The sequence below is a fragment of the Amblyomma americanum genome, chromosome 1 (assembly GCF_052857255.1).
Source record: "Amblyomma americanum isolate KBUSLIRL-KWMA chromosome 1, ASM5285725v1, whole genome shotgun sequence".
In the NCBI taxonomy this organism is placed as follows: domain Eukaryota; kingdom Metazoa; phylum Arthropoda; class Arachnida; order Ixodida; family Ixodidae; genus Amblyomma; species Amblyomma americanum.
The window spans coordinates 475,283,020-475,427,198 of record NC_135497.1 but is presented as its reverse complement, the minus strand read 5'-3'; the positions used below and the strand labels follow the sequence as shown (position 1 = coordinate 475,427,198).

Below are 144,179 nucleotides of genomic sequence, written 5' to 3'. Positions count from 1 at the left end.
TGTCGGGACGAGAGGGTTTTCTACTATAATTTTTATTTCTACGTCTTTCTATTCATTCGGGTGGTAGATGAAAAATGCCTATTTTTCCGGGGAACAGGATAGACCTCTGTCTGCCACGAAATCAACCACTACGTGTGCGGCAGTTTGCAACTTCTGTTCTATCTGCGCGTCGCTGCCCTTATTGATCCAATGATTGTCATCAGCATACAGGCTGAACTTTAAGTATTGAATTCGATTTAATAATTGGAGGAGTCCTCTGATTTCTATGTTGAATAGAAACGGAATTGGACGTAGACCTGAGGGGTGCCCTTGCTCCCTGGTTTGGTTGTGGGGGATTCAATATGTCCTGGAATTTCATGCTTATCTCTCTGTTTGATAGAAAGTATAAATTGTAAAGGTGTTTATTCGCACCGGAGGTCGGTAGGCGTTGGTCGGAGGGCGGTACGACGGAACACAGGCGTCACTCGAGAGTCAAATCTGCACTTCGTCTACCTCTTCTCTGCGCTGCTTGAACTCCTGCCAGTCGGTCCCATTAAAGTTACTTTCTTGCCAAAAAAGGAGCCATCCTGACGACTTAGGAGGAGCAAAGCATGGGCGGATCATAATAAGGCTTGAGGCGCTCGACGTGCACAGTTTCGCGTCCCCGGCGACGGTGGTCCGCAGAAGGAGCGAGCGTCTCAACGATGTAATTCACGGGAAACGTTTGTTGCACCACGCGGTTAGGTCCGTGATAGCGAGAAAGCAGTTTTGTGGCGATGCAGGGAGGGGAGGATGGCACCTAGAGCCAAACAAGGGCGCCAGATTGGTGTGACGCGGGAGGGTTCGAGGAATCCCGACGGTGCTTCTGATGCCATTGGAGCTGTGTAGTGAAAGAGCGGGCAAGTTGCCGGCATTATTCGGCATACAGGTGAGCTTCGGAAAGTGATGTGGTCTCGGAAGGCTCAGGGCGATAAGGAAGGATGCTGTCCATGGTAGATGTAGGCTCCCGGCCATATAAGAGAAAGAAAGGAGAAAACCCCGTCGTTGTCTGCGTCGCCGTGTTATACGCGTACGTGACGAAAGGGAGCACTTGGTCCCAGTTGGAGTGGTCGGTGTCAACGTACATGGCGAGCATGTCACTGAGTGTGCGATTGAACCGCTCAGTCATGCCGTTAGTCTGGGGGTGATAGGCGCTGGTGCAGCGATGAACGATTGGCATTGCTTTAGCAGGGCCTCGACGGCGTCCGAGAGAAAAACACGGCCGCGATCACTTAGCAGTTCTTTAGGGGTGCCGTGACGAAGAACAAGACTGTGTAGAATGAAGTGAGCGACATCGTTTGCGGTATCAGATTTGAGAGCCGACGTTTCGACGTAACGTGTTAGATGGTAAACGGCCACGATGACCCAGCGATTGTTAGCCGATGTAGTTGGAAGCGCTCCATAAATATCAATGGCGATGCGGTCAAAGGGACGGCCAGGGCAAGGTAACGGCTGTAAAGGAGCGGCAGTGGGGTGAGGAGGTTTCTTGCGACGTTGGCAGGCGGTGCACGACCGAATGTACTGACGTATGCAGCAGTACATACCTCGCCGGTAATATCGCAGACGTAGGCGAGCATATGTTTTCAGTACACCAGCGTGGCCGCATTGTGGAGGGGCGTGGAAAGAGGCGCATATGGCAGGACGGAGGTGTCGAAGGATCGCCAACGGCCACTTCCGCCCGTCGGAGGGGTAGTTACGGCGGTATAAGGGGCGAAGTGGTGGGCTTCGCGGTGAAGGGTCCGGGACAAAGAATGCGGCGAGGAATTTTTCAGGAAGGTGAGCAGCGAGGTGATCCAAGGATCCTTCAGTTGTTCGGAGAGCATATCATGGACGTCGAACGGCGAGAAATCGTAAGCACAGACGAAGGTAGAGGCTGAATCGCATGGGAGCGGTGAACGAGAAAGGGCGTCGGCATACGAGTGCTTTCGGGCAGAGCGATAAATGACGTGAATATCAATCTCTTGGAGACGTAAAGCCCAATGGGCCAGTCGGCCAGAAGGATCTTTGAGGGAGGATAGTCAGCAGAGGGCATGATGGTCTGTGACGACATAGATGGGGCGGCCGTAAATGTAAGGTAGGAACTTGGCAATCGCCCAAATGATGGCAAGACATTCTTTTTCTGTGACAGAATAGTTCGATTCCGCCTTGGTGAGGGCGCGGCTGGCGTAAGCGGCAACAGATTCCGGGTATTCAGGCTTTCGGTAGGCTAGAGCTGCGCCCAAGCCCACACCGCTCGCGTCAGTGTGAATTTCTATCCGACAGGTGGGATCAAAATGGCGAAGGACTGGGGGTGACCAGGAGGCGACGTAAAGTGCTGAACGCTGTATCGCAGTCTGGTGACCGAGACGAGAGGTTCGGGCTGCCGGCAAGAAGCTGCGTTAAAGGGCCAATGATAAAGGTGAAATTGCGGATGAAGCGGCGAAAATAGGAGCGAGCATAAGCCTATAAAACTGCGAAGTTCTTTTAAGGTGGTCGGTTTGGGGAAGTCAGCGACGGCGCGAAGTTTGGCAGGGTCAGGAAGAACGCCGTCCTTGGAGATGACATGGACTAATATTGTCAGCTACGCAGCATCGAAGTAACATTTCTTCAAGTTGAGCTGTAGCCCGTCGTCAGTAAGGCACGTGAGTACGCGCTGGAGGCGCTGCAGATGGGAAGGAAAATCTTTGGGAAAAACTACAATGTCATCCAGTTAACACAGACAAGTCTCCCATTTGAGGCCGCTGAGAATATTATCCATCATTCTCTCGAATGTAGCTGGAGCATTGCAGAGGCCGAATGGCATCTCATTGAATTCGTACAAGCCATCTGGGGTGAGGAAAGCGGTTTTCGGCCGGTCAGCGGCAGCCATCGGCATTTGCCAGTAGCCGGAGCTTAAGTCGAGAGATGAAAAATACTCCGCTCCCTGCAAGCAATCCAGTGCGTCGTCGATTCGGGCTAGAGGATAAACATCCTTGCGAGTGATCTTGTTTAGACGGCGGTAGTCCACACAGAACCTGATTGACTCATCTTTTTTCGTCACTAAGACAACAGGAGAGGCCTAAGGGCTGTTAGAGGGCTGTATAATGCCGCACTGGAGCATGTCGTCAACATTGTGATGGATGACGCGGCGCTCACTCGGCGAAACGCGGTACAGTCGCTGGCGCAAGGGGGCGTGCGTACCATTGTCAATTGCGTGAGAGACGGCCAACGCGCGCCCCAAGGGGTGCTGGGAATGGTCGAAAGAGTGCATAAAGCGGTAGAGAAGTTCCAAGATCTGGTCAAGGTAAGCGGACGGAAGGTCGGGAGCAATGGCACGATGAAAGACGTCGGAGGGAAGCGGATTGGGCGCAGTCGCACAACGGGCTAAGGCAGTAACTGGGGGGCAGGCACGGGTATCGGAGAACTCGGACGCAAGAGCAGGATCCAGTTCTTCAATAAAGCCTAGGCATTCGCCGCGAATAACAGACGACGGGCAAGAAAATGGGTTGGTGACATAGACGGCGCAGTGGCCGTCGGAAATTGTGAGAACGGCGAATGGAATCAGAAGGCGCTGATGGCGGGTGGCGGTTGCGGTGGGTGTGAAAAGAACAGGGCTGCTTAGGGAAGAGTCAGGGCGGAGCGGAACGAGGGCAGAAAATAAGGGAGGTGTGTCGGTGTCGGCGGCTACTAGAATCTTAGCGGAGCGCACAGGCACGTCACACAATGACACATTACACACGGCAGAGAGCTCAAGTTCAGCACGGGCACAATCAATCACTGCGCGGTGGGTCGAGAGGAAGTCGCAGCCGAGGATGACATCGTGAGAGCAGGCGCCGAGCACAACAAACTCGATTGTATAGGCGACGTCGTTAATAGAAACGCGGACCGTCCAGGCAGCGATGGGGTGGATGCGCTGAGATGTGGCCGTACGCAGTGAAAAGTCAGACAGCGGCGTTGTCACCTTACGAGGTTTGCGGCGAAGGGCATCACTAATTACTGACGAGTCAGCACACGTGTCGACGAGCGTGAGAACGGGGACGCCTTCAACAGACACCTCCATGACGTTAGCAGAAGGAAACGGAGGACTTATCGAGTTCGCAAAACCCGCGGTTCTTGCCTCCAGAACTGCGGCATTCAGTTTTCCTCTGGGAGGGGGTCCGGGCGGCGGAGCATCAGAGAGATGGAGCGTCGTCGAGGTGAAGGCAAGCGGCGAGTAGGGTACTGGGAGCAAAGCGCAGATGAGCCAGAAGAGAGATTATGCAAGGGTGGCTCGGAATCGTAGCGGAACGTGTGCACGGCATCCCCAGAACGAGGAGATCGCTGACGGCAAAGACGTGGGACGTGGCCCGGGAGACCGCAAGAGTAGCATATCGGTCGATTGTCGTCGTTACGCCAAGGGTTCGTAGGGTGCCGGCGGGGTCGACGATACGGGGCTGGCGGCGGTGGCATGGACGCCGGCGGAAGATAAAATGCCGGGCAGCTACGGTAGGCGGCAGAGGTGGGCGAGCGCCATTGACTGGCGACTGCTTCAGCATAGGTGAGCGGGGCTGCCAAAGGGGGAGGTGGGGAGCTGGGTGGCAGAACTGCAGCAACCTGCTCTTGAATAGCATGGCGGATAGTGGGCGCAAGCGATGGCGCCAAGTCGGGCAGAGGGCAGACGGGTTCGGGAATGTGATGCAGCAGAGATAGCTGGCGAGCGACTTCTTCGCGGACGAAGTCTTTGACCTGCTGCATGAACAGGGACTCCTCAGAAGACGAGCCACCAATGGCAAAGCCAGCGAGACCCTCTGCAGGCGCGCCGGACTGCCGTGGTGCTTTCGGAGTTCGTCGTAACTTTGGCACAGCTGGATGACGGTAGCGACGGAGGTGGGGTTCTTCGCCAGGAGCATCTGAAAAGCGTCATCGGCGATCCCTTTAAGGATGTGGTTGACTTTATCAGCTTCGGTCATGGACGGGTTGACACGCTTGCACAAGTTAACGATATCTTCGATGTAACTAGTGAATGTCTCGGCAGGGAGCTGAGCTCGAGCTCGAAAGCGTTCGTTGCTCGGCGCGTAGTTTCCGGACGGCGTGGCGGCCAAAAACGTTGGCGAAGCTCGTTTTAAAGGAAGGCCAAGTGGGAAGATCGGCCTCATCGTTGCAAAACCAGAGGTTTTCAACGTCCGTTAGGTAGAAGAGGACGTTGCTAAGTTTAACGGAATCGTCCCACCAATTGTAAGTGCTGACGCTCTCGTAGGAGGCCAGCCAATCGTCGACATCCTGGTCGTCGGTGAAACTAAATGGTGAAGGGTCGCGCTGACGCTGCACCCCGGAGCAGAGGACGGTGGTAGGGATGGGCTGCAATGCTTCGCGCGAACCTTCTGGTATGGTTGCGGGAACGAGAAGCGCTCCGCTTCGAAGTTCCAGGATGAGGACCGGGACGGGAACCGAGGCACCTCCAAGTGTAAAGGTGTTTATTCGAACCGCAGGGCGGTAGGCGTTGGTCGGAGGGCGGCACGACGGACACACTCACAGGCGTCGTTGTTGTTGTTGTTAGCCTATCAAAAGATGGCACATACCCACACTGGGGGATCGGCCAAGAATCGGGTGGCTATTCACCTGAACGCAGTTAACAAAAAGGAAAAGCACGTGGGACCGCAACACTGGTGAATTTTTCGTCATGAACAGAAAAGGGATGAGTGTTTTGATCTTAAAATTTTAAGAATAATATTAAAGAGAGGGATTAAATATTAATGATTTAGTCAAAATGTAATAATTGATAGAAAATAAAAGGTTGGAACACTTAGCAAGGCAGTCGGTGAGATTCTATCAGGAAATTTTGAACAGCGGTACAAACAGATCTGTGGCTGAACCCAAATGTGGTGGCGCCAAATGATAGCAAGAGCGGGCTGCTCAAACTAAGCCCAAGGTGCTGCAAGGGTTCCTCCAGCAACCTTTTTCTCAGTGAGTTGAATCGGCGAAAATACAGCCAAAAATGTTCAATAGATTCTGGCTCACGGCAAAATGCACAAAGGGGAGAGAGCGCCAAACCCGACTTGTGTAAATAGAAATTTAGAGAGGGTATGAGGCAGCGCAGCCTCGTCAGTGATACTTCAAGCTGCCGAGAGCAACAAATTTTCCTGTTCCAATAATATTTAAGGTGCTCATAATCCGCCGATGTTAAAAGTGATGTGTCTTGCGTGTTTAAAAACGCACGTCGCCGAAATCTAGATGCTGTAATATAGGCTGTAGCCGGGATGATTGGCAACACGGGGCCGCTGAGGGAAGCCTTTGCGAGATTATCAGCAATCTCATTTACTGTCACACTGCTGTGGCCGGGAACCCATACTAAGTGAACAAGGCTCCAATGCGGAGGAAGTAGGGATAAAAAAGTTGATAAAATGGGACCGTCAACCTGTGCAACGAGGGACGAACACAAAGATAAAGAATCAGTAATTACTGCAACTGCTGTAATAGAGGGGTCTAGCTTGCGTAGAGCAAGTACAACTGCTAGAAACTCTGCTTGAAAAATAGGGGTGAAATCTGGAAGGCGCAGAGAAAAGGACCAGTCTAAATGCGAGCAAAATATTCCCACACCTGCTTTTTCATTGCATTGCGATGGATCAGTGGCTATTGCTATATCTGTAGGTAGGGTCCTCAGATGATCTTCTAGAAGACCATTTAGAATACTCGGTGGCAAAAGTTTTGCATTCTTTGGGAATATGTCGTCGAAAACAATGTGGATAGTGGGCCCATTCCGAAGCGCAGGAAGGATATCATAAATGTCTACATCTAAAGGCTGAAGTAATCTTTGCACAAACACTACCTGAGGGGAATTGAAACGAGACCAGGGGACACCAAAAAAGGAGGTCGGCTGAGAACAGAAAATGCTTTGGGAACGGTGGAAATGGGATTCATAGATCCTGAGGTAAGTTTGCACAGCTAAAAATTGAAGTCGTGATAAGAGAGACGGAATGCGGGCTTCAAGGTACAGCACATTGATAGCCACAAATTTTGGAAGACCGAGGCACATGCGAAGTGCTTCCCTCTCTAAAAGGACGAGAGGGCGAAGTTTATATGTAGCCGCGCCTGAAAACAACACTGATCCAAATTCTAAAATTGGCCTGACATACATTATGTAGATCATTAATAGCGCATCTCTGCGCATGCCGTACCGGTGATGACATAATCTCCGTAACATGCCCACGGCACGAGCCCCTTTCGCCGCGACATGGTCAATGTGAGGTCGCCAGGTTAGTTTGTTGTCATAAATGACCCATAGGTATTTTAGGGATTGAACCTGCGGTATTATTTTTAACTGGCAAGTGAGAGAGACCACTACAGAAGTGAATAGAGGGAAAACAAGAGTGGCGCACTTGCCAAAATTTAACTTCAGGTGTAATGCGCTCAACCAGTAATCAAGTGTATTCAAATATGACTGCAACAGACCATACAGAGAATGTATATCCGGCGCAGCAGCAAAAAACGCAATGTCGTCCGCATAGGCGTAAATGCGTACATGGCGGTGTAGAGGAATTGAGCTTTACAGAATATTAAAGAGCACAGGAGAAAGAACAGCTCCTTGCGGTACACCTCGCGTTTGTCAATACCTCTCTGAATGAACACCATTATGGACGCAAAAGAATTCCCTGTTATGAAGAAATGCAGATATCCATGCAACTATATAATCTGGAAATTGAAGACACTGTAGCCCTATGTATCAGGATGGAGTGTTCTACACTGTCGTAAGCTTTGGCGACATCTAACGTAACCAAAGCCGCGACCAGGCTTTGACGACGAGCAAGGAGAATTCTGCTCTCAAGATCAGCATGTACATTCCATATCGAACACCGTGGCCGGAAACCGAGTAGGCACGGGCTGAGTATATTTTTGCGGTCCACAATGGCTGACACCCGAATTAGTATCAACCTTTCTATTAACTTTACCACGTTTGATGTTAAAGAAATTGGCCTAATACTATCCAATTCATAGCCTCCACCCTGATTTTTAAGTAAAGTGATCACCTTGGACAGCTTCCACTCAGAAGGTATCCAAGCGTGTTTGAGAGAGTAGTTTATTAGGTGCAATAAGGAGTTGGGAGACTCTTCAAATAGAATCTTGAGCATCTTTGTGGTAACACCATCAGGGCCAGGAGCAGCAGCTGGCAACCTCTGGACAACTTGTGAAAGCTCTGATAGATTTACTTGTGAGGCATTATCATTTGGTACGACTGGTGCAAACAACAATGGCCGCATAGGTAGTAAAGACGAGAATCGCTTTTGCAGGCCTGTGGCTAATAATTCAACCGCCTGGATAGCTTCTACAGGTGACATAACTAATGACTGAAAATTATGAGGACATAAGCTGTTTCCTAGACCGTAGAAAACCGAATAGTGCACGTCGGTTGCCCGCCTTTGAAAGATAATCGAAGTGTTCTAAATCATATTTTTCCTTTGCGCGAGAAACTGTGCGTTTAAAGGCGGCTGCAATAAATTTATAATCACTCCAGTTATTCGGACATTGGTTATGAAGAAGCTTTTTCCATGCTGCCTTCCTCCGCCTGTAATCTCTTGTACAGTCCGCATTCCACCAGTTAGAAGAATTTCCTTTTGTTGGCCTCACCAGGAACTCCGAGTTTTTACGGCTTTCCTCAATAGCCAGACATATGCTTGCTGACTGGTGGACCTCGGCGATGTTAGACACTGGAGCAAGGGCAGAGCGCAACGCCGTCTGAAATCTGTCATAATTTACATGAGACCGCAACTGAGAATACGCCGGAGTAACACGACATATGATATCAAAATGAATAGGGATATGATCACTTGACGTGCCGCTATCAACTGTCGACCAATTTGTTACGCCAATTCCAGGTCTAATGAACGTGAGATCTAAAACGGATTGAGTGTGTGAGCGAAGATAAGTGGCCGATCCTGAATTTAAGCACATCAGGTTGTGATCAGAAACCCAGTCCCAAAGGCGCTTTCCGCATGAATTAGTCCTAAAACCCCAAGACACATGGTGAGAATTGAAGTCCCCAGCCACGAGAACTGGGTTTTTACAGTTTACGAGTAAAAAGTCCAGAGGTCTAACATCCTGGACTCCATTGGGGAAATAACAATTTGCTATTGAAAATGGAGAGCACACAGGAAGTACAAAGTCTATTGCCAAAATCTCACAGTGAGGAGACATTTGTTGAAAAGATACCACAGCCCTGTGGCAAAATTTTGAAGAGACTAAAGTTAGTAAACCCCCGCCTCTTGACTGGCGGTCTAGGCGAAATGACCGGTAATTTTTGATATGAAAATGTTTGTCGGTTGAAAGCCAAGTTTCTTGCAGAATTATGACATCCGGATTAAGCTGAGTAGAAAGGCAGTGTAAATCTGTGGAAGCGGAAAGAATAGAGCAACAGTTCCACTGCAGAACTCGCAACGACGCTATGGTTGCGAAAGTCTAGCAGCAGCAACTGCCTGCTCCAAAATGGTATCCTTGGGTTTAGTGCCAAGCTGCTTCTTCTTTGATTTGGGCTGGGTGCCCTGAGAAGACAACGAATGAGACATGGGGGACCCACTGCGCTTAAGAAGTCGCGCATAAGGCTCCACCATCTCGGAATCATACATTATATCAACATCCCTCGAAGTACCCGAGGTAGGTACAGCGGAAGTGACAGAAGTTTGTTCCTGGGGTTGTGATGCTACAGGAATTTGAGACCGGATAAGAGGAGAGGGAATTGCTGTCGAAAGAGGTGCCAAACTAGCCTGCACGGCATGTGTAATCTGAGACGCTAGAACATTTGTAAAGCACTCCGACACACTTGCGACAATCTTTTCTACCATTTTAGACATGGAAGCCTCCACAGCAGCCGCAATTGCCTGGGACAGCGTTGAGTCTAACATTACACCTTGCCGAGCGGTCACACCGGCATAACAGTGGGCACGTTCTTTGACCTCTGAAATAGCGTCACGGCGAGAACAGCGTTTCCTGTCAATTATTTCCAGAATTTGAATTTCCTGAGCTCGAGAGGGACAATTTGAGTAGTTTGCAGAGTTCGCACCACCGCAAAGGCAACACTTCTCATTCTTCTCAGTGCAGGTGCTCGTTGAATGACCATCCCCACAGTTGCAACACCTCAAGTTCGATTTGCAACCGCCAGCGCTATGTCCATAGCGCCAGCAGTTGTTACACTGCAGAGGCCGAGATGATAATGGGTCTACCCGAAAAATTAGAGGTCATGCCTTGATTTCAGGGGGGAGAAAGTGCCGGAAAAGGTAGCAATCACTGATTCAGTGGGCATCCGCACGTTGTTTACATCCCGGCTACAGCGGTGCACAGCAACAACACCTGCAGCCGACAGAAGCTCAAGAGTCTCTGCCGGAGACAGGGAAGAGTCGACACCTCGTACAATACCTTTCGTGCACGCCAGATGCGAAGGGATGAAAGAACTTACCCGAAGGGAGGCAAAGGATGAGGAGTTTAGTAAATCTCTTACACAGGCGAGGTCTGGCGATCTGCACAGAATCCCACCGCGTCCAAACTGGCGAACCTCTGAGTTTGACTCATAATGAGAAGTCGCCGACTGGAGAGCAGCCCGAACAGCACCAGGGTTGTTCATCCTGATAGCACCACCATCCTTAGGCACCAGCGCGACAGGGATACTGCCGACACCACTCCGCAAAAAAGCTTCCAACGGTAGATCAGTGGACAGAGAAGCCGACCATAGGGAACTCCCCTGGCCGGGAGACTGGGTGGACATAGCCCGGGCTTACTGCCTTACCGCGCAAAGACGCAGAGAGAAAATGCCACAATCAGCCACCCGAAACTTAGCCGATCCTTCCCAGCAGAGCAGAGCCGTCGGGGCAGCGATGAACAGGACGAACGCCACTGGGTCGAACGATGTCCTCCTAACAGAGCGAGAACAGAGCGTCCACAGGCGTCACTCGAGAGTCACAGCTGCACTTCGTCTACCTCTTCTCTGCGCTGCTTGAACTCCTGCCAGTCAGTCCCATTACAAAACGTATGTTTTCTCACCTACTCCGATTTTTTGAAGTCCGTCGAGTACTGCGTCGTGTTTTAGATTATCAAATGCTTTGGTTAGGTCTAGGCCTAGAATGACCTTTGCGTCATTGGTGCTTTGATCGAGAATGCCGTGTTCAAGTCTGAGCATAAAATCTTGTGTGCAGAGGCCCGGACTGAAACCTACAATTCATGTGGCCAGAGTTCCTCTTTTTCGCTGTGTTTGGTTAGTCTCCTCTCTACTACGTGTTTCTTAAGTTTGCCTACGCACGAGGTTAATGAGATGGGTCTTAGGTTTTCTAATTTGGGTGGTTTGCCCGGTTTAGGTATGAGGACTGCGTTTGCCTTTTCTACACTTGGAGAAGGCTCCCGGTATCCCATGCCTTGTTTATGAATTCGCTTAATACCGAGACTGATGCGCCGTCGAGGTTTCTGAGGATCGTGTTTGTGATCCCATCGGGTCTCGGAGCAGATTTCGGTTTTAGGCCGATTATATCTGCTCGCACCTCGGTTTCTGCGATGGGGGCATCTAGATTTATGTTCGCTTTGCCCGTGCAATTTGGTGCTATTTCGGCTTCTGCTTGGACTGCATGTCTTTTAATTAATTTTTCAATTATCTGGTTATCCGTCCCTTTGAAATCATGTCTAGCTTTGATCTGATTTATATCTGCCAGCATATATCATGGCGTCTAGTCTCCCTCCTGTAAACTATATGGCTAATATGCCACTCTCTCCCACATACTCTGGGCTTGCCCTCTGAACTCCCTTCCTTGAGGTTTGCAGCTCTCGAATCCACACCTGTGGGAGGTCACATTTCTCACTTCCGACTGGGACACACAGATCCGGGTTGTGACAAGAGCCCGAGAAGTCGCCGAACGCTACGGGCTCATGGCCACCTGATGGGGCTATAACCCCACCCCATCTGCTAATCTTTTAGATGAAAATGAAAACTACGTTCACACTGCTGAGCTAAATATTTCAAGCCTTCTGCTTATTTTACGATTTGCACTGATGTGTGCGTCTTCTGCTTGGTCAAGTGGCTTTTGCTCTGTTCGTTAGGTTCGCATCGACCTGCCATGAGAAAGTTCAGGTAATCTGGGAAAGAACAGTTCATGCCCTCGCCAAGATCCTAGCGATGTTTGAGCGCTAGGAAAGTGAAATAGACAAAACTATCCGCCGTACTACTACCCGGGTCCTGTGTTGCTTCGAACGTAGCATTTAGCAGCTCGCAGTGAACACTGAAGGCGACTGGCAGCAGGTGTCCTCTTTCTTTTGGGAGGAAATGCTGGGAACATAGTCTTGGCGAGTGACAAAGCACCTCAAAATGGCCCTTCATGATCTAAACTTAGCATAACATACGCACACGAAATATCACGTCTAGATTTAGCACGTTTAGAGTACGAGAGAACGCGAGCGAGATGCAGGCATTAATTCTTGCACTGTTCACCGCGCGACCGAAGAGCAGCCATACGGACAAAAAGCCACAAACTAAATAATCAAGTTCCGATACATAAATGCAATGCTAGCTGCGAAGCCCGTATTTCCGCTGTGTTGAAAGTTAGCACTTGTACCGTCTCGTCTTCGTCCTGCGTTCCGCGCTAAGCTTGCTGTGTTGCAATGAATAACCAAGCTGTTCAAGCCTATTTCAATTTATAGTTTGCAGTGGCTGCAAAACTTGCGCAAAATGCACCTCAAGCTCATGCTTCCAAAAGCTGTGGAGGAACAGCACTTCGCTCCGCAGACTGTGAGGGGGATCACCCGGCTATTCAAGGTCATTCTCTTTATGGAAGAACGACAAAGAGATAGCAACCATGAAGACAAGGCAAAATAACATTTTTAATGATGCGCAACGATTCTTCCATGCTAGGAACACTTTAAACTTATCTGCAAAAACAAACTTCGCTAATGTGATGCGCAGGGCCAGTGCACCACAGAGTACTCTGGCATCTGCCCAGGCCACTTTCACCAAACTCATGTCAGGGCTATCAACACCCTAGGAAGGGACAGCGAAGGCTGCGCTGCCATCTTCAAAGCAGGGAGCGCCAGCCCGTGATTCGGCACCCCACAGGACTTCCCCCAGCAGCTTCTCAGCGGTCCTCCAGAACCTCTAGTGAGGTGATGGATAACTACATGTCCGCCAGCTCTGCAACGGCAGAACAGCTCTCTTGAGCGAAAAAAGACACAGACTTGATAACGAACCCAGACAAAAAGTAAATTCCTTCCATTCATACCCAAAACAACAAACATATCTTTTTGGGGTGAAGTGAACTGTACAGGATTGCTCAGGAATTAGTGAAATAACACTCATTTCAGGGTCAATCTTGCTTGTAGTTTTGTCTTCACGAAACCAATCTGGGTCCACAACATGCGACTGCCCTGAGAGATTATAAAACTTTCCAGCCTGATCACGAGCAGGCAAATACACTCTCACGAGGCGTCGCAACAGTAATTCACAGCGGCGTGCCTGGTCAAGAAACGAACTTAAAACAAAACTTAATCTGGTTGCAGTCAGTATCGTCAGGTATAAAACAAAATCTGTTCTGTATATCTTCCTCCACATCTCGCATTAACAGTCAACGATCTGGAGAACCTGATTGATGAAATTCCATCAGCTGGAGATTTTAATGCTCACTCTTCTTTTTGGGGAAGCAAATGCTGTGACTCAAGGGGCCAGATAATCGATTTTACCCTCACACATAACGTTTCTTTTTTAAATATGGAAAAGGCTATGTATAGCAGCCCATGCTCAGAAAAAATTACCTTTCTCGATCTAGCTTTCACATTGCCATCTGTTCTTATTGATTTTAAATTGGGTCTTTTAAATGTTGTGCTATGTTGTGCTGGGTTTAGTGGCGCATAAGCATCTACTATCATGCGCCAAACACAAGGTTAGAAATCTTTTTGTGGAGGATTTTATAAAAATTGTTAAACAATGGCAGTGTAAAGCCCTAAAAAGATATTTTGTACCACATACACGGGTAAAGGGGAAAAAACGTTATTTTTTTTAATGGCTAACGGTAAAAACTTTAAAAAGGTCAGGTAACCTCAGCGGCCATCCTTGTCGGGGGAAGAATGTCGAGGCTCCCAACCAACAAAGCAGACACCTCAGTCCTTTTCTCAGGAATGAGGAAATGGCTGAGGTGTATCAACGACAAGAGGGGCGCTGGTCTATAGTTAACAGTTTATCAAGACAACCAGCTTCTCTTTAAAAACTAAAAGCACAAGGTATGTCAACAATTGCTTGATCTCCTAAGAGCCGAAACGGATGTAAAGGGGTATGTTCATTATAAAAGAGAGTAAAATACTTTTTCTTAGTTTTTAGAGTTTTGAGCACGCGAGTAAAATATGATTTATTGTCACCTCATCTCCACGTTTTTCACAGAGGTTTTTCTTCATTCGTTAGTAGGAAGCTGTGTGTCAGGTGTGTGTGTCCTATGCGGAGACGACTTAAAATTACTTCTATAAACTGTTCCCAGTGTGTACAGGTCTTCCGTTTCCCGAGGATAGGCTTCACAAAATGCAGCTTGCTGTTTTTTTTACTTGTAGAATGTTGTCTGCCATTTAGTCTTGAAGTTATTATATATTAATTCATGCAGTCTTTATGAGGCATGCTGACTTTTTTGATTTCATGGCTATGCACTCAGCAAAGTTTTATACCATGTCCTGTGTTTTGATTTTTTTTAAGTTGTGTATTATGCTTCCTATTAATGGTTGGATTGCGTTTCTGGAGTTCAATGCCCTGAGCATGCTAAGTGAATCCGTATAAATAATGCTGTATTGAACACTGTTTACTATTCTACCTAAAGCTATAGAGACTGCATAACATTCCGCTGTAAAAATAGATGCACAGTTTGGCAGCCTTACTATCTCTTGCCAGTTTCCTCTCACTACCGCGCTTCTGACATAATCTGCTGTTTTTGAGCTGTCGGTGTAAAACGTTCTGCTGTTCGCGTAATTTTCTTGTAGTGCCCGGTATTCCTGTAATATGTGCTCGTGTGGTGTTTGGTTTTTCCGAAAGTGTGTTAAAGTCACATACAGTGGGAAGGCTGCACCATGGGGGCAGCGGGTCATGCCTTAAGGCGACTTCAAAAACGGGATATAGTATTTCCAAATTTTTTCAAATATCCTCGAAGCAGAGAAGAAAAGTTCTGATTGAAGGGGATTTGTTGAACAGTGTCCTGGATGGGTACTTGGTAACTATGGGAAAACAGAGATGTTTAGGAAGTGAACGAATTTTTAGGGATGGTTCATTGGTTTCGACATGGAGACTATTTATGGGGGATGTTCTGTATGCACCAGTCGCAAGACGTAAACCAAGGTTATTCACTGGGTCAAGTTGCTTTAGATATGACGGCCTCGCGAACCCATACACACGGATCCATAGTCTAGGGTAGAGCGTACTGCAGACTTATAGATTTGTAGAAGAACATGTTCTATCAGATTTCCAGCAATTTCATGACAGTACATTTAGTATATTCAGACATTGAGAGGCTTTCTTTTTGATGATGTCTATGTGTGGCACGAATGTGACTTTCATGTCAAATGTTATGCCCAAAAACTTATGTTCTTCTTTTACTGGAAGTATAATTTCATTTAATTGCAGGGTGGGATCAATCTGTAAACCTCTTTTAAGTGAGAACAGAGCCGCAACTGTTTTTTCTGGGGAGAACTTAAACCCATTTCTGTCTGCCCAAACCACAAGTATGTTTAATGTTAGTCGTATCTGTCGCTCACAGGTTGATAGGCTGGAGAATGTGCATGCTATTTGAAGGTCATCAACGTACATAGGATACATAATGGACTTTGGAGTTATCCCAGCTATTGAATTTATTTTCATGACAAACAGGGTAGGACTTAAAATACACTCCTGCGATACCAGTTCCCCTGAAGGAATTTTTTGAAAGGGTGGAACCTAGGCATACATGGAATGAGCGTCCAGACAGAAACTATTTTACACGGCTCATCATCCTTCCATGAATCCCCAGGTCCGCTAGGTCATGAAGAATCCCAAACCTTCAGGTGGCATCTTAACCCTTCTCCCCATATCAAGGAATACTGCTAGACAGTGTTGTTTATGCATGAATGTTTCTCTAATTGTATTTTTGAGGCGGACGAGATGGTCAGTTGTTGAACAAGATTTTTTTTAAATTCCCCCTGGTGGATGTCTAGAAGTTCAAGAAATTGCAGAAAAAACATCAGCCCAATATTCGCAACGCTTTCAAACGACTTAGAGAGACAGCTAGTAAGGGTTATTGGCCTATAGCTACTGGGGGACGTTAGCGGCTTTCCAGGCTTCAGGAATGGTAACATAAGGGCTTTTTTCCACTCTTTAGGTATTTTTTCTTGTATGAACATTACGGTGAAAATTTCAACACTGCCTCTACCACACGCTTGGGAAGATGGGCAAGCATTTCATAGTGTATTTGGTCGAGTCTTAGAGCAGTGTTCTTGCCGGAATCAGTACAGTATTGATTTCTTGAAGTGTAATAAGACTATTGTATTTTTCATTTTCATCTCCACTTGTTGGGAGTCTGTTTTCAGCTATGTTTTTCTAATTTAAAAGTGACTGGCTATGTGCGAAGAACTTGAAGCCACAGCGAAGTGGTCCCCCTATATGTCTGCCTGTTCCCCTACACTTGTTTGTGTACTAGGTGTTGTTAAAAGAAGAATTGTGAAAGGTTAGTAGCTGCCATATAGTTCTCGAACTTGTTCCCACACTTTTTTGGATGTTGTTCAGCTGTTTATAGAAGACATGTAAGCTTTCCAGGATGTTTTCTTGGCATTGCGCCGAATATACCGTGCTCGCCTTTTTGAAAAGGATAAGGTTCTCTGGTGTTGGGCATCTGCGAAAGACTCCCCAGCATTTATTTTGTCGTTTTTTTTTGCCTCCTTGCATTCACATGTGTACCACACTGTGGTTCTGACGGACCACTCCTGAGAATTTTGGGATTGATAGGTGTGTGGCAGGAAGGACGCATGCTGATAATGTTTCATTTCATTCCTGTATGCTGAGATTTTCTAAAGCAACATTCTCTAAACAGGCCTTTTCAGTAAACAATTCCCAGTCAGCTAAATGTAGCTTAGAATGCCGTGATTTTGTGCTGATGACAGTGGGCTAGGATGACAGGCTTATTATGATGGAGCTAGATGATCGCTAAAATATGGATTGTCTAAAATGTCCCATTTAAAATCGTTAAATACAGATGAACTGAAAGACAAATCTAAGCAGCTCATTATTCATGAGCTTGGGGAGGAGTATGTGGGTTTTACAGAGTTCAACAAGCAAACATCACTACATAGAATGTAATGCTCTATTATCTGTCCTCTGGTATCTGTTTTCTCACTTTCCCAAAAAGAAGAATGAACACTAAAGTCTCCAACAAGCAGATAGGGCTCTGGCAGTTCCTCAACAAGGTTTTCCAACCCCATGTCAGTTAGTTTCAGGTGTGGATCAAGGCATACAGAGCAGACTGTTATGGTTTTATATGTAACCAGTGTGGCTGCTATGGCCTCTAATCTAGTTTTAAGTTGTACTTCACGAGCTGCTACTCCACTTTGTACTATGATGACGACTCCGCCCGAAAGCATGCTCGCCTGCTGTCGGTCGCGGCGGAAAACAATATTTCATAAGGACATTTGTTTTCTGCGGACAAAGGTTTGTTTCTCGTGTGCAAATGGCGACAGGAGACAGTGAAAAAAAGATTTCTTTTATGTCGCTTAACTTCCCTATAAGTCCCCTGCAGTTCCATTTTATTATGAAAGCCATTTTAGTTTACATGTATCAAGTGGAAAAACTAGACTAGGTGTTCGTTGGCCCTGTGACTCGGGGCCTGTTTTTTGTTGACCGATCCAAGGAGCTGCGCCGTCCATCTCACGTAGACGGCACAGGACTGCCTTGGGTTGTGTCCGTCACCTCCGCACAGGCGCTGGACGACCGTGCAGCAGGAACGTGGACGTTCGAGTAAGACTTCGACCTGTAGGAAGAAGTCTTTAGGCCCGCCAACCCGGGGGTCTGCAGAACCTTCTTTGGGCTTGTCGTAGTGTTGGCTACTCCAACCATGGGCATGGATGGTCCTGCCACAAACTCACTGGGTGTGGCTTGGACAAGCACCCAAGCCTGGTGTGGTGGGCTCCACCCACGCACCACATAAGCGAAGCTTGTTTTTGCAGTGAAAGAGAATGCTCCAATAGTGTGTGAAAGTCGCATAAATGCGTCTTTGTAGATGTTTTCGTTTGTTTTGATAGTGATGATTTCTTTTTTAAGTTTGCCAGGTTGGGCATGACCTCGAGTAGGCGGGGTGTTCCCCTTCACAGTTTGCGCAGTGCGGTGGAGACTGACAGTTCTCAGAATGATGATCTTTTGACGCATATTTGCGCACGTTTTGCGGCCGTGGCAAGTTTGTGAGCCATGACCGAACTTCTGAAAATTAAAACATTGGCGTGGGTTTGGAATATAAGGGCAAACATTTATCTTCAAGTATCCTACTTCAGTTGAATCTGGCAGTGTGCAGTAGTTAAACGTGAGGACTAGGGGCTTTGTGCAGATTTCTGTTTCTTTCCTGATTTTAATTCTGTGGACATTCATGACACCCTGGTCACTCCGCCATTTCAGTATTTCCTTCTCTATCAGATGTATGAAATCGTTTTCCGAGATCACACCACGCACGGTGTTCAGTGACCTACGAGCAGTTACTGTGACAGGGATGTTCCCTATGGACACTATATCTGGAAGCTTTGCACGCTGAGCATTATCCTTGAGTTAAATCAAGAGGTCCCCGCCTGTCATTTTTCTTATCTTGTATCCTGAACCTAAGGTTTCTGTGAGACATTTTGCAACTAGAAATGGTGATAGCATTCTTGCTGGTTTTTCTTGGACTTCGCTGTGAACGACGTGAAACCTGGGAAAGGTTTCTTTCTTTTTTCTGAAGAATTCAGCTGCTGCTTCGGCCCGCACTCGTTTCTTAGGGCGTCATTTGTGGAGGGATGGGAAGCCAAAAAATTATTTGTCTTTCGGCTATGGTGCCAGCCGCCCACTATGAAGCCCAACAAGGGGACGGGACAGGAACTTGCAAACAAGCCCTTCCCACGCCAGATGGACACAACTATATCCCAATATGAAGTAACTCAGGGTAATTACCTACGCACGGTTAACCCTCGCCGCCTGGAAAAAGAAAAAAGTTGTTAAGAGAGGAGAAGACAGGACAGCTGTGAGAAAGACGATAAGAAAGTGACAAGATAGAGGGGAGCATGGGAAAAGGCGATTGCCGCTTTTCCCGGTCGGGTCAGGCCGGAGGTGCTGTCTACGGGAAGCTAGGGCCAAAGTGGTGTGTTGCCTCCGCCTAGGGGCTTAAAGGTCCAAATGCTGGGCATCGTCTCAACCACCAGGATCCCCTTTTCCCCGAACCCTGCAATGCCACGCACGGCTAGGCGCGGGTGGTCGGGTCCTTGATGACGCACTGCTCACCATCAATCCTGTGCGGGGATGTCCCTGCGGATGCTCGGGAACCCGTGGTGGCGCAACTCACCAACGTCTGCATGCTGCAGACGCCCCCCTTCGGGCAGGGTCTTTTAAATGACCCCCTGGGTAGTGACCACCTGCCTGCTGATATCAGGCTATCATCCCAACAAGACCACGGTGCTAGAAAATTCACCTTGCCGACTAGTCGTATTTTAGAACAAACGCCACTAGAGGAAAGGAATTTTGTCAAGAGCTCACCATAGACAAAATTAATGAGAGGTTTACTGCATGCTTAATATCGGCAGGAACACTAGCTATTCCCCAAACAACAGGACTCGTGCAAAAGAAACACAAAGTATGGTGGACACAACAATGCATATTGGCAAAAAAACAGCAAAACCAAGGTTGGAGCTCTCTGCGTTGGTATCCCACTGCAGAGAACTTACTCAATTTTTTATGAAGCTAAGGTTAGAGCATGATGTATTCGAAGAAATGCAGAGAAAACTTCCTAGCAGAAATGTGTGCCCTATATAAATAGTTGAACACCCTGAAAGAAAATGTGGCAAAATTAATAGTTGCGAAATCGCAGTAAACCACATTTTAATGTATAAAACTTGAACTACTAAGAAAAAATTGTTCTGCAACATTCTACAATAAATATATCTACACCCTAGGTTGCTTTTAGGGGATGAAGAAATTGATTTTTCTTGTATTTTAAGTTTCTCAAGGAAGCCAGTGTTTTGAACAAACAATAGGTATGAAAAGCTTCAGCTTCAGCACAGCACTCTAATCCAGTGTTCTGCGTATCATAGCCTTAGTTGCTTTTGCGCCATTAAACTCAATATAAATAATTCTAACTAACCTTTAACCACGACGGTAGACCTATCACAAGCGCTCATCAGATTTCCCGCAACAGTAACCCTAATGCCGTACACCCCGTGAAAGCCCGCACCGGAACATATTAGCAGTCGTTTTTTCTCAAAAAAGCCCAAGATGGGACTGACCATCCATTAGAAGTGGCTACTGTCACCAACCTCGCTCATTTCAACACCGCCATCGGAGATCTGTATTTATGCCAATACCTGCCTGCTTTCCTCTCTTGTCTCGTGTGGGCCTTAACCCTTAATTCTTGACTGTTTGTTCTTTCTTTCATAAAATATAGAAATAAGCTTCCCTAAGTGCCAGTAAACCTGTTTGTGTTTTCGTTGTCCCAAATGTCAGCTTCCAACATTCCTCATTCCTTCTCCGGCCAAACAACGCTACCCTGCATCACAACAGCCGGTCATTCGACCCTCTTCCCTAAAACAACTGGCCATGATACCCAAATTATAACAACTGGTTGCCGCGGTGGGTTGCTGCTACCTGTCCCGCAGGAAGGCATTCTTCGATAATTTTTTTACTTCGATCCCCCTTTTGAGGCAGTTGAGGATTGATGAAATTCTGTGCCCTGGACCAGTTCGAAAGAACCGGCTGTCGAACTGCCCAGTTATGTCGACCCATGGGATGAAAAAATGACCTAGCGGCTCTTTTGAGGAGTGGGTCACTGACAATGACATTGTCGTCGTGTCTTGGAAGGACAACAACAATGTCACAGTTGCATCAAATTTTTTGGCGTCGGGAAGAAGAGCGATGTTCGAATGTGAGAAAAAGAGAAAAAAGAAGACATCTCAGTCAACCAGCCAAAAGCAATAAAAAAGTACAACCATTCTATGGGCGGTGTTAATAAGCTGCACTTTTTGCTGAGCCTAAACGATCTAAGAAGTGGATGTAGAGAGTGATTTTTCATTTGGTGGATGCAGCTGTCCGGAACGCGTGGCTCGACTGCCAGCGTAAAAACAAAGACCAGCCAAAATCTAGACCTTTGGATCCAATGAGCTTTCGTGTACACATCGCGGAGGCCCTAATCAAGGCTGTTCTGTCAAAAAAACTAGGAGGGTCCTTCCCAGCGCACAGAAGCACCAGCGGACGCCCAGACAAGACGCCAAGTCTCGCCAGGCCATGTAGGCGCTTTGACGGCGTTCATCAGTGGTGAGAAGCACTCGACCGGGCCGAGCCATCGCGGTGCAAACCTGAAAAATGCACAGTAAGGTCAAGATTATTCTGCATGAAATGTACTGTGCCCCTTTGTCTCACAAAAGACCGAAACTGCTTCTATCCATTTCAAAAGTGAAAAGCGCGGCCACATCGGCGCCTTGTGCACAGTTTTGTGAAAATTTTGTAATTATTAAACTATGACCTTCTTGATTCTAAGTTTCGCATATATGAATTCTTTACAAGTCATATTATTTCACCGCGGAAATTTTTTTGCTTCAAAAACAAAAAATGGCGCCTGTTATGGTTTAACCCGAGAGCCTTTATCTGAGAGTACTAAGAATGGAACAAACGCCTAGCGCAGACTACTCAGTTTTCGTGTGAAAGCACTATTCCGATGTCAGGTAAACCTCTAGCAAGATATTGGGATGTTTGTGGGTTTGCGAAGATCTTACGAAGGAACTTTGAGTTCTAAGTATCACAACATAACGCAACTGTTACCAGAAAACTATTTTTTTCTGAATGCAACCTGACTACGTACAAGTGAAGCACAGCCATTTGTCAATTTTCATTTAGAGAAATAGTCACCTCCTAGCTACCTGACTTGAAAATACCATTGCTAGTAACTTTATATCACCGCACCCGTTATGCAAATTTTCTTAAGCTTATCTTTAATATGAAAGAATTAGATGCAATAAAATTAAACCTTTGATTTTTATATTGTAGACCCCATTCCGTTTAAGCCCGTTTAACTTTGACACGAGAAATTTAAACTTTGCTTCGCGTTAACAATACTGTTCGCGGGGCTACTTGGTGCACCATTGTTTTAATGAAACATTCATCTTGACTTCAAAAGTCAACGTACACGGACGAAGAAGAAAGAAAGAGTGCACACTACAAGCGCTCTCTCACAGCTAAGCTTTATTACGAAGGGATGAATATAGTATACACAAACAAAAAAAATCTGCGCATGTGCGGTCGTGTTGGTTCTTGCCTTGTATGCCTTTGGTGTCTTATCGATCGCTTCACAACAAAGTTTAGTTGAGACACAGCGCTTGTAGTGCCTACTCTTTGTTTGTCCTTCGTGTATGCTGATTCCTGTTTTCAAGACGAAGTCATTCGACGAGTTCAACTAGCCATTCTTCGAAACCAACTCGTCCATATTTTTCGAAGAACAAAATCAAGACACACATGACGGGACGGGCACTGACGCGGGTGCTTTATTGAATGTATCTACTTCGTTTCGAAGTGCTATTTCAATTTTGCAGCGGTGGTGAAATTATATATGCGTCTCGCCGAAACTGACCCGCAAACTTGCAAAGTTTCAGACAAGCCCTTTAATGAATTTTTGCTGCGCGTCCTTTGAACATGCTTAGAAGGATTAAAAATGAAAGAAGAAAACAGAATGGACTCCAAGACAAAAAACTGCCCGCTCTTCTTTCGGGCCTCTTCCGGTAAGTAGCTTCCTTCCTTCTCATCTCATCATCATCATCAGCCTGACTATTTCCTTTGCAGGTCGAAAGCCTCTCCCCTGTCTCCCCAATTAACACTGTAGTTTGTCAGCTGCTGCCATCATATCCCCGCAAACGTCTTGATGTCAACAGCCCACCTAACACTCTGCCGCCCCCTGGTACGCTTGCATTCTCTTGGAATCCACTTCGTTACCATTAAGGACCAGCGATTACCTTGCCTTCGCATTACATGCCCTGTCAAAGCCCATTTCTTCCTCTTGATTTCGACTAGGATGTCATTAACCCGCGTTTGTTCCCTCACCCACTCTGCCCGCTTCCGGTCTGTTGACGTTACACCTATCATTTTTCTTTCCATGCTCGCTGCGTTGTCCTTAGCTTAACCTGAACCCTTTTCATAAGACTTCAAGTTTCTGCACCGTAGTTGAGTACCGGTAAGATACAGCTGTTAAACCCTTTTCTGTTGAGAGATACTGGTAAACTGCTATGCATGATCTGAGTGAACCGCCATATGCGCTCCACCCAATTCATACCCTTTTAATTATTTCCCTCTCATGATCCGCATCAGCGGTCACTACCTGCCCTAATTAGATGTATTCCCTTAACACTTCCAGGACTTCGCTACCTATTGTGAATCGCTGTTCCCTTCCAAGACTATTGAAAATTACTTTGGTTTTCTGCATATTAATTTTAGGACTTTCCATTCTGCTCGGCCTGTCTAAATCATTTATCATGCTTTGCAGCTCAGGTCCTGATAGACTTAGCAAAGCAATGTCATCAGCAAATCGCAGATTATTTACGTATTCTCCATTATCTCTTATCCCCAACTGTTCAAAATCCATGCCTTGGAACACCTCCTGCAAACAAGCGGTGAATAGCAATAGCGAGATCGTGTCTCCTTTCCTGACACCCTTCATTATTGGAATTTTATTGCTTACTTTCTGGAGGACTATGGTAGCTGTACAGTTGCCACATGTATATTCCAGCATTTTGAGATAAGGCTCTTCTACACCCTGATCCCGACATCGCTTTATGACGGCTGAGGTTTCCACTGGATCAAATGCTTTATCGTAATCGGTTTGGTTTGATTCATGAGGGTTTAAAGTCCCAAAGCGACTCAGACTATGAGGGAAGCCGTAGTGAAGGGCTCCGCAAATTTCGGCCACCTGGGGTTCTTTAACGTGCGCTGACATTGCTCAGTACATGACCCTCTAGAATTTCGCTTCAATCGAAATTCGACCGCCGCGGCCGGGACCATTTCTCGTAATCAATGAAGGCTCTATATAAGGGTTAGTTATATTCAGGGCATTTCTCTACCTGAGTGATAGTGTCAATATGAACTAATGTGGAATATCCTTTACGAAAGCCTGCCTGATGATTTGGTTGATTTAAGTGGAAGGTTGCCCTAACTCTATTAACGATTACTTAAGTAAATACCTCGTAGGAAACAGACAGTAACCTTATCGGTCTGTTTTTTCCAGTATTTGGCGTCTCCTTTCCTATGGTTTCGTATAATGTTCGCGTTCTTCCAAGAATCAGGCATGGTCGAGATCATAAGGCATTGAGTATACAGGGTGGGTAGTTTTTCTAGGAAAATATCACCTACGTCCTTCAACAGATCTACGGTTACCTGATCCTAACCAGCTGCTTTTCCGCTTTGCATTGCTCCTAAGGCTTTTTTTACTTACTCTATCGTTACTGGCGGGATGGCGCATTGCTGTGCGCTACTGTCTCTCTCATTAGCGTTCTGATTACATTGGCTACTGCATAGCTTTGTGTAGAACTCTTCGGCTGCTTTAACTATAGTTTTCATATTCCTAATGACATTCCCCCTCTTCGTACCTTAGCGCATACGTGTGGTTTTTACCTACGTCAAGATTTTTCTTCACTGCTTTTAGGCTACCTCACTTCTTTAGAGCATGCTCAATTCTCTCCATACGAAACTTCCTTATGTCAGCTACCTTGCGCTTATTTATTAACTTCGATAGCTATGCTAGTTCTATTCTCTCTGTAGGGTTAAACGCCCTAATGATTTGGCGTTTCTTTATCATATCTTTCGTCTCCAGGGACAGCTTGCCGGTATCCTGCCGAACCGTTTTACCGCCTACTACTTCTGCGCACGCGGTAATGGTAGCTGTCAGATTATCGTTCATTGTATAAAAATTACGATTGTCTTCCTCAGTTAAAGCTGGATATCTGTTCTGCAGTGATATCCTGAATTCCTCTACTTTCCCTCTTACCGCTAACTCGTTATTCGACTTCCTCTTCACTAGCTTCTTCCGTTCCGTTTTCAAGTCCCAGCTAATTCGAGACCTTAGCATTCTGTAGTCGCTAAGCCGCACCTTTCAGAGACGCCCACATCCTGAACGATGCCAGATTGAGCGCATAGTATGAAGTCGATTTCATTTTTAGTCTCACCATAGGGGCTCTTCCACGTCCACTTCCGTAAATTTTATCTGCACATCCGTAAATTATATCTGCGAACTCTACTAATAACTCTCTCCTGCTATTCCTAGGACCCATCCCATAGTCGCCTACCGCTTGGTCGCCAGCCTGCTTCTTGCCAGTTTTAAGGCGAACGCCTTTAATGGCTCGTTCTCTTGTCAGTCCGTCTGTGACACTCAACTCGATAAGAAAAGTAATACTTTTGCACGATGAGATTCGAACCACCATCCTTTCGTTCCGCAGCCGAGCGTGCTAAAGACTACACTGCGTCCTGCAAACGCACATGTAGTTCTACTTGTCTAGGACGCTGGACAGTGTTTTCAGAAAGGCGTCGAATCAGACGGATGCCTCCCAAACGCAAAAAAGACGAACTGCGCAACAGGAACACGGACGAAAGGGAGGCAGACACACACTAACGCAGACTTACAACTTTACTAAAGGAAGGAATACAGGGCAAATATATATAGCGATCCCCAACGCACTTCAAATCTGATCAATATGGCACGTGACAATCTGCCCAGGCGATAAACAGACCACACAAGAACCAACCGCTTACAAGATAATCTTATACCGGGCCGGCCCTTTCTATGAAAACAAAAAGCAAAGGAACGCTTAGCGACAGTGCACGCTTGAGAATTACGCGTTCTGCAAAGTAAGGAAATTCATAACAAAAACCACACCATTGTAGCCAACTGATACCACTGAAGCTCGAACCGCTTACAAGCGCAGGGGCTGACACCAAAACCAAGAGACGAAGCACTCCCCCTTTTGAAAGCAAACGAAACGGGAAACAAAAACAACCACATCGGTCATCGTCAAAAACAAAAAAACAGTGAAAAAAGGCACCAGGTCAGAAAGGTAAAAAACAAAAAATCATAAATCAGCTCTAGAAGCTACGTCACAAAAACAGTGAAAATAGGCACCGAGTCATTTAAAAAAAAAAAAAGATGAACGACGGGACAACAGTTTAAGACAACAACGGTTTTAAAAAAGGGGGGTGAATGAAATCCAAAGCGTAGGAAAACATCTCAAACCATGACAGAACCGAAACAAAACTGAGATCGCTAATCAAATGAACAACGAAAGCATCAACGCAATCAGGAGGCACTGCTCAATCACCAGGGCACAAACAGGCCACTAGGCTACACATGCCCCCGCAAAAAAGAAAATTCTTTGGATGATAAGGAAATGGAAGCCTTGCTAACGCAGTTGTCCGTAGTGCCGATGTAAAATGTTTCGACGACGAGACGCTCCCATTTGTCATTCAATCTGGCCAGAAAATCCGTCTTTTCGAACCATGGTACACAGTCCCGTTGCTTCATTTTTGTGCAGTCCGCACAATGCTTAGCCAAAAACCCTCCATCGTTGTTTGCCACGCTCAACCGGTGCTCCCTTGCTCTTTCATTAAAGCATCTGCCGGTTTGGCCTATGTAGACTTTTCCGCAACTAAGGGGAATGCGGTAAACAACGCCGGAAACGCAATCTTTGAACTTCCTTAGATGTTTGATTTTGCAAGGGGTCTTCTTAGTGTTCTTCATCATCACGCACACCTTGGACAGTCTGCATGGAGCCGAGAAGACAACGTTGACGCCTCCTTTTCTCGCCACTTTCTTGATGTTGTGCGAGAATTTGTGGATGTATGGAATCACATGGGCCTTCTTTTGCTCGGCGTCTTCTTTATCTTTGCGTTCTCTCTTAATTTTTTGAAGCACATTTTCACACACACTCGAAACGACGTGCGGAGGGTATCCAGCTGCTTGCAAACGCTGAAGCTGGTACTGGAAGCTCTCTTGGACTTTGTGGTCACAAGTCTTTTTCAGGGCCGACTCAACACATAGGGAAATGATGCCTCGCTTGACCAACTTCGAATGGGCACTAGTGTAGGGAAGCAAAGCCTTTTTGGACCTGGGTTTGAAGGACCAGCACAAACGCTGTTTCTCAAAGTGCAGATCTAAATCCAGGAACTGAAGATGACCATCAAGCGGTAGCTCACTTGTAAACCGGAGCCCAAAAGATTCAGATGAAAATGCCGAGAGGATCTTTGAGGCCAAATCCTGAAGATTGCCGTCCTCCGGTGGGGTCAGGAAGACCAGGTAGTCATCGACGTACCTGCACACGCGGGTGACAGCCATCCCTCGCAGTTTTTCTTGAAGACGTCGGTCAAAGGATGACAGAAAAATGTCGCTTAAGGCTGGAGCTATGCTCGAACCTATACAAATGCCTGCTTTTTGAATATGATAACTCTCATTGAAGTGGATGACGGAAGACTTTAGATAGAAATCTATAAGTTCCAAGAAGTTGCCAGTGTTGAGGCCAACTGAGTTCCGGAACTTCGTCTCTCCGTGAAGCTCCACGCATTCTCTGATGGCAGCGAACAGTCCTTCGTGCGGAATGGAATAATACATGTCCTCGATGTCGACGGAAAAAGCCGTCGTGGAAGTTGGTAGCCCTTTTCTCATCAGCTCAACGACTTCTTTGGAGCTTCTAACGAGGAACGGGTCATTGCCTAATAACACATTCAAATGTATCTGCAGGAAGTTCCCAAGCTTCCTCAACGTTGTCTTCTCGGCTCCATGCAGACTGTCCAAGGTGTGCGTGATGATGAAGAACACTAAGAAGACCCCTTGCAAAATCAAACATCTAAGGAAGTTCAAAGATTGCGATTCCGGCGTTGTTTACCGCATTCCCCTTAGTTGCGGAAAAGTCTACATAGGCCAAACCGGCAGATGCTTTAATGAAAGAGCAAGGGAGCACCGGTTGAGCGTGGCAAACAACGATGGAGGGTTTTTGGCTAAGCATTGTGCGGACTGCACAAAAATGAAGCAACGGGACTGTGTACCATGGTTCGAAAAGACGGATTTTCTGGCCAGATTGAATGACAAATGGGAGCGTCTCGTCGTCGAAACATTTTACATCGGCACTACGGACAACTGCGTTAGCAAGGCTTCCATTTCCTTATCATCCAAAGAATTTTCTTTTTTGCGGGGGCATGTGTAGCCTAGTGGCCTGTTTGTGCCCTGGTGATTGAGCAGTGCCTCCTGATTGCGTTGATGCTTTCGTTGTTCATTTGATTAGCGATCTCAGTTTTGTTTCGGTTCTGTCATGGTTTGAGATGTTTTCCTACGCTTTGGATTTCATTCACCCCCCTTTTTTAAAACCGTTGTTGTTTTAAACTGTTGTCCCGTCGTTCATCTTTTTGTTTTTTTTTAAATGACTCGGTGCCTATTTTCACTGTTTTTGTGACGTAGCTTCTAGAGCTGATTCATGATTTTTTGTTTTTTACCTTTCTGACCTGGTGCCTTTTTTCACTGTTTTTTTTGTTTTTGACGATGACCGATGTGGTTGTTTTTGTTTCCCGTTTCGTTTGCTTTCAAAAGGGGGAGTGCTTCGTCTCTTGGTTTTGGTGTCAGCCCCTGCACTTGTAAGCGGTTCGAGCTTCAGTGGTATCAGATGGCTACAGTGGTGTGGTTTTTGTTATGAATTTCCTTACTTTGCAGAACGCGTACTTCTCAAGCGTGCACTGTCGCTAAGCGTTCCTTTGCTTTTTGTTTTCATAGAAAGGGCCGGCCCGGTATAAGATTATCTTGTAAGCGGTTGGTTCTTGTGTGGTCTGTTTATCGCCTGGGCAGATTGTCACGTGCCATATTGATCAGATTTGAAGTGCGTTGGGGATCGCTATATATATTTGCCCTGTATTCCTTCCTTTAGTAAAGTTGTAAGTCTGCGTTAGTGTGTGTCTGCCTCCCTTTCGTCCGTGTTCCTGTTGCGCAGTTCGTCTTTTTTGCATTATGATCAACCAACTAGCCCGACAAGTCCTGTTGAAGCCTCCCAAACGCCCTCCAGTGTCTCCAGCTTTTAAAATTCACAAACAATTGCTTACTTATTTAACATCTTCACCACACGCCACTGACACGTGCAGCAACGCCGCTCTAAAGGCTTTCTCCTCACCGCACTTTAGGTCAACAAAGTGCCCCCCTGAATTTTTTGTCACAGGGCTAATATTGATTTTCGATCTTCTACTGTAAACTGTGTTATGGCTTTATACTTTCAAATTCCAGGGTGCTATCCCTTTTCATTAGTGAATGTTTATTTCCCTTGCGATGTGCAGGATATCAGGCCACTGGATCTACTAGTTAATTGTCAGAAGTTAGTTCTCTTGGCCGGCGACTTGAATTTACATCATGTGCCGTGGGGCTCTGCGGCAAACCCCTTTTTGGATTGCGTTACTGATAATCCTTCATGCATGAATTCGGATTCGGCGACATTTCTCCACGCACTAATCCTATCTGTGTTTGATTACTTCCACCAGCCCCTGTGTTCCTGTACTGAGTTGGCCGACTGTTGATTGTGGTACATCTATACTGATCACATACCTATCGTTTTTGTGTTATTTGCCGCTTAACTCCATCTTCTTCTCAGTTGAGGTCTTGCGTTAATCATAACCAGTTTCAGTTAACTTTGCGCTCTACACTTGCATCAGCGGTTAATTCTGCTGAAGAACATATTGTAGCGACTCGAAGTGAAAGACGAGGCGTGATCACCGCGCACCGACGACCACGCTGCTGCTGACGGAGCTGCCTGCTTTTGTGCTCCTGCTTTGACCGGTGCTCGCCGTCTCTCTACGTCAAGCCGTAGCATTTTGCGGAGGTGCTGGGTTACGCATCTGATGCAGCGACCCCTGCCTCGTAATTCGAGCGCGGTACTAAATCCTGACAGTCAGGTTTTCTTGGAGCCCTCGGCAGAAATAGATTCGTTCCAGCCGACGTCAGCAAGGCCAAGCGCCGGAATTAGGAATCTTGCCTGAGGGATCGAAGACATCTAGGACCAACGTCACCATGGCGTCCCAATCGCAACGAACTGACCCCGCGATTTCGTCGTGGATCGTCTACGTGCCTGTCACCCCAAGATCTGTCGCACCATTCCGTGGCGATGGCATTGATGATGTTGAAGAATGGGTCCAGCACTTTGAACGGGTAGGCCGACATAATGTGTGGACACCCGACCAATGTCTGCAGAACCTATACTTCTCCTCAGATGCCACAGCGAAATACTGGTTCGAGAACCATGAGGCTTCACTAATATCATGAGAGAAGTGCAAGAGCGAACTGATATGCACGTTCGCCTACCAGCACCAGTGACAGCATGCTGAAGATCTGCTCCATGCTCGTATCCAGGGTTCCGCCGAGAGCATCAGAAGCTTCGCCGAAAACGTGCTGCGTCTGAGTGCCATGCTGTTCCTCGCGCTAGTGAAGAGGAAAATGCGCGGCTCTTGATGAGGGGTGTCCGGAATGACATCTCTGGAGGCCCAATCCGCAATCATACCACAGTAGCCGACTTCGTCGCTGAAGCGACCAACATCGAGCGCGCATTGGCGACAAGAACCAGTCACTTTCAGCTACTGAACGCCCTTCCTGTCGTCTCAAGTCTTGCCTCGTCTGGCCTGAGCGGTGTTGGCTTCAACGATGTTCGCGAAATAAGCCGCGACGTCTTCCGCAAGGAGCTGAAAAGGCGGTTACCAGCTCCTGAGCAGCCTGCATCTGGTTCCATCGCGACGGCTGTTCGGCACGAACTGCGACACGGGCTGGCACCAGAAGACGTACCAGTTGTGGTTGCAGCTGACCGACCATCTCCGAGCTACGCCGCCGCCGTCCGCCTACCGTCCATCGCCAGTACCAGAACGCTGCCGATTCCGGCGCTCCACGGCGCCAGTTCGTGCACCCGTCAGGTGCCCGTCTGGAACCACTGTGCCGCAGGAAAACCGACAACTGGAGGACTGTTGACCGGAGGCCGCTGTGTTTCCACTGCGGTGAGCCTGACCACATGCATAACTGCTGTTCGTACCGCGAAATCGGCCTTCGAGGTTTCAACTGGACCGATCCGCGCCCCCGCTACGATGAGCAGCCCAGCGAAATACAGGACTATCTTCGACGTTCTCCATCGCCAATGTCAGCTCCACCTCGCCCCTCCCGGTCGCCTCCACCTCGCCACCCATCATCCCCTTCTCGCGGATCTCGCCGTGAGAGCCTTTCGCCACTTTCGGAAAACTAAGTACGGCGACGCCTGGAGGTGCCGTTGACGGTGTCGCACGCCGTAATGAACCTCCGCCTAGGTTGGAATGTCCCAGCTTGACCGATGACACCCTTGGAAGCGAAAACGGCTTTGTGGCCTCTAGCAATGCAAACGTTTTGATCGACGGTCGCGACGTAACGGCGCTTGTCGACACCGGCGACGATTACTCCGTCTTCAGCGGTAACTATCTCTCGGCGTATTCGCAAGGCTACCAACCAGTGGGGCGGCCCTCCCGCACGTACCGCTGGAGGTCACCTCGAAAACCCTGTAAACGAGTGCACTGCCCGCGTCGAGATTCATGGTCTCCAGCCACACTTCTAAGAATTAAGCACTAGGTCCGCTCTTTCAACGCAGTCAGGGGCTATGACGAGGAGGCTGGTGTGCTCGCTAAATGTCTTCCTAATGATCAAAGCATCATCCGAGTAGCATATACAAATATGTCACTTCAGACCACGCAGAATAGTGTCCATAAATCTTTCAAACGTGGCAGGCGCATTGTACAGTCCAACGGTCACAACGTTTAACTCCTGCAGTTCGTCGTGTGTTACAAATGCCGTGTTTTCTACGTCATTCGGGTGCATTGGTATATGCCAGTATCCTGATATCAAATCAACAGAGGAAAATTATGAGTCTGAGTGAAGACAGATCCAACAGAAGTGGGAGTAGTCCAGATAGTATGCGGCTCCGGAGAAGACCAGATATATCTGTATTGGCAACTGCAACGTCCACCAAAATTCTTGCGTGCTCAGAACGCAACGAGCATGCACTGGGGCGTCTATTTACAACGTTCTCTGACGCCGACGCAGAGCTCAACACAGCAAGGTCGACCAGCTTCTACCTCTGCGCTCCTCTTCCTCTCCAAAGCACTTTACAAAATTAACTTTATTATTGCAGTAGCTACAAAAAATCCATTTGTATTTATAAATTACGGAGGTCATTGCAGTTCTCGCCACCCCATCCTAAGGTCTGCATCTCATAGAGTACAGGGAGTGTACTTTGAGAGGCTTTCTCCGGGTAAACGGGCCAGCCGTACGCGTAGAATCTGCGAACTGAAAACCCGTGCGTGCGCCTGTTGGCAAGCACAATGCCTTCCGAGCACGCCTGAAAGCGGGCACTTTTATAAGTCGTGCTTAGCGACCAGTGCAGCGGTCACTGGCACATTCCTAGCGCGGGGCACGTGAATTATTGTTGGACTTTGTTTACTTCCATCGATAGGACCGCATTCGTTGCGCCGGTATTTTCCTACAACTTGTGCATTTTTATTATAATGAGCCTGATTACGCCCACTGCCGGCCATAGACATCTTCCATGTCTCTCCAAGTGACCCTGTCCTGTGCTAGCTGTGGCCACCTTATCCCCGTAAACTTATTTGCCTTATCCGCCCACCTAACTTTCTGCAGCCCCCTGCTACGCTTGCCATCGCATGGAATCCAGTTATCTCCTTTACGATCAATCATTGGTTATCTTGCCTTCGCATTACATGCCCTGCCCAAGCCCATTTCTTCCTCTTTATTTCGACTAGGATTTCTTTAACCCGCGTTTGTTCTCCGACCGACTCTGCCCTGTTCCTGTCCCTTGACGATACACCTCTCATTTTCCTTTCCATAGCACGCTGTGTTGTCGTCAATTTGAGTCCTTTTCGTTAGCCTTCACGTTTCTTCCCCGTAGGTGAGTACAGGTAAGATACTTCTGTTGTATACTTCTCTCTTGGGGGATATTGGTAAACTGCCATTCATGATCTCAGAGAACCTGTCACATGCACTGCATCCCATTCTTATTCTTATAGTTTATGGAAATACGGGGGACGCCAGCTTTTCAGCCCCGCACTCCTACTCCGCGGATGCAGCGTTCCCGCTCACTAACCGCGGAGGGGGTCGTGCTCAAGGGAACAAAGGGGAAGGGACTACAAAGCGTTAACACTCAAATGCTATTTATTACAATTGCAAATAATACACAGCCCGGGCCAGCTAGCTGCAAAACATCAAAGAGGCATTCCTCGGAAGTAGAAGGCAACATAAGAAGCGCTTCCGACTTACCGGCTGGGGCAGGGGCGCGACTTCGCGTGTGTCAGCGTCAAACGTTTGTATGTGCCGATAATGGCGGCCGGGCTTTCCCGAGCGCGCCGCATTCTTGGGGCGAAGCCATACCTGAGCATTTACTTGAGGATGTGACGAGAGCGCGCATTTGCTGGGACCGCTTCGCTGCCCGGAACCATAAATCCAGTGGCAAGGCACGACATCCTCCGTGCGCCTGCCGCGGAAGGTTACGAGTGCGTGCGTCTGCAACAGCTCGTGACGATGTCCGGATTCCGAAGAGAGACTCACCGCTCTCACCGGCTCCTCGGAGCTGCGCGTAGCCTTCGAGGTGGCGCTCCCGTCGCTGCTTCCTCTCGCCCACAAGGGAGGCGTAATTCCCTCCTCGCCAAGCCGGTGCTTTCCTGAAGCACAATGATGAAGATGGTCGGCCGCGTCGAAACGGAGGGGGGGACAGGTTTTTCCACAAGTTATTTCCCTCTCACGATTTAGATCTGCGGTAACTACCTTCCCTAAGTAGACGTATTTCCTTACCACTAGCAGCACCTCGCTACAAATTGTGAACTGCTGGCCCTTTGCAATGCTGTTGAACATTCGTTTGGTTTTCTACATGTTAATCTTTACACCCACTGTTCTGCTATGCCTTTCTAATTCATTGATCATGCTTTGATCAATGAGCTACTAACACATTCTCGCTTTCAGTCGGCGCTGCTGGTGGAAATTATGTCGCAATACCCAGCATATTCTATGTATGTGAAAAACACTTTTCTTCACTGCAGCTAATTGCCCTTCCCTGAATGCTTTTGAGGCTATTATCTCCTACATGAGTACAGGTGGAGTCACAAAAGGGAACCCACGAACTCTTATTTGGAAACAAAACACCGTCCTGAATGAGGGCATGCGACGGAGAAGGAATTCGACAGCAGAAGGCTTCAATAATTTTATTTGCCTTGTATGGCGAGGAGCTGTCTGGACACGAAGCAGCGCCACTTGCGCCCTTTTCGCTGGATTTCCACGGCGAATAACGCCACCAGGTCCATCCTGTAACAGAATGCGCAGTGCTGTTTAGCGCAGGATGTCAGCATATTAGCATTCACGTTTTAGGCGAGCGACGAGAACTCTTGCTGTTTCTCGTTATTTTTTTTCGGGGGGGGGGGGGGGGGGTAAATTTCAAGTTAGCCGGCACTCTCACTTACACCTGCTGCAAAGTATTGGATTTTAGTGAAAGAACGCAGTGCGTAGCGACGCAAACCTCTGGGTAACACGGAAGAAGATGAAATTGCGGAGCTGTCATTGAAATATAATATAGAAATATTCTCATCGCAGAAGTTTTTTTTCTAAGGAATTTAGTTTTAACGCGATAACGTTAAAGGCCCCGTTAGCCCATAAATCCGACGTCGGCGTTGTGAGCGAAAAATCACATGCATGACTCTGGCAGGTGGTCGCCACAGAGCAACTAGAAGGCAGGTGGGCCACCTAGGTCACATGACCCTTGCGGCATCATCATAACCTGCCCACTCAATAGTGAGCAAACTGCCCACCGTGGCAGTGGCAGTTAAATGCATGATAGGTTGCTCGCGAAGAGCAACCTGAGTCCCAAAAGGCCCACCGCTCTGAGCACCTGTCATCGCAGGGCAGTCCCGCATCGCTTAACCGCTGCACCACTGCGCCAGGAGGGGTGTATGAATGTGAAGTAGAGAAGGACCTGCGTATATGGGAATTTGCCCATTACTTTGCCTTGTCGTATACCCTGAAGGCGGAGATTGAGTGTCACCTACAACTTTTTCTTTCCTGTTTCTTTTCGTTTCCATGTTCACTGTTCCTTGTTATGGATGTAGTTCCCATGGTACCATTTGAAACGGGTATTCCTTTTCACTAATACAGGCGCTGTCTTTCAAACATTATGTGGTGTTTGAAGCTCAGTACTCGTTTTTTTCTGTTTTTTGTGGCGCAAATAAAGAATGTATTGTTAACAGAAGGTGAAAGACCACATTTCTAAAACGTATCTCACGTTGCTGCCCTATGTGAGTGGCTCGGCGGAAGACCATTCGACAACCGCGAAGAGCCAGGGGCACAGCATGCCAGTCGTGAACGCCAGGTGATCAATCGCCGGTACGTCTCAGAATTCCGTTGATAAGAGATGTTTCGAGATTATTTATCCAGTATTTTTTGCACATGCTCGATTCGTATGCAACAAAATGCTATAGACTGAGGTCTTATTTCCTTTGATTTAGGGGTTTTAACGTCCCAAAGCGACTCAGGCTATGAGGAACGCGGTAATGAAAGGCTCCGGAAACTACGACCACGTGGGGTTCATTAACGTGCACTGATATCGCACAGTACACAGGCCTCTATAATTTCCCTTCCATCGAAATTCGACCGCCGCGGCCGGGATCGAAATCGTGTCTTTCGGGTCAGAAGCCGAGCGCCATAACCGCTGAGCCAGACTGACTGACTGAAAAACTTTATTTTCAAAATATATACAAGGAGCTAGTGGAGCGGTCCTTAAGGGTCCGTTGCTTACAAATGCTAGGTGGGCGGCTCATTACAGCAGCCCATTGGCGTTAGCTGCTGCTCGGGCGCGCCCGACCGGGGCCTTTTGGCTCGCCAGGTCAGAGCAGCCGAGCAGGGCCGCCTGCCAGTCTTCCGGGTAGGGCTGGGGATAGGGTAAGATGCGGAGTTGATTGGCATGCCCGCACCATGTGGTAAATGTCCGAAGACTTTTTTCTGCAGTGCGGGCACTCCCCTGTGCACGCAGGGTCGAAATGTTTGATTACTGCCAGGCCCAGCAGTGTTTTAGCATAAAGGCGAAGGAGTAAGTGTTCCCCCGTATTCGTGAGGCCTTTGCAGGGCTTAGAAAAGATTGCGTGGCCAAACTGGTAATACTGGATGATTTTCCTTGAAGGTAGAAGCCGGATTAAGGTTGGAGTCCGCATTGGTGGGAGGCGAGGGGTGATGCCGGAGAGAGCGCGCGGGCTCTGCGCTCCAGGAGTGCACAAAATCTTTGAAAAATTGGAAAGAAAAACATTGAGAATGCCGAAAGTAACGTTCATGAAGAGAATGGCTTCTTCTTAGAACTGTGTGAATGGGGAATACTGACGTAAACAAAGCCTTCAGGCGAGCTCGGTACTGCAGATATTTAAGTCACATGATAAGGTGTTTTTCAGTTTGTGCTCCTGATTTAGTACTGCCTCTGACTTTGTCTGTGTTTTTTAGAGCGTGAACTCTGTCGCCGCAGTAAACCTTCGGAAAACGGCCTGGGCTGGTGCTCTGAACTTCAAGATCAGAGAAGGTCAAAGCGGGACTTAGTCTGTTTGGCTACTGTCAAGCAATGAGTCTAGGCATAGTATATGTCACGTGGTAAACCGTGAGTTTGGATCACTGGTTAATTATATACTTCTTATGACTATTTACTGGAAGCGAAATTAATTGATATTTAGTAAATTTCAATTAAACACAAATTTGCGCTGCAGCATCGAGTCATAAACAGTTGGAAAACATAGGCCAACTGTAATGGTAGCGTGCTAGTCAGCGATCCACATTAATCTGCGTTAATTAGTTAATTTCCTACAAAACGAAACAATGAGCTAGACGGTGAAGTCGTATACCTTGCGACAGGAACAGCGCAGCACGAGACAAAGAAGGGACAGGAGAGACACGACGCTTTGTCTCGTGCTGCGCTGTTCCTGCCGCAAAATCATGCACAACCAGCCCAACTTTCCACCTTGCTAAAGTCATATACCGTTGAAAAGCTTAGGATGAATGCAAATGCTCTAAATTAGTTTACGATACCTATTAATTAGCGTTATGGAGCTATATGCAATCAAAAGCACCCTTTGCATTGTAGTATCGAGTCATATACCTTTCGAAAGCTTAGGCTCAGTGCAAATGAGGTGTGCTAGTTATCGGCCCGAATTAATTAGTGCTGAATATTTAACTGCAGTTAAATCTAAATTTGCACTATAGATGGAAAACTAAGGGCAAGCGTAAACGCGTTATGCTAGCTGGCCAAACTTAAAGAAAAACCTCCCAAAAAAAGAGCTAACATTCTAACTAGGCTTAACACGAACTGCTTCGAAATGTTTTTCTTTGCTTTTGCATTTAATTGCGCACTTACAATGCGATCAAGGAGCGCGGACAACCATTCATCGAACATTATTACGCACTGGTGCCAAGGAAGCATAAGAATATACTCGGTATACCTATGAGAGAACGCATTGTTATCTCTAGGCAAGATGAACGCCTCTCGATAATGTAATATTATACTTTGCACTGAAATTTTGTTCCAGTATGTAGCAGGGGATCTAAAGCTGGTATTTTGGTTAGGCATCACCTAAAATGTATCACTAAAGAAAATGAGAGCATGGTCAGCAGGATGACTTTCGCGCACGCAAAAGAACCTTCTTGAGAAGATACACGTAACAGACGGCAGTATCACATAATATTCAGCATCCACGCTAGTGTAGATATATGTGCTATGCAGTATTGATGACAGTTGAGAAAAACATGCTCAAGAAAATACAACAGTGGTGTATATCATAGCCCAAATCAACGTCACTTTGTACATCTATGCAGCAGTTTCATGCAAGCGAAAGTTAATGGACAATTGGATCTTAGGCTAAAAGACTGTCTGTTAAAGATTGCCTATTTGTATGTAATAAAGACGACGCTACAGGTGCAAGGACTAGCACTTTTTTGAGCCCAGTCGCTATTTCCAGAGAAGATGCAATGCGCGGATGCTTTGGAGATTCGTTCCGTTCTGGCCTCGCATGCAAAATAACCTAAAAACGAAGCAGCAAACAACCCTCGAATGATGCCTTCCAACAAACGGTGTCAACCATTTTTTATGACGTGGTGGTTAATCCTTAAAATGAGTTTCCGGGTGAGTTGGCATTCCATGCTTACATTCACAGCGCAAAGACGAACACGGACACGAGGGGAGACACCACAAAGCACCGACCTCAAGAACGTGAAAATCCCCCAACGAGAATATATATGGTATCATTAATACCGCATTACCATCATCAGGCCGCTTGCTGCTGTTGTACGCGCAACAGCACGCCATAGCGCTTGCACGTTGCAATAAAAGCACGGCGCTGTAATATTCACTCGCCGAGCGTAGGAGAAAAATGGTGCGGAGGAAAAATTAAAACACAAGCAGTACGCCGGACCCGCGCGTTTCCAAGGGCAACGGTAGGGAGACCAATCGTCGCTCAGGAAATCGGGCGGAGAGCCGACACTCAGGGAGGGGTGAGCAAAGGGAGAGGAGAAGGAGAGGAGGTCGCGCGGCGGCGGCAAAGTTCAATGGTTGGCGGTACTTTCATATTAACAAGGGGTTTTAGTGCTTCCCGCTCGTTTTATTTGGGCGCAGTGGGGCCGTGTGGGCACGCAGGAGTCACGCGGTGAGCGGCGAACAACGCAGCGCACATCCAAAGCGCGTTCACCACGAAGCTTGCGGATTGCTGCCCGCTCGTTCGGCGCGGAAGCTATGCTGGCGTTGGTGGCATCGGGTTTGTCGAAAACGATGTGCCGACGAACTACGACTGCAACTTGAGTCCCGCGCGGTTCGGCAAGGCGCCTGGCAGCGCATCTACGTGGTTTGCCGCTCCGCGCGTCCGTTCCACCGTACGTAGCAGAGCGATCTAACGGGCAGGGCGTCACGCCGAATGGACGATGGCGTTCCGTGGGCTGCCTGGCAGTGCTGCAACACGCTGTCGCGTTCCACTCTTAAAGGCGAAGCTTAAGCGTTCTCCAATTTTTTGTTGTATGGCTCTTTCTGGCTATGACTGCTGCGGTGGCCTATAGTGGTTTGGACATCCGCCTCGCATGGGGGAGGTGTAGTGTTCGATCCCCAGTACCACCGGGCACCCACAGGTAAAGCAGAGGGTACAAACTTTCCCCTGACCTGTTACTCGGCTTATTGGGGACGGAGTGCTTTGAAAAATTGGTATTTGACACCCCCCTTGAGTAGACGAGTATACCTTGTGCCATGGTGCTCTTTGACTAAAGCTGCCCTTTCGCCATAAAAACTCATCTTTCCGGCTATGCTGATATGCGTTCGGCAGCATAAGACTCATTTGCTGCGGATAAAAGAATACTTGAAATTTCCCCACCACTCGATTCAAAACTGGTGACGTCAGAATCGACGGACGGACGGACGGACGGATGGACGGACGGATGGACGGATGGATGGATGGATGGATGGATGGATGGATGGATGGATGGATGGATGGATGGATGGATGGATGGATGGATGGACGGACGGACGGACGGACGGACGGACGGACGGACGGACGGACGGACGGACGGATGGATGGATGGATGGATGGATGGATGGATGGATGGATGGATGGATGGATAAGGCTGAACCCCTTAAATCGGGCGGTGCTTCAAGCCACCTAGCCATGACTTGTGAAATTTTATTCTTGTCTTGATTTTGCCCATCAATCAAATAACATTCGCTCGGTTACTCCTACGCGCTTAAAATATTTTTCTTTCACTGTCCTTAAACCCCAATCCTTTGAATAAGTCGGCCCCGCTGCTTTCCAGTAGGGTGAAGCCCTTTACAGAAAACTATCAAGTGTTCAGCTGTTTCCTCCTCCTCTCCACACGCGCCGCACAACGTGTTCATCTCGTGGTACCTGACTCGATATGTCTTAGTCCGCAAAACTCCCGTCCTGGCCTCGAAAAACAAAAATCCTCCCCTATAATTATCGTAGGTAATTTCTTTGGCAGTGCCCTGTTTAAATATTCTTGCGGCGAAAGGGATTCAGTGATCGTCGCGTGGCGGTGGAAGGAGTCCGAGCTAATGCACTGCCTCGGCCTCACCGCACCTTGCTCCCGGTGCTGACCGTACCTCTGCTTCATTGCTTGGCCTTTGTTATCCAGTACTTGAATACGCTTGCCCTGCTTGGGACCCGCATACAAAACAGAATATTGAGGAGCTTGAGCGCGTCTAAAAACGGGCTGCTAGGTACGTCGCTGGCAATTTTAATTTCTAAAAAAGCTCTTCTGGTTTGCGCGACAAGTTGGGGTGGCCGCTACTTGAAACAAGGAGGAAATATTTGAGACTCTCTTTCTTTATATTGTGCTTAACGGTAAAACTGGTATTCCAAAAGAGAAATGCATACATGGGCCAAGTTACGTTTCCGCCCGCACCGACCACCCACTAAATGTGCGCGAGTACAATTCCCGAATCAACACATTCAAATATGTTTTTTTCGCGAACTATACATGATTCGAACAGTCTGCCTGCACAAATTTCTGCCGCCCCTTCTACAGCTTTTTACACTCTTTTTCAAAAGAACCTGTTAATATGATTGTAATATGTTGAAATGAGTGGTAATATCACTATTAATATCAGTGTAGCAATTTTTCTTGTCGTACTGCATTTTGTTCTATTTTGTTCATTCCCAAATTTGTTTTGCGTTGCTAGAACAGTGCTGTATTTTGAAACGTTATTTTCTCCGCGTCTCCCGTGCACTTGTCTTTCTGCAACGCTCTTTTAATTTCTGCCTCTCCTCCCGTATTCCATGGGTTTTATGAGTATATTGAATCATTTTTCTTATTTATTGTATTATTCGTCTGCTGCTGTTATCGTGTTTCCGCTACAACAATATCCTGGGGGAGGGGGGGGGGGGGCGCTGTATGTATTTTGTATAAATATATAAATAAATAAATAAATAAATAAAGGCTCCAATTTTGGTGACGGTAGCCCACTATGACTATAAAGTTGTAATCTATCTGGGCAGGCCCGCTTCAGTTGCCTTAGCACCCTCTAAGGGTTTCCAGGTATGCGGACAATAATCCTGTTATGACAACATACCCAACGTAGCGTGACCGCACGTAAACATTTCTCAGCCCGTTTGCGAATACATAACGGCATAACACAACAAATTTTTACAAACGGTAGCTGCTAAAGCGACGTTCGGGTGCCCGAAATAAGAGGAGTATCCGCTTAGCGACGGAGGAGGTTCTGAGCAGAGGAGAGGGAAAGCGAGGTCTCGCTCTCGCTTTCCCTCGTGTTCGCAGTGGAATTTGACGCTTGCAGGTGTGCGAGCCCAGTCAGCCAGCTTCTCGATAAGGATGATGCCCAGCAAACGTCATGTTCACACACCGTGCGAAAACCGGCTACGGCTAGCGCGACGTTCGAAACAGGCGAAGCGACGCAAAGGCAGCGCGAGAATGTCACAAGCGCGTCATAAAAGCATCTGTCAGAGCGATATGTCGGGTCACAGGTTCTGTTGTCATCCGCAGTGCACTTCGCGTTATGATCTGTAATTTTTTGTTTTTTTATGAAACAGAGTACTCGCTCATAGGCATCCGCCCAAGCGGCAGAGCGACGCAGCTACAAGGTAAAGCCATACACCTTTCCCAGAAAGCTCGAGGTTTAAGAAAAATCTACTCTCTGGCCGTATTTCGCAGCCTTTTATTTTAATGCGTTAGCATTACTATACTGCCATCTTCTCAAAAATCTGTCCGCTATGTCAGGTTGAGGCCGCTAAGTGCAATGCTGAGGGGCGGGTGGGGGAGAGCGGCCAATTAGAATCGGTGGGAGGAGTCGCGAGGAAGAGAGAGGCCACGGCGGCCAGTCAGACGTGGAGACGATGGTAGGATTCAAGCCCTCAATACGTAATCAGCGGTGGCACCCGCTCCTTCATTTCTCTTCAACACTTTGAATCCATCGAGCCTATACAGTGAGTTCGGTCTATGAGGCCATTGGCTTGAGTGAAGTGAAGTTTAAACCAGCACCGTCAGGGGCGGACCAGTGATGGATTCTGACCTATCGGTCAGCAGTGCTTAGAAGGGAGCAGCAGCGGACTGCTGGGGATCTCGCTATTCAGCTCAACAGGGATGTCGCTGCGGGAGACAAAGCGCTAGAACCGACAAGCGGAGAGTGAAGACCACACGCAACGTCGCTTAGCAGATGAAGTTGAATACTGAAGACGGAAACGCCAGGCGGACTGTAATGCTAACCCATACACCGCCCCAGTGATCGTCTGCTATTTTTTTCTTGTCCATTTTGTCCTCTGCCATTGGCCGCTCCTACCGATGACGTAGGCGGTAGGAGGAGACGGTACGCTTGTCGTGGCGGAAACACGGCCAGAGTGCCACTTACTTGCATAAACGTGTTTCGCGCCCATTCACACCGGCGGACCGACGTCGACGAAGGGCGGAACCCGACGGCACGCTTTATCGGCGCTAATCCCGTCTCGGGAGAGAGACTGCGAGGTGTTCGTGCGATAGACTGGCGGAGCATGGCCCCTGTAACTTCGTTGCACTCTGTGCGGAGGCAGTAGGGTGGCCAGCGGCTCCATCGTGTCTGGTTTTTTCCTTCCTCACGGTCGTGTTGCCTTCGCTACAATTAACGTCATAGCCAAATAAACTGAAATCGAGATGAAGCGTTACTTAACAAATCTCCTAGTCTTTAGATGATCATCATGCCATAGAATGTTGTTCACTTCAAATGATTGTAATCAGGGGCGTATTTAAGGGCACCTCTTGAATGAAGCGGTTAGGGGTGGGTGTAGGCTGTACTATTTGTACAGTGCAGTTGAGTTTGCTTGCCATTCATTCATTCATTCATACTGTCAGCCTATGCAGACTATTACAGGAGTAGAAAAATTTGAATGAATTCACATTCAAAAGAGGGTACATTTCAACGCCTATAAAATAAATATAAGGGCCAATGTGGTTTTTCTGCAGAAAATACGTCACTTGTCTGCCCCACCCCCGCCTCCTTAAATCGCCCTTGATGGGAACGAAATACCGGAGAGAGGAAATCTGCATTCTTGCTGTGAGATTTGATTATAAAGGCACACTCTCCTAAGATGCCATATTTTCTCACGCCTGAAAAAAAAAGAACTTCTTTAAGGATACCACGCACTCAATCACTTCTTAACCGTGCGCAGAGTTAATTAAATGTGTATGCCCAGGACTACTTACATTTTACTTGCTGCAGGGACAGGCGTACGACTACGCTGTTTGGGAAACAAGTCGCTTACAATCAAAGGCAGCACAAAATAGTGAAGGAATAATTGCGGTGCTCCTTCCTAACATCTAAAGGTAACAACCAAGCCAGTAACTGAGAAGCTGCGGTGCGAACAAGTCTGAGACGCGTGTCTGCACGACTGAGCTTGTTCTAGGTTATTTTAAAGCAGAAGAACAGACGCAACTGAAGAACACGCACGCGTATACCTGTTAACAGACGAAAGTGCACTGGAATTGAAATAATTCAAGCCGCATACCATTCTTTGTTGAGAATACGGTTGCTGACAGTGGGGTTGCAGGTTCAATTGTATTTCACGACTGAGTGTGCATGAGATGAATGAATAGTGGTATGCCATTATGACGTCTTCGGGCCCCTTGAGCTAGATGTTTAAATTCTGCGTGGGACGAGAAGGAAAAGCTAAACGGATGTTTCATTATTATCTCGGCGCGTTGCACGCAATACGCACTGGCTGAGAGTTCAACCATTATTTCGAGCACGCACTTTAATCATCTTTTATTCCTTTGCGCTACTAACTTGTGCGCAAATAAAAGTCAAATATTCTCGTCACGCGGTTTTCTGACGCCGTAATAAATGCTTGACTCTGAGTCCAGAATACGAATTAAGGGGCTGGAAATTTTCGCCCATCGAGGCGAACTTTTGGGCTCGCGGAGAAAGTGGCGCACATTCGCGGCTTCCGGCTCACCACATCGTCTCATGCAGTCCATAAAGGTGTTGAACTTGTTTCCGTTGCCACCATATCCGCCCCAGACAAACGGTCTGCAGCTGCCGGTCTCGGCGTCGTAGAACCAGAGACGATGGGCGGCGCGGCAGCCGCCCTTCTCAGGAGGCATCAAGCAGATATCTTCGAGAAAGGGCAAGTAATGTTGAACATACTGACTCTTGCATCAGCCAATTTTAATGGCCACCATCTTGGATTCGAGAAATCGAAACTATGCCACCATTTCGTCCCCAAACCTCACACTCACATAGTTCCACCGCTATCCACCATATTGGATCGCGACGTTATCATTGGCACACATCAAGTGGTTGTTTCTACAATGCTATTGTAGATGGCGCTAGAAGTCTCAATGCAAGACGTGCTGTTTTCTAGTTGCTGCCACTGATGGCGCTTTGATCTCCGAGTGTAACAGACTCCAGGATACCTCGAAACATGATAAGTAGTTGCAGCCAAAGATGGCGCTGTGATCTCAGTGTGGTAGTAGACCCCACGAAATATCTAAACGTGATGAGTCAGAGCTAACACTGTTAGAAAAATTCGCCCGGCCTAAACCACATGCTTGTTCGGGCTCAAATTTCGCACAGGGGTGGAATCATCGGTCACTTTTGTGTTATACAACATTTGAGCAGGGAACTTGCTTGATTCGGTCATAATTATACAGTAATTCACATTGTCTTCGGCGCCAGCAAACCAAAAATTGCCGTATTGCACTTAGGTCTGCATAAGGAGCGTAAATGCGAAAGCCTTTCCCTTTCCTCTCTTTCTCCCTTCATTTGGCATTTTTATTTTTTTTTGTCTCTCACTTATATTTATATCATTTTAATAATTTTTCTATTTTTTCATTTTCAATTTATTTTTATCGTTATAGTTTATATGTTTATTTCTGTTTATTTGTTATTTTTATTATTTTCATTTTATTTCTTATTATTTCCCCAAAGCTCATTATAGCTATCATCAAATATCACTATCGCTATAATCATCACTCATCACTATCACTATCATCACTATCCCCAGCACTATCATTATCTGTAGCAATATCAGCAGCAATTGTTATCACTGTCACTACCATAACTATCTACCTCTAGCTCTCTCATTATCACTATCATTGCCATCCCTACCACTATCTCTCTAGTATTAGCTGTCATTATGGCTATCTAGCACAATATTTGCTATATATTTACTAACGCTACTATAATTACAAATATAATGCTTATTAACTGTCGGTTAGATAACTTTTACATTTTATTTTAATTATTATACAACTTATGATTGACAGTTCCTGCGGACACTTTTGCGGACAACTTCCGGCTCCGATTTCCGTCTACAACTTCCGTCCACGCCACTCATGAGCCAAGAAAGGCTTACGCCTTCAAGCGGCAAGCTTTTGCAGCAGCAGTACAGGTTACACCATCACCCGCCCTCCGGTAGAACGAGCGCTCTGCTGTGGAGGAAGGCCACGGAGAAAGGCATAGGAAAACAGCAAGTGAGGTTGGGAGGGATCATTCGCGTGCGAACAATCTTTTCTGTGCCCAATAATAATAAGACAGCTCGAGCTCACGTTCAGATGGAAAGCCGCGCGCGTTGCCAACTAATTCAGATTGGTCGGCGAGGGTCTTCAGGTCGCACTATAGTCAACCAGTGAGAGCAAGGTATGACGTCAAACGCGGAGATTCGAGGAGTTAGAACGTCCAAATTATGCGGTAGAGGGTCCCTCTCGCCCATAATTTGCGCATGCCCACAATCACCAGGGGTGTGACAAAATGTAACAAGTAGAGAAGCCTGGGAGACAAGACCCTGCTGCGAAGCGCGGACCCTACCATCCCGCGACGTACCATCCATCTGGCGGAAGAGGCCGCAACAAGCCAACGGCTGTCTGCCAGCCTCTAATCCGTGGGCGCACGACTCCCCATCTTCACAGGCCTGCGTGCCGGAGGCGAGACACCCTTATTCTGGCGGAATTAAAAGTTATTTAAATCAGTCAATCCAGGAGTTGGCGGGGTGCCAGCTGCGGAGCAGTCTGTGTGTGGAAAGTTTCCACTGCTCTCTGGTTGGTGATAGATTTCTACGCTATCCGTGATGCAATGGAGTCTATAAAAACATACTGTGTATAAGATTAGCGCATAGCTACATGGACTCCTTAGCGGCTATTATACAACTCAAAGGTGTTACAAAGACACCAAGCGTCACTCAGGAAACATGCTCTGAATATTAAAATAAACGCACCCAGATATGCTGGACACAAGAAAATAGTGAATGATCACAAGAGGTGCAGACGACCTTGTAAACACCAAAACCCAAAACACGAATTCCTCGCCTACTAGCCTCCCTTTTCATCTCCGCTCTTCCCATCTTGTCGTCCTCTCTAGGGAGAAGTACACGTGCTTTGGTTTCCGCATGCACTTACACCCTACCTCATCACGTGATTGGAGGAGACATCCCTTAGAAAGATAAGGACTGAGGCGGCCCTTACCCCGTCGGAGACTTCCCGTTATCGCTCTCAAGAAGACGGAGAGCTCAGCACATGCCCCAAGTGTTCCACGTCGGCCGCCGCGGTGGATCTTGGCCACCTTTTTTGGACTTGCCCAGAAGTGCAGGACTCGTACGATTACTGGAAGCTGGACTGCAATGGTGGAGCCCCTGTCCTTTAACGGACAACGCTAGGAGGTTGCTAAGGTTTCTTGAAGAGCATGGGCTCCGCGACCTACTATAGCTTATCGTCCGCCTCTTCTTATGCCCATGGCTAGTCTTCGAATAAAAAACAAAACAGCTATGTGGCAGGGTGCATGACGGCTTTCGATAGCGGCAAAAGAGCGCTTTTCATTAAGAAAGGTTTCGAGGCGGATGCGTGCGTATACCGTAATGGTTCTTGTGGAGGTGCGATGGAGGGCAAAGTCACTTTTAACTCGCTCGCGTTGGGCTTCTTGCCGGTTGTTTGTTTGCTATATACTGAGGAGGAGGAGGTAAACTTTACTGAAGAAGTTTTAGGAGCGCATTGGTGTTGTGCTCCCTCCCCGCGGTGGGCTCCTCTTTTAGGCCGGACGCCTGGTGGCCGACCAACGACGTCGTTCGGCAACCACTTCGGCCCGCTCCGTGACTCGGAGTTGAACCTCTATGTCCGAGCTGAGCAACGCGGCCTTCCACTGCGTTGGGTACAGAGCTGCACACTCTTCGATGGCTTGTCTTGATTACATGAGTATAGGTTGTGTGGTGTATCTGAATTTTCGTGCCCGCAGAGAGAACAGACTGGGCTGAACTGCTTTGAGAACCATTTGGAGAATATAAACAGATAAAAAAAAACTCCATTTGCAGCTGCCACCAACTAACTTGTGTTTTACTTAGAGATATGTGGGGTTCTGGAAAGATCTGTCTTCCTTTCTTGAACTGAGTTGTAATTTATTTTCAGGATGTCACTCGCTCCTTGGCAGTCCTGAGCTCAGGGCCGCGCACCCTCCTGTAAACTACGTATCCCGGGGGAAATTGGTGTGCCGCCTCGTTTCCAGGATGGTCCGAATGGGCGGGGACACACATCAACATGATTTGGCGGGTATCAGAGGTTTTTGTAAGATTTTGATGACTGCGGAGTGAGCCATTCCTTTGCCATTCCATTCCTTTTTCAAATTGCGGTATTAGAGTCGCTGATGATGCATTTGGCAGTGATGGATGCAATGGCTAAAACTATGGCAGCTTCTTGGCCCTCCTTCGGGAATTTTCCGTTATCGATCGTCGCCAATGCAAGGGGAGAACCTCGGTGATCGTCGACTGCGAGGGAAAAGGCGTCTCTCTCCGCATGTTCTGCCGCACGCACGTGCGACGTGTCTTTGTGAGCTGAAAATTTATCGAGAAGTTTTTCTGCCCGAGCCTTTCTTCTGTCCTTATCATACTCTGGATACATGTTTTCGGGCAGAGGACGGACTGTTGTGTTCGTGCACGTGTCTCTGAAATGTGTGTGTACGTATTTCTTCATATTGTATTCCTGCTCTTATTAGGTTGAGACGTCCCGTTTCTGTGCCTGATAGTCTTTCGTATTGCGCGATGAGGTGTGCTTCCATCGTTTCCGCTGAGGTGTTATGAATTCCTGACGGTAGTGGTTCTTCATTGGGCGTATGACGGGAGAGGTTTAGTGCAATTTGGCAAACCGTCTAATTAGAGAACCCAATAATTCTGTTTCTCTGACTGTGAGGGTGACGTATGGTGTAGAGTAGATGACTCTGCTATACTCGCTGAGAGATTTTTGTGGCTATGCAGTAGAAGCTACGAAGGCGAGGCGCAAGGCTTTCACAAGCGCGCTCTTATCACGCCCTCACGAGGGAGAGAGGCGTTTAAGCTGGCGCCGCGCGTCCGTAGCTTCCGCAGCATAGCCACGGAAAGCTGTCCGCGAGTATAAGAACGAAGGCCTGTATTAGTTTCCTGGTCTCAGCTTCTTTAACTACTCCTGCCTATTCGCGATGCGTCTGATGAGGAAGAGGATTGGTTGGCGCAGTTCCTCAGTTTCTCAATCAGTGTGTCGTTTTTTTTATTTGACTCTATCAGCATTCCCAGAATTCTTAGTGTTTCCACTTTTGGTTTGGTTCAGGGGGGTTTAACGTCCCAAAGCGACTCAGGCTATGAGGGACGCCGTAGTGAAGGGCTCCGGAAATTTCGGCCACCTGGAGTTCTTTTACGTGCCGTGACATCGCACAGCACACGAGCCTCTAGAATTTCGCCTCCATCGAAATTCGGCCGCCGCGGCCGGGATCGAACCCGCGTCTTTCGGGCCGGCAGCCGAGCGCCGTAACCACTCAGCCACCGTGTTTCCACCTTTGGGATGGCTGCTGCTTCCGCGTAGATTCTGATTTCATGGGCTTTCTTTGACGCTTTTGATGCGGGATGAGTACTTGGGATTTTTTATTAGGGGGGGGGGGGGGGGGGAATACGCGAATCCTGCGTACTGATAAACTAGCCGAAAAAGCAATTTCAAATCAAGCGCGCAGCCGCTTCGCCCTCTTCCGTTTCTCCGCAGTCTCACCGGTAGTGCGCCCGTTCCTCCAGAGGTCGCGTGATGGCGCTACCAGTACCACTGCTGGGAAAGTGCGAAAGCTTGCGATTTTGGTTCGCCGTCGCCGCAGACGAGGGGAATTTCCGATTGACTCTGACAGAATGAGGCGAGTATCCCACTTAAACATAGCATAAAACAATACTGACAGCCAGATGCCACTGTTGCGCGAAATGCGAGCACGAACAACCATGAGCTTAGGTCGATCAATTTTTTTTTCGATTTGCTCTGAGAGACGTAACAGTCGAATGTGGGCATGTACCAGAAGAGCCTTCATGCACTGAATAAAGCTAGTTTTGGCGCGGCAGAAGCGCACAATGCTGTCGGCCTCTCTCCTGCCGGTTTTGCGTGCGCCTCGCCTTCGCACTGAGCCCTCAGAAGGGCTCGCAAGAAACATGTACTCGAGTAGCAGAGCATTTTTCACCAAGTGCCTTTGGATTACTGCAGTTTTAAAGCTTCCGAATTTAAACACTGCCTAAGTAACAGTTCGGAGAAGAGCTCGCTCACAGGCAGCTTTATTTCAGCTGCGGAAACAGGTGAAAATTCGTGTGAACACTTTGTGCGTGCCTCTCTGAGGTCTCTTTGACGATGTGACATTTTGGCAGAAGTTCAATTGATTGTTCAATTATTCATTTGGCCCACTGCACACTGACTGACTCCTCGGCGCCATGGACAAAAGTTTGAAAACTACGCGTCAGTCCAAGGTTACAGGTTACGCAAGCCAATCCGAACTTCCGAGGGCCTGGACCCCAGCTAGCCACGCATGTTCCTCTGACCACTAAGAAGGGGGGAATTCAAAACGGAGGCCATGTTACGCACACCTCGAGCCTGGGAGGGGCATGTGTGCGGCGAAAGTTGTCGGTGCCACCACGAAACGCGCAATTGCGGCTGGAACTATGGTCAGAACTGAAGACATCTCGCTCCTCTGTATCCAATTTATCGTTGGGATAGTGCGTATGCTGAGCCAGCAGCGGCCACAGCGACGGGAAATGCAGCTGCGTGATTTTTGCTTCGCACGCATCTCTGAGAAGAGCAAAGAGTTCAGTTGTCAGCTGCCCTATACACGGTTACCGTTTGGGTAAGCAACTAGAAGATGGAACATGTTCAGCAGTTGAGAGGAAAGTTATGTGCTCTCATAGATGGGCAGAAAGACATTGCTTGAAATTATATTCGGCCGAAAAGTGCTTAAGCGGCGCAAGGAGAAAGGAACGTTTAACGCATGAACACGCGAGGGACGGAAACTCAATTAGCTTGCGGGCCGAGCATTACGTGGCGTTATGTCACGAAAATGCGGCAGGCAGCACGCGGCCCTGGTCGCTGTGTCCTAAAGCAAGGAGCTGATTTTCTGCTGAATTTTTGCGGGCGACAATACCCTTTTGAAGACAAAAAGAAAATCTCTTCTGATTTTTTCGACGGGTGAGGCGGCCTAAATTTTCCACAACAGAAAATAAGGTTTTACACTGCTTTCTGGACCAGTCAGAACGGTGCACCACGGCCGGCAGCCGTGTTTTATAGTAGGCGTGTTGCTCGTGGTTGCTCCTGGGGGGCCGAGTGGTGTACTGGCGGATTGTACTGACGTCAATAATTCATCGCGACCGCATTCGCCGCATTAGTCGATTGGAGGCCATTTGCTCGACAGCCGTTATAGCGTTAACCCGCCGCGGTGGCTCAGTGGTTAGGCGCTCGGCTACAGATCCGGAGTTCCCGGGTTCGAACCCGACCGCGGCAGCTGCGTTTCAATGGAGTCGAAACGCTGAGGCGCCTGTGTGCTGTGCGATGTCAGTGCAGGTTAAAGATCCCCATGTGGTCGAAATTATTCCGCAGGCCTCTACTACAGCACCTTTCTTCCTTTCTTCCTTCACTCCATCTCTTACCGTTCCCTTACGGCGCAGTTCAGGTGTCCGCCGATATGTGAGACAGATACTGCACCATTTCCTTTCCCCAAAAACCAATTTTCACAAATTTTTCGTTAAAGCGTTAAACGCGCTAGTGCAAACTAACTTACCTTGCTACTGAATATAGGGATAAAAATCACGACCATAAGACTTCACCTGAACTGCGCTGTACATCACGCCCCGTTGTGCATAACATTTCTTGATCGCCAGTTGTTCTTGCGTGATTGAAGGAATACACGATAACCTCGCTAGGCCGTGACGAAATGAAAAATGTTCTAGCCTATTGCTCCTTGCACAGCACCTTATAGCAAGTGGCCCCGTGTCACGATCCAGCGCTTAGTGGGAACTGGTATCGCAAAGAACAATTTGATGACTGAACCAGCATTCGCTATTAGTTAGTGTGCCTTTTACAAATTTGCCGGTCTGCCCTTACACTCTCCGAGCGCCGTGCCGCTGAAAAAGTAATGCGGGAATTGACGAAGATTAATTGATACCCAGCGCCAAGAAGCAGTGGCCACTTACCGCAGCGACCCAAGCATTCCCAGTAGGCCCAAATGAAAGGCCTGCATTCTCCGGTGCGCGGGGAGTAGTGCCAGCGATGTATGCGCCCGCGGCAGAGGCCCTTCTGGGGTACCAGTTGGCAGATGTCGCGAGCTGCAAGAGAACATGAATTGACCACTCCAAGGAACTCCAAGGAAAGATGAGCTCACGCACCCTAAAGGGTCACACCCTGATTGACAATGCTCAATGACGTCAATCGTTCGGCAACTTTTTTTTTAAGTCTAAAGTAATGCCTCCGTTCAACTTCGCTGAGAGGCGATTCATTGTACGTTTGTGTCCTTTCTTGCATGCAGCTAGCGCTTCCGAAAACGTAAGGATAATATACCAACTAGCTGCAGTCGCACCGCTTCCGACAAATAAGAATGCTTTGCCATTGGGCGAATTCGCAAAGAAAAATCTGGAAAAAACTGCATCACAACTTCCATCTGTAAACATGGCTTACAATAGCCATTATGGCCGTTATCTGACATAGGGATCATGTAATGTAAATGAATTACCCCTTTAAAAAGTTACTGTATTTTCCGCTCTACAGCTCACAACCCCCTGCAAATGGCAGTACCGTTAGTAAGTCGCACCGATGCATAAGACGCACCTGTGCATTCGATAGTCGATATGAGACGCTCTGAGCATCTGCCCCTTAGACAATTCGACAAAAATACACACTCGCGGTGGCTGCCGTGCACAGACGATCCTCCAGCTCTGACCTTCTTTCCGTGGTAAGCCTTTTTTGTTTGCTTCATCGACAGCAACGCACTTGCGGCTTTGCGCCACCCCCAGATAATCATTTCGCTCACGTTGAACGGCCTCCCTGCAGCCCATTTTCCTTTCTCCAGCACACATTTAATGGCAGGCAACTTGAATTTGGAAATCGTAGCTCCTTCTCCTCTTGGACGGCGTCATGTTCAACAAAAATAGAGACTTTAAACATAGCGTGTATTGCTATACCACTTAGCGCGTATAGCGCGTCGTCAGTGCGCACGCGTAGATTGCCTTGTCGGTGCGCACGTTTGCCACGTCGGGACCAATCAGCGCGTGTGCATTGGCGGTAAGCGGTAGCGATCCAAGTCCAGTTTTCTCGGGCAAAAAGTTTGCAAATTGTAAAATTGTAAGACACTGTTGCGGAACTATTGAAGGTAATGGAACATTATTGTGATATGTAGCAAAACATTTCTTTTAAAGTGTTTCCATCGATCGCATCGAACAGTTAAGACTGCCATAGAAAACCAATGGGGAACGCTTTCGACGATAGAAAAAGCGTGAATGGAAAAAAGAGTACAAAAATGCCGTCGGCTGATCTCCGGAAATATTGAATTTTATAGTGAAATCTTAAACTCTATTAAAAAGTTGCGTTCATAAAGAGTTTCCTCCTCAAAAATGCTTTTGCTCAGAATTGCTGCGTATGGGTACGCGCTATGCAAAGTCTCTTATAGATTTAACATAGCGCGATCCATGTTCCGCTACCGTGATCCGCTGAGGCGAGGACTGAGCTGCGCCTGCGCAGTGTTAGGTGTGCGCCCGCGGGAACTGTCTGCGCATGCACAAATAGCTCCCCGCAGAGGCGGATCGCGCTGCGATAAAATACAGAAGTTACGCCGACAGAACTGATGCCGAATTCGAAACTTTATAGAAATTTGCTGCTACCGGGTAATATTTTCTTTTGAAACATATTTACTGCGCACGGAAGAAAGTGCGCGGTGCGTCGTCATTTTCCTCCATTCATAAGTCGCACCAATATATCACATGCACCGATGAAAAATTTAGAGGAAAACATCAGAAAATTAGATTCGAGCTGAGTGAATATGGCGTATGTTGAACCCGCGCTGCTTTACGGCGCTGCAGGCCAAGTTTTTTTGACGATGCCAACGAAGACCTGCATTACGCAAAATGCTGCGCTATTGGCGATGGAGACCCTGTGATTTAAAGACAGCTGTCCTATCCCGAGCACACGTTCGGTAGGCACGGCGAACTGCACGTAACGAAGCCACCCGGTGAAAAAAAAAACCTCCCTCTTCGCGTGACTGCCCGAAGCTTTTGAGCCGACTTTTTGGCCTCCTCAGGCCACTCTGGCTCACCATTGTATTCTGTTTCTTTGGCTTTAGTTCAATGGCCATCGGTCAGAAGGCGGCAGGCTTTTTTCTGCTTTGAAAGGGAGGAATTTGCAAAGGTTCTTGTTAGCTTAAAGTTTGGTAAATTTAAAGTGGCATGCACGATCTTATGTTCTGCTCGCCGTCACCGCAAAAGAGCAAGCACAGCGATGACTTTGCACGCCTGTGAGGCGCACAGTTCTATTTGGCAGTCGACGTTTAATTGGAAGGATGTTTTTTTCTTTCTTGACACTTTTATGACCTTCAGGGCAGTATATAACGATTTTATTCAGACTGCATTAAACCTCTTTTGGTTCTTTGTGATCGCCCCTAGTCACTCCACAACCCGCGGTCCCTTTTCGGGATTCGCTCAAGCCCACTGCAGCGCTGGCGCGGACGTGACGTCGCATGAGCCAGCTCAAATATAGCTAAACCATGAAACGAAATCGAGAAGGAGCCGTTTGATCATATCGGCACTAAACCTTATTTTTCTTTGTTGTGATAGCGGGCCTGCCTCAAAATTCCTTTTTTTTAGCGAAATGAAGCACACTTATTTGGAATTTCCCCTTATATCAGTTCTAAAGTATGATGAAGACAAATACTTCTTTCTTTGTGCCAGGCTTTTCCATCATGCATTAATCTTTCCGGCTTGCGCCCATTAAGCAGAACAGCTGGCGTCCAAGCGCAGCTATCAGTAGTTAAAAATACTTCAAGTCAGCACCAAATGCCTGCCAGAACTCAGCTTGAATTCTTTACTTAATTTCAGTGAAAGGGGCCAGAATTAGTTTTGGCTTTTGGCGACCTGCATGGCTTAGTCACATGAAAGCACTACCTACCAATTCTTTTTGAAAGCTCACTGGGTACTTGTTTTTATTTCATTTTTCAGTGTCTTACAGGCAACGGCGCCATGTCTTCAAAGTACCAAAAGTTTGTCGAGTTGAAGTTTTCAGCGCGGATAACAAGAGACATTGCTTAATATGTTCTGTCTATTCGCTCGTGTTGTCGACTGCGTCTACTCTTCTGGCGCGTTCACACTTGGACATTCGGCGGCGGGAGGGAGCGGAATCCGCGGCCGCCGAAATGCTGTCTCGTTCACACTTCCCGGCCACCGCGTCGTCGCTCATCGTCTGTGTGTCGTCTGCTCACGGCGTACAGAGATGTGGGAAGAGGTTAATCGATGCTGTCTACATACGAAAACCGTATGCACGCTTGCGTACGCCAAATGCAGCTATTTTGTCGGACGTTACGCCATTTCTAACATTCTCACTTTTTAAACGCCTAGTGGCGCCATCTGGTGGTTAGGAGATGAATCATTGTTTTCGACAAACCGACGCCCCTCTTAACCTTAAAAGGGGAAGAATCGTCACCGGAAATAAAAATTAAAGCAAATTTATCGCTCAAACGTTTTCTTATGGGCGAGATAAGACAAATCGAAAGACCGCTGGCTCTTTTATGGCCAGTGAACGCGCTGAAAAAGGCAGTAACAGCGACGAATTCAGTCCGAAGCGAGGCGTCCTGCATCGAAGGACGCCGCCATGTTTGTCGCTGCGGGTACTCGCTTTCCTATTGGCTGAGAGATTCGGCGGATTTTTTTCCGGTGGCAGAATTTGGTCCTGGACCGACCGGCCTTTCCGCTCGGTATTTCGGCGGAATCTTCGCCGCGGCAGCGAATTCCGCTCGCTTTCGCCGCCGAAAGTCCAAGTGTGAACGCGCCATTCCGCTTTTAGCCCTTTTTTGCAGTGCGAACTTCCCTCCCGATTCTGGGTTCTTGATACATGATCGCAGGCAACGAGATACAAATAAACTGTTATCCTATCCGATACAGGATTCCAGTTTAATTGCAGTTGCAGAGAAGATGGAATATCCGTGAATACTTTTAGAAGGCTGTCTTTAGAGCGCCTCTCTTAACGTGCAGGTAATCCATTACTACGCACAGGTGGGTTTGTTAATGCGGCAGCATCCTCAAGAGACAGCACGGGACAGCAGGACGCACGCTCAGTTCTGTGTGCCTGCTGTATCAGCATGCGCAATCTCTTCCGAGTGCCACACGGCCGCTCATTAGCGTACGGTTTTTTTGCTTTTAGGAATGAGAAGGCTTTGGTGGAGAAGGTTCGAGGTACATGTTTACCTCTTGGAGTGGAAAACACGGTGAGGCGACAACATCGAGGTTAAAAGTTCATCCCGCACCGGTTCTCGATAAGGAGAGTGAACACCAGCTGTTACAAATCAAAGAATCACGAATAAGTTTGTTTCCGGTTCCCGTTTTATCCAGTGTAAAATTTATTAGGTTCGTGCTAAGTTCGTTCATGGAACAGCCTTTTGCTGGAACCTTTTGTGTTTGGATCAAAGGAAACTACCGCTATACTTACGTACGCAACGATGTTCACATTCTTCTCGCGAGTCGAACCTGTTGCGATTGCCGCCGCACCCGCCGTAAGTAAACAGCTGGCATTTGCCCTGGCGAGCGTTGTAGTACCACTTCGGTATACCTGCCCGACAGAGTTCAGTGACTGCCGGCATGCGGCAGAACCGCGGCTGAACTGCTACAAAACCTGAGAAGAAAAAGGACAAAATAAGCAACTAAAAGAGAAACGAGAAACTGTTATAGATTGATATGATGACGTATAGATAATTCTGCAGGGGATGCGGCCAGTCTATCTATAAAGTGGATAAACTTCCCACTGATAAACAGTCGTTTAGGCTCGTTTTTCGCAAGAAAGTTTGACTGCGGAGTTCCAGGCATCGACCAACGAAAGCTCATTTTCAGAAAAGCCACCTTCAAACTTGTGAGACAGTAAAATACAACTGATGTCCAGACGTTTGGATACGTTTTGCATGCCCAGTGGCTATTTTTATAGTGCGCGCGGATACGCTCAGTGCCGTCTTCTGCACTTGACTGGTGCAACAATGCTACGGAACTGGGGTAAAAATGCCGAATAAGTCTTCCGTGCCTCAGTGCCTGGGTATAAGTACAAAGTGGCACCAAAGATTCATGTGTTTAGATTCCCGCAAGATAGTGTGTTGCAGTAGGCGTGGATACTTGCAATTCCACAGACAAACGTCGTTTCTTCTGAGAATTTCGGGGTGACAGATCGTCCAATTTTCTAATCGTTATTTCCTTTTGTAGCTTGCAATACTAGCGTCGCCAAAGGTGCGAGAGCTTTGAACAACCTCTCAAAAAGACTGCTTATTTTGTCGTGGTTACTTATATTGGACTGTTTTTTGTAGCTTGTAAATATTTATTTTCAGGTGTCCAAAAATCACTTCACAGAATGCGACGTTGTTTGAGAGGCGTCATACGTCGGCAACGCTGCCTGTCGCGAGACACTACCAGAGTTGTCGCATCTGCGTCTTCATCCATGAGCTGGTCTATCATAATTTCCAGACTGCACAGACGAACCAGACACAAAGCGAATACATATGGAGGCTGATGCAATGCAAGCTGCAAATTCAGAGTCTGTCCAGCCATTTCACACTACCGAAGAAGTGAACAAAATTATGATATTGAGGGACCCTGCTAAACAAGTGCGAAGGCAGATTTCACAGTTCTGGCATGCAACTGAGGCCAACGGACGAATCACGTTGGTGCGCATCGTAGAGGATGTTAAAATGGAGTAAAATCAGTCTGTTTTTTTTTTTGTGAAAAAGCCGCTCACAATGATGGGGTCTAACTTGCCTGTCCCGAGCGCAGCCAAAAACAAGCAATATAAAACAGAATTTCTCCGAAACGTTGTGGACTGCGATCAGAGCCTAAATTCAAATTCGGGTGATTCAAACACACACACCTACGGCACTATACCCTTGGTGCTTAATTCCACGGCCCCAGCCAACAGAAGAACCAAAGTCATACAGTACTGATTATGTACCATAAAACACAACGCAACCCACATCTCTTTCCTGGGCGAGTGGCTGAACTGCTTCTGAAGAAGAAGGACTGGCGGCAACACTCCTTTGAATTTTTTAATTATTGCTTCATTCTTTTTAAAATATCACCGCACGATTACAAGTACCGTCTTTGCCAAAACGGTGTTCGTTTCTGAGCCGCATAAGCACCCCTTAAATTCTAAATCTGTGTAAGGTTAGTTCTAGGATATTTTCGGCTCTCGCTAAGAAAGTGCTTGTCAACTACTTGGTTTTCTAATGTGGTGGCTCCAGTGAAGATTGAATAAAGACTCCTCATCTGATGTATGTCTCTTCAAAACTTTCGAAATCATCACTGCGCGACTCTGAACTACAAAGAGAGCTGGTGATGTGTATAGTCCCAGGGCGGTTACCACGGACAACTGCCATTTTTGCCCTCTTGATTAGGTTACGGGCACATTGCACTCTGTCCATTGCTTATATAATAATTATGTAGTAATACATGTCATTGCGAAATATGTGAGTAGAAAATGACAGCCAGTTCGTGATAATCCAGAACAGACCAAAAATGAAGGTATTGAGAATTGCCCATGATTTGATGAAAATGATAAACAAACTAAAATAAACGAATCACGCTACATAAAACTAGTAGCTGAAGGTGGGCGCATTATTGCTTTAAAACGTACTCAGGAAAAGTGAGCCGGTGTTTAATTTCCCGGATATTTTGAAGTTACACGACAAAGGTGAAAGTATTTAGTCTTTTTTTTCACTACTGTATGACTGCTTGCGTGTGTAGCCTAACCAGAGATGTCAAGAAAGACGGTCTGTGTCCGATGTTACGTCTCGCCTTCGACGCGCGGTATAGCCGGCGCGGATGCAACGGACGCCGCGGCTTCGTTCATCGCGGCCGCAACGCCTCCCGCCAAGCGCGTCCAGGCAGGTTTCAGTGCCACGTGTCGTCGTGCGTGCGTGTGTGTGTGTGTGCATGTTTTGCCCACGCTTGTCAAAGCGCGGCAGCCGGGGAGAGGAGCTCCCCAACTGGGAGGCGAGGAGGCCTGACCGGCGCCGGCCTGGCGGACGCGCCCGTCACGCCTGAACATGTTCATGCGTCGCCGTCTTGTGCGACTCATCCCAAGCCGCTCCTTCTTGCCCTCGACTCCGAGGGTATATAAAGAGAGCTGCCCCGGACGCCAACGAGAGCCTTCGATTCCTTCCTTCGAGTAACGTGGTCGCCCTGACCGGCTGCTCTTTTGCGATGCCAGAATAAACAAGTTGTTCTGTTGCCAGTCGACTCATCCTTTGCCGGGACCTTCGGATGTTTCCAGCTTTGCCCCAGGCCGCCAGGCCAACGCTACCCTTGGGGCTTGCAACCCAGATGCAACAACTGGTTGCCAGCGGTGAGATCCCGACAACGGAGGCCAGCAGCGAAGATATGCGTTCAACTGTATGCTGAGCAGCACAACGACCATCCGGGAGCAGTGCAACGAGCCCTGTGTGATGACTGGTTGCCTGCAGCGGAACGACTGCGCTGAATTCTTGGCTGCGAGGTTTGGTGAGTGCGGGACTTTCTTCTTCTGAGTTTTGCCAGGCTTTTGTTAGTGTCAGAAACAGAGCTGGTAATTGTGTTGTCGTTGCTGCCGGGTTAGTTTGCGGCAAGACAATAGTAGGCAGTAGAGAAAGCAGCATTCGGAGCAGCCATGGATTTGAAGTCGTTGCGCAAACCGAAATTGCTGGAGCTTGCAAGAGAGTTGGGTCTGGATGTCTCAGACAAACTCAGAAAACCAGAACTGCTAAGGGCTATTCTTGAGTTGGAGGCTGAGGATGACGAGCTGTCGGAATGCCTTGAGACCATTGAGGAGAGGGAACAAAAAGAAAAAGAGAAAAACGAGCGCGAACGTAAAGAGCAAAAAGAGAAAGACGAGCGCGAACGTAAAGAACAAAAAGAGAAAGAGGAGCGAGAACGTAAAGAACAAAAAGAGAAAGAGAAAGAAGAGCGCGACCGTCAACACGCTTTGGAAATGAAGCGTCTCGAGGTAGAGATGGAACGCGCTCGTAATGGAAGTCAGGCACACGGTGCAGGAGAACGGGTATCGTTCAAAATGACTGACCTGATGCGGCCGTTTAAGCTTGGAGAGGACATTGGTTTGTTCCTGGTTAACTTTGATCGAACGTGCGAGAAGCAGGGGTTCTCTCGGGAAACGTGGCCACAGCGCTTGCTCACTTTGTTACCCGGCGAGGCGGCCGACGTAGTCGCTCGCTTGAAGAGAGAGGAGGCAGAGGATTTCGACCAAGTGAAATCGAGTCTGCTAAAAAAGTACAGGCTGTCAGCGGAGGCGTTCCGTCGGAAGTTTCGGGAAAATGAAAAAGGCAGAAATGAGTCGTATACAGAGTTTGCCTACAGGCTTATGTCAAACATGCAGGAGTGGCTCAAAGAAGAGAAAGCGTTTGGTGACCACGAGAAAATTCTGCAGTGTTTCGGGCTGGAACAGTTTTATAGTCGGTTACCTGAGAACGTGCGGTACTGGGTCTTGGATAGGCCAGACGTTAGTACAGTGGCTAAAGCCGCCGAGCTAGCCGAGGAGTTTGTGACGCGTCGGGCTCGCGGAGCTAAGGACGGTCAAAAGGGTGAATTTGGCTCCAAGTCTGAGAGGCCGAAGTTCACACCCATGAGAGCATGGGGGGACACGCGTAGTGCGGATGCGAGTGAAAGCAGTCCGACCGAACGTAAGGAGACGGCGGCAGCCGAAGCCGAACGCAGAAAGCGGTTCGAGAGGAGGCAAGCGCGCGTGTGTTATACGTGCCAGAAGCCGGGTCACTTTTCGGCGCAGTGTCCAGAAACAAAAAGAGAAGTCGTGTGTTTGTCATTATGTAGCACTGACGAGAACATGAAGCTTCTCGAGCCTTACCTGCGAGACTTCCTCGTGAACGGGAAAGAGTGCCGAGTGCTTCGGGATTCCGCAGCTACAATGGATGTAGTTCACCCGTTTTACGTAGAACCCGATATGTTCACGGGCGAGTGCGCATGGATCAAGCAAGCCGTGGAAGCTCATAGCGTGTGTCTGCCTGTAGCAAAAGTGCTTATTGAAGGACCTTTCGGAGCACTTGAGACGGAGGCCGTAGTGTCATCTATGCTGCCCCCCCAGTACCCTTACCTATTTTCGAACAGGTCCGATCACCTCCTGCGCGAGAAGGGGCTTTTGTTTGGTGAGGCTAGCGTTCAGGCCTTAACCAGACCGAGAGTTCGGGAGCTCGCTGCAAAGGCGGTAGTTGCGGGGCCGACGTTGTCGAACAATGAGAAAGGGTCGGAGGCGCAGCAAGCTGATATTCCGAGCACGTCAGAAATGGATAAAATTGAGCCTGTAGCGTTGAAGGCACCAGGTACTGGAGATGAAATGCACGACACGGGAAAGTTAGAAGAGCTTCCGGTCGAGCTTCCGGGACTAGGCTCAGTGACGAACAGGGAAGACACTGATCAGGTCATTAGTGACTTAATCATTAAAGCACCGCTGTCGCCTGAGCAGAAAACCGAACTACACCAACTCTTACAAGAGTTTCAAGGTCAGTTCTCTGAGAGGCCTGGTAGGACTTCTGTCCTTACTCATGATATAGAACTTACCTCCCCAGAGCCAGTACGATCCAAGGCGTACCGGGTGTCACCCCGCCAGCGCGATATTATGGAGGCTGAGGTAAAGAAACTGCTACAGCTCGGTGTTATTGAGGCGGGTGAGAGTGATTATACCTCCCCTTTGATTTTAGTTGAGGTACCGGGCAAGGAACCTCGTCCTTGCGTCGACTACCGCAGGCTTAATTCCATTACTAAGGATCAAATTTATCCGATCCCTAACATCGAGGAGCGCCTTGAGAAAGTTAGTAGCGCTCAGTTTATTTCCACCCTAGATCTTGTCAGGGGTTATTGGCAGGTTCCACTTACAGAAGAGGCTAGTAGGTATGCGGCGTTCATTTCACCAATGGGAACATTCCGTCCTAAAGTTTTGAGTTTTGGTTTGAAGAACGCGCCATACTGCTTTTCAAGCCTCATGGACAAAGTGTTGCGGGGACAGGAAGAATTCGCTTTACCGTATTTAGACGACGTAGCGATATTCTCCGCCTCCTGGTCTGAGCATATGGCACACTTGCGGGCAGTGCTAACCCGCCTGCGCGAAGCGGGCTTGACAGTCAAGGCTCCCAAGTGCCAATTAGCACAGGCCGAGGTTGTCTACCTCGGTCACGTGATTGGACAGGGTCGTCGCCGCCCCTCTGAAATAAAGGTGGCCGCTGTGCGAGACTTCCCGCAACCGCGCACGAAGACCGATATTCGGTCGTTCTTAGGTGTCGCCGGCTACTATCAGAGGTACATCACCAGGTACTCCGATATCGCGGCTCCCCTGACGGATGCTCTAAGAAAAACAGAGCCCCAAACAGTCGTCTGGAGCGAGACAAAGGAAAGAGCTTTTAGCGCCCTAAAGAGCGCCCTAACAAGCCAGCCTGTGCTACGATCGCCAGACTACACAAAAGGGTTCGTTCTTCAGTGCGATGCTAGTGAGCGAGGCATGGGCGTTGTACTGTGCCAAAGGGACAATGGAGAAGTGGAACACCCCGTCCTGTATGCTAGTCGTAAGCTGACCTGTCGTGAGCAGGCGTACAGCGCCACCGAGAAAGAGTGTGCGTGTCTCGTGTGGGCCGTTCAGAAATTGTCATGCTACCTAGCCGGCTCGAGGTTTATCATTGAGAAGGATCACTGCCCTCTCCAATGGCTGCAGACCATCTCTCCCAAAAATGGCCGCCTCCTGCGCTGGAGCCTCGCTTTGCAACAATATTCCTTTGAGGTGCGTTACAAAAAGGGGAGTCTCAACGGTAACGCCGATGGCTTAAGTCGAAGCCCCTAACGTAGGAATCCGCCTCAAAGTTGTTGGTTACTGATGTTTTCTTCCTGAGGCAGGATTTTTAACATATTGCTTTTGTTTAGTGTTTCAAAGTGATTATGTGCTTTCTTGTGCAATTTTCCAATTTGTGGACGCGTTCTGAGTGCTGCTTGACTACTGTAAGGAACTAGGCAGTAGTATAAAAGGGGAAAGAGCCTGGCAGAGCTTAGTGAGGGTTGTCTCGTACTTGCTAACTGAGCGGTTGCGTTTCGGCGTAGTTCTAACGCTTGCTGGGAACGAGCACAAAAATGGCAACTCTCCCGAAGTGACTTTGCAGTGTCCTATGTGATCCTGAACCCGAGAACGAGGCCTTCTCTGTGCGCTGCGCTCAAGCAACGTCGAGGGACGATCGGTTTCGATTACGAGCATCATCGAGCGACATCCCTCTGGACAGCGGATGCAGTCCCCTGACCATCGGGATCTCCTTCTCCCGGCGGGCCGGTCTGTTACGTCTCGCCTTCGACGCGCGGTATAGCCGGCGCGGATGCAACGGACGCCGCGGCTTCGTTCATCGCGGCCGCAACGCCTCCCGCCAAGCGCGTCCAGGCAGGTTTCAGTGCCACGTGTCGTCGTGCGTGCGTGTGTGTGTGTGTGTGCATGTTTTGCCCACGCTTGTCAAAGCGCGGCAGCCGGGGAGAGGAGCTCCCCAACTGGGAGGCGAGGAGGCCTGACCGGCGCCGGCCTGGCGGACGCGCCCGTCACGCCTGAACATGTTCATGCGTCGCCGTCTTGTGCGACTCATCCCAAGCCGCTCCTTCTTGCCCTCGACTCCGAGGGTATATAAAGAGAGCTGCCCCGGACGCCAACGAGAGCCTTCGATTCCTTCCTTCGAGTAACGTGGTCGCCCTGACCGGCTGCTCTTTTGCGATGCCAGAATAAACAAGTTGTTCTGTTGCCAGTCGACTCATCCTTTGCCGGGACCTTCGGATGTTTCCAGCTTTGCCCCAGGCCGCCAGGCCAACGCTACCCTTGGGGCTTGCAACCCAAATGCAACACCGAGTAGAAAACTATACTCCAAAACTACCCGTTGCATGCAAAACATAACAAAGTATAAGTAAACGTCTTTATAAAGTTATAATCAAGAACACAAGTCGTTTCTCCCCATACTATTCTTTGGACAAGCTCGATTGACAAGCCCCTCATCTCTTCTGCGTTCCTCAAATGCACTCGCGTTTTAATTAAGCTCTAACGTATAAAAAACACAGCGCTCGTGGTGTCCACTCTTCCTTTGTCCTTTGCCGCTTCGTGCTGGCACTATGTTTTATTGTGACAACACTGGGCAGTTTGTTCCCACAACATAACTTTTTTTAACGCAGTGTTTCCCGCATGACATCCTCTATTCTTTATGCTCCATAGAACCCAGCGTACCTAAGCAAGCGCGTATTATCACACTTGTGGGGATACACGCGAATCCCCTGACCCATAGTAATGGCCGCACTAATTATCACGCGATGTTGTGCGCGCGCCGTTCGGGAGGTTTGCGAGGGAGGACACTCACGCCGCCTCCCCTTCCTTTCTCGCCCCGCGGAGACTTCCTCTTTCCCCTCTTAGCACGGAGAGACCTCCTCTCCACAGATCGGGAGAAGGCGCGTTCCTCCCGAGGCTCGCTCGTCTTCTGGCGGGAGCTGTGCACACGCGCGGACGCAGATCTGCCGCGGAGACCGCTGCCGTTATCGCCCAGCCACCGCATGTGGACTGACCGCCGCGGGCCATGAGCGAAGAGACACGCGAGGTGAGCGGAACCTTCCTACTCCACCATTTTTTGTGCGTTCCCCCTATTTTGTGCATTTCACCCCCGTACGCGAGCGGAACACTCCCTCGTTGCGGCGGTTGCTTAGTTGCTTGCTGCTACTTGTATGCCTCTGGAGCAATAAACGCTGATCCGAGTAGAATACTCGTGTTTGTCCCCTCTGGCCCGAACCCGCTGTGGTTGCGACTTACCGCACCGCGGGTTGGGTGTCACAGCTCTGACTGCTAGGGCTGGCACCCTGGTGCTAGAGAGCGACTACTGCTTTTAGCCCTTTGAGCGTTATGACATGAATAAACCCCATACCCTTCTACCGTGAACTTGAGAGTGGAGTTGCGGGACTACTACTCAAGAACGTAGGTGACGCCATTCAAGCGGAGGCTATAGGCACCGTGCAGGAGTAACTCCGGCGCGACCCGCGCGGCGGAAAAGGCAGACCGGTTGGGAGACGCGCGCCCGCCCGCGCCGCACAAATGCGCCGAAACTGCCTGGGAGTGCGTCGTATTCTTTCTTCTTTCATTGTATTCGTGCCATTATGTGATCGAACATTATAATTGCTGCGTAGCAGTCTGCAATAGCATTCCTTTAACTCGCCACGGACGAGGTTTTTCACGCTCCTAAACGAGCTACACTATGGAAAGCAAGACGTAACGGTGGGTGGCTCTCGTCCCGACATATAGTGAGCCGGCATTGTCAGGATTTACTTCATGGCGTCCTTCACAAAAGAGAAAAAGATGGCAGACTACACTACCCTCCAATCGTATTTTTCTCACCATGTGAAGAAATCGAGCTACGCGGCAGTACGGCTCCTGCATTTTCTGCTCCCAATTAGCCTGCTCGACAGAAGGAAAGCGCGTGCGCCAGGAACCACAGAACGCGTCTGGTGGCGCGCGCCGACGGAATTGAAACTGCATAACCCTTAAAATGTAGTTTGGCCTATATTGGACAAACGGCTCACTCTGCCCGCGATAGCATGCGTGAACACCGCTACCATGTGGGTGATCAAGTGGCGCCTTGGCGTTCGCTGCAGAGAACTGCCCCTCCAGAGTGACAGTTGAACGAATATTGTCAGCAAAAGCAGTGCAACATGGAGGTCGGCCAGTGGCGAATATGTACATTGACGAACGACATGTATAGGATTGTCTGATGTGGCGATGCTCGGCTTGCTATGTGCGTCATAGGGTAGCTTGATGGCGTCATCCTATTTTTCTTGTCATTGCAGGGACTTGCTCTACCATTTGCGAGTACACACACTAACATTACATGCCACCGGCTTTTCTCGTAATGGGACTAGTAATGCTTTCGGATTAAAACTTGAATTTTATACATTTATATTTTGCAACGTTGGCAAATATAGGGTCATGTTAGGATCCTGGGTCAATGACCACCTGCGCTTATCAGTACAATGTGTAGAGAATGATCAGTGTGCATCATATTGACATACGCAGCAGACTACCGCAACATTTTGTCCATAAAAACTCTTCTGTCATCAAGAAAAGAGGAAACTGTGCACCCGAGAGGTAATTGAAGCCTGTAAATATTAATTCTGGCTAAGTCTACTATAGGTTAGAGTTACCTCAATCATTCTCACAGACAGGAATGTATCGCTTTCTACGAACCTAGACGGCCGTCGTATGCGAGTTTTCAGGCTTTTTTGTCAGCTTCTCGTATTTGCTTTTCACTTATACATCAATTTTAGCTCCCTCTTCGTTCATTCCTATTCTTTTTCCGCACCCTTTCTTTCCTCCTCCACTTTCCCCACAGCGTTCTTTTATTTTACTTTTTGCTGTCTCTGCCTTTGCTTAAGTACGTCCCTCTTCTCACAATACTCCCTCACGCAATCCCTTCCGGTCGACGCGCTCGTGGCTGGCTTTGTGTAACGTTGTACCACATGTGGAGGGGACGTTTTCCAAAAATCTTGTTCTGTATTTTTATACTTCTTTCTTCGCCGTATTTTCTTGTCCTCTCTCCTTCACTTCGTTGTTGGCTTTTGCTTGTTCTTGGGCACATTCTCCTTATGTCGGCTGCTCTTTTTCTCGAGCTTCCATATACTTGGAAACAGACGCCCAGAAGCAATTAGGGCTCGTCCGTATCTCTCTTTCTTGTGTTTTAATGCTCCCCTACTGTTTGTCCATCGCTATGTCACTCCAACTAGCCCAAATCACCACCGTTTCACTGTAACGGTGCCGAAAACTTTCCCACGGCCGCCCAACTGGGCGCGCGCCCGTTCCAGGCGGCCGCAACTCTCCCAACGCATCTGCTCCGGCGCCCACCGGCGGCGCTGCCTGTTTGCCGAGAGTGCTGCCCCCGCGTTCACTGGCAGGTGCAAACACTGTGGGGAGGTAGCTGACACCTACCACATGGTTTGGGCTTGCCAGCGCAACTCAGCTCTCTCCCCCCACCCCAACCCTACCAGAGAGGAATGGGAGGCGGCCCTGCTTGGCTGTTCGGACCTTCAGTCCCACAAGGCTTTGGTCAAGAGGGCTAAGCTGGCGGCTTCGACCAATGGGGTCCCGGAATGAGGACTCCACCCATTGCGGGGCTCTTTAAAGAGTCTCACCTCATTCATTAAATAAAGGCTTTTCACCACCACCATCCTGGGTTCCTGCACGGTTCCCATAGCGAGAACCGACTTGCACTCAGCTCACGGCTCCACCGGTTTGCGTTGCATCAGCGCGAACAGTGACACACGGCACTTTTGGGCAGCATGAGAGTCATTCTCATAGCGCTGCGAAAAAGTTTCACGACAATGAACGTGTTGGTGGACGGTGAACTTGTTAAAGCGGATTCTTTTGAGTATTGGTAGGAATGTGAATATTTCTACAGCACATCGCGCTTCACGCCAAGGACATGGATACATACCAGTGACTCTCCCGTCCTAGATCAATGCACTAATTAAGGCTTCCAAGAGCATACATAAAAACAAATGAAAGTAATGAAGAGAACAGCTTGGCGATAATAACAAGTAGTGTTATCTTTTCTGTTACAGATAAAAATGATCGGCAGTGTCATAACCACACTTGCGTAGCATCTTAGCAATAATTTGTGTAACGCTGCGCCAACAACACAGGGACCAAGCTTCCATGTGGAAGTAAACTGCTCCTTTTTGTTCCCCTTTAAACAACCGCTTTGTTTTGATTTGTTTTTTCGTTCTGTGGCCGTTAGGTATTCTGCAGCTGTTATATGTGCATCCGGGCGCCGCAGCATATGCCCTACCCAAGAATGAAAGTTAAACCAAAAATTCTTAAAAAATAACTGAAATATGAGGAAGTTAAGGTGACCCCTCGATATTATAGTCACTATGATGTACTCACAAAAAAGCCATGAGGTGGAAGCGACGAAAAATAACGGGTTGAAGCCAGCCATATGTCGTCTTGTGTTTCACTGCGTTGGTGAGGGCAGCTTCAGCAATCTGTACATTCGTATATATGCAGAAAGTCGTCTAGCTGCAATGCTTACATTCAGTTTATCTAATTCACATTGTCCTGTTTTGCGGCATATGCACCTGTTGCTCAGTGCGAACAACTGTGTCGGTGCAGTCTTCGTTTATAGCTTCTTTTTGTTCGGTGAATTCAGAAAGCGCTTTCTTTCACCTACCAAGGCTGTGTTGATCGATCAGTGCCCTTGTGCAGGCCAGGCACAGCTGTCGCTTACTATGCGTGCCGATTGTTTTGGGGCGACGGCTCATACATATTATTTTCTATTTCTCTTTGTACAAATAAGATCAAAGAAAATTAGGCTTCCTGCTTCAGAACTTTTGTGTCCTCTCACTTCATATCCGAAGGACGATGGTCTCGGTGTTGCATGCTTTTCCATGTGTTCCCTCCGCGGTTCCCTGTTCCAAACATTGTGCCTTTTCCTAATAGGCCTTATACCCCTGTCACACGCGCACTGTAAAGGCACTTTGAACTAATGCTCCTTTACGCTCCTAAAGGAGCACTACTTCAAGGGAGTTCGTCCGTGCTACACGGTCGCGGAACGACTTTCGCAAGAAGTTTTTAGCGCCCTCATCGGCGAAAAGTGTTATTAAAATTGCAAACCTCACTGCACATGTAAACACAGAAATGTCACAATTTTTCTAGTAAATTAGTTTCATAACCGTATTATGTTAAAGCAACGCAATTTTAACTGCAATAATGACAAGATTTTCCATGTACAGAGCATAACATCACAGTGCTGGCCACACTGAGACCAACTCGCTCAGCCTGGCTCAGGCTCAGCTTCGTTCTTCGGTTGTTGCCTTTGGTTCTTTTGCCCCTGCGATCGTTGTTTTTGTGGTCACGTTTCTCTGGTGTGCCTTGTGTTCGGCAGTCTCCATCAAAATGAGTGACGATCCACGCGACGACGCGTTCGGTCCACGTGGTGCGCGGTTTTATCGGTTTGGCACTGCCAGACGCCGCAGGTTCACCGCCACTCATTTTGTCGACACACACACAAACACAAAAACAAGCACGAAAATGTATATAAAAAAAGAGCAGTGCAGTCTCGACGTGCGATAATCGTGGGCGAGCAGTGGCGACCTGAGTCTAGTGGCAACAGCACCGCAGATGTGACGAGCTGCTCTAAGTCGCTACTCGCTACAAACAACATGGCCGACATGGCGGCATATTTACCGTGGCTACCGTGACGCTCATATATCTTGAACGAGAGTATGGCGTGATGAGACTGCCACAAAACAAATGATCTTATATTTTAAAACACCACTAATCTTACGAAGTGAATTTATAAAATGAAAATTGAACGTTTCTTTTCTCAATTTATTTATGCTGTTAACTCGCTGGGAGAGAGAGTATACTCCCTTGAAGCCTCAAAGGACGAACTCGAGCTGCCTTGTTTCGAAGCTCCTTTGAGCTAGGTGTCCTTTGGCGCGTCCGTGTGGCAGCGCGCGTTCGTCCTTAGAGTAATGGATCATTAGTTCAAAGTACCTTTACAGTGTCCGTGTGACAAGGGTATTACTCATACCTTGCATTCTGTACATTTCTTATTCTGTGATCCGCGGCATCTCACTCCGCGGTCCGACACTACGCGGCGCGGCGGGAGCGTTCTACTGGCTTCAAAAGTAGGGTGCCACTCCTTGAAGGGGTCATGGCCGCCTCCGTCGGGACGGAGGACATATTTTTCCCTACTCCTCGCTTCGTCTGCTCCGGCTGCACATGCGAGGTGCAGCGTCCGCTCGGCCTCTTTTCCTCGGCCACGGGATTGGCATGATTGCGGTGTTTCGCGGGCAACTGTGCACGAACCACTCCAGAAATGGCTGGAGAACGATCGCTTTTCTAAACGATTTAAAACAAAGCTCATCTTGACTCTAAACACAAACCGTGACAGGAGGCAGTTGCCGAAGACTTGGCGTAAATGCAGTGTAAGTACTGCAGTCTGTGTAGCGTTTATCGCGATTTCTCCGTAGTTATGCCTGCCTACTACTGCAGACTAATACCCAATGTTTGTGCAAGAAGCAGCGTTAGTGTTTCTGTAGGCGTTCATTTGCAGTCACTCCTGTTTCCGCGTATGCAAGCATATCAGCCGGAGTCGTATGTTGTGTTGCAGATGCTTACTGGAGAATCATTTCTTATAACAGGCAGGTGGGGACGTATATCGTGTTCTTTTTTTTCGTGCAGAGACTGGTACAAGAGACCTTTATCTGAACTGAGTGAGGCATGAAATACAAGCGCGCGTTGGCTGCTGCGCGCGGGCTTATAAGCGCTCGCGCAATGCTGTTCGTAATCGTTTTGCCTTGCGCTGAAAGCATCGCTATTAATCGTTAAAATGGGCATGAAAGAAAGCCCATCAGTTGCCACTGCGCATTATTTTGCGAGGCAGTTTTGTCAAAAACAACTTTTATGTGTGCGAAAGTTTTTTTAGCGAAATTTATTGCCCCAGGGCATCAATGATGCGTGAAGGTGTGGTGAATGATGTAGTAGAGACTAAATGAATGGAAAAAGGTTAACTGATTTGATCAAGTCCAGTACAGAACGATGGTACGGTCCCTGCTCCCAGGCAATGTATGAAGCAGGGCTGCTTGGTGAGAGACCTGCTACCATCAAGTGCCGGATCCTTTTAGGCTTGAGAGCTGTGCAGTCCCACATTAAGTAATGAATGTCGGCCTCAATGTCTTCGTGTTTACATACCGGACACCCTGGCCGAGGAAACAATTATCGGTACTGAGGCCACTTCCGAGTGACGGCTGGTGTAAGGGCAACCCCGACCCGGATCCTCCTAAGCGCAACTTCCTGTGCACGGGTAAGACCGCGGGGGAGGGTTACCGCACACGGAGGGATGAGAGCACGTGTGCGGCGCCGGAGGAGTTCTTTTCTTGATGAAAGGATGGTAAAATTGTCCGAATGAAATAGCCGAGGCGGTGATGAGTTTGTATTCGCAAGGTGGGTCGCTAAATCTGTCTGGCTTTGATAGGTCAGCAGATCCCGTGGGACCCACACAATACGTACTGGCTGCGGGATGCGTGCCGCGAGCCGGTGGATGTCCTGACATATCGTTGGACAGCGGCTAACACGTCGTAGCAACCGGACAACTTGAAGGGCGTCAGTGCGGATGACAACGCGGGCCGCAGAGAGCATAGTTATGTCGGCTACGGAGCAGAGTGCTTCTTGAACTGCAACGAGCTCAGCACAAAAGGACGAATGGGGTTCCATAAGCTGAAACCAAGAGGTTTGATTCAGGGCAGGTCTGCACGGGCAGTTGATAGCTGTTGTTGCTTTGCAGTGTTGTATGCTTGCGTCTACGTAGACAACAATGGATCCTTCAGGCAGGCAAGCATCTTGTTCCTCAAATTTCTGGCGAAGCAACGATGCCGAATTAGCAGATGTTGGCCGGCAATTGTCTGTTGGCTTGTTGTCACTGAGCTGTACAAACTTCCATGGAAGAACAACTGGCGTTGGCGGCTGAAGAATAGAGTGTGACGTTGCATAAGTCGTCTGTGCATGCGTGGAGTGCCATAGACTGGCCTTAAGGCTGCGCGCTTCACTGCGCTGCTGCACCAGCTCATCAATGGTATTGAGAAAAAGTGCAAAAGTGTGCGCAAGTTGTTCAATGAATAAAGCTTGTTAACTTCTGTTGATGTGAGCTTAGGTATAGTGGATAAAGTGAACTTCGCACTAGTGGAATATACCGAGTGTTTCAGCGAACAATCTCAAAAATTTTCAAAGGCAAGCTTTTTTTGGTGAAACTATGGCTTTAGCTGCATAGTATTACGAGCGTTGGCGGACATCAGAAAACCGGTGAACCGTCTTATGTAGTAAGCTGGTTAAATATCTTTTAATATATTATTTTTTAATATATCTTTTTTAATATACTTTTTAATATATCTTTTAATATATTACCAGTAGAGTTAAGCGAATAGTTGCAAATAGAGATTTGCAGCCCCTCGTTAGCAATAGCCATATCAGTTTCTACAAGTTCGAAAACGCAATTTCCCTCGCCACTCTGGCTCGAAAAAATTTGGCTCCATCGTGCAAACACACGTGCGCTTTCGAAGGCATGCAGTCAAAGCAACCCTTCCAGTGCATTTAATGAGCGACAGCGTCAAGGGGGCTCGCGTTTTCGAAATTCTAAAAACCGATATGGCTATTACTAACGAACGGCTACAAATCTCTAATTGCAGCTAGACGCCTAACTATACTTGTTAAAATTTACAGGACTGCACTTAGGTCAGCTTAAGAGCGCAAATTCGAAAGCATTTCCCTTTCCTCTCTTTCTTCCTTCCTTCTTCATTTTTTTCATGGGAAGTAGGCTTAACTATGTCGACTTCCATGGCTATTGTGACGCCCGAACGACCTTCGCGAGAATCGAACCCACGACCTTTTTTCGCTATCGCCATCATTATTACTATCATAACCACTGTCATCATCATCGCTATCAGCGGCTATCACTATCGCTGTCATCGTCATTGCTATCATCATCATCGCTATCACCCACGATCGCTATTGTCAACGCTATCACTATCAATATCTAGCGCTAAATATATCACTGTCAGTAGCTATCGTTATTACTATCAGTAACTGCCATTATCACTATCGCCATCTATCATTATCACTATCACACCATCACTATCAATTGCTATAATTATCAGTATCTATCACGATTTATTACCATCTATATACTAACTATCACTACTATCATTACATATATGTTTCTCACCTCCACGTTTGTGACCCATTAGTAAGTAGCGGTAAGGTAAAGCTGTTGTACACTTTTCTCTTTAGGGATATTGGTAAGCTGCCATTCATGAACTCAAAGAACCTGCCATACGCTCCAGCCGATTCTTATCTTTCTAGTTATTTCCCTCTCATGATTCGAATCAGCGGTCGCTACCAGCCCTAAGTAGACTGATGTAGTTCCGGTTCAACGTTGAGTCCGGCGCCCATGCACTGCGAGGAAGAGACGCTTCGAGGCCTTCTGGAGGAAAGAACAAAGAAACAATTCTATTTACATTATGTACAGGTGGTTATATACCACAGCGCAGAGACGCGTCTTCACAAGAGAGTGGTGTATGAATCACGAGACCACAGGAGTCCATGAGAGTCCAACACGAGTTCAATACGGTCCACCCACCTGCGTCTGGCGCAGGCGTTATATAGCGATGGCGCTCCCTAGTATACCTAGGAATTCCTAGAACGAGGCCGGCTCATGCACGTGGAAGCGCAGAAAGGCGGCGAGCTTGCGGATGAGGAGGACGACGCGTTCCCGTTGGTACGTGCTCCGCACAGCGCCAGTTTATGCAGGCGCGCGTTTCATATCCCCCATTTAAGCCCTTAGCATTGCGACGCCACCGTGAATTGGATGCAAATGTGGAGAACGGCTCCACTGATGAATGGCGTCTCATGATCGCCTACAGTCCCGGTCATAACACGACGCATTCCCTTACCACTTCCAGCACCTCGCTTCTAATTCTCAAATGCTGTCCTCTTCCGAGACTGTTGAGCAATACTTTGGTTTTCTGCCTATTAATTTTTTCCCACATTACTGTCCTTCATTGATCATAATGTGCAGTTCAATTCCGGAGTGACTTAGCAAGGCAATGTCATAAGCGAATGGCAGATTACTAACCTATTCTCCATTAACTCTTATCCGCAATGTTCCCAATCCAGGCCTCTCATCAACTCCTGTAAACAGGCGGTGAATAGCATTGGCGAAATCGTGTCTCCATGCCTGTGTGGGATACAATGGTATCCCTCCTCGCCCCCCGCCCCAGCGGTGATCGTGCCTTCCACGCGCGCGCGACACCGGGAATATGGTCAGCAACGTTTTGCTCCTCAGGAGGTAATGCCCTAGGGGATGACAGGAGCAACTCGCGGCGGGGAACGCTCTCTTTTTGCTAGCTGGCCTTATTGTTGCTGTAGCTATAAATGCCGGTCTGTGTGAGCCAGTGTGTTTTTCCTTTGTTGCCTCAGAGCAAGGCCCGCCGTGGTCGGCGTGCGCTTGGTCGTACGCGATCACGGGTGATGTCGTGCGCGGCTGGCTTGGGCACATCCGGAGCCCCAAGTAATCACGTACGGAACGCCGCCTGTGTGTCTACAAGAGTGCGTACGCTGTGATCCATTTCCGTTTGACTCCACATGGAACTAATGAGTAAAGCGGACGGCGACGGAGGGCAGTTCGGGGTGCGCAGGCGACCCAGCTTGGCCGGGCCCCATTGTTCGCAGCCCCGCTCCGAGAAGCAGCAACGGAGACGCGCGACGCCTTTCATCCCTACCGCGGTGACGCTGCCCAAGGCCATGACCCGGGCGGCAGTCGTTCAGTGTTTGGCTAGGAGGCAATTTTGGAGACGCGTTCCTCATGTTCACTTTGAGCGATTATCAGCTCCACATGACTGCTAGGCACTTCCTGTGCACATGGGGGCATCAAGAAGGATTGGGGAGCGGTGGCGCCTTAAGTGGCCCCTCGGGGACTGCTTTCGACAATCTGTGCGGTCCTCGCATGCTCTTTAAGCGAATAAACATGCCGCCCAGCGGGGGAGGATGGAGTGTTCCGAGAGGGGAATTGTTATTATTCGTGACAATGACATGTCCCCTCTCCCCAATCTTTATTTGGGCGTGTTTTACTCTCCTCTGTCTCTTTTTCAATGTGTTTTCCTTTCCTATGTGTTTTATTGGATGTGTTTTCCTTTCGCCGGTCCTTGATTGGATGCGTACTTGTGTTTTGACCTAATTGGTTGGTGTCCCCACTGAGGGCGGGGACTTAGGGATTAAAAGGAGACGTTTTGGTGGGGCCGGGGGTTGATTTCGTCTGGTCACTTTGCGGATAAATCACTATGTACATAGTTGTTCGCCATGTTGTACCTTCCGTTCTGTCTTAACTATTTTATTTGCGATTAAACAGTTTACTTCCTGAAGTTCCACGAGTAATGTGACTGAGCAAGTTTAGAACCTCAAGACGTTGGCATCCAACAACATCTACCTTTCCCCTTCGGGCTGACATCAAAGAAGAGAAAGGGGTAAAAGGAACACAACTGGCGCAGTCGGCAGGATTGCGACGTCTTCCTACTCGAGGCAACTGAAGGAGGGCGGAAGTACAAGGCGGCGGACGAGCTATAGCGTGGCACGTCCAGAGGAGAAGATTTCTAGAGTGACAGCTGGTCAACGCCGACGTGACGCTGAAGGTTCAAGTCAGCGGGCAGCTGAAGGAACCAGGTGACCAGAGTCAAGGAGGGCGGGGATCAAGGAGACGAGTTTCAACCGAGACCATGCGGTGCAGCGACCAACTTCCGGGCCAGTATTCCATGCTGGGGCACCGACAGCCTCGTAAAGCGGAGCTTCGGTAGCCAGGCGAGTACCTTTCTGTTTCTGTCGGGCTTGTGCTTATGCCAAAGCCTTGGGTTTTGAGAAGTGACAGTGTTAAACAGAAAGAGATGGAGAACGGGGAAGGAAACGGAGAGTTGGCAGCCGCGAGTCAGGCAAATGAGGGTCCGACGTAACCTCTGACAGTTAGCGCGCCGGTGCAACAAATGACCGAGTTGCAAGTGCAATTACGAATTGCTGAACTAGCGGTGGAAAAGGAGCGGTTGGCTTTGGAAAACACAAAGCTGAATCTTAAGCAGAGCGGAACAGCGGGTGCGCTTGGTTAGAGCGCGGGAGCGAGCGGAAGAATGGACGAGGATAGAAGGTTGAAATTTGCTAACCTTATGAAAGGCGTCCTCACGCCGATGCCGCTTCATGAAGCCCTGGTGCCGGGGTGGTTCGAGGACGTAGAGGCCACGTTGGGGTCATACGAAGCTCCAACCCAGTGGTGGGCTGGACTAGTTTTGCCACACCTAAGCGAGAGGGCACGCATGCTACTCACGCGGTTGTCCGCCGAGGAAAGGAGCGAGTACGCACTCCTGAAAGCTAAAGTGTTAGACGACTTGAGGCTCACTGCCGCCGAATACAAGCGTCTTTACTCATCCGCGAGCAAAGGCCCAAAGGAGACGTGGGAGCAGTTTTCGTTACGCCTGCAGAACTACATGCACTCTAAAAAAAGAGGTGTAAAAAAGGGGTAAGAAAGGGGTAACTTCGAATTTTACCCCTTCTCGGCAGGCATGGAATAACTTTGCACCCTTGAAATACCTGCTGCGAGACGTTTAGTCTGTTTCGTGAAAGTTGCACCTTTTTTATCCCTTTTTGTCAGTGTTGAGAACTGCTTTTCGTTTTTTATGCCTAATATGGTGGAAAAAATGCTTCCTGGGATTTCTCCTAGAGGGCACTTTGGTTTAGTTACTGAAACGTTGGAGGCCAAAGCAATACTGAGGCATTGTTCGCACTTGCGCAGTATCTCCATGCTAGCGGGTTCTTTTTACTGAAAAGCGCAGTTTTCTTTGTTCTTAAGAAGTAAACTTCTGAGCACGGCAGTTCTAGTTGATCAAAAAGACATCTTTTTTCTATGTTGAAGTTAGAGCAAGATGTCTTATAAGAAGAAAAAGCTTTATATCGAAGCTTTGCTGTTTTTTATCCTCCGAGAGTTGGTGATCATAACTTACCACTCTAGGTGTAATTTTCCATTTAGCAACAGCACTGAAAACAATGACAATGACGAATCATTTTTATGGTGCAATGCTCAAAGAGGCAGCCAAAAGAAATACATGTATGCGAGGTCAGGATTGATTTCCGCAACCTTCGTTTTTTAAACATGCATGGATCAAGGTTTTTGTAGTTCTTCATTTCTCAAATACGAGGTAGCACATTGTTTTACTTATAGCTTTAAGATGGTGCCATTACCAACGTTGTTTGTAATGCACGTCGGATGAGGGCAGTTGCATGAACGCGTCCTTGAAGCAAGTTGTTCTTAAGCGGTGAGCACCCTCAGCGATGTAAAGCTGGACTGTCGTGGTAGTACGCGGGACGCGTTTATACTCCGACGTAACGCGCGCGCGCGGCACGGCGACGTCACGTTGGCCACAGCGAGACCCTCTACACTCCAACGGCGCTTGACCGCCGACACATTTGGCGGGTTCGGCGCACCTCGACCACACCAGCGGCAACTTGGAGTGTGTTTCGATTTCGCTCCGAGCGCGTCAGCCTACGCCGGCCCGGCCAGACCGGTTCCGCCTCTCGTCGAGGCGGCATTTTCCCGTTTTCCAAAAATTATGGTAACCGTCTGGAGTTCAGGTTTGCACAGATTAAGGTGAACACCCCTCTCCATTTCTGAAAAGTTACAATGGAGGGCGACTGACTCATCTCTCTTCGCACTACCCCGGTTCTGGGCAGAGCAGGAAGTGAAAACCAATCTCTGAACGAGGGTGTCTGTCGGAAAGCAACTTCTTTTAAGTCAGTTTTTCTGGAATTTTGAAAGTTGAAACCGAAAATTCTTCTACACGTGAATACATGCTTTTAATTTCCTGCTCTGCCAACAGAGGGAATGTGTGTCAATCGCCTTCCATTTTATTCTTTTTATAAAAGGAGAGAGAGTGACGGCCCTTAATCTCAGTGAACCTGAAGCCCCACAGGTTACCACCAACTTTCGAGATCGAATGTAAAGGGTGGTTCACATGCAAGCGATTCGGCGAATAGAGCGAACAGCGGCGCGGCGCTACGAAGCGTTTCGCGAGCATTTGGTTCACATTCGTCGCCACTGCGTGTTTCCCACCGCTGCAGTGGCTAGAATTCCAGGCACAGCACAACTACAGTGAACTAGAAGTTGGACTGTTGTACAACCGCTGCGAAAACCAATGTTGCTGGCAAAAGATATGCGCTTGCAACCGCTTTTGGTGCCGTGCAAAAAATAGTTTGTCGTTTATTTTCAATGTTTATTTGAGTAAATATAAATATCGCGTTTTAAGCATTCATCACCACTTTATATAATTTCTATTTTTAAACAAAATTTTGTACGTGTGGCGTACAAACACAAACACTGGTCTGTCCACATGCTTTCTTGCACGATGCCTTTTCTGGTCACGTGGCAACGCCGAGCCGTCATTGGTAGAGATGCGGTGCTGCCGCGTCGCCGCCGCGAAAATTTCCAACTTGCCCGAACCTCGCCGCTCCAGCCGCTGGAGATTCCATCGCCACTTGAGCGAGGGTGTATGCGCAGCGGCAGCGGGATTCGCGAGCTGGTCGCTTACATGTGAAAAGGGCAGTTGGCGAACGGTACGCTGTTGCACCTTTGTACCTGTTTCGACCTGCTCCTCGCGTTCGTAGCCATGCTTTGCACACAAAAGAAGAGAGAGCGAGTATTTATTGCGGATAAGCTAGAGACTAGTGCTGGTACAGGAGCGGAGCTTGTCGCCCTATAAAGTCAGTGGAAATTTTGGATTCACTGAAACTTTTGGCTACTCATTGTGTCCTTTCAACAACTCCCCTCTCATACAGATAAAAAAGCATCTTCCCTCTTCCTTTTCGAACAAGAATGCGGAAATGTGAACAAGGGTTTTCGTTTGAAAATATGTGCTATATTGCAGAGGGTGTTACTATAAATTCTGCAAGTTTTCAACTGACCACTTGCGGATACCAGTAAATCTTTTCCGGAAAGCTTGTTTTCCAACTAAAAGGTCTCGAACCCAAACGACACACTCACATTCTTCTTGAGAAGTAAAACTCCGGATGGTCGCGCGCTGTCTGCGGCAGTGCCTAGGCAGGGAGAGGAAAATGCCTTCGTTGGCGTTCGGTGTTGTGTGGGTTGTTCATTGTTCGGGCTACAGGTGCAGAGGAGTGAATGGAAGAAGTCAGAACGCCGGAAGTTAAAGCGCAGGCGCGATGAATTGTAGCGCCAGTTACAAAAAGCAGCCCAGCCAGCAATATGGCGGTACGGGAAAACGTGTATAGCAAGAAGGAAAAGAGAAAGAAGGGGTTTAGGAGGAGAGAAAACTCATGAGTGAGGAGTGCACATTTCCTTGCCTCTGAAAAACACCGCAACTATTGCTGACATGCTGACTTGGAATCCCCTTGGAATGCAGCCCTTTTGAAATGTGCTGCTTTTATGGAAGCTCCTCTCCTGATCTTTTCACATCGTACTTCTCTCTGGGGGGTAACAGACGAGTTGGTACCTGCTTAGTGGCTTTGTCCTGTGTCTCGCTGCATGTTTCATTAGCTTCCAGTTCCTACATTCGTTGTATTCTTCACAATACAGTTTTCACCAACGTCCTAGGAGCCGCCACCTCTGGGGCTAGATACGGCGGTGAAAGGCAATATTTTTCCGTAATCCGCTTATCGCCAACGTTTTTCCGCGTACGCAGCGGAAGGTAGCCTGTGCGACCAAAAATGACTCCCGTGACGTCATGGCTTCTTAGAAAAACAAAATGAGGCACTTTTTTCGCATGTAATTGACTGCTTTCCGTCTTGTTAACATCTGTAGTCTTGTAACGTATATTTCTACTAATATTGAAGCATATTTTCTTGATTTTCATAATCTCGTCCAAGCTGATGTCAGTGGAAACCACTTTACAAGGAACTACATCTCGAGAGCGTCCCCAAAACATTGAGTCGCTGTTCAAGCGTATCAAAACGTAGTTCAACAGATCTGGCCCTCGTTGCAGAAACTGCTTTATCTTAATAAAAGTGGTGAATACGAATTAAAAGTAGATCGACGCGACGCAATTCTTTTCGTTGCTGTCCACCGCGTTTGGGAGATGCCTTCAGAGCGATGGACTCAGATAAGAGCAGGAGTTCAATCGTGGCATTGAGTAGCCTCCGGTTTGCTGAGGACATAACTCAGGGCCTAGGGAAGAATGGATCATGATGTAACGCCAGTATAAGCACTGAGCACAGAAGGTTCGGAGCAAAACTAGATGAGATTAAAGTTACTATAAACTGGCCGGGAACTGTAGAATAGTTGTCACGGAATACACGGCCGCAGGTCCGGACCACAGGCGTGAAATTGCTAGGAGAACATGAATGAAGGATCTGGAGTGCACTGACAGGTAATCTAAGGTTATGTCGAGACCTGCAAACAAATCTTGCCACACATCGATCAAAAACTTCGAAGTTAACAAAAAGGCTACAAATTAAAATGTGGAAAACAAAGATGTTCGTTTGAGTGTTTTAAATGACGCGGCAATCTGGACACCTTTACCACACATACAGTATCCGCTATGCATACTTTCAGGTTGTGCACAATGGCGTGCAGCTGGTTAGAACAGCCACGCATTTTTTTAGCACTGCTGCGTCAAACCTTCACTCTGAGAACGCTTTGTGATTCGTCACGCGTAATATTGGTGCACTCTTTTGACGCAAGGCAGCCGGAATCGAGACTGGCTCCCTAGGCACTCTTATATCACGTTCAAACACGGACGGACCGTTTCCAGTAATGGCAGTGTTTTTACGTGCAAGTCCGCGGGTGCGTTTTTTAACTGCGTAAGATTTCGGGCGGATGTCTTTGTATTTAAAACAGCTATTTAAACACCAGTTTTAGAATCCCCACATGCATTCTTCCAGCTGAAGCACAAGTCATCAAATAGCATTGAATAAATTTTAACGCAGCAGCACCTCTCCCAACTTCGGCACCCGCAACCAGCTTCCAGGCGCCCTCTGCAATATTCTGGGTGATAACTAGTTTCACATAAAAATAATTAGGAAACCTTTTTTAGCAACGATGAGCCAGATCGCCACGTAGTACTATTTTAAAATATATATTTCAGGGTACTTAAAATGATGAGGTCTTTTCTGCACCTATTTTTATTAAGCAGGTACATAGCATAATGTCCGAAAATGGCAGTATTTAGGCCATTTCCCTGACGCTGCTATTTTTATTGACCGGAGCACACTTTGAACATTGTAGGTAATGGTGCAAAGCTGAAGCTGTTAATAGCGCAGATTGGTAGTTTTCTCGTGGTGGAGGGTTAAAAGCCTGTTCCGATCGTGGCTTTGCGGCACCAGTATATTCCGGAAGTATACCTTGGTCATCGTTTCATCGAATCCAATATATATCATAGAATTCGAATATCGAACCGAACTTCATTTATTGAAATGATCGCAACTACGCCAAATAAATCTATTTTCTACTTTTGTTACAAAACACAGAACGGTGGCAGATAGCCTAGGTCATGTTAGATTCTTCAAGCTTATCGCAGAGTAATATGCGAAATAAACTGAAAAACTAACTTAAGTTAGATTCGAGCTAGTTAGAAAGGATAGAAGCTAGCTAGCTTCCACGCAGTTTCACTCGTCCACGTGATCAGTGCATATAAGCGTTGCGTTATTTGCTTCAGAATCTCGGGCCCCCTATGGCTCTGCAATTGAACTGCAGTTGTTGTAATTGCGTTTTACCTGTGTTTCTCGTTTTCTGGTCCATGTTCCTTTTGTGAGTGTTCAGTCGGGGACAAAAGTCTGGACACCACGTGTTCCTCAAACGAAGCCAATAGCTCTGCTATTAGCCAGTGGCTGGAGACCACACTTGTGGAGGTGAATGTCAAAATTTTGTTCTTTCATCTCCACAAAAAATAAGCGCGGTCTCCAGCCGCTGGCTAATAATAGAACTATACGCTTCGTTTCAGGCACACGTGGTCTCCAGACTTTTGTCCCCGGCTGCATGTTCTGTACATATGTGTTTCGAGGGCGGGGGGAGGGGGGGGGGGGGGGGAGTATGCATGCGTTTTGCAATACGAATAAAATTGTCGCTTAAATTTTGTTTCACTGTAATTCCTCATATGACATCGAGCCGGCGCTTTCCTAGAAGTAGTACCGAGCCACCAGTGTCGCTCAATTATTCAAAAACAACATAAGCAGCGCACCGTTGCACAGAGGCAAAGTTTGAAGCAAAGAAAGGTAGGAGTCGGAGGAAGAGTGATTAATTAATAGAGGAAGTAAGCCCATCGCAGCGGCGAAGTGCTAGGACCGAAACGGCCCGCTTTCAGCACCGAGATGAAGAGAAGTATGGAGATTGCGGTTTTCAGAAGAAAACGGAAACACAAATTGAGCGCTAGAAGCTCTAGGAACCAGTAATGGGAGCCCTCCCGTTCGTGATTATTTTGTTGTGCTCATTAAAAAAATTATTTTGGGCTATTTTCGTGATACATGTCATTTTCACATTTGGCTACATTTCGACAACTTTTTCTCTTCCTTTGGCGTTTAGTGCAAGGACCCATTTGACAGCTCTGCTTGAGGCGCTTCCACATGCTTAGCCCCGTGCGCCTCGGGCTGCAAATTCTCTCGGGACTATGCCACCGCCTGTGTCGCAAAACAAACGCGGACTCCCTATTCTTGCCCTGTGGGTGTTGCGCAACGTAAGTGCAACCTTTTCTTTCGGAGCAACCTCGGTGCCAGGAGTTGGGTCTGAAGGGGGCTTGCAAGCGTTTTTTTTTTTTCAGCCACACGCATAGCACACGCACAGTGACCCTTCACCCCCCCCCCCCCCCCCCCTCACAAAAAAACAAAAACAAGATCGGAGCCTGCATGAGTCTCTTCGAAACACGTAAGCATGGTTTAGCCAGCCACGTGGTTTGAGTAAAGCTGCGTTTACCTGAAAAATACAATTCAGCCGAAACATGTGAAGAAAACAAGTCGTGACTCGTTTATACGACCCCCGTTGATATGGACGACTCGAATTAGGGACAATTTAAAAAAGCTAGCCGTCGCGGCAAAAAAATGTCATGACATCTGACGCGAAGGCAGCCAAGGGCCTGTGCTCAGTTGCTGGCGGAATTTACTAAATCACACACAAAATAAGTAGGCATATTTGGCGCCGTTCCTTTCTGCCCCTGTGCAAAGACTGCGGGGAGGGAGCGCCGACGAGCCGACATGGCCTTGAAAACAACCCGGCATGCCGGCCCGAACCGCGTTTCCTTCTCCCCTCTTTTTATTTCGCCACGTGCGCGTGGACAGCTACGGGCACTGTTTCAAAAAAAAGGAAGAAAATAAATATTTTCCTCATCACGTGCCCGAAGAAGCTGGATTTTTGCGGCATTGGAAGCCGAAGCCGAAGGCAATCTTTGCCGGCGGCATGGCCTGCATGACCGCGGTACGCTAGGATGTTGGGCACAATTTTCCTTCATGTCAGGCACAATTCAGCGTTTGCACGGACGTTTGTCTGCTGCCTGTAGCTGCTTCGAGTCCTATCGTGTCTTTTTCCACTGTTCCCTCTGTGGCGAACGTGTTCAGTTCAGGATGCTTGCTACGAAGACGGATTTGGGTTGGAACGATTTGGCTTGTGCGACTTCGTGAGGCCACCAGCGAGGGCGGATCCAGCACACGAGAAGAGTGGAGGGTTGCTTCCATCTTCACTTTGCGTCGATACATGTAAGTCATCATGCAGTGCATGCACAAGCGTAGAAAGTTGGGCTTGTTGACGTGCTTTCGTCTTGAAAACAACGCTTAAGATTGACAACACGAGCGCCTCCGTCTTTCTCGTCCCGTTCAGCAAGGCGAAAATTTGGGCGAGTTGGTAAGTATTCATCATTTTTGCTCACAGCGCAACAAGAACGGGACACGAGGCTAAAGACGAACACAAACAAGCGCTGACTATCAACAGTTTTTTTTTTATTATTGAACGAAATGCGTATAAAGCCGCTGCGGTGGCTGAGTGGTTATGGCGCTCGGCTGCTGGCCCGAAAGACGCGAATTCGATCCCGGCCGCGGCGGTAGAATTTCGATGGAGGCGAAATTCTAGAGGCCCGTGTACTGTGCGATGTCAGTGCACGTTAAAGAACCCCAGGTGGTCGAAATTCCCGGAGGCCTTCACTACGGCGTCTCTCTTAGCCAGAGTCGCTTTGAGACGTTAAACCCCCATAAACCAAACCATGAAATGCGTATATATACAGACAATGAAAGACTTATCAAGACAAGAAAAGTTATCTGGAAGGCACGTGGGAGGTCAGATAACTCACTTCTCTCTCGTATAATGTATATATGTACGCCTTTTGTTCAATAAAAAACCATTGAATAATCAGCGCTTCTTTGTGTTTGTCTTTCGTCTCGTGCCCCGTTCTTGTTGCGCTGTTAGCAAGAATGATGAATATTTCTCGTCCCGTCTTTCCCGCAGTTACCAAGACGAAGCTGGGTGATTTCACGCAAGATCAAACTGCCTAAATATTTCATATTTTAAGTTTTCTTGATTTCGTAGGCCAACAGTGAATTTCGTTTTGTGAAAGTGCTAATATTTCAGAAGAAAAAAATTATATACGACGCCGTGGCAGAGGCAGCGTTTTCAAGCACAGCTCATTTTCGCAAATTTGTTATGACGTAAGAATCTAGATGTGAAAGCCATTTTAGATATATTTCTCGTGCTAAATGTACAGGTGAGAAGGAATATGTGAGGCTTATTTCCGCATTTTTCAGGAAGTTGTTAGCTGGAAAATATTTCGAAAACGAGACGTCTCAAAACGAGACTATTTTCAGGAATTTTTTTCGGCGCAAATATTAAGCACGTTTCCTTCAAATTTGTAGAATAGATAAACATTGAGGTGCTGAAAAAGGGTGTACCGGCTTTCATTCGCCAGTAGCAAAAATGGGGCTGTGAACTGTGGGCCCTTGTGGGCCCGGCACGGGCTGCCCATAGGGGCCCGACGTGGGATATGTGCGGGATTTGCAACTCGGCATCGGGGGGGACCCTCAAGGGCTGCCCAGTGGGCTTACTGCATAGCCCCACAAGGTTCCGCGCTGGATCCCCTTGGGCAGGCCCGTGCCGGGCCTCCGTGGGCTGGCCCGTGCTGGGCCTGCGTGGGCTGGCCCGTGCCGGGCCTCTGTGGGCTGGCCCGTGTCAGGCCTCCGTGGGCGAGCCCGTACTGGGCACCCGTGGGCTAGCCCGTACTGGGCCCCTGTGGTCTAGCCGTTCTGGTCCCAGGGGGCTTCTTAGGTGATAACTTGCGGGAAGTCAACAAAGGTAACCCATATAGAACCAATAGCTGTATGCCTTTGGGCCCACCGACCCAATTAGACTTAAGGCCCACCTTGCCAACCCAGAGAGGCTTTCTTCACATCAGTATTTTTTGTGTACATGTTACTACTGAAATTACAATGCAAGTAAGAATGCTTCTTATTTATTTATTTGTTTTTGCAAGACATTTTGGGCATTCTTGCATACAAAGCCCCAATTACTGGGGTGGAGGGTCCGCCCTCTTCGTCCAAACTTTCCGACCGCCATCCCGGTCTCTCGCCCCCAGCATGAACGCAGCCACTCTGTTGTTGCCTTCCATGGTGTCTGTTGGGATTCTGCGCTGCATAGCAGATGTATAAGTGAACAAATAAACACACATCAAATTGATATTCAGTATGGTGGATAAAAATAACTTTCAAAAGTATTACAGTCACATCTTTCAGGAAATGCTTCATAGCCGTATGCAATGCTACAATGTGCAATGCTTAAAATATCAGCAAATTTCGTTTGCTGTTAATATCCGTAACGATAATAAACATAAATATCCATAATAATAATAACCGAAAGGTGCATGAGCCATTAAAGGACTATAGACACCTAAATTTATTGCGTGTTTTTTTCTGTCAAATGATGCGTTAGATAATAAAATACATGGATTACCAGGTAGTACTTGCCTACAACCACGCTAAGTAATTTATAATCAAATTTCTTCTCTCATGCTGTTTTGGTTTCATCGACCGAACGTCGACTGTCGTGAAGTTGATGTTTTGGTCACATGATGCAACTAGAAAAACTAATACAATCGCTGATATGTAGCTTTAATTGACTACGACATTTAATCCATCCTCTTCCAAGACCTGGAATGACAAAAAATGACCTCTCAGCAATATTATAAGCGATTTTTATACCTCATGTGAATTAAACACCAACTGCTCGTCACAGTCATCGTTCAACTGATGATACCGAAACAGTGTCAAGAAGAAATTAAATTGCATAAATACTGCACATTGCGCTAGTTGGTGTTGATGCATAGTGGTGGTTCAAAAGCGCAAACACATACGGACCATGTAAGAGACGAGACACTCAAACCAGCGCTGAACTTACAACAGATTTTTTATTAGGAAGAAGCACGTCATATATACACACACGAAAAAACAGCGCACATGCGCAGTGCAACAAGACTCCTAGTGATAGTACAAGGAAAAACTGCTTTAAAAGCACGTGAATATCTGCAGAACCACTACCCACTAAGTAGCATATTGATTTCTCGAAGCGATAATGAAACAGATGGCATACTCACGCACCCACTACTTTTTCTGATAATATGAAACGCCTCAGCTACTTCTCTAGTGCGCTTGTCAGAATGAGCGAACAAGACATCAGTATCGTAAAAAAATGGTATACATTTGCACGTGAAACAATGCTTAGCTAGGTTAGTTTCCTAAAGAATTAGCGTGCTCCATGAGCCGCACGTTAACGCAGCGGCCAATTTGACCTATGTAGGTAAGGCCACAGGACTGAGGGATTTGATACGCTACGCGAGTCTTACAGGGAACCTATCTATTTTCATGATTTATGTTGCAAGCATTCCTTTTGCGCCCTTCATGCTTTCTTTGAACTGCCGCCCCCACTCTTTAGCTTGTTAGGTGCAGGGAATAGAACCTTTACCCCATGCTTGCTTCCCACTCTTTTTAATCCGGTGCGACAGCGTGTGGACATATGGCATAACCCACTACCTTTCTTCTCCCTTCTTCCGAACCCTTTTCCAGCCCAGAGGTACTTGCAGACGATTTCAGCTCACGGAGGACTTTGTCTGCACTCGAAACGAGAACTGAATCTCGGAAACCAGCTTCCCTACATCTGTCTATTTGGGCTAAGAGACTGGGCATCATTTTATCAGATTTCTTTACTGCCATGCCTAAGCATCCCGTAACGATGCCACTTTTTGCAAGCTTTGAATGAAAGGACCTGCAATTCAAAAGGCACTTTTCACTTCTAGGGGAATACTGCCAACAGACATGGTTGAGTTCGAAAGAGAATTTTAAATCAAGGAATTGCAAGACTCTTTCTTGAAGGACTTCATGTGTGAACCTCAGCCCCGACCAATTATGTGCAAAACTATGAACATTTGACACAAATTCTGGATTCACGGACCTAGCCAGCACCAGGTAATCATCCACATAACAGAAAATGCATATGCAATAACCGGCTAGATCAGTCTCAACTTTCATATCAACCAATGCTTAGATAAATGTTACTGAGAATGGGAGCTACCTTGGCACATATGCACACACCCGATTTTTGCATATAAAGACGACCATCCCACTCAACAAACGTGTTACTCAGGTAGTAAGATAACAGTTAAAGAAAGGATCCTGTTGTGATTCCACACTCATTTTGGAACACGCATTCATCGCTCTCATCACATAGTGCCCGGCTCTCATTTCGGAGGAAATCCGCTACTGCCTCAGAATTAGGTACGAGAAACGGATCCTTTACGCGAAGTGACGACAAATGTTCGCGAAGATAGGTAGACACAAACAACTGCCAAGAATTGTGCTCAGATACGCTTGCCCGGAAAGGAACTTTAGGCTTGTGCATCTTAGCACTAAAGAAAATTTATAGCGCCGATTGTTCAGCTTCCTTCACTTTCTTTGCTATACCTTCATACTTAAAACTTCCGAAGTAAAGTCATCGCCTCCTCTGAACATCGGTGCTAGAAATTGTCTTTAGTGTTAAGACGCACAAGCCTAACGCTCCTTCAAGCGCAATCGTCTCTGAGACAGATTCTTGGCAGTTGGTTGTGTCTTCCTATCTTTGCAAACATTTGTCGTCACTTCGCGTAAAGGATCCGTTTCTCGTACCTAATTCTGAGGCAGTAGCTGATTTTCACCGAAATGAGAGCCTGGCACTATGTGATGGGTCAAGCATGGATGTGGTTGATTTGTTTTATTCTGTTCCACACTTTGAACTAATCCAGTATGTTCAGCAATGTATTACAGAGGACAACAATGAATGCGTGCTCCAAAATGAGTGTTGAATCCTCAAAAATGAGTGTTGAATCACAACAGGTTCTTTTCTGGAACTGTTACCTTACTACCTGAGTAACACGCTTGTTGAGTGGGATGGTCGACCTTATATGCAAAAATGGGGTGTGTGCATAGGTGCCAAGGTAGCTCCCATTCTCAGTAGCATTTATCTGAGCCAGGTTAATATGAAAGCTGAGGCTGATCTAGCCGGTTATTGCATACGCATTTTCTGTTATGTGGACGATCACTTGGTGCTGGCTAGGTCAGTGAATCCCGAATTTGTGTCAAATGTTCTTGATATTTTTGCACGTAATGGGTCGGGGCTGAAGTTAACACATGAAGACCCTCAAGAAAAAGTCTTGCAATTTCTTGATTTAAAATTCTCTTTCGAGCTCAACCATGTCTGTTGGCAGTATTCCCCTAGGAGTGAAAAGTCCCTTTTGAATTACAAGTCCTTTCTTTCAAAGCTTGTAAAAAGTGGCATCGTTACGGGATGCTTAGGCATGGCAGTAAAGAAATCTTACCATAAAATGATGCCTAGTCTCTTAGCCCAAATAGACAGATGTAGGGAAGCTGGTTTCCGAGACTCAGTTCTCGTTTCGAGTGCAGACAGGCCCCCATGAGCTGAAACCGTCTGCAAGTACCATGGGGCTGGAAAAGGGTTCGGAAGAAGAGAGAAGAAAGGTAGTGGTTATGCCATACGTCCACACGCTGTCGCACCGGATTAAAAAGAGTGGGGAGCAGGCATAGGGTAAAGGTTCTGTACCCTGCACCTAACAAGCTAGAAAGAGTGGGACGGCAGTTCAAAGAAAGCATGAAGGGCGCAGAAGAAATGCTTGCAACATAAATAATGAAAATTGTCAAGGCGTTTATTTGAAGTACAGGTCGGTTGGTCTTGGTTGACCGGCGACACGACGGGCACACTCACAGGCGTCGTTCGAAAAAACCCAGCTGCACTTCATCTGCTTCTTCGTTGTCCCGCTTGAACTCGTCCGCTTCTTCGCTGTGCTGCGCCTGTCGGTCCCATTACAAAATAGATATGTTCCCTGTAAGACTGGCGTAGTGTATCAAATCCCTGTCCTGTGGCCTTACCTACATAGGCCAGATTGGCCACTGCGTTAACGTGCGGCTTATGGAGCACGCTAATTCTTTAAGAAAGAAACTAACCTAGCTAAGCATTGTTTCACGTGCAAATGTACGCCATTTTTTGACGATACTGATGTCTTGTTCGCTAATTCTGACCAGCGCACTAGAGAAGTAGCTGAGGCGTTTCATATTATCAGAAAAAGTAATGGGTGCGTGAGTACGCCATCTGTTACATTATTGCTTCGAGAAATCAATATGCTACATAGTGGGTAGCGGTTCTGCAGATACACACTTGCTTTTAAAGCGGTTTTTACCTTTTACTAGCACTAGGAGTCTTGTTGACATCGCACATGTGCGCTGTTTTTCCGTGTGTATATATGTGACGTGCTTCTTCCTAATAAAAAAATCAGTTGTAAGATCAGTGCTGGTTTGTGTGTCTCGTCTCTTGGTCTGTGTGTGTTTGCACTTTTGAACCACCACTATGAAATTAAATAATAAATTATTTAGTGGTCGTACATGTATAGAATGTCTAACGCATGGTTTGAAAGAAGAAAACGCACAAGCAAAAATTTGGTACCTATAGTCCTTTAAATTTTGATGGCTACTCAGTAATTGATAACGGAAGTGCTGACAACCACACCAGGTAGATTGAAAGTAGCTTTTTCCTGCAATTAGATGGTGTGTTCACAAAGTGTCTATAACCTTCAGAAGATTCACATGTACTCACCAAAAATTGCGCTGTGCAGCCGTAGGTTCTTAAATGCTTCTTTTTCGCCCCGCCCCTTCAATGTGTACATAAGGGCCACAGGAGTCTTCACTAGTCTTCATAATAAGTCTTGTAGCCTCATCAGCTGGCTCACTCCCAAAGAGTGCTAGCTTTTTGATCTGAGACAGATTATACAGATTATACAAAGTGAATTATGCCATGAAAACCATACACTGAACCATTCATAAAACTCCCTCTTCGAGGAACCATGTGCAAGTAAACAAAAAATCAGAAGGATGTAGAACAGGATAATACAGAGGACTCAAAGAGACCTATGATCACAGTGGTGTGACTCAGCTTTATGATAACAGAATTCTCTGCTGTCTTCTAAACGCCCATCTTTGCATCATCATATTAACTTCCTTTTATGCACGACTCAATGGCATACGCTTCCCAAACAATAAAATAAGGGGGAAAAAGTGAAGCCATTACTTTAAGGCCACCTTGAACCATGGCAAAATTGTAGTCTGGAGCTAAATGAGTAATGTAAACATAACCGCCAGCTGCCACTATGAACAGCAAGGCTAATGCTTGTGCTAATTTCTTGTAGTAGGCTAGATATTATATACAGCAAATCCTCTTTCAAATACACTTGTACAAAATGAAGCTTTCAGGTCTACAAATCCAAATGCAACATGAGGCAATGTCGAAGTCCCAACTTAATCTGAAGTGGACTCACCATATGTAGAGGGCTCAAATTAAACTACAGCTGAACAAAACACTATGCATCAAAATTATATTAAAAGGAATCAATACGTTGCCAGTAGTTCATAGGCACAATTGAAAGAAATGCCATATACCCAGTCGAAAAAACACCAGCCCGTTTCTGGTGTTTACACCAAACTGGCTTTTTTAGACACGGGTTCTGGTGTGACCGTGTCTGGTGCTCCGACCAGGCCAGGATTTTCAGACACGGGTCCTGATGTGGCGAAGTGTGGTGTGCTTTAGTGTGTCCTGGTCTGCTTTTCTGTGCTGTGACCCGGTTGTCTGATACCGGCTCTGGTGTGCTTTGGTTTAGTGTTTCCTGGTGTGGTCGGTGTACCATTCGATTTGGTGTGGTTGGTATACCATAGAATGTCTTGATTGAGATGCTGTGAGTTTGGACATACTATCGTGAGAAAAATTAAGAGATCCCAGCGAATGCATGCCAAATGGTGTAAAACGGCAAGCACTCCTGATGTCGAGTCAGGTGCACTAACATCCATCAATCTCGCTGCGCCGGCCTTGATGGCACGAGCATTTCATCACATGGCACCTGCACGCAGTTAGGCATAGTGTGGCACACACTCGCAGCATCATAATTTTTCACATGATTGTACACTGGAGCATGCACATAACCACATCATTTCTGTTCTTGCCGAAGACTAAGAGCAAGCACGTATCGTAAAGAAAGAAAAAATGCTCACATTTGCACAATAGCATCCTTAGCTTCATTGGTAGACAAAATTGGCAGAATAGCCAAGATGGAGGCCCCTAGCATCATAGCGTGCATCTTTTCTGACAAAGTCGAATAGGTTGAATTTCCCTGATAGCAGCTTGACTTCAGCTGTGTAGCCACAATGCCTGAAGAACAACAGAACAAAATCACGAATTTGTGTGAAATACACTATAATAATCACAGTGTAAAGACAACCAGCAAATACTGCTATTAAATTTAGCTAAGTGGTGCAAACATACAGTACACATTCAATACGACTTGCAATGCTTCTGCAGTAAATCAACTGTCTTCTGCTTTATAGTAAATCAATGCTACTCACATAAAGCACCCCACTTGCATTAATTTGCTTGAAATCAGTGTCTGGATGAGCAAGTATTTCACACTTTCATTCACACAGTAAAACGATGAACACGGACAAAGGGGAAGACACGGAAAAACACTGAGGTGCCTCCTCCCTTGCCCCTGTTCATCATCATGCTGTGTGAATGAAAATGTGAATTATTGCGTTGTGTTTTTCTTTTGTATTCATAGCTAACTGCATATATTTACAACATAGTTGGGTACGCATGCATCATAATCTGAATTCCTATCATATTTTGGCATTGCAGCTGATATTGAGCATGACAGTCCTTCTAACACAGTCAGGCTTTCTGAGACAATCAACAGCACTCTAGCATCTCTGGTAATTTGATTCATTAGGAGGCTCAGAGCAACGCCTCCTCTAACTAGATGCCAGGCAGACGGCTCGCTCTCCCATTGTTGGCGCTCCGCCGCGGAGTTGCGCGCTTTCACCGAGGGGTGGCGCCACGCTCTGACACTGTCTCGCGCGGCACTTCTATGTGTCGGGAAGGGCCGTTCCAATGGGCGGGGCGCAGCAACGACTTCTCGTTCAACATTTCGGGCATTAAAATTTAACCACTTGTTGTGGCTGCAAGCAGATTATCACATGTAGATGTTAAATATATTTCGCATCAATGCCAAGTAAATTATAAAGAGCTTGCAGTACCGGCGCGGCAACATGCAGGAAGAAGAGCGAGCGGTCTGGTTCGATAAACATGCAAAAATGAAGGACGTCGCGTAGTAGAGACTCAAGTACGCGTATAAACTGTGTTTATTTCACCCTTACTGTGGGCAAGTAAAATGATTGCGCATATTCTACTTCGTCATGGAGAACATCATCACGGCTTCACAGAGTTGGCCAGCTAAAGCTTCAACACTTTTCGGGACAATGGTTTCCGCTCAAGAAGCTTTGTCGCCCTGTTTCTGTCCGTCACTCCAACGGCATAGTTCGTGAAAATGGGCTTCATAAACTTCTTTGCGATGAGATGCAGAACCATCTGTCTTTGCTTTTCGTCGCACTTTTCGCAATGGAGCACAGGAAGTTCTATGAGAGCCCGGACGCTTCTATCGACGCAGACTTCTAACGGCTTTTAAATAGAGCCTCTGTCTGTTGAGCACGGTATCAGCAAATCTCCGAAGCCCTTTCAGAACATTTACCAGCTCCTCGCTCGGGTAGTAAAGTCTTCCTCGGTCCTGGTGAGCGATGAGACCGTGTAGGGGATTGTTGCTTTTAGGCGCCTGCAGGAGCGAAATGCAATTTCCGCATGGGATTAGCTCACTTGCTGCACGAACGATGAACCCTACTATTAAAGCTACACTGGCCACGTCCGGGTTTGAAACCATCGGCATTTTGCTGATGCATTGGTCATGCAGTTTATCCTCTGCCACATTAAGAATCTTCTCCATCTCTTCATTGAGTGGGTGGTAGTGCTGGCTAGCTGGAATTAGTTTTTTGGCTGAGAAAGAGGATGAACTCTGCACGTTGCTATCACTCGAAGCAGCAACAATCCCAGTCTTGAGCATCTTCTCCAGCCCATGTACAGCACTTTTCACATCCAGCGCATCATTGCACCCGGCACTTCTGTGCAGAAATCCAAACAAGGACTCAATTGGGTCACTTGACATTTTTCTCGTCAACACAAACTCGAACTTTCTGACAAGAAGCAGATGTCGAATGCACTCGACATTCGACTTCGTTGTTATCATGAGTGCATGGTAGGTTTCCTTTGTGAGAAAGTTCTCAGGTTTGCTCTTTTTTCTGAGTTCCTCCATATAAGCAAGAAATTCGAATTCAAGCCATCTCAGTCTCTCATCAACTGATGTGAATTGACGTTCGTCAGGATCATTTCGATGAATGTGCTTTTGGCAGTTGCTCACATCCATGAGAGTAAACCACTTCTGCATGACTTTCATGAAGTATATTGTTGGCCCTGCTGTAGCGAACTCTGCATCACAAGTACGGCCAGCCTCGGCCTTCAGGTAGCCTAACGCTGCTGTTACTAGAGCGCTGAACAATTGCGCGGCTGACCGCACATTCATTTTTTCAATGTTTGAGGGATACAAGTGCTTGCGCGTAAGGAACCGTATCGGCCGTATTGTCGAGTCCTGTTGCATTCTGTACAATGTCTTAAATATTTGGAAGAAATTTCTTGCGAGCCACCAATATCTTTCGCCAGGAATTGCTGTTGTGTGTTGTGTGTTGGGTTTTATGGCACATAGGCAGCTAAGGCCATCATGCGCCAAACTCAAGGTGTAGAACTGGCTTTCTGTAGAATGTTTACGAATATCAAAAAATGCCGATGGCGTAGATGACCTAAAAACATTGTGCTGCCTAGTAAAAGAAGAGAAGAAATTTGGAAATCGCTAAAGGTAAAAGCCTTAAAGAAGGTCAGGCAGCCTTAGCGGCTATCCTTGGCTAGGCAAGGATCCTGAGGCTCCCAACCAATCAAATAAAAAGCCTCAGCCTACTTCTCAGGAATGAGAAAGTGGCTGAGGTGTATCGTGTATTAAAGGGAACCAGTGGTTCAAAAATTACAGTTTGTCGAGGACGCCCGCTGCTTTTAAAAAGCTAAAAACGGAGGGTATGTTAACAATGGCATTATCAGCTAAGAGCAATGTTGGGTGAAAAGGAATGTATTCATGATAAAATTGAGTGAAGTACTTTTTTCTTAGTTTTTCTAGTTTCACACATGAGAATAAAATGTGGTTAACAGTAAGTTCTTCTCCGCATTCCTCACAACCAGGTTTATCTTGTTTTGTTAGCAGGAAGTTGTGCGTGAGGTGCGTGTGGCCAATTCGCAGACGGCATAAAACCACTTCTTTAAAACGTTCCTGGTGCACACATGACTTAAATTCACCCAAAACTGGTTTTACAAAGTGCAGTTTATTATTCACTTCGCTGTTCCAACGCGACTGCCATTTTTGTCTTAATTTCTGTTGAACTAATTTCATACAGTCATTAAAGGGTATATCTACTTTTTTTATTTCCTTGCCCCGAGCTTGAGCGGCACACAAATCTGCTCTCTCATTTCCTTTTATTCCGACGTGGCTCGGGACCCAGCAGAGTTTAATGTTCTGTCCTCGAGCTGTTGCTGTTACAATGTTGTGTATGATGTCCCCAAGTATGGGAGTGGTTGCGTTTCTAGAGTGGAGGGCTGTAACTACACTTAAAGAGTCTGTGTAAATAATAGTGTTTTTGAGGTTCTCATTTAATATTTTTTTTGTTGCCACACATACTGCGTAACATTCTGCGCTGAAGATGGATGCGCACTGTGGAAGTCGCATTGCTGTCTCCGAATTTCCTCGCACCACTGCGCTTCCTACGTAAACATTCGTTTTTGAACCGTCAGTGTAAAAGTCCGTAAAACTACTGTATTCTTCTTCGAGTGCAAGGAATTCCTGTACTATATGTTGTTTTGGAGTTTGTTTTTTTTTGGAACTGCGTAAGGGTAAAATCACAGATTGCCGGAAAATTGTGCCATGGAGGCAGTGGAGCTCGTCTTCGAGCAATGGCAGGTAATGTGTCCAGTACTCCGAGGTTTTGACACATCTCTTCAAAACGCAGGAGGAGTGGCCTGATAGCTTGTGGTTTGTTGTTAAAAAGTGTTCTTGATGGGCACTTTGTGACTATGGAGTAACATAGGTGTTTGGGAAGCGAACGGATTTTTATAACGTACGAGCACGTGAGCATGGTTCTTCGGTCCTCGAGTGACGGTTCGTTGGTTTCTACATAAAGACTGTTAATGGGTGATGTCCTGTAAGCACCAGTGGAGAGACGCAAACCCAAGTTATGCACTGTATCTAGTCGTTTAAGGTATGATGGTCTCGCTGACCCATACACTATACATCCATAATCAAGGGTAGAGCGTACTACAGAGCGGTAAATTTTTAGAAGGCATGTCCTGTCGGCACCCCAATGTTTTCGTGACAGTACTTTGAGTATGTTGAGGGATCGGGAGGCTTTCTTTTTCAGTGCATTTATATGAGGCAGGAAAGTGAGCTTTTTGTCAAAGGTTACGCCTAGGAATTTGTGCTCATTTTCACCGGTAGCTGTGTTTTGTTCAGGTGTATAAATGGGTCAGCCTGTAAGCCTCGCTTAATAGAGAAAAGAATGGCCACGGTTTTCTGTGTGGAAAACCGGAAACCGTTCTCGTCTGCCCAGGTCACCAGTTTATCCATTGTCAGCTGTATTTGTCTCTCGCATGTTACCAGGTTTGAGGATGTGCAGGCTATTTGCAGATCGTCAACATAGACGGAATACATAATGGCCTTCGGTATTACTTTGGCTATGGAATTTACTTTAATAACAAACAATGTCGTGCTCAAAATACACCCCTGAGGAACCCCGTTCTCTTGAACGAAGCCCCTGGACACGGTTGATCCTAGGCGCACTTGAAATGAGCGGTCGGAAAGGAAGTCCTTCAGGCAGTTCAACATCCTGCCACGGATGCCAAGATCTGCTAAGTCACGAAGGATGCCGAACCTCCAGGTGGTGTCGTATGCTTTCTCAAGGTCAAAAAAGACGGCAAGACAGTGCTGTCTGTGTATAAAAGCCTCTCGGACAGTATTTTCCAGGCGAGTTAAGTGGTCTGTTGTTGAGCATGCTTTCTTAAAACCGCACTGATGGATGTCAATAAGCTCAAGAGATTCAATCAGAAAAGTTAGTCTTTTATTCAGCACACTTTCGAATGATTTGGCAAGGCAGCTGGTAAGGGCTATCGGCCTGTAACTAGTAGGGGATGTTGGTTGTTTTCCAGATTTCAGGAATGGAACAATAACTGCTTTCTTCCAGGCTTTCGGCAATCTTCCGAGCACCCACACTTGGTTAAAAAACTTCAAGAGCGCCTCCACAGATTGCTGGGAAAGATGTGCTAGCATTTCGTAATGTATATTGTCAGGGCCAGGTGCTGTCTTTTTTCCGGCCGAGAGAACTTCGTTTATTTCTTGGAGTGTTATTAAACCATTGTACGGTTCTTTTGTGCAGCCCGTTGTTGGAAGTCTATGTTTCTCCACTGCATGTTTATGCTTTAAAAATGTTTCTGTGTAGTGTGAAGAACTAGAAATGTTTGAGAAATGTTCTCCCAAGATGTTTGCCTGTTCCTCTATATTTGTCTGTGTACCTGGAGCTGTTAAGAAAGGAATTGTGTAAGGAGAAAAGCTTCTGTTAAACTTGTGGACTTGTTCCCACATTTTTTTGGACGTAACTGAACTATTTATGCATGATACGTAGCTTCTCCATGATGTTCTTTCGGCATTTCGGCGGATGTACCGAGCTTTTGCTCTCGTCTTTTTAAAGTTGATGAGGTTATCTTGAGTTGGGTATCTTCGAAAAACTCCCCAAGCTTTATTTTGCTTCTTTTTTGCTTCCCGGCATTCCTGCGTGTACCATACCTTGTTGTTTTGTCGTACTATTCCTGACGATTGCGGAATAGCTTGGCACGCAGCATCAATAATGCAGCTTGTAAAAATTTCATTCAGTTCGTCAACGTTAAGACTGTTTGAAAATAATTTCTCCAGGCTAGCCTTTTCTCTAAATAGTTGCCAGTCGGCTAGGTGTAGTTTCCAACGGCGTGGTTTACTAGGGATGACTGATGGTGGCGATGAAAAGTTAATCACTACAGGAAGATGATCTCTTCCGTACGGGTTATCGAGAACATCCCACTTAAAATCGGTAAAAACGGAAGGAGAGCTAAAAGATAAATCTATGCAACTCATTTTTCCTGAGGCTGGAGAGCAATATGTGGGTTTGCCTGTATTGAGTAGGCAAACATTATTGCACAGAATAAAATCTTCTAATATACGGCCCCTAGTGTCTGTCTGTTCACTCCCCCAGAAAGGGGAGTGTGCATTAAAATCCCCAACTACCAGATATGGCTCTGGTAGCTGATTAAAAAGTGATTCTAGGTCATGAAGCGTTACTGTGAGGTGTGGCTGAAGGTATACTGAACATAAGGTAATTGTTTTAAAGCTTATGACGGTGACTGCAATGGCTTCATAATTCGTCTGCAGCTGGATTTCACGTGTTGCAACACCGCTCTTAACAACGACAGCAACACCTCCAGAGAGCCTATCTGCCTGCTCACGGTCACGGCGAAAGACTTTATAATTCTTAAAAATATTTTTTTGTAAAGGTCCCAAATTGGTCTCCTGAAGGCACAGTGCTACAGGAGACATAGAGCGTAGGAGATCTGTTGCATCGCTGTAGTTATTTAAAATTCCACGGCAGTTCCAGTGGATAAGGAACGCCATGATTATTTTAAGGAGGAGTGTTTTGAGACCTCAGGTCCCTCCTTGTTGAGGGCCTGTTATCGTGGTTTTTTCTTTTTTCCGGTCAAGAGAGCCCCGTCGCCGTTGCGACCGAGGCGAGCTTTGACTTGTATCCATCGCCTCCATGGAGGCGCTGGAGTTCCGCGGGGAACCCGCGGGCAGGGGGGTGGTAGACTTCTCCCGAACGGGGGAAGCCTTGCGGGCTGCCGACTTGGAGGACGGCCGGCCCGTTGTTGGGGGTGGCATAGCAGCTCTCGCTGCATCTGCCAGGGGCGCGGATGGCCCTGCCTCAGCCTCACTAGGTGTGAACTGGGCAGGTGCCTGAGACCGGTGTGATGCGCCGCGCCCGCGCACCACATCGGCGAAGTTTGTGTGGGGTGTTAAGGAGAAAGTGCCTTGCGACATTGCATAACGCTTTCTTGCCTCTTTAAAAGTGATATTATCTTTTGTCTTTATTGTAATGATTTCCTTTTCTTTTTTCCAGGCAGGACAAGACCTTGAGTAAGCAGCGTGCTCGCCTTCGCAGTTTGCACAGCGTGGCGCGGCGTCGCAGCCGTCTGATTGGTGGTCATTGGAGGCACATTTAGCACAAGTGTTGCGGCCGCGGCAGCTCTGGGAGCCGTGACCGAACTTCTGGCATTTGAAACAGCGTCTTGGGTTGGGGATATAAGGGCGAACGGAGATTTTTGCATAGCCTACCTCGATTGACTCGGGTAGGGTGCATGAGGCAAACGTCAGGACCAGGTGTTTTGTCGGAATCTCTTTGTTGTCTTTGCGGATTGTAATTCTGTGGACGTTGGTAACATTCTGAGGGTTCAGTCCTTCAAGCATCTCTTCCTCTGTTAGGTGCAGGAAATCATTATCTGAGATGACACCACGTACTGTGTTCAATGATCTGTGCGGTGTAACAGAGACAGGAATATCGCCAAAAGTTTCAATGTTTGCAAGCTTTGAAATCTGAGTTATGTCGAGCAGTTCGAGGAGGAGGTCACCACAAGCCAACTTTGTGACTTTGTACTGAGGGCCCAGGGATTCTGTAAGAACTCTTGAAACAAGGAACGGGGATATTTGTCTGGCTGGCTTTTCTGTTTCTTTACTGTGGACGATGTGGTACTTAGGGAAAGTTGTCTTCTTTTTGTTGAAAAACTGGGATGTGACATCGGTCCGCCCCCTTTTCAGAGGGCGATCATTATTAAGCAGGGAGGAAGCCATAAAAAATTTTGTTCTTCGGCCTTGGTGCCAGCCGCCCACCATGGAGCCCAACTAGGGGACAGGACAGGAACTTGAAAACAAGTCCTGCCCACGCCAGCTGTACACCATTGCTATAACCGAATATGACGAAACCCAGGATAGTTCGCCACACAGGGTTAACCCTAGCCGCCAGGAAAAAGGAAAAAACCAAGGAAGGAGGAGGAGACAGGAGAGTTGTAAGAAAGATGATAGGAAAGTAAAAGATGGAGGGGAGGATAAGGAAAAGACGACTGCCGATTTCCCCCGGTCGGGTCAGGCCGGAGGTGCCGTCTACAGGAAGCTGGGGCCAAAGTGGTGTGTTGCCTCCGCCGAGGGGCCTTAAGGGTCCAAACGCTCGGCATCGGCTCAACCACCAGGATCCCCTTTTCCCCGGACACGGCGATGCCACGCACGGCGAGGCGCGGGTGCTCGGGTCCGTGGTGATGCACAGTTCACCATCATCCCCTTGCGGGGATGTCCCTGCGGATGCTCGGGAACCCGCGGTGTCGCCACTCACCGTCGCGACGCCTGCAAGCTGCAGGCGCCCCCCTGCGGGGTGCCCGCTGCTTTTAAAAAGCTAAAAACGGAGGGTATGTTAACAATGGCATTATCAGCTAAGAGCAATGTTGGGTGAAAAGGAATGTATTCATGATAAAATTGAGTGAAGTACTTTTTTCTTAGTTTTTCTAGTTTCACACATGAGAATAGAATGTGGTTAACAGTAAGTTCTTCTCCGCATTCCTCGCAACCAGGTTTATCTTGTTTTGTTAGCAGGAAGTTGTGCGTGAGGTGCGTGTGGCCTATTCGCAGACGGCATAAAACCACTTCTTTAAAACGTTCCTGGTGCACACATGACTTAAATTCACCCAAAACTGGTTTTACAAAGTGCAGTTTATTATTCACTTCGCTCTTCCAACGCGACTGCCATTTTTGTCTTAATTTCTGTTGAACTAATTTCATGCAGTCATTAAAGGGTATATCTACTTTTTTTATTTCTTTGCCCCGAGCTTGAGCGGCACACAAATCTGCTCTCTCATTTCCTTTTATTCCGACGTGGCTCGGGACCCAGCAGAGTTTAATGTTTTGTCCTCGAGCTGTTGCTGTTACAATGTTGTGTATGATGTCCCCAAGTATGGGAGTGGTTGCGTTTCTAGAGTGGAGGGCTGTAAGTACACTTAAAGAGTCTGTGTAAATAATAGTGTTTTTGCGGTTCTCATTTAATATTTTTTTTGTTGCCACACATACTGCGTAACATTCTGCGCTGAAGATGGATGCGCACTGTTGAAGTCGCATTGCTGTCTCCGAATTTCCTCGCACCACTGCGCTTCCTACGTAAACATTCGTTTTTGAACCGTCAGTGTAAAAGTCCGTAAAACTACTGTATTTTTCTTCGAGTGCAAGGAATTCCTGTACTATATGTTGTTTTGGAGTTTGTTTTTTTTGGAACTGCGTAAGGGTAAAATCACAGATTGACGGAAAATTGTGCCATGGAGGCAGTGGAGCTCGTCTTCGAGCAATGGCAGGTAATGTGTCCAGTACTCCGAGGTTTTGACACATCTCTTCAAAACGCAGGAGGAGTGGCCTGATAGCTTGTGGTTTGTTGTTAAAAAGTGTTCTTGATGGGCACTTTGTGACTATGGAGTAACATAGGTGTTTGGGAAGCGAACGGATTTTTATAACGTACGAGCACGTGAGCATGGTTCTTCGGTCCTCGAGTGACGGTTCGTTGGTTTCTACATAAAGACTGTTAATGGGTGATGTCCTGTAAGCACCAGTGGAGAGACGCAAACCCAAGTTATGCACTGTATCTAGTCGTTTAAGGTATGATGGTCTCGCTGACCCATACACTATACATCCATAATCAAGGGTAGAGCGTACTACAGAGCGGTAAATTTTTAGAAGGCATGTCCTGTCGGCACCCCAATGTTTTCGTGACAGTACTTTGAGTATGTTGAGGGATCGGGAGGCTTTCTTTTTCAGTGCATTTATATGAGGCAGGAAAGTGAGCTTTTTGTCAAAGGTTACGCCTAGGAATTTGTGCTCATTTTTCACCGGTAGCTGTGTTTTGTTCAGGTGTATAAATGGGTCAGCCTGTAAGCCTCGCTTCATAGAGAAAAGAATGGCCACGGTTTTCTGTGTGGAAAACCGGAAACCATTCTCGTCTGCCCAGGTCACCAGTTTATCCATTGTCAGCTGTATTTGTCTCTCGCTTGTTACCAGGTTTGAGGATGTGCAAGCTATTTGCAGATCGTCAACATAGACGGAATACATAATGGCCTTCGGTATTACTTTGGCTATGGAATTTACTTTAATAACAAACAATGTCGTGCTCAAAATACACCCCTGAGGAACCCCGTTCTCTTGAACGAAGCCCCTGGACACGGTTGATCCTAGGCGCACTTGAAATGAGCGGTCGGAAAGGAAGTCCTTCAGGCAGTTCAACATCCTGCCACGGATGCCAAGATCTGCTAAGTCACGAAGGATGCCGAACCTCCAGGTGGTGTCGTATGCTTTCTCGAGGTCAAAAAAGACGGCAAGACAGTGCTGTCTGTGTATAAAAGCCTCTCGGACAGTATTTTCCAGGCGAGTTAAGTGGTCTGTTGTTGAGCATGCTTTCTTAAAACCGCACTGATGGATGTCAATAAGCTCAAGAGATTCAATCAGAAAAGTTAGTCTTTTATTCAGCACACTTTCGAATGATTTGGCAAGGCAGCTGGTAAGGGCTATCGGCCTGTAACTAGTAGGGGATGTTGGTTGTTTTCCAGATTTCAGGAATGGTACAATAACTGCTTTCTTCCAGGCTTTCGGCAACCTTCCGAGTACCCACACTTGGTTAAAAAACTTCAAGAGCGCCTCCACAGATGGCTGGGAAAGATGTGCTAGCATTTCGTAATGTATATTGTCAGGGCCAGGTGCTGTCTTTTTTCCGGCCGAGAGAACTTCGTTTATTTCTTGGAGTGTTATTAAACCATTGTACGGTTCTTTTGTGCAGCCCGTTGTTGGAAGTCTATGTTTCTCCACTGCATGTTTATGCTTTAAAAATGTTTCTGTGTAGTGTGAAGAACTAGAAATGTTTGAGAAATGTTCTCCCAAGATGTTTGCCTGTTCCTCTATATTTGTCTGTGTACCTGGAGCTGTTAAGAAAGGAATTGTGTAAGGAGAAAAGCTTCTGTTAAACTTGTGGACTTGTTCCCACATTTTTTTGGACGTAACTGAACTATTTATGCATGATACGTAGCTTCTCCATGATGTTCTTTCGGCATTTCGGCGGATGTACCGAGCTTTTGCTCGTCTTTTTAAAGTTGATGAGGTTATCTTGAGTTGGGTATCTTCGAAAAACTCCCCAAGCTTTATTTTGCTTCTTTTTTGCTTCCCGGCATTCCTGCGTGTACCATACCTTGTTGTTTTGTCGTACTATTCCTGACGATTGCGGAATAGCTTGGCACGCAGCATCAATAATGCAGCTTGTAAAAATTTCATTCAGTTCGTCAACGTTAAGACTGTTTGAAAATAATTTCTCCAGGCTAGCCTTTTCTCTAAATAGTTGCCAGTCGGCTAGGTGTAGTTTCCAACGGCGTGGTTTACTAGGGATGACTGATGGTGGCGATGAAAAGTTAATCATTACCGGAAGATGATCGCTTCCGTACGGGTTATCGAGAACATCCCACTTAAAATCGGTAAAAACGGAAGAAGAGCTAAAAGATAAATCTATGCAACTCATTTTTCCTGCGGCTGGAGAGCAATATGTGGGTTTGCCTGTATTGAGTAGGCAAACATTATTGCACAGAATAAAATCTTCTAATATACGGCCCCTAGTGTCTGTCTGTTCACTCCCCCAGAAAGGGGAGTGTGCATTAAAATCCCCAACTACCAGATATGGCTCTGGTAGCTGATTAAAAAGTGATTCTAGGTCATGAAGTGTTACTGTGAGGTGTGGCTGAAGGTATACTGAACGTATGGTAATTGTTTTACAGCTAATGACGGTGACTTCAATGGCTTCATAATTCGTCTGCAGCTGGATTTCACGTGTTGCAACACCGCTCTTAACAACGACAGCAACACCTCCAGAGAGCCTATCTGCCTGCTCACGGTCACGGCGAAAGACTTTATAATTCTTAAAAATATTTTTTTGTAAAGGTCCCAAATTGGTCTCCTGAAGGCACAGTGCTACAGGAGACATAGAGCGTAGGAGATCTGTTGCATCGCTGTAGTTATTTAAAATTCCACGGCAGTTCCAGTGGATAAGGAACGCCATGATTATTTTAAGGAGGAGTGTTTTGAGACCTCAGGTCCCTCCTTGTTGAGGGCCTGTTATCGTGGTTTTTTCTTTTTTCCGGTCAAGAGAGCCCCGTCGCCGTTGCGACCGAGGCGAGCTTTGACTTGTATCCATCGCCTCCATGGAGGCGCTGGAGTTCCGCGGGGAACCCGCGGGCAGGGGGGTGGTAGACTTCTCCCGAACGGGGGAAGCCTTGCGGGCTGCCGACTTGGAGGACGGCCGGCCCGTTGTTGGGGGTGGCATAGCAGCTCTCGCTGCATCTGCCAGGGGCGCGGATGGCCCTGCCTCAGCCTCACTAGGTGTGAACTGGGCAGGTGCCTGAGACCGGTGTGATGCGCCGCGCCCGCGCACCACATCGGCGAAGTTTGTGTGGGGTGTTAAGGAGAAAGTGCCTTGCGACATTGCATAACGCTTTCTTGCCTCTTTAAAAGTGATATTATCTTTTGTCTTTATTGTATTGATTTCCTTTTCTTTTTTCCAGGCAGGACAAGACCTTGAGTAAGCAGCGTGCTCGCCTTCGCAGTTTGCACAGCGTGGCGCGGCGTCGCAGCCGCCTGATTGATGGTCATTGGAGGCACATTTAGCACAGGTGTTGCGGCCGCGGCAGCTCTGGGAGCCGTGACCGAACTTCTGGCATTTGAAACAGCGTCTAGGGTTGGGGATATAAGGGCGAACGGAGATTTTTGCATAGCCTACCTCGATTGACTCGGGTAGGGTGCATGAGGCAAACGTCAGGACCAGGTGTTTTGTCGGAATCTCTTTGTTGTCTTTGCGGATTGTAATTCTGTGGACGTTGGTAACATTCTGAGGGTTCAGTCCTTCAAGCATCTCTTCCTCTGTTAGGTGCAGGAAATCATTATCTGAGATGACACCACGTACTGTGTTCAATGATCTGTGCGGTGTAACAGAGACAGGAATATCGCCAAAAGTTTCAATGTTTGCAAGCTTTGAAATCTGAGTTATGTCGAGCAGTTCGAGGAGGAGGTCACCACAAGCCAACTTTGTGACTTTGTACTGAGGGCCCAGGGATTCTGTAAGAACTCTTGAAACAAGGAACGGGGATATTTGTCTGGCTGGCTTTTCTGTTTCTTTACTGTGGACGATGTGGTACTTCGGAAAAGTTGTCTTTTTTTTGCTGAAAAACTGTGTTGTGACATCGGTCCGTCCTCTTTTCAGAGGGCGATCATTATTAAGCAGGGAGGAAGCCATAAAAAATTTTGTTCTTCGGCCTTGGTGCCAGCCGCCCACCATGGAGCCCAACTAGGGGACAGGACAGGAACTTGAAAACAAGTCCTGCCCACGCCAGCTGTACACCATTGATATAACTGAATATGACGAAACCCAGGATAGTTCGCCACACAGGGTTAACCCTAGCCGCCAGGAAAAAGGAAAAAACCAAGGAAGGAGGAGGAGACAGGAGAGTTGTAAGAAAGATGATAGGAAAGTAAAAGATGGAGGGGAGGATAAGGAAAAGAAGACTGCCGATTTCCCCCGGTCGGGTCAGGCCGGAGGTGCCGTCTACAGGAAGCTGGGGCCAAAGTGGTGTGTTGCCTCCGCCGAGGGGCCTTAAGGGTCCAAACGCTCGGCATCGGCTCAACCACCAGGATCCCCTTTTCCCCGGACACGGCGATGCCACGCACGGTGAGGCGCGGGTGCTCGGGTCCGTGGTGATGCACAGTTCACCATCATCCCCTTGCGGGGATGTCCCTGCGGATGCTCGGGAACCCGCGGTGTCGCCACTCACCGTCGCGACGCCTGCAAGCTGCAGGCGCCCCCCTGCGGGGGCCAGGAATTGCGATCTTATATTTTTCACAATGTGACTTCGGTCGAAGGCAAGGAATAGAGGTTTCGTGGGATTAGAGGGATGAGGAGCAAGTGCTTTCGCCTGCCCTCTGCACAATATATCCATCGCAACGACATTGCGGTGACAAGACGCAAGACATCAAATCCCACATCTTCTACTCTTCGGATGACGTGGCGAATACAAGTGGCGAGCTGTTCGCCGGTGCATCCCTTTGTAAAAAAGTAAGCAACTGGTATTTTGAATCTCCCATGCAGACCGCAAAGCAGGAAGCACAAGAGAGAGTTAGCCAGAGTGCAGTTTTCTGATTCAGGAACAAGGTGCTGTAGGTCAGAACTGTAATCAACTTCACCAACAAAAGCGTCTCTTTGCCTATGATATTTCAGCTTCTGTTGAATTCTCATTTCGTCCACAACAAGTCCACATGTTTTAGCCTCCGTACTGTGTAGCGATTCAAGTTCTGCTTGTAGCCGACAGCGCACCAATTCACTAAATCCGATTTCTCCAGATATAATGCCAATATATTTCTGCAGGGTATTTCGGCACGGAAGCTTCAGCAGCTCCTCGGACCTTAGATGTTCGTAAGCCTTGGCAGACAAGTTCCTTAAAATGATGAAATGTCTCACTGTTTGCTCTGACCACGCTGGCCGTTTCTTCTTGTAGATTTTTATCTGGTCCAGAAGAAATGTCGCCTTCATATTTCCCTCTCGCGCATCGGATGCAACTTCCAAAAATGCGTTCACGTAGCTTTGCTCTGAGTTTTTGAAGCTCTTTCTTGTAGGAATCTACAGTCCTCTGAAGCATTTCATTCCTTTTTTTGAGTGTGCGCTCTTTTTCCCGCCATCGTTTCCGTTCGACAAAAGCGCTAGAAGAGCATGATGTCTTTGACGTTTGCACACCGTAGGAGCGCGCTGCATAAACTTGGGTCTGTGGCAGTTCTATAAGACTTGCAAAATTAGCATCTGCCTCACCTGTGTCCTTGCCGCTGCCTTGAGCGTGCACAGCGTCCGGAGTCGCTGTGCTGATTGAGGAACACCACTCTGCACTTTCATCTCCGTTGGCCAAGGCACACTCATATCCAACTTGCCTTCTGTTGTACGGAATACATCCACTTTCGCTGCTTAGAGAGGCAATGCTTGATGTAGCCGTTCCGCTGATACTCCAGTTGACCGAGCATAGCTTTGACGAACCGTCTGTTGAATGCTCTCGCTTACGTTTCCGAATGCTGGCATCACTTCTTGCGGTTGCGGGAGCCTTTCTCATGTATGAAGGGTAGCCAGAGAAAACGCTCGGCACAACACCTGGTTTCAGCTGCCGGTTCTTGCAATTATCTTTGAAGTCCGATGCGTTGAAATGCAGGCTGCACACTACCGAATAATTGGAATTAGAATTTGGCTGCCAGTCCTTCCTGGAAATCGCTTTGAGCCACCGTGCACGTGCGTTGAGGTCGGCGGGTATCTCGTGAAACGATACACCTGGCTCCTTTTTACGCTGACTCTGCGTGCACAATGGCACGCAGCAATACCGCATAATTGCAGTATTAAGCGTTAGAGAAGCCTCGAAAAGCTTGGAAGAAGCAAGCGCACACAATAAGCACACCACAGCACCACGAGTGCGGCACACCGCAGCACCACGAGGGGAACGTAGTGTCAGACGTCAGCGCACCTAGCGGCCGCTTGAGAGGGTGGTAGGAGAGGGTTCGACAGGGCTCTCGCCGCCCATTTGACAGGCATATAGTTAGAGGAGGCGTTGCTCAGAGATACTAATACTTGGTAGCCTAGACAAATAAATTGATATGGAAATTTTACTGCTGCGGAAAACAAAAATAAGAGAAATCAAGGAATTACAGAAATGATTACAGGATGCCCATAAAGATGGGCACAAAAAGGAGATAAGATGTAGTTCGACTAAAAAAAATATCAGATGCGAGTATATTTCAGGATGACAAAATACATGTATTGAAACTTTTTATGCGCACAGGGTGCAGAACTGTAAAGCACTGCATGGCTGGCTTCATCTATTTAGAAGGCCATTCCTCTTCATTTCTTCCAAAAAAGTGGCAGCAAAGCATAAAAAACCGACTGCTGAAATTTATTTTCAGCTGAATGCCACATACAAAATGACAAGGGTGGAATGTTAATGATTCGAAAGGAAAACCTTAAACAAGATGCGATGAACTCTGGCACTGGTAAAACCCCAACAGATGTGCAAAAAAATGCTGCCAGATTATTTTTCCTGCTGAATGTATTAAAACCAAAGCTGCCTGAGCGCACATGAGTTTTGTTTAGGTATAGCTTGCTATACACATCCTGAGCCTCTGGTGCAGTTGACTGCAGAGTACCTGCAGACACTTGCACACATACAAAACCCACACTAGATTCTGCGTACTGTGCATTGCCCACTATAGTGCCTAGCACGCCCTGTCTTCCAGTGAGATGCACTTCTTTTGGTGCATCCAGACGTTAGGGTTCCAGTTATAAACAATGTCCGAGTTGATTATGAGTTAAGTGAATAAGCTTAACAAGTTGACTGGTTCTAAGCAGGCAGATCACTTGCAAGAGCCGCTTCTCACAGCAAGGCAGAAAACAATAACGGCTTCAGGACACTGCAGTGCAGGGCTCCAAAATAGTTTAGACCAAGTGGGGTTCGTTAAGCTACGCCGACATTGTATGGCAGACCGGCGCCTTTTCCAAAGTAGCAATGTTTACTGCCACACATATATGCATAACTCACAAGTCGCATGATTCCTCCCAACATGTATGCAAGAAAGTATTGCAACCGCTTCGAGCCATCTCTACAGGCCCCACTGGGCCGTCCCTGCTAAGCGTGAAAAAAAGTGGATAAGATATGCTTTGTCATATTCAATGCTACAAACTATTTTTACAAAGCATGCGGCAAAGCAAGCGAAAGAGCGCTCAAGCACACCTATGCTTGAGAAAAAAGTAGCCAAATTTTTTTTTACATGTAAACTGAAGTAGCCAAAGTTAGGACGTTACTTGTAAAACTCTATGCATAACAGCTAGTCAAGAGTGCAGAGAAGGTAAGGGCAAACAGGGGCTCATTGTGGGCTACTTGATGGACTCTAACAGTCGCTTCCATCATGGCATCTGACAGTTAAGCAATAGGCCAGCTAGCATTCAATTCAAGCTTATTTCCATGCAAAATGCTTTCAGTGATGGCTACAAGTTATAACGTACAAATTTTCGTTGTTAAGTAGAGGCAACCAGAGGATTCATGGATGATGGCAAATGTGGCGGCACCCACGAATGCCTATACTGAATCAGCATCACTTAGGCCTCAGTACCTAAAATCCAAGCTTCAGGGCAAATGACTGCTAAGTACCGTCCGTCTTCTGTTTCCATGGCATGAGAAGTACATATTCACTAAAAGTTGTTCATTATGAGTAATTTCACTGATCATGCACTGCCGCACTGCACATAGAGCCTAGGCTTTTAAGCTGCTTTTATCCTCACACGAGTTAACTGAACCCATCAATCAACCTCTTGTAAATAAACTTTCACATGAAGACAACATCTACAATTATTTGATCACGCCTTGTATGTTTGGCATTATCCTTTGTTTGGCGCTTTAATATTATAAACCCCTAACAAACCTGAGTCGTAATTCTCACATACGCTGATGGAGTGAGTATATGCCCCTGATATAAATCCAGCTACAGCTAGCAATTACCTCTCAGTTCATTCATTTTCACACTCCAGCGCACAAAAATACACGACCGAAGAGGATAGACACCACGGACAGCGGACATATTTTTTGTGCGCTGGAATGATGTCTCAATTCTTCCCAGAACCAACTATCTCAGCCCTCTATGCTTAGCCTTGTGGAGAACCTTTTCCTTGCCTTCCGCTGTCACCTCCTGAGCACTTGCCACTGGAACTGCATAGTACAACTGCTTCTGTTGACCAGATGGGAATGGCAGTTCTCTTGTGAAATACTGCATCCTTTGGGATTCCCTTCATGGTGTCATACATTGCCTTCTCCACCTTGAATTCAGATACACCTAAAGGAAGACGAACACGCATATAAAAATTCTTAGCCATATTTGCAGCCAGGAATATGATAATAATTGTATTTGTACGCTTCACAGCAACAACAGCAGTATGCTTTAACGCCTGTTGAAGCAAGAAAGTAAGAAATCATTTCGTTTATTACCTACACAAGACTTGCACATTGACGTTGATGGTGTCATGCAAGAGTGGTGAGTTCTGATAGCAGTGTGAAGTACAAAAGGCAACTGCTTGCTTCGAATTTTAGAACATGCAACTTTAACTGCACAATTATTGAAAAAAATTGACTTCATCCTTGAAAATCGCAGATTAGTATGTGTGGTAGCAAATACTGAATATAAAAATAGTAGGAGCACTGCCAGTGTTTAAATCAACAAGCAGTGACTGGTTTGGTTTATATGGGTTTAACGTCCTAAAGCGACTCAGGCTATGAGAGGCACCGTAATGAAGAGATCCAGAAGTTTCGACCACCTGGGGTTCTTTAGAGTGCTCTGACACCGCACAGTACACGGGCCTCAAGAATTTCGCCTTCATGGAAATTTGACCGCCGCGGCCGGGATTGAATTCGCGTCTTTCAGGCCAGCACCCGACTGCCATAACCACTCAGCCACCGCGGCGGCTTCGCAGTGACTGGTAAGAGCAATTTTCTAATTGCAGTTCTTGCCCATGCCGTTGTCAAGCAAGGCACTAATGCCGGCTGACCTGTAGTAAATCTAACTTGTCCTCAACATGCTGCCTAGTTAGCAAAGTTCTTGTAGTCAAAATTTAACGAAACATTATTTTTTCAGCTAGAAGCGCATGAGCTGTTGATATAGTCCAAGGCAAAAAACTTAGTACCTTAGAATAGTGTTCAACGAGGGGCCCACACGCAGAGACACTTGACTTGCCACTGTTTCCTTATACAAAGTAATACAGGAGTGCATGGTCTGTGGTGTTCATGCTAAGAAATACAAAATATAAATAGAAACAAAACTGAAGTGCCAAGAAAAACTAGAGACAAGTTCTGTCATTACACCTTATGCGACATTAGAGAGTACATGTTCATAAAGAACTAGTAAAATGGTCATTTTGAAATTTTGCACAATCATCAAATTGTCATGAGCACAGTCAGTATGCCTTTTCTTCACACAAAAGGTTTCCAGCTGCTCCAGTGCACTTCAGTTTCTTTTTAGTACAGTGCCATTAAAAGACAGAAATTGGTCCAGGGCCACGAAATGGTAATAACTGTGTATCACCATTTTCATATCTATGCTTCATTACTTTTTAACACAACCTCCAATATGACCCACATGATTTGCTGCAGGAGCAGAATTCCAGTGTGCACCACTCACATTCAATGAAGGACCTGGCTGCCTTTTCCAAGTGTTATACTAATTTTCACAATGAAAGTGCCGTTGAGCGAGTTTGATAGCAAGCAAAAACATGATTTGAACCCAATAGCATAAGGAAATTTCAAAGTTGTCCGTAACATTATGCTTGTAACAAGACAACTTCAGGTGTCAATACTCATCAAAGTTGCCATCAGATCTCAGCTTTGGCGTCCTCATAAAGGGAGGGTGGGGTCCTTAGTTTTAATGACCAATTGTCACTGCTGGTACATTGTGCTACCTACTTTAGTGATGAATGATGTGACAAACTATCCTCCAAAATCTGACATCTGGCATAAAGGCTGAAAAGCAAAAGCAAATGAAGGACCACTAAGACCTGAAATTATTTCCTACTTGAACAGTTATGCACATCATAAAGGAAGCTGACAAACGGCACGAAGTTATACTGGTATTTTGGCCTCAGATGCTCGCTCATTTGAGCCTCAGTATCCTAACTAAAGCAATAAAAAAGACATGACTGTTGAAGACATCATAAGCTCCTGTAAAGCTCATAAGCAATGAGAAAAACAAATTCTAACCTTCATAATAATATAAAAGTCAGCCAATGAGGCCACTGTGTCAGTCATCAACTAAGAGACCATGTACAAACTGTACACTGCAAATGCACAAACTCCACACTAGAGCAAAGCATGCCCTGCACTTGTGAAACAAATTTGTGTCAGTGTAAGATTCTCGGAAACAGTAGGCATCACCATTATTGGCATGTGCTAAAAAGGAAGAGGGCACCTTAATGATGCTGTACAGTTTAGAATTCAGCTTTTCAGTAAACTATATTTTGTCTAGTACCATGAGCACCGTCAGAGGAGAAGGCAAAAATGAAAGGAAAGCTGCCAGCTGTCATGAGGCCTGCCACAAAAAAAACACTGAACAGAAGTGGTGCACAAACAAAAAAGAAGGGATGCACTATGCGATCACAGAACACAACACAGGAAAAACAGGGCCCAACCAATGAATGAAAATAGAACAACAAAAAGAAGGTAAGCAGTACTGAACACTGCTACCTCTGCAAATTGAGAACAGTGAAACAGACACCTAAAAAATAAGTTTCAAGGACTATAAAAACGTAACTTTGGCCACATATTTTTTAAACGCTGCATTAGACATTAGAATACATGAATCCCCAAGTGGTATTTGCCTACCATTACATAATTTATAATTCCATTCCCTCCTCTGACGTTGTTTAGGCTAGATCAGCCGAATGATGGCTGCGATGCCTAGTTGGCCTTTAGGTCTGCTGAGGCATGGAAAAGGCTACAATATAAATGTTGATATGGAGTTTTAATTCACTAAAACACCTAAAACGGCCTGTTTCAAAAGCTGGAATGACAACAAATGCCATAGCAGCAGTTATATTACCAGTTTTCTTGCTTTTGACATGACCTGAAAACCAACTACACGTCGCAGCCATCGTTCGGTTGATAATACTGAAACAACAAGGAGAAAGACAATTATAAATTATTTACCAGTCATAGAGCAAATATCACGGGGTGGTCCATGTACAGGTGCGGACAGAAGTAAACGGAGTGCGCCGCACAAGAACTGCGTGTCAGCGCCGCCTAGCCAAACCAGACGAAAGCTCGAAATCGCCACGTGCATGTGCAGGCCCGCTTCCGGCGTGACCCTCTCAATGCTCCGCTTGCCTCGCATTCGTCCGGCGTCTGTGTCGTGCTGATGATGATCATGATCGGATGGTCGTGCTCTGTGTAGCTAGCCAACATTTCGGAAAACAAAGACCGCTGTCTTGATAAGGCAAATTGCGCGGGGACGGCTCTACCATTAAGCCGCTTCGTTTGAACAGCTGGAGGCGTGTTTGCGCCGCAAACAACCCGCATGTTTCGAACTTTTGCTGCCGCTGAGACTCTTCTGCGTCTCACTCGCAAGCAAACGTGCTCGAAACACTCGGCATACTGCCGCAGTTTTGTGTTAATTTTTTACAGTTGTCACTGATGATTCGCATTGTCCCTACCAGGCGCTGACGCAGCACTAGTGCATGCACCCTGCCTGTCTCCCCCGAAAAAAACTGCCCCTATACTGGATCCTGCTCTTATCACCACTGAGACAGTGCGCTGCGTATCGCGCTGTCATGCGCGGAGCAGAGCTCACGGTAATCACTTTACATGCACCTTCGGATCTTAGGATGACTACAAGCACCCGCTGTCTCACCCACACGAATGCCGCGGCAGCAGTGCGTCACTGTTGCGTGCCCCGCGTGCGAAATTCGGCATATAAGAGCCCGTGATCGCCCACTAATCAGAATATGAGCCACGACAGAACCAGGCAAGCGATCCAAACTCTTCTGTGCGAGCTGTATTACTTCACTGCTATCGGTTACATATAGACATTGGTCTGTTTGAGAATATAGGTGTAGAAACCCAACAGCTGCATCCAGCACATTTGGAAGCAGTCACTATCCTTGAGACGCTGGATCGCGCTGCAAAAAGCGCCAAGAGCGGCGGTTTCATCTCATTTTAAGCTGACCTTCTAGGCGAGGTTCCAGTGCAGGAGCACTGTGGTGCAGCACAGGCACACAGGGCGCATGCTTTGCCGCTCCGTCGGTTCCTCGTAGGTGCAAGCCGAAAATGAACGGTAACTGTATTAAAAGAACCCGAAACTGCGGTGGTGGATCGAGTGTTTATGAGTTTATTTGGTCTATAGCGAGATGGAAATGAATCCCAGAGGCAACTAAAGTTTGAAGGACGTGCGCTATTTGCGATGGAAACGCGCCTAGAGCTCCCACAGATGAAACGACATAATGATAGCGTCGCCCCCGCGGGATTTGTGGCATCAAGGCAGTGGTCTGTGCGCTCCGAAATGCCCGCTCGCTACTAAGGGCACAACCATCCGACCATAATCATCATCAGCGTGACGCTGACTACGGCCGAATGCGAGGCGAGCGGAGCAATGAGAGGGTTGCGCCGGCAGGCGGCCTGCATATGCGTGTCGCGATTTTGAGCTTACGTGTGGTTTTTGTAGGCGGCGCTGAAAAGCAGTTCTTGTGCGGTGCGCTCCGTTTACTTCTGTCCGCGCCTGCACATTAACGTCTAAGGCATTTGAAAAAAGACGCAAGCAAACATCTGGTGTCTATAGTATATGCAGTTTCTTTCAAGCTTTGTTGAACTATGATATCAGGTAGCATGCCGAAAGGCTGAGTCAAACAGGTCACTACAAGCTCCTAATTTCCTGTAAGTGTAACAGAGCAAGTATATTTACTGAACTTGCACAGTGTCATCACCAAGCAAGTGAAATGGCAAAAAAATCAAAACTGACCAAGATAACCACAGAGGTAACAATTTATGGTGAACATTCACCTTTTTCATTTAGCACTTTTAGCTTTTTTGTGCACAGGCTATAATTCAACAGACCTTGAAGTAGTTTGCAGTACACAGTGCTTATTTTCCACTCAGATCTAGAGGCAGTAAACATATTGCAACTACAGTGAAAAGTTCATTTAACAGTACCTCTTGCTGGATTAGTTGGTGTAACATTGTGTAACAAAAGTAAAAACAGCGCTAATTTTTACATAAACAACACAGAAAGTACAGACAGGACGGGCACTATCCTGTCTGTTCTTTCTGTGTGGTTTGTGTAAAAATTAGCGCTGCTTCTACTTTCGTTATACTGTGAGAGGCCACAGAAGAGAAGCTGTCAAGTCCAATTAATGTTTCATCTTTGAGGTGCATTCATAGCTGCACTATATAACACCATTCATATTCTTTTCACCAAGTAAAATAAGACGTATTTGCTGGACCAGTCTCTGAGGAGTGCCATGTGACACCGGCATTACTGCAGAAGCTTGACATGGTTATCCTTCTACTATGATTGTCTATGAGGAGTGCCATGGGAGATGGATACTAGAGGAAAAAAGAATAAAAGCATTGTTCTCATGCTGTAATATCACCTTAGAATGCTGCCCTGTAGCCCATTACTTCATATTGGCATATTTTAAAGCCTGGCTGCATTGAATGAAGGGGGTTTCTAGTGACTCGAGAACAGGTGAGGAGGGAACTAGAGAGGAAGAGAGAGAAAGCGGCTGAGCTGAGGCTATGCCAGTGTGCTCGTTGTTGCTGTGTAGCCTTGGAGCTGAGCGGCCAGCTGTGGACTCAATCGTGGTATGAGGGTGCGGGTTTCCCTTTTTCTTGCACCCTGTGTATTGTGCTGTCAACGTTGCATTTTTTGCGTCTTGGCTGTAAGAAAATATGTTAATGATTCTTGCTAAAAATCACCACGAAATTTTAAAAATGACAGGAGAAATGTTCCAAAAACCACTAACAAGAAAAAGAAAATTGGTTGCTTGCTTCGGATTCATACGCTCCCTACATTCTAGTACAGGGAGTCTCAGATTCCTCGCTTGTTTTGTAAGGGTTCCGAGGCCAGCAGAGACCCCCCTTTATTTAAGCACTGCTTCCTTGTGAGCATGAAACGGGCACTATCTAAAGATGACCTATTGAGATGAGACACTTACGTTATTTTGAATAGGGGAATGCCAATACATGCCATCAACGTTCTGGTCCAAAACAGACATTCCAACACACTGATCTCAATGCAGAGGTGAAACAAAACAGGTCTGAGAAAACTCGACACATACTTGTGCTCTGCAATGTACGCTGAACAGGCACAGACAAGAACAGCCCCAAATCTGAACGGTGGAGACATCTTCTCCGATGAAGCTCTTTTCAGACTTCTTCACTACTAGAGAGAAGGCACTTCATCTGCATAACATCATAATTTCCAGCTGTGTATTTTGCACCCACAATGCCTGGCACTTCGTGATAATTATTTGTATTGCTGGCATTTCACACAACCACAAGAAAATATTTAAACAGCCAAACTTCAAATACATAAGGCCACTTGCTCACACTAGTTTTTATGATAAGCTCTGTACTACTTAGGTTATTCAAAACCACTTAATTTGAAAGGGCTACAAAGCGCTCTTTTTCTAGGGCTACTTCTTCGTCATCATTTAGCAATGATTTTTGTTCACGGCCGCCAGCAACTAAAAGAACTTTACAGCTGCAGGCAACGTTACCAATGTTACAAAAGTGATTGAGCAGGCAGCTACCTGTTGTGGTATCGCAGTGACGCGTCGCTTCAATTCACGCAGTTGCTTGCATGCCTTGACGCGTCACACCCCTCCCACTCTGAGCTTGACAACTGGTGTAATCGGCTCGTAGAGGTGTGTTCTAACCTTAAGACGCCACATCAGATTACTATAAAGACGCTCATACGCGTAGCGAATAACAGAACGCTAAACAGACCGAGCGGCGCACGCTATCGGCAGTCCGCAACGGGCCGATACTGGCGTCAAAAACACGCGTGCAGGCAGTGCACGATCATGTCCCACGTCGAATAATGAACAGGAAGTCGGGCAACCACCTTAACGAAAGCCCAAAACATAGTCACGCGCCTTGTTGGGCGGTATACAATTGCCACATTTACAATTAGGACTCCTACGCGTGCCTGCCATTCAGCAAACGCATCTATGCATACACCTCGGCGCTCGCGTCGCAACGCATACACTGCGAACACTGACGGACCAGCAGTTTGATGATTCGATGTGGAATGCACTAGCTGCCGCGGAAACAACCAGTGACTCACGGGCAATGCCGATGGGAAACGAACAGGACAGAGCTGACAAAGCCTCGTCCCTTCCGCTTCTTCTCGCCTTTGCGCTCGCTCGTTTATTTTCGCGGTCGCAAATTGCACGCACTCTTGCGCTACACTATGGGTCTCACCTGGAAACGAAGACTCTACGCATTCCAGTAACCGCTTTCTTCTCTTGCTTCGCGGCGGCTACGGTTGAAGCCGAACGTGTTGTCAATATGAAACGGCTCCATGCTTCTCGGCGTGGTCACTTTTCACAAAGTACGCGAACGGCTGCATTGCTGGCACGCGGCGCAAGCTACGATAAGCAGGAAATCCAAACGGAAGTTTGAAGGAACGACTTTGAAATCAGACACAAACAGCACACGAACAGCAGCAGCACGGACCACGGCACGGCGCGGCGTAAGGCCTAGCCGGCGGCCGGATATCACTCCGGAATGCACCGAGGGAGAGGAGGGGAGAAGGGTGTGCTGGGTCCTGCCACGTGACCTGGCAGCAGCGCGCTGGATTTGAACGGCGTTGGGAAGCACGCTAGGCGCTGGCGCGTGGCTATTAGCGTGGCTATTAGCGTCATGGTAAATATATACTGCGAACTGTTACAAAATTGCAGTTAGACTAAGGCGCTCCGCGCCTCTGTGCATCATTTCCGTGCAGTTTTTATGTCAAAAGCAGGCGACAATGTTTCTGCTCCTTGCAGAACAACTTTAAAAATTGTTTTCTTAGCTTTTCTCTTTTCTTTCTGGTCTTTTGCCGACCGGATTAACGAGGTTTCACTGCATATTTTTTAGCACAGCAACAAGTTTCTCGTAAACCACATTTCGCCTTATGCTACAAAGATATGATCTGCAGAACAAGTCTGCTTTACTCAACTTCAAAAAAAAAGTTAATCTCGAAGGCTTTATTGTAGATTTCAACAAAATGTGTATTACTACAAAATCTCAATAAATCGAGCATCAAGGGACCATAAAAAATTCTAATTATTAAATGACCCCCAACAAAACTGACAAGAACCATTTGTACCAGGTCGGAAGACGGGACCGCCTCAGTTATTGCTGGCAGCTGGAATTCGTCTACCATTATGCTTTGCGATTTTGAAGCGCATATAGCTTAAATTACATGCTTAATTGCATATTTTATGCAGAATATATTTAGCTTGAACGCGGGAATGCATGCTATTTGCCCACATTCGCCTGGCTTCGTCAACGTGCTGAGTTACAGCCCATATACAGAGGATATATATATATATATATATATATATATATATATATATATATATATATATATATATATATATATATATATATATATATATATATATATATGCCCGCACTTCGCCCATGCGCCCATGCTCCACCGCTGTGGTACCCATGCAGCCCTTTTACATGTAATGTAGGATATGCAGCCGGGCTAATGTAAGTGGAACTACATGTCCATAGGTGTCGCCGGGAAAGATCAGTAACATTACGCGTGATGTTTCTGCACTGCAAACTCCAGAATAATCGACGCAGGACTTACGAAGGCTACAGGCTGAAATATACTCCTGTTTCCACACACAGTGTCGTCAGAGTGATGCACGGCAAGCCCCCATCGCGGTTGCCCGCAATTCACCGTCGTATAGCCCAGGTTCACGCACACACATTTTGCCTCTGCATAGTCCACACATAGCCCTTTTCTACCAGATATGTAGGCGAGGAAGGTGTGGGAATGGCTGATATATGCCCATGCGCCACCCACGTATTTTCTACGCAGTGCCTTTGTAGGCTGTAGGTGGGAATATTGTATGTTTGCCCACACACAGCTAGCCTCCTTGGATCCTTGAGGGCGCTGCAGGGGCCGCCTCTGTTGGATTTGCCCGCACTTCACCATCATGTAACCCCATATTTTATGCGCACGAACTGCATGCAGCCCATGCTTAGCCCTTTCATACCCTGGTTAGGATAAAGGCGGGGAAGATGCGGAAATGACAAACGTGTCCACGCCTAGCCCATGCGGGACCAACGTAGGCGTTGCTCAGACAGCCCAAACTGCATGCCTACAACACTTCGCCGCTGTGCAGCACAAAGTTTAGCCCCTGTATTTTCCACACAGGACCCATGTAGGCCGAAGGCGGGAATACTATCTCTCTGCCCACACAAATCCACCGTGGCTCCCTCAAGGCGCTGCACAGGCAGCCCCAAGAGGGGCTGCGCACGCTTCGCCATGATAGAGCCCGCACTGTTGCCCGCATGTATCTGTGGTGGGACCCAGGTGGGCTGGCCGCTCTTTTTAAGCCCATGCGTAGCTGACGAGGGGCCCACTCAGGCATAAAATGGGCAGCCCAAACCTTTTTTGCCAGCACTGCGCCCACGAGGGAACCATGTAAGTTTATTGCGGGCAGCCACCAGCCCTCATTGCCCATGTCGGACCCGCATGGGCCCGCCACCTTGTGCTACTGGGGTTGTTATATAATATAGGGAAGTGCAAGAAATATTGCCCTAAATTTAGCATTTCTGAACATAGTAGTGTTTTCAAGAATGTTTTCTACAAAAAACTGCATCCCCAATTTTTCTTAAAACTCTGGAAACAAGTCTTGAGAAGGAGGTGAAAAAAATGTTATCCTAGCTCAAACTTGTAATTTTTTTAGCGCCAGCAGGAGCGCCTAAATAAGGGGACGGAAGCTGCAAACACGCCCTCCGCTGCTCTAAATTTTCTCCAGATCCCAACACTGAGACCTTTTCTATCAAGAGAGAGCATACCTAATACTTCTTGAGGACAGACACTGATCTGTGATGTAAGAAGGATTCGGTAGTGCCGTTATGGCCCGGTGCAGGTAACAACTTGGAGTGTGTGGCCCATAGGAATGCATCTAAAGAAAAGTTTTGTATGTAATTCTATTGCTGCACAGTGCACCTATGAAGCTGTGTGTGTCCCCAGGCCCTCGCTTTGTCGTTTGACTGCAGGTATATTGTGGCTAATTTTCTTTTCTAATTCGCGTTTGATTTAAAAATACAATTTGGTTTCTTTTTTAGTCGCTGTTAATTTATTTGGATTGGTTATGCTGGTGTATCCTAGATTGGTGATAGCTATGCTGCAGTAGGCATTCGTTCAACTTATGTACAACTTTCTTTAAGCTTTTGCTTATCACAGAGCCTCCAAAATGCCTATGGTAAAAGCTATGGTACAGAGTGTGGTTTTGTAAAGCACCTCTGGCAAGCACATATTGGGTTGTTTGTTTTAAGAAAACATTGACTTTGAAATGATGCTGTTTACTTCCGCGTTCATTTCTATTGTTTAGTTGTCTTTTTTTAAATGAAAGACAACCTTATAGGGGCACTGTGCAGTCAGAAAATTACATTGAGAACTTTTGTTTACCTGCACTCAGCGATAGCAGTGCTACTGAATTCTGTTCATGTTACAGATCTGTGTCAATCCACAAAAAGTATTCCGGACGCTATCTCTTGATGGAAAAGGTACGTCTTGGGATATGGGGAAACTTTAGAGTAGCGAAGAGCGTTTGCTGCTTCCACCTCCTCATTTAGGCACTCTTGGCGATGCTCAAAAAACTACAATTTTGATCTTGGATAACATTGTTGGAAATAAAATAATGCAACACGTTCTTTCATACACTTTTTTTCCTTCTAGAGGCTTGTTTCATGAGTTTTAAGAAAAATTTGAGATGGGGCCTTTTTTCCTTTGATTTCTGAAAAACACTGCTGTATTAAAAAATTCCAGATTTTAGGCAATACTTCTTGAACTTCCCAATTTTCTGTAATAATGAAAGCTGGTGTACTTTTTTAGCACCTCAATGGTTATTAATTGTGCAAATTTGAAATATACGTGTTATGTATTTGTAGAGAAAAAATGAAAATAACGTCGTTTCAGACTTGTGTCGTTTTCGAAATTTTTTCCAGCAAGCGACAACTTCCTCAAAATGGTGGAAATAAGCCCACATATTTCTTCTCACCTGCACATTTAGCACGATAATTATACATATCATGCTTTCATATCTAGATACTTACGTCATGGCAAATTAGCGAAATTGAGCACTGCGTGAAAATGCTGCCTCTGCCTTGATATCGTTTATAATTTTTTTTTCCTTAAATATTAGGATTTTCACAACACAAAATTCACAGCTGGCCTACTGAATAATGTGCGCATAATAAGTAAAATAATTGAGAAAATTAAAAACGAAATTATTAGGCAGTTTGTTCTCTCATGGAATCACCCAGCTGTCAAAGGTGATAACATGTGTATCTAAAGTTTTACATATATATGACCCTTACAGCGCACTGATTAAGCATCGACCGTACTCGCTGCCATAACCTGGAACCGAGAAAGCGTGAGTACTGCCTCTCATGCTTATTTGGCATCATGTACACTTGTAATCAGCCAGGTTTTTTGTGAAGTTAAAAGTTTGTTCTTTGTTTTGTATGGTTAGTTTTACTAGCGGAAACATTTTTCTTTTATTTGAACCTTATGGTTTATGCTTCATGGGGCTTGACGTTCCAAAGTGACTCGGGCTATGAGGGACACCGTAGTGGAAGGCTCTGGAAATTTCAACCACCTTGGATTCTTTAACGTGCACGGACATCACACAATACATGCACGCACCACTCAGCACTGAGTGCATATATATTTTTAGAAGTCTGTAAAGCTAACTTCTGAACACTCTGCATGTTAAATTTTATGCCTGATGATGCAGACAGTCTGTCTTTCCAAATGTGGGGCATTAGTTAAATTTAGCACCTTTTGCTGCTAAAGCAGTGCTAGCATCACTCCTCCCCCAGCGGCAATTATTTGTTGTGTATGATGCCTCAGCATGTAGTAAAAACATTCCTTAGAGTAAAAGCATCGAAGTAATCATCGAGGGTAAATCCAACTGCTTTCGCTTGATTGTTGAATCAGATGTCTGATAATACCATAATTTTTCTTATGCAGTTCATTTTAAATGCAGTGCTCTACACGTGGTATGCCCAAGAAATCAAGGAAATAAAGAAAGGGCTGAATTCTGATTTATTAAAAGTGCACTAAGCAGTGTTTAACACTGGCAAAATTTAAGCTGTGCATCTTCACGACTGTGGGTGCTAGCGTGGCTTATGCTTTTCGTAAAAAAATACAAGCGCGCTGCGGCATTAAATGCTGCAACCCCAGCTTCAACTTTCTCGCAGTGTTCTTGGCATCCAGGCTCTATCTTCTACTCTCTTTTAATGGGGCCCAGGATATGAAGTACACTGTTAGAACGCATTTCAAACAGGTGAAAGCATTCATTAAAGACTATTGCCTATCTGCGCTCTGTGGTGCCTAGTAGGTTCAGCTGCCGCGCTGTAGTATGAAAGAGAGCAGCAGCGCTTCTGGTGGCTTTCCAGAGCGTAACGGTCTGCCGGAAAGGTAGATGCGCCCTCCCAGGCGAGCCACTGTAGTATATTCTAGTTCACTATAATTATGTCATTCTGACTGTTACATTGCTGCCTGTGAAATAAAATGCTGTGGCTTCCTAGACAGTTCTTCTGTGCAGTAAATTTATATGAGCAGGCTTGTTTGCATTAAATTGTTACATATTTATGGTGATAAAAAGATGGTATGCATTTTTCAGAGGATGACGTACATCATCGTGTTCATATTTAATGCAGGTTGCCAGCAACTGGTTTTGCTGCTTGCCCTAAAAGCAGTGCCACTGCCACCACTGGTCCAGGCCCTGCCCTTTTTGCGCTTTGAAAAGCTGCGAAAGCTGGGATTTCTCCAGTGAGTGCATCATTTGGAACCTTCCTATAGATTTATGAACATATAAGATGTCATTAACACATTCAACACTTTGCTTTTGAAATGAGCAATGTTCAGATGTTTGTATGTGAAGCCTTCTGCTTGCCTGTTTCTTGTAGAAGATGCCGTGAAATGCTCATTGGACTACATAGCCCAGCAGTCCTTCCCTTTGGTCAGAGTGACTGAACATTTATTGTTTCTGTTGTTGCTATGTCAACAGAATAAGCATTAGAGCATGGTCTTGCATTCCCAGCTTGTAACTGCTGATTGAAAGTTCGCTGTAGCAGTACCAGTTACTTATTCCCTGTAATTTTTGCGGTACTGTAATGTACCCCGTAATACAGTGCTCTGATGGAGGATATGAACTCATAGCAGTGTGAACTAATATTTTGCGCATAGAGACTAAAAAATGTTTGTGTTCTGTCCTTCACAGTTTATGAATATTGAATCTTTTAACGCTTCATCGAGTAACACTGCACCTGTCATGACACATTTATGGCCACATAACCACTTCAGTTTACTCTCACTCACTGTAGTGCATGTTTAGGGCTGGAGCGTAGGCAGGTATCGCATGACATTCGGCGGGTGGTATGCAATATGCGAGTTTGTTTTCGCTTTTGAAGTTCAAACGAACCCGCTATGGCATAAGGCAGCCAAGAGCTGCAAAACTATGGCTTTCAGTGTGCTGTCTCGCTTGAGCCACATGGAAGGAATGACCACGTGACACTTTTGTAACACCAGTCACTTTGATGTCCGAATAAAATCATGAAAAGCATGTGCCCCGGAGCGCACGTGACGGTACGAAGTCCTCACCATGGCTTCTGGTAACGCGAGACACGCTGGCGCTGGCACGGTCCGATCGAGTGGAGCTGCCTTGCTCTCGAGTGTTCAAACATACTGCGACCACGGCACCGGCATGCAGTCGCCTCCTCCTTGAATTCTGTATACTCTTTTTCTTGCATAGCAGGAAACGCTCCCAAAGCTAGCACGCCTTTTTGCAAATGTCAAGTCCGTGCTCAAAATGCAGTTCACCATACAAGCACAGTGACCCCATGCATATTTTGTGCATTAAATCTCAATTACCGTGAGTTATTGCCTCCTGCCCTTCGTTTTACCTCTTGCCACATTTTTGTCCTGCGGCTCATCGAGACTTCGAGAAGTAAAAATGACATGTGCTGATATGATATGCATCTCATAGGGCGAATCGCATATACACCATCTGTGCCTAAAAAGTAGTCTTCACTCAGTGAAAATTACATCCAGAAGTACTGAAAACTAAGCGCCCCACTGCTTTCAGCGCGGTTTTCAGTGATACCAGTTCATTTTATACCGCTTTGTTTTTATTCAAACACTCAGCGAGGCTTTGAGAAGAACAGATGATATGTGGTGGAGTAAAATGGTTTTGCGAACACACTACATCCGCAGCATTGCCTGTCATGACTGTCATGTCTCTGACAACAGTGACTTAGTGTGGCATGAACAAACTGAATAACAATCTCACTGGTGCAAGTGCCACCCCAGCAGCACAAAGAAAATCTTTTCCCACAATTATCAGTTCGTGTACACAATGTTTTGAGCGCTGTGCTGTGCTTTGTGTTGAAGAGGCGCAAAGAGACGACGCAGCTCGCGGCGGACGAGCTTTACTTCAAAAATTTTATTCTCGCTTTAAACAAAAATCACCTCGATTAAAACTTCAGAAATGAAATGCAATAAATTGTTCTACTAAACTTGCCATCGCTGGTAGTATTTCTGTTTTGACCACCTCAGAGTGAAATGAATGAATTTTTATGGTCCCAAACGCACTTTTCAGCAAATTCAGCATTTTATTTCACTTCCACTCATTCAGCTGCATGAGCTGTAACATTTTTTATGGGTAATAGACGTCTAGGGAAGCAAGATGGCTTTTTCTTAATTTCCAAAAAGGAGTTGATATTTTTATAAGAGTCATAGTAGAATTTTTACATTTTATTTAAATAAAAAAAAATAATTATACGGTCAAAAATACAAGATCTGAATCATATCAAAAGCCAGAATCTTTGCAAATCTTATTAAAACATTTTTCGTGTAACTTCTAAAAATCTGGATTTTCGGTCGATCATAGAGCGATGCCGGTTTCACATGTTTTCTAATTGTTCAAACTGCTCAAATTTTTTTTTGGCATCTGGCTTAGATTTCACACAATGCAAAAATTTTACATTAATTGTTTTGAACAAATCCGATATGGTTGCTCAACTCTGGTATGTTTTGCTTGGAATGACCCATCATTCACAAAGTCGAGGGATGATGTTTTGGGTGAACTGTGACTTCTTTCACACTTAGCTTTCCTGATTGTAAGCAATGTTCTCACAGTGCTCCTATCTCTTGACGTTGTTATTTGCTTTTGAATTTTATTTCTGCTCAGTCATAATATCAGTCATAAATTTTTTCCCCAAAAAGCCCTGTGTTTCTGGTTAACCAAAGCTTTCGCACTGTTACCCTGAAGTCATCACTGTAAGGAGACACATAGTACCTTGGTTGTGAGTGACAAGTGCGACTGACTGCAAGTGCCAGAGAATAAAAAATATTGCAGTCAAAGTTACAAAAAATATAAAGAGAGCAGTAGCTCTGTATAGCCTACCCTCATTGAGTGCACCCACCTTGTCACATTTGCTAAAGCTACCCCCCCCCCGACTGCATATAGCTTAGGCCCACGTGCTTTGTACTAACATTGGACAGTAGGTCAGTGCAGGCATTATAAACTGAAGGCCTTAACCCTCGTTGAGGTGGAGTTCCAAGTGTGGGCTCACTGAGCAAGAAAGTGCACTACAAAAAATTCATCATAATGCTGATTTTTTGTGTGGTGTACAAAACTGAAGTAACACAGCACTGAAACGTCAAAGTAAACTAGCTACGTGGTGGCACTAAGGTTGGGTAAAAAACCTTGTGCAGTCATTTCACTGCTAATGGCGGCCCAGCCATATGCAGATGTTCTTTAGTGTGGAAAGCACACAAAAAGAAGGCTGCTGATTGCCATTTGATGCTGATTTATCGTGATCTGGCTCGTCACTACCTCCTTTTTTGCAGCCTCTAGTTGGATATAAACTGAGAACGAGGCAGAAAATGCTTGTTAAAGAATGCGCTCCAACCAATGGCATCGATCAATTTTCACAGTGTTCTGGTTAATCGCCTTAGACCTGCTAGTGTGACATCGCCATGGGGCGGCAGATGAAGCGGGATAAACCAGGGCTTAAATCAGACTAACCGTGACATCAGAAGCGGTCAGTGCCATTGGTTGAAGGGCCTTTTTGGAGAGGCATCTGCTGCTTTGTTCTTGAGTTGTTTCTGACTGTAGCATGCTCTGATGGAACTCATGTCACTTTTGTGTTTTCATGGCACACATGCTCATGCACAATTATTGTATTTGCAATGCAGAAGCCCCCATTTAGCTGTCATCTTAAAAGATTAAATTAAATTCTATGTAGCTATTGCAAGGAGGTTATGGTATATAGAGGCATCGGAATATTCTCTTCTCGATTCAGTGCCATTGCTACATTGTATAGCCCTAGTTAAGTTTTTGGTGCACACATCTAGTAGCCTCAGAGCATGAAATGGTTTTCCCCTGCTTATAGCGGTTGATGCCATTTTGTGATGGAACCTTAATTTGGCACAATGTTGTGGCACATGGACCTATCTGTCTTACTTTTTCTGGAAACAAGGAATTGTGAGAACTAAATTTTTTTGCGCCGATTGATTTCTTTCTTTTTTCATGTAAACACTTGAGCACAGATTGTTTCATGAATTTTGTAACTGAAAAACTTCAGTTCATTTAAGTTACTGTACTACAAAATCTCTCATCCTTCTATACCTCTTTATGTGTTGTCTAAGTTTATTAAGTGCGTGTGTATTTTTATCTGCTGCCCAGGTCTCTCACGCTGCCTGGTCCTCCAGGATAAGAAATAGGTGGACTTGTGAGCAGTTTGGCTGTAACCTTATTTAAAATAAAGGCCATACGTGGTATGTTTTCTTTTCAGTTGTGAAAAAATCTTGTTCTGTTATTGCACTGTGCCTAAACCAAAACACGCAACTACTACACATTATACATGCCTGCTTCTTGTGTACACATTGCACCACTACTCTGCATGATCAGAAGGTCAGCCATTGCATTCTGAAGAGAAATATTAACCCATAGCAGCATAGCTTTATGCTGCTGTGGAAGTAAGTTAGGCTGTCTGGAATAAAACATACTCGTTCTCAAAAATGTATCAATACTCCTAGACAGCCCAACATTGCACTGGTATTCATGGCATAAATTTACGCTGCTGTGGGAGTAAGAGTTAGCCCATTTAGACTAAAATATAGTCTTCCTGAAAAGGTGTAACTATAATCTTGGGCAGCATAAACTTACACTGCCTTTCAAGACGTAACTTTACACTAGAGAGAGTGTAACGTTTATACTGTTTGTCGTGGACTAAAACATAGTCTTTCTGAAAAGATGTAACTATAGTCTTGGGCAGCATAAACTTACACTGCCTTTCAAGGTGTAACTTTACACTAGAGAGGGTAACGTTTACACTGTCGAAGACTAAGACATAGTCTTCCTGAAAAGGTGCAACTATAGTCTTCGGCAGCGTAAGCTTGCACTGCCTTTCAAGGTGTAACTTTACACTATAAAGAGTATAACGTTTACACTGTCGTAGTCTAAAACATGTCTTCCCGAAAAGGTGCAACTATAGTCTTTGGCAGCGTAAACTTGCACTGCGTTTCAAGGTTCAACTTTACGCTAGAGAGTGTAACGTTTATACTGTTTGTCGGGGGCTAAAACTTTAGTTTGTAGCAAATAGCGTAACAATACCCTCCTAAAGGTGTTAGCTTAGCGACAAGTGGTTTACCCCCCAAAAAGACTAAAATTACACTCTTTTTTAGAGTGTGGAATACTATTTAAACCGCTGTCAGGTAACTTTGTTAGAGGAGTTCGAACTGCTAGCTGTCGCGGACCAACTAAGGGAGGCTCTCAGTGCAGAGGCGAGAGCGCACGTTGCTCTAAATGATAAGCCAGGGTGCCTAAAACCTAGTGAGATTGTCACGCTGGCAGAAAACCACGACGAGAGCCGAAGATATAAGGTCGGGAAAGCAGTGAGCGCGGCGATGGCGACGAACGAGGCAGTCGAGGTAACGCAGCGCGACGGAACCCAGTCCCGACCAAACAACACGCGGCCCCGGGGACATGGACAGTGTTTCCATTGCAACGGGCATGGGCACATCGCAAGATTTTGCCCGAAAAGGCAAACCGCGGAAAAGCCAGACATGGGGGGCGGACGCGCAGACCCGAATAACGGCCCGAATAACGGCCCCCTTGCATGACAGGGAGACAGTGCACGGATCAGTAGAAAGGCAGCCCGCGGAGGAGAAGGTCAGCGCCGGAGAGGTGAAGTTGTTGAGTAGTGGGAACGCTATAAGTGCGCGCATTGACTCAGGGGCCGACATCACGGTCATCCGCAGGTCGCTCGTGCCGCGATATGAATGCGCGGGGGCAACAATAAAACTCAATGGGGCTTTCGGAAAGCACGTTGTCGCGGAGCTGGCGTACGTTCCCCTAGTAACAACTCAGGGAGCACCGCGAGCATCATTTGACCCGTCAGAGCGCGGCATACTGTGTGCAGTCACAGGCGAGCTTATAACTGGGATAAGCGCGTTAATAAATCCCGAAGACTATGAGCAGCTTCTGAGCGATCGTGCCCATACGCAAGAACAGGGAGAAGCCGAGGTTTCTGACGAAGAAATCGAAGAGAGGGAGAAGCGGGTTGACGAGGTTCTAGCGGGCGCGGTAGCAGGAGATTGCAGCGAAGGGGAAACCGCGGTGGCAGAGACGACGCGGCAACGGTTTCGCGAGGCGCAGATTGGAGACGAATCACTCCAGGAAGCGTGGGCTCAGGCTAGAGAGAGAACACACGGCATGACGGTCCGGGACGAGCTTTTGTTCCACCAGGAGCCTGTTGCTGGGCGTCCGTGTACTCAGCTTGTCCTCCCAGCCGAACGACACGCAGAGGTGTTAAAAATGGTAATGCAAAAAAGACGAACTGCGCAACAAGAACACGGACGAAAGGGAGGCAGACACACAGTGTGTGTCTGCCTCCCTTTCGTCCGTGTTCTTGTTGCGCAGTTCGTCTTTTTTGCATTATGATCAACCAACTAGCCCGACAAGTCCTGTTAAAAATGGTGCACGACACAGTGTGGGCAGGTCATCTCGGCGAGCGGAAAACGCTTCAGCGGATAAAGGCTTCATTCTTCTGGCCCGGGGTCACTAGCGACGTGAAGCAGTAATGCCGCTCATGCCACTCATGTCAGGTGAAGTCGCGTGCACGCACAGCAGATCGAGTGCCGATCGCTAGACCAGAGACCGCATTCCAAGATTCCAAGTGGTGAACATCGACTGCATAGGACCGATAGAACCACCGTCAGCTCGAGGGCACCGCTATGCACTTTGTGTAGTGGACATGAACACGCGTTGGCCCGAAGCCGTGTGTTTAAAAGCGCTGACCGCTAAGGCCACGTGTGACGCTCGTTTGCAAATATTCGCGCGCCTGGGAGTCCCTGAAACAGTGTGCTGTGACCAGGGCACAATTTTTACCGCAAAGCTTACACAAGAGCTTCTCAGGAAATTGGGCGCCTCTCCGAGGTTCTCCACGCCGGACCACCCTCAATGCAACGGTCTGGTCGAGCGCTGGAATGGAACATTCAAATCCATGCTATTCCAGAATATTTAGGAGCACGGACGTGACTGGGATAGGCTTGTGCCATTCTTGCTCTGGGCTTACAGAGAGGCCCCTAATGAGATGACCGGGCAGTCGCCGTTTGAGTTAATGTATGACAGAATACCGACCGGACCGCTATCCATTCTCCAAAAAACTTAGACGGGAGACTGGGCGGTACCAGATTCTTTGGCAACGCCGGCGGCAGAATACCTGTCAGCTTTGCGCGAGAAGCTGGCCGAGGCAAACGAAAAGGCTAGTAACAACAGCACGGTAGAGCAACGCAGGTACACGGGACAATACAACTTGCGCGCTGTCGATAAACATTTTACAGATGGGCAGCAGGCGTTGTTGCTTGAAAAGGATGGCGAGGGAAAGTTGATGTCCAAGTGGACGGGGCCTGTGACGGTAATGCGGAAGACGCGCCCGTACAGTTATCTGATCAAACTCGACAATGGCGCATTTCGGACTGTCCACGCAAACAAGCTCAGAGCATACCACGCACGGCTGAATGTAGTGGGGGTGATATTCGAGGGCGACGCGGAGTTCGGCGACGTGCCCACATTCCCCGTGCGCTCAGTGCCAGGCGACGCGCTCCCGCCGGGTGCTCTCGAACATTTGAACGAAGCGCAGCGCCGAGAACTAGAGGCACTGATCGAGGAGAATGGCCAGGTTTTCAGCAGTAGGCCCGGCAAATGCACGCTAGGAGCGCACAAAATCGTGCTAAAGGAGGGTGCTCAGCCACGGGCTGGCCATGCGTACAAGGTCCCGATTGCGTATCGGAAGGAAGTGGAGAAGCAAGTAGATAAGCTCCTGGAGTGGGGACTAATATATCCCGCTGAGAGTCCTCATGCTCACCCAGTGGTTTGCGTCGCTAAAAAGGATGGGGGGCTGCGCCTGTGCTGCGATTATCGGAAGTTGAATGCGATAACCGAGCAGGACGCCTTCCCGATGAGCCTACCGTCCGAGCTGCTGTTCCGAGTAGCGAAGGCCAACTTCATCAGCCTAATAGACATGCTGAGAGGCTATTGACAAATATCCCTTGACGAGCAGGCACAGGCCCTCACGGCATTCGTCACTCCGGTGGGGCAGTACGCATGGAAGGTCATGCCCTTCGGCCTTCGGAATGCCAGTTCGACATTTCAGAGGGTCATAAACCAGGTACTAGCACCGCACCGCGAGTACGCATGCGCCTGCATAGATGACCTCGCGATTTATTCAGACACCTGGGAGGAGCATTTGAGGCACGTTCGGGCGGTGCTCGCTTCGATCTCAGCCGCCGGGTTCACCGTGAACGCAGGCAAATGTCATTTCGCGAGACGAGAAGTCGAATTTTTGGGCCATGTGGTTGGCTCGCGGAAGCACAGCGCTAATCCAGGAAAGGTCAATGCAATAGACGAGATGCCGAGGCCCCAAACAAAGAAGGAGCTCAGAACCTTTCTGGGCTTAGCTAACTATTACCGACAATATGTCCCCGAATATTCCCGCGTCGTGCTCCCACTGACGAGCTTAGCTAACAGGCGGACACCGCAGCGGCTCCCATTGGATGACGAGGCGCAGAAAGCTTTTGATGAGGTGAAAGCTTGCTTGAAGAGCGCATCCTCACTTCATGCGCCTGACCCAAGTCGGGAGTTGGTGCTTGCAACCGATGCTTCGGACTACGTGGTGGGTGCCTGCCCTGCCCAGTGCGATGACGAGGGCCGCGAGCCGCCTATCGCTTTTCTGAGCAAAAAGCTAAGCCCGGCTCAAACCCGCTGGGCGACTATCGAGAAGGAGGCTTATGCCATCATTTGGGCATTAGGGCGACTTGAAGTCTGGTTGTGTGGCGCACAAATTCGGGTCATAACGGACCATAACCCGCTCAAATATTTGACTCTGTGTAGTCCGCACAGCGCCAAGCTAACACGCTGGGCACTCGCTCTGCAGAGATTCGATATCCGTGTCGAGCACAAAAAGGGGGAGCAAAACGCCAATGCCGATGCAATGTCGCGACTCGTAGCTGCCAACTAGAGGCAAGGGGGAATCCGGGGCTTGGAGTTATGTCATTTATGGAGGTGTAACCTGAGGCTTTGGCAACGCATATGTTTCGGCAGCGGCAGGGGGTGCTTCTTCGGCTCCGGGCCCGCGGCACTTTGGTCTGTTCGGTTTTCTGTGTGTGCTTCATTCCAAGATGTTATCCAGCGCACTTGGTAGGGAGGTGTCGTACGCGGCTGGCTTGGGCACATCCGGAGCCCCAAGTAATCACGTACGGAACGCCGCCTGTGTGTGTACAAGAGTGCGTACGCTGTGATCCATTTCCGTTTGACTCCACATGGAACTAATGAGTCAAGCGTACGGCGACGGAGGGGAGTTCGGGGTGCGCAGGCGACCCAGCTTGGCCGGGCCCCATTGTTCGCAGCCCCGCTCCGAGAAGCAGCAACGGAGACGCGCGACGCCTTTCATGCCTACCGCGGCGACGCTGCCCAAGGCCATGGCCCGGCGGCGGTCGTTCAGTGTGTGGCTAGGAGGCAATTTTGGAGACGCGTTCCTCATGTTCACTGTGAGCGCTTATCAGCTCCATATGACTGCCAGGCACTTCCTGTGCACGTGGGGGCATCACGAATAATTGGGGAGCGGTGGCGCCTTAAGTGGCCCCTCGGAGACGGCTTTCGACAATATGTGCGGTCCTCGCATGCTCTTTAAGCGAATAAACATGCCGCCCCGCGGGGCAGGATGGAGTGTTCCGAGAGGGGAATTGTTAGTATTCGTGACAATGACCTGTCCCCTCTCCCCAATCTTTGATTGGGCGTGTTTTACTCTCCTCTGTCTCTTTTTCAATGTGTTTTCCTTTTCCATGTGTTTTATTGGATGTGTTTTCATTTCCCCGGTCCTTGATTGGATGCGTGCTTGTGTTTTGACCTAATTTGTTGGTGTCCCCACTGAGGGCGGGGAATTAGGGATTAAAAGAAGACGTTTTGGTGGGACCGGGGGTTGATTTCGTCTGGCCACTCTGCGGATCAATCACTATATATATAGTTGTTCTCCTTGTTGTACCTTCCGTTCTGTCTTAACTGTTTTATTTGTGATTAAACAGTTTACTTCCTGAAGTTCCACGAGTAATGTGACTGAGCAAGTTTAGAACCTCAAGACGTCGGCATCCAACTACTTCTACCTTTCCCCTTCGGGCTGACATCAAAGAAGAGAAAGGGGTAAAAGGAGCACAACTGGTGGGATCCGGCGGTTTTGAACTGTGTGAGCCGCTGTTAAGCGGTGAGAAACTATGTATCTCCTAATTAAAACCCCATATCTTGAAGTTCTCCACATGCCCGGCACGCTTTTCTTTGGACTATCTTCAGCACGAGAACCACGAAGACCGCATCGCGGGAGCATGAGGCCTAGTGCCCACGGAGTTGCCCAGCCCGATGCGAGTGAGTACGGAAGCGACGTGGGTGGTCCGAGTTTTCTGTATATTTTTTTCTTTACTTCCTCTCTTTGGACTCTGGGAGTCACGGCTCCGGGAGCCGGGTGGCCTGGGGCAACGGGTGCCGCTACGAGCTCGCTGGTATTGCAGCTCGGCACCCGGCTCTCTGACACCGTCCGATACGGTGGGCGCCGACCGCTGAGAAGCTGATTCGTGCAGTGAGCGGGGTAGGACCACCCCACAGAGCTGATGTCTCCTCGAGGCTGCAAGCACGTAACCCTTGCCGGGTCTTTGTTTTGTTGACAGTCGTTGTCTGAGTGGTAGTCAGGCCTAATTCTTTTCGGAGCTCCTCGGACCACGTCAGAAGAGACAGGGCCACCGGACCGTGATGTTGGGAGGGGCGCACTTTGCTGCCCACTAGTTTTTGTATCCCCGCATGAACTGATCAGTCTCGTTCAACTCAAGAAAGAGCTTTGTTCTCTCCTACTTTGCGTTTGCACAGCCGCCCGACACGTTTTGCTAGCGTGTTATGCATTGTGCCACGAGGCCCTTCCGGACGCCATTTCCCCTCCACTGACCTACGTCAAAGGCACGCCGATAGCGTTTCGGCAATTTCGCAGATCCGGTGGAGCCACCCAGGCTTGCTGTCCGGTGCACATCGTCTCGCTGCCACCTGCTGCGATGGAATGACCTGTATCCTGTTCGCCGCATCAATCCGTTGCAGCCGTGGCGAGACCAGGGAGCAGTCACCTCCGGCTGCTGTTCTGGCGACTACTGCAGAATCCTGACATGCAGTTTTCAACCGGCCTTCTCTCCGCGGGCCTGTGGACACGGAGTCCACAGGCCTTGCGAGTCGTCTCAGCGGAGGCCTTCACGCCGCCTTCGGAACACACCGGAAGTCTGCGTGGATGCTGTCGGCGTGACATCCGCTGCAAGACCTGCCTCAAGTGCATGAAGACAAGGAGACTTCACCATAGTGTGTACTTTAAGGCGCGAGGGTCTATTTAAGGTTGGGGGGATGTGGAAACCTGCCCCGTAGCTTCACCTTTTGGTTAGCTTTCCCGTGGTGCGCCCTCCCACGGCTTCGCCACGATGCGTGGCGCGCCAAGTGACTCAGCCTGGTTATAACTTAACTAACAAGCGAGGGTGCGGGCGTCGCAGCGCGAGAGACGGCTTGCTGCGGGCGGCAGAGAGCATGAGGCTCTTCGGCTAGGAGCGGACGTGTCGCCCGAGGCTCCGCTCTACGCCAGCGGGGAGAGGAAGTGGCCGGGAGACTTGCTCCCTTCATCTCGTCCCGTCCGGCATCGGAGTATCCCTTACCCTAGCTTGGGTGATCATGCTCGTAACTTTGCTAAAGAGTCGGAGATGTGGGATTTTAATTGAGGAGATAAATATTTTCTCCCCACTTAGCCGCGGCTCACACAGTTCAAAACCGCCGGACCCCACCCCGTGATCGCGTACGCTCCCGAGCGCACGAAGACCACTGCGGGCCTTGCTCTGAAGGAGCAATGGAACGACACACTGGCTGACAAAAACGCATTTATTGCTAGAGCAACAATAACGCCAGCTAGCAACAAGTGAAAGCGTTCCCCGCCGCGAGTTCCTCCTTTTATCCGCTGGGGCATTGCCTCCCGAGGAGCGAAACGTTGCTCACATGGTCAGGCACGCAACCCTTTTCGAAGTAGGCAGCACGCTGCCGTAATGTCACGAAAAGGTTGGGGAAAGAGGAGAGTCGCAAGAGTGCTTTCTCTCCATATTCCTGGTGGCCAGCGCGCACGTGTAAGTCACGATCACCGCTGGCGCGGGGGACGAGGACGGGTACCAGTGTATCCCAAACCTGACAATTTATTATCAGTTTTCTTGTTGCCTTTATGAAGAACTATGCTAGCTTTGCAGCCGTTTTAGATATATTACATTATTTTTACATAAGGGCCCTCGTACGATTGTTTTTAAGCGGCTTCTGCAGGCCCGCTTGGCGAGCGAGCGAGCGGATCCGCCTCGTCCGGCGAACGGATGGAAAGTTGGTCTTCAACTTTCGAGCGGTTGAGCGGGTCCGGCGGGCGACCGGACAACAGCTATTGGCTGCTTTTTCTACGAGGTCAGTGACGTCTTGCTTCTACCAGGGCAAGATGGCCGTCCGTAGACTGAACTGGGGAGCGGGGCCTGGGCAGTGGCAGTTATGTCGCGAAGTATATTATATTGGCCACCTCTTGAAAGGAAGATGTCATGGATGGACATGCACCCTGCTACCTTCATTTGCCTGTGTCTGCTTTCTAAGGACATGATTACTTGTCTGCTGGGTGACGGCGATGGGGAGCACAATCAGCTGTCTGTCGGCAGTGTAGAACGCTTCCCAGATTTCCTTAATCCTCCTTACATTTTACACTAACAAAAATTGATTTGCTGACATATAGGTGCATATTTGCACCTTCCTCAGTGATCGGCTAGGCTTCCGGGCCCACTTATTTATTCACATTTGAGCGGTAACGACAGTACCATTTGTGCACACATTCAAATCTACAATAACAGGGCTTATTTCAGTTCTTTGAAATGTACTAAGCATTGTTGCATGGTGGTTGGTTCTCCGAATACCGACGTTGCCCTGTTTCTGAGAGTCCTGTAGTATGAATGGAAACGTTGACATGTCAAGGCAAATACCGCATTTAATTTGAACCCATTCCTTTACTCCTCGGATTGAATCAAATGGCTGCTGATGCTTGCATTAGCAGATTCCCCGCTTTGCACCAGCGCCTAGTTCTGTTCTTGCCCGCTGCGCATGCCTGAAACCGAAGAATTCCATTTTTGTTTTCTTCTGCGGTGTACTCTGTATAAAAAGTGCTAACCTATCATTGTGGGCTGCGGGTAGGCATCTATGAGGTTATAATATATGCAAGCGGTTCTGTTGTTCTATATTTATGGAGCTGAATTCCTTTTGTGCAATGAGCAATCTAAGCCAGGATGTGAGTCGCCGAGCCCCGACACAGTGATTTTTACACTAGGAAGAGAAGTGATTTGGCAGCCAGAAAGTGCGTGAGCTGGTTAAAAGTCAGGGTGCCTGGCAGTTTACAGGTTAGCATGAACTTCTGTGCAGACAGCGGGGCAAGCATTGTGATGGCAATTGCTGTGTGCAAGAGAGGTATATGATTCAGGCAGCGTTTTATTTATGTGCTCAAATCCAAAGTTTATGTATTTCCCGTCTGGACATTAATAGGACAAGAACACACGCGACAATGGGCTGTACGCATTTTCACTCTGTCCACTCTGATCAGCAAGCTTCCACGTTAGCAACGCGTAAGTGCATTGAAAAAAGGTTTTCCCCAAAAACACTGTCAATAGTTTGAGTCGATATTAACGAGGCCGGTAGTAATTAGGAATGGCTGTATATGTGAAATTATGGTTAATTATTTAGTTCTGATGATGACAAGCAATTAATCTGTGTTATTTTGTGTATGTGACTAAACAAGTACATTTATCATGCAAATTATGAAGATGATTACAAGGATGTGTTGTATGGCACAGCAGTTTGTTGGTTGTATAGCAGTTGGCTTTACCTGACACCACTTTAAACATCAGACTGAAAAATGAGCCCTGTGGAGTTGGTAAAGGTATGTTAGAACAAAGACGACGGAAAACAACACCACTGCAAATAGTAACAATTATTGCTATGTTGTCCTCGTCCCTTAGCGCTGTTTCGACATTCCACCTTACCACCAGTTCACCCGATAGTACACCCGTATCAAGTTTTGTGAAACTTGCAGCGAGCATCAACAGGACAGGAAGCGCCGTGTACGTAATCTAGTGCATACTGTGCAGATAGTTTCTTCCCTCATCATAGCTTGGCCCCTCTATGTTTCTTACCCATCATTACCTAACACCTATGGCCCTATTTACGCCATTGCCATGTGCTGCAAATCACCAAACACAATTTGTACTCTTGCCCTGCTAGATTGTTTTGGCCCGTTAAGTTGTTTCTTCCAAATTGGCAAGCTTTTAGAAAACATTCCTGCAATAGCCAACTCGCTCTTGTTCTTCACGACATGCACCTTGACAGCAATATCCCATCGATGCTTTTTTTTTTCTTGCTGTGAAAAAGCATGTTATTCGCTTATTTATGTATGGCTTTTTTGTCGTGCTTTAACTTGTATCCAATTGCTCTAAACCGGATCCAAGCTTGAACTTTGGCGGCACCGCAGCGCACACGCAACTCAGGCCACGGTTCCACTGTTTTTCAGGTACCGGACGCAGCTGTTCTACCCTTGCTTAGTGCCCCACCCCTTGGAGTAACTGCCTTGCGGCTGCTGTCCTTGCCGTTCTCATATTTCAAGCCCTCATCGCTATAGGCCTCCTCTTTCAACGGTCCGCAGCATTTTCGTCCACACATCGGCCCGTGCCATCGCAAAAAAGATAAGCGCTGCAGGCGTGCCTGTCTGCGAGCTACTGTGCGCGCCACCTGGACAACTGTTTTCCTGTGACTACGCAAAGTGACTTCGCACTTTGGCAGCAGCCGCAGCGCAGCGCACACGCAACTCAGGCCACGGTTCCACTGTTTTTCAGGTTGGTGCCTTTTCTGTTTTGCTTCGCATGTCTGCTGCTTCTGCCAATGTCTGCTGCTGCCGCCAATTGTGCCTGATTTAGAAATTGGTTCAGAGACGTGCTTGGTGTGTCAGTCTGGTTTTCCAAAAAATAGCTTGTTCGTGACCTGCTCTGATTGTGACAACAGCTACCACATCGGTAACTGTTCGGGGTTAATGACAAAGGCGCACAGGGCCAAAACATGTTATGGTAGCATAAGTAATTGGAAATGCCAGACATGCTCAGTTGGAAATGAACGCAGTGGCTACATAGCCACTCCTCTGACTACAGCGCGTGAACAGGACTTAACCACTGAAGTAAAGGCCATGCATGAAAAATTGCGTACCATAATACCTTTGGCAGGAAAAATTGACTCACTACTCGAAATAAAAGAAATAGTGCTCGGTCTCCAAGCTTCCGTGCAGCTTATGTCAGACAGATATGATGAGGTCCTTGACAGACTGACGAAGCAAGACCATGCTATTTCCAACATATTTGTTCGAATTGAACGTGTGGAAAAATCAACCCAAGAAAAAGAAGTTTCACGCCTCAAAGAACAACTCAATAACCTAGAACAATACGGTCGAAGAAATAACCTAGAGATTCATGGTGTTGAATTTCAAGAAAATTAGAACCTGCTAGCCAAAACGAATGAGTTGGCCACAACCATCGGTGTTCCTCCGTTGAACGAACTGGATGGGCTGCATCGACTTCCATCAAAGAGTGAGCGTGGGCGGCCCGTTTTGATTCGTTTTGTCTCGCGGAAAACTAAGGAAAACTGGAAAGAAAAAGCAAAGCAGAAGCGGCGAACCGGCTCAGGTGTAACCTTGTATGATAATGTAACCAAGAAAAGGTCAGAAGTGAGCTTGTATGATAACCTGACACCGCAGAACAAGCGCCTGCTTTGGTTGGCACGCGATGCGCTCAAGACATGGATTATCAGTTAACATGGCAAAACGACGGCAGAGTATTTGTTCCAAGGGCTCCCGGTAAACTGGCATTGCGGATCGCCAGTGAAGCCAGCTTATTTAAGATAAGTCCACTATCTGTAGCCTCAGACGCCGCTCAGAACGATGGAGTTGCGTAGGACACATGTCTAAATTAAATCCGCAGTTCCTCTAGTCGTGGAAATGCTCCACGATAGCCCGCCTTTCATTGACATATATTGTAATGTGGATGATTTTAAAGCTCTATTAAAACCAGTTGCTTCAAGAAATAAACTCCTGTCTATGTTTTGCTTAAATTCTCGGACCTTAAGGAACAAAGTGGATGATGTCACTACCTACATAAATCTTCTCGAGCACAAATTTGATGTTTTAGCGTTTACTGAAACTTGGTTCACGGACAGCTTAGACATTGCTAACATAGATGGTTACTCAGAAGTTTCCCTTTACAGAAAGAATAACAAAGTTGGCGGCGTGTCATTGCATTTTTGTTGTGGAATGCCTCATGCTTTTTTGGAAAAGTATTCAGTTGTCCACGACGATTATGAAATCCTGGTTGTGGACTCCTGTGGCAGTACACTCATTTTAGTGTATCGGCCGCCATCAGGCAATGTGAAAAACTTCTTGACATATATTGAAAATACACTAGAAGATCTGGTGTTACTGAGCAAGTTCATTGTTGTCCTAGGAGATTATAACATTGATGTAGAAAGGGACAGCACTACGACTAGAAACTTGGCTGATCTGATGCTTAGTTACGGTTGTAGAAATGATATTAATGTGCCCACGCGAGTAACGCGAAGCACTCAGACAACTATTGACTTGTGTTTCACAAATTTTCCGTGTCATGAAATACGTTCTGGCGTCTTTGCTTGTGATATAAGTGATCATCTTGCGTTTTTCCTTCTGTTACCCCACCCTAAAAAAACTACTGGGGCAAATCATACTCACAAGTATAGAAAAATCAATACTGAAACGATCAATACATTTCACAGTCATTTACTTGACACCGACTGGTCAGAAGTATATAGCGAAAACGACGTGAATGAATCCTACAATACTTTTATCGCGAAAGTGAAGAGCTTGTACAGCACGGCATTTCCTCTTGTCAACCACGTTAAATTTAAGAAGGCAAAAGAATCTTGGATAAACAAAGAACTGTATAAACGAATATTGCACAAGAATAAGCTCGTTGCCCGCTTTTTATAAAATATGGATATAACCGTTCTACACACGTTTAAAAAAATACGAAACAAACTTAGCTCTGACCTCAAGAAAGCAAAACAAGAATACTACGAAAGAGCCTTTTACAACAAACACAACTCAGAACAAATCTGGAGAAAATTCAACAATTTACTAAGTAGGAAAACTGCAACCGTGCCCCATGAGATTGTAGTCAACGGCCAAAGCTACAAACGTCTTTCACTTTCGAACAAATTCAACCAGCACTTTCTGGCAGCAGGCGAGAGTGCGATTTCACAATACACCACTCCCGACCCGTTAACATTCCTCACCAGCTATCAAGAGCGTATAATTTTTAAACCCCACAACAGTATCGGAAATCGCACATTCCATAATGCATTTCAAAGATAATTCTGCTGCTTGAGTAGACAACATTTAAGCCCAAACTGTAAACGCAGTTTGTAAAATCATAGCTCCCGTTTTTTCACATATTTGTGATTTAATGCTCAAAGAAGGTAATTTTCCACAACAGCTGAAAGTTGCAAGGATATCAGTTATACATAAAGGCGGTTGTCAGAATGATCTTAACAACTATCGACCAATATCTGTCCTGTCAGTGTTTGCGAAAATTGCTGAAGAAGTTATTAACACCCGCTTGGTAAATTTTTTAGAGAAATTCACATAGTAAGTGCACAACACGGCTTTCAAAGAGGAAAATCAACAGAGACTGCTTTATTAAATATAAAGGAGGCACTACTCAATAATGTTTCAAATAAATTGGTAACACTCGGCTTGTTCCAAAACTTTAAGAAAGTTTTTGATTCCGTTGATCACAAAATACTCATTAGCAAACTTCAGTTTTATGGAGTACGTGGTAATGCACTCCAACTAATTTCTAGCTATATAGAATTGAGAAACCAGTGCACTTTTGTTAACGGTATTCCCGGATTAATGCGTACTGACGTGCCACAGGGCTCCATGCTCGGGCCACTTCTCTTCCTCATACATATAAATTGTATTGTAAATATACCAAACACTCCTGAAATAATACTATATGCGGACGACACAAATGTGTTTATTAGCGGAGAACATATTGAAACTATAGTTAAGAAATGCAATCTTTGGCTGGACGAGCTCTCTATTTGGTTAAGCGCTAATAGGTTAGAATTAAATGTCAATAAAACAAAGTTTGTATCCTTTAAACCTAAAAACAAAGTTATAGACATGGACAAAGTATTATTTTTAGAAATAATGTTATCCAACGTGCTGGGTCTGGGCGGTTCCTCGGAGTCATATTTAATGAAAAGTTGTTGTGGAATGACCACATAAACTCTGTAGGCTTGAAAGTAGCACGCTCTGTTGCATCATCAATAAATTTAGGTCTATTCTTCCAATGTGGTTAAAAAACAACTTTACTTTGCGCTTGTGCTATCTCATCTTCACTACTGCCTTCTAGTTTGGGGCAGCACATCGGGCACAAATTTGAAATCACTCTTTTTGCTACAAAAAAGAGCGACCAGAGTCATTGCAGGTATTTGTTATCTAGAGACCACAGTTCCACATTGGGGTAGCTTAAAGATATTAAATATCTATAAACTAAATACACTGAGGCTTGCCAGTCATGCTCATCACTTGTTTTACAGGGGTACACTTTCACGCATCATGCACACTGATCAACACCAAAATACCAGCTAACAGATTATTGTACCAGGCCGCCCAGAATCAGAACAAATTATGGCTCTCAAACTAAGATATACCAGATAACAGTTCTTCTAAATTCTAACAAACACATAAAAGATCTCATCCATTAATAGAGGAATGAGCGCTTATTTAGGAAAAGATTAACAAAAATGCTTCTAGTAGAACCCTCATAAACTTACACTCGTGAAAATGTTTCTAATCAATGATGTAAATGACTACTTATTTAGTTTCATTTTTTTACGACTCTGTGGTAATCTTGCCATTGTAATTCGTTTGTGTTAATTTATATGTTACATGTTGCCTTTATATGTTACATGTTACGCTTTGTTGCTGTGCCAGGAGCACCAGGGGGGAAGGCCTCGTCAGGCTTAATATGCCTTTTGCCCTCCCCCTCAAGTATGTACACATGCTTGCAACAAAGAACTTACTTACTAACAGGCAACCATCGTCAGATTTCCCTTGCCAATTCTTATGCATCCTGCCTTTACATGCAATCTTGGACGTCCCCCAAGGCATTGCCCTTGTGCTTCAGCTTTTTACTATCTGCATTATGGCTTTCCCTTCAGTGTTTGTTGCATGCCTTCACTGATGGATATTAAATACTCGTGTTTTAGTTCTCCAAAACAACATTTTTCATGCTCTAGAATGGCCTGTTTGCTAATGTTACTAAGAATGCACTAGTTTTTTTTATTTCAGCAAAACTACATTTTGCCTACTTATAAGCCCTTACCGAGAAAGGTATATTCACTGTATGCTGGCTCAAACACTCAGCCATTCACATGGCTTGCAATGTAGCATGATCTCACCTCGTAATCCTTATACGCCCACCAACAACCTAGGATATTTACACCATAACATGTACATAGCATCGCCGTCTTCCAAGTTACTTCCTCTCAGATGCCCTCTGTGGCATCAACTTGAGCGTTCTAATGGCACATGGCACAAACCTAACTTAACTAAAATCTTAGAATGAGTTCCGACCTGAGCCCTTGTTTTATTTTCGAAGACAATTGTTGAAGCTCCAGTGTCACAGCACCAAAGGTGAATATTCAAATTTCTTCATGTCGTGCAGAAACTGCCAGGTTTTTTTAACTCTTTACCGTCACATAACCAACTAATCTCTTCTGACTCATAGTTCTTTCTGCACTAGGCGCTCAAGTACTGTTGTCCCTCAGTTAGCCCATGCCTATGCATTCAAGGTTGATTTTTGTTTTTGCCACTAAAGGCTGGAATGGCCTTCCACCTCACAAGGATTACTAATATCTTGTCCTTTGAGCTGGTCACTGCAGAAATCCACCTAGTAAATGTTGAAGTTCATCCACTGATTAAAGTGAATCCCCCAACGCAGAGAATATTTGTAATAAGCGAGTAATTACTCATTAACATCCACACAAGTACAGCCATAAGGCCCCAAAGAAGAGCTACAAAGCTTCCCTTTGTAGCCGTATGTCTGTGCTTGGATGCTAATGGTTGATTACTTCGTATTAGTAAATTACAAAATCATCAAGTTCCTACTTGACACTAAATGTCAAAGCTCACCACTCAAGTATTATCATTTAGTACTGTTTAGGTATAAAAAATGTTAAAATAAATTGTTCTAATGATGTGCTTAGTTGCTTGCTCAGCTCGGCAAACCAATGCAATGCTCTCTAATGCGTAAGAACTTTCCTCGCAATCTATTTCAAGTAATATTGGGGCAGATTTAAACAATAGTTTTCTCGGACGGTATATAGTTGTATTTACGCTAACTTGCACACCGTGCACAAACTAGGTCTCGCCAGCTGAGCTCGTGCACTGAAAAGCGAAGCATACATTATTGTGCCTATCTGTGTCAGATTTTTCTTTGTGCTTCTCTTTTACCATCTCTTCAGCTAAGCAGCACGCCGCCTTCATAACGTGGCTCATCATAGCATGGTTCAGTGAGAATGCTACGAATGCATGTTCATTGTGTGACTTTCATATATTCAGGATAGTGTTAACAGGGCCGTTGGCTCATCTTAAACACAAAAGCCGTCAACTTGCATGTCGCAGCAAAGGGACACCAGTAAAGGCCATTTCTGTTTTTTTTCGCCACTCTTCAGCCTAACTTCGAATTGGTCTTTTCAAAATTTCTGATGCCTATCGATGCCTCCGTTTATTTATTTCTTTGAAAACTAGACTGGCAATGAAGTAGGTATATTTTGGTGAAGATGTTGATAGTCAGTAAGTAATAGCACAATCTAGAATTCAAGACATGTTTAATGGTATACACATCAGTTAACAGTCAGCAGTGCTCACTTTTACTGGCTAGATTGGGAACTGGTCACCTTTACATTCTGTCTGTGTACATTTTACTAAGGAGTGAAAATAACTCTTAAACGTTGCTTTAAAGTTGTATCACAGAACATACGCATATATGCCTGTCACATACTTAAATGGCTTAATTTTTATTTCATTTTATTGTGCGACATCATGGCTCTTATACTGAAAATCCAATTTTACAAATTCTGCTTGATATTTTGGTGTTTGCTCGAGATAATCAGGTTATATGGTCACCGTATCATGTTTCCCTGAAAATAAAAAGTAATCTTTCCTAGCCTAAGCCAGGAGCCGTTGCCATGTAAACCGCTTAAATTGGTTCTTGCATTTCCTCTACCTCTATTCCAGTTTACTGGCTCGCACATCTCATTATGTTTATAGTAATTAGAAAGACATCTGTAGACTTTTATGCAAGACAAAGGCACCCACTTTGTTTTGCATTCATAGCGACATTTGAGAATGTTTTAGAGTTGCACAGAGTATATGCCAGCTTGCTTTGCACACGGCAACAATGACATGTCCCTCAGAACATCCCGTACTTGTTTTAAACGCTGTAGTTTGATTTGTGCAACGGCAATATCAGCTCATGAAGGAATGGTAAAGGACTACCTGACGGCCCGCTGTCGCTGCAGGTACAGAACAAAGCCTTGCACTACAGCCAAGTGATGCACGTCTAAGCCCCTTTGCAGCCACACAGTGCTATTTCTATTTTGGCTTTAATATTAAACTGAAAAAAAAAAAACAAAAAATAAGTGACTGTCGTTGCATTGTCACTGTTCTGTGAAATGCAGAACTGCTTTAATTACAACTGATTTTACATGTTCCAAATAGCTAAAAACATCATCATTTCTCGTGTACATTTGCCTCTGTGTTTGACAGCTGTGTGCTGAAATGTAAATTTTTAATGCATGCACAATTCAGACAAACACACACACACACACCACTTATATATTGAATAGATAAGCATGTATTTTGCATTAACAGTCAGATGACTGTAGATAGCGGGGGAGGAGGTTGTTTACATATTAAAGTTACAACTACTGTGAAAATGCTTAGGAAAAGCTGCAAGTGCAATTATTTTTTTCTGTCAGCAATGCTAAAAACACTGCAGCATGCAATTTTAAATAATTGACTAAAATTTTAAGTATGTAATCTTAACGATTTGAAAAATGTGATAATTCCACTTATAATTACGGAAGATTTTAGCAGCCTGTACTGTGGCCTGACCCGATCGAGAATTCGCAATAAAAATCGCGTTCTGAAATCGTGAGGGTAGCGTAACTTTCAGAGGGGGCAGCCTTCTGCTATTTTGGCAAATCGTCGACCGTTGTGAAAACAGCGATCGAATTACGCGATCGCGATGTGACGCGTTTTTCGATCTCTTGGATAGAAATGATCCACATATCACGAATCGGTTCACGGCCGTTAGAGTCGGCCGCATCGAGATCCATGCCATATCAAAGCCGCCCATGATTGTACCTTCGACGGAAATCCCGCAGCGAAAAAAAAAAGAACGTTGTCACAACGATTGTCTGGAGTTCGCCGCAATTAATACGGGCATTTTCTACTGCAAGATATCTGCCTGTTCCGCCGCAAGCGATTAGACGACAGGCACTGCCGGGCCCGCTAATCAAAATGCTGGGACTATCCGCCTCGCTCGCAAGCGCCAAAGGGATCGTACGACACCGTTCAGCCGGATGTCCGCCTGGAGGCTGAAAACGGGCGGCCCGCTCGCCAAGCGGGCCTGGTGGAAGCCGCTCAAAACAATCGTACGATGGCCCTTATGCTCTGCTGACCCCTGATTCCGCAATGCTTTCATGACTGGTGAAGTTTTG

General features: G+C 46.9%; 1 long non-coding RNA gene across 4 annotated transcripts; it reads right to left on the bottom strand.

Moving 5' to 3' along the window:
• Window positions 1-84,678: 84,678 nt before the first annotated feature.
• LOC144116057 (uncharacterized) lies at window positions 84,679-116,189 on the bottom strand. Of its 4 annotated transcripts, XR_013311703.1 has the most exons (6): window positions 115,912-116,189; window positions 109,629-109,731; window positions 108,625-108,784; window positions 90,819-90,975; window positions 89,374-89,531; window positions 84,679-84,871 (listed from the first exon to the last, which is right to left on the bottom strand). It is a non-coding gene; the product is annotated as an uncharacterized LOC144116057 (long non-coding RNA). The 4 variants fall into 4 exon arrangements; XR_013311701.1 differs by lacking the exon at window positions 109,629-109,731; XR_013311702.1 differs by lacking the exon at window positions 109,629-109,731 and having other exon boundaries at window positions 84,679-84,866.
• Between the last annotated feature and the right edge of the window lie 27,990 nt (window positions 116,190-144,179).